This window comes from Borostomias antarcticus (assembly GCF_949987555.1).
Source record: "Borostomias antarcticus genome assembly, chromosome: 3".
NCBI classification, from domain to species: Eukaryota; Metazoa; Chordata; class Actinopteri; order Stomiiformes; family Stomiidae; genus Borostomias; species Borostomias antarcticus.
The window spans coordinates 28,802,296-28,924,191 of NC_140236.1; the positions used below are offsets into that span (position 1 = coordinate 28,802,296).

The 121,896-nt window shown below is 44.1% G+C and overlaps 2 protein-coding genes across 2 annotated transcripts; both read left to right on the forward strand.

Annotated features, from left to right (window-relative positions):
• Window positions 1-10,985: 10,985 nt before the first annotated feature.
• Window positions 10,986-43,525, forward strand: LOC311307325 (organic cation/carnitine transporter 2-like; the record flags this gene model as incomplete). The annotated part of the gene is made up of 10 exons (XM_084436120.1): window positions 10,986-11,384; window positions 23,089-23,192; window positions 24,536-24,690; window positions 26,231-26,402; window positions 27,030-27,156; window positions 31,680-31,777; window positions 39,954-40,168; window positions 41,009-41,191; window positions 42,683-42,818; window positions 43,459-43,525. The coding sequence occupies 10 exons, from the start codon at window positions 10,986-10,988 to the stop codon at window positions 43,523-43,525; spliced, it is 1,656 nt and encodes a 551-aa protein (XP_084292246.1).
• A 16,675-nt stretch (window positions 43,526-60,200) lies between these two features.
• On the forward strand, window positions 60,201-121,421 carry LOC311307326 (organic cation/carnitine transporter 2-like; the record flags this gene model as incomplete). The annotated part of the gene is made up of 18 exons (XM_084436121.1): window positions 60,201-60,622; window positions 60,763-60,856; window positions 61,512-61,604; window positions 61,725-61,845; window positions 86,793-86,919; window positions 88,526-88,609; window positions 89,394-89,508; window positions 92,421-92,825; window positions 98,961-99,064; window positions 100,408-100,562; window positions 102,103-102,274; window positions 102,902-103,028; window positions 107,601-107,698; window positions 116,141-116,355; window positions 118,907-119,092; window positions 119,125-119,151; window positions 120,579-120,714; window positions 121,355-121,421. The coding sequence occupies 18 exons, from the start codon at window positions 60,201-60,203 to the stop codon at window positions 121,419-121,421; spliced, it is 2,748 nt and encodes a 915-aa protein (XP_084292247.1).
• Between the last annotated feature and the right edge of the window lie 475 nt (window positions 121,422-121,896).

The following is a 121,896-nucleotide window of genomic DNA, read 5'->3' on the forward strand; positions in this document are numbered from 1 at the left end:
GAGTTGATAAATTGTTTGTGGTCATTATTTCTCTAAAACTATCGGCTACTGCGGAGGTAAGATAACGTTTCTTGATAAAGCGCTCAGTACTACTTTTGACTTTAGGAACCAATGCAGTGAAGAAGATACAGAAATGGTTGGAGAGGGCGAGGTCACTAATAGAGGAAACAGTGATAGTCAGGCCCTTAGTAATAACTAGATCAAGGGTGTGGCCGTGGTTGTGGGTTGGCTCAGAGATATGTTGGGTAAAATCCATGGAGTTTAGGAGGTTGATAAAGTCCCTAGCTTTCGAGTCCGCCTCAGTGTCTACGTGTATGTTGAAATCTCCAATGATGATAATCTTATCATAATTTGTATGGATGATGGACAGGAGTTCTGAAAATTCTGTAGAGAAGGCAGGGCATTGTTTGGGAGGCCTATACACGGTTACTGCCAGAACTGGGGGCTGGCATTTTAGGACAATAGCGTGGTATTCAAAAGAGGCAAAATCATCAAAGGAGATGGTCCTGCAGCTGAGGGCATCTGTAGCTATGGTGGCTGTTCCTCCACCTTTTTTCTCACTTCTGATAGATTGAAAAAAGCTGTAGTTAGGAGGAGAGGCTTCAATGAGGGCTGCTGGTCCATTTATATTTAGCCAGGTTTCAGTTAGGAACATACAGTCTAATTTACGTTCACATATATGATCATTAACGAGAAAAGTTTTGCTTGGTAGGGACCTGACATTTAGAATCGCCATTGAAATAGCTTCCGGAGAAAAGGGCTGGCTCGCCTGACTAGTAGGCCTGGTTGGTATATTCACTGGAACGGATATCAGGTTTTTTATATTAGATCCACCTGACTGTTTCATTATGGTAATAGGGGTGCGGTGGGAGATAATTCGCTGAATGGCATATTCAGGTGGGCAGAATTCGTTTATAGAAATATAAACGTCGCTATGCCAGGTCTCAGTGAGGGGCAGGGAATCAAGGTCTATGGTGATGGGGCGCTGGTGAGATGGAGCTGGTGTAGCCCGACCCGCGGGTACAGGAGGTTTATGTTTGGCAGTAGGGTGGTTGAGACGGGTCGGGCTAACCCCACATCAGACGCTGGAGGATCTCAGCGTCAGGTCCATATTCATACTGAGCAGACGGGCACCTGACCTACTAGGATGAAGGCCATCCCTGGCGAAGAGGTCCGAGCGGTTCAAGAAAGTGGTGAAATTATCTATGAAGGGAAGCTTCAACTGGCAGCAGTAGCCTTTCAGCCAGATGTGGAGCTGACGGATCCTACTATATTTGGCATCACCATACCGGGGGGAGGAGAACGGGCCAGAGATGATGCAGGTCTTTCCTGACGCCTGAGCAGTGGAGATCAGGGCCTTGAAATCCTCCTTCAGCCGCTCAGACTGCTGGAGCTTGATGTCATTTGTTCCGACATGGATGATAATGGATGAGGCCAGGGGATAATCTGCGAGGAGTGATGGGACAACAGTCCTGATGTCCGAGACCTTAGCTCCTGGGAAGCAGCAGGTCCGGGCTTTCGGGACCACTACATGGCGCACCATGGATGATCCGATGACGAGCACAGATGGGGGGGGGCGGGATCAGTGGCGGGCCCACTGGGCTTAGGGGACTTCCTTTGCTGCCTCACACCTGAAGGCCAAGTGGTAGAGGGTGGGGGCCGGGGGTCCCCTCGGTGGACTGGGCTATGCTCAGGCCGGGGAGCAGGCTTATTAGCCTGGCTATTATGCCGCTCACCAACCAGAGAGGTATGGGTGGGCTGCGGAGTATGGGTATGGTACTGAGTAGGGCAGGGTGTGAAATGAGCCCCAGTAGCAGGGAGCCAGGACGAGGAGCTGATGCGAGTATCCTTGGACCTCTTGGATACAGGCTCGGCCAGTAAAGCAAAGCTATTCCTCAGTTGGAGGGTGTCGTCGTCGGAGGGTTGGGAGGGGACCCTGGAGGTTTCCCTTCCTCGTTTCCTCCTAACAGTGGTCCAAGGGGTGGAGCTTAAATGCTTGGGTCCGGCTCCAAGTCTGGCACACCCCCCTCCCCCTATCAACCCCCCGCCTCCCCCCACCCAGCACACTACTCCCCCTATCAACCCCCCGCCTCCCCCCACCCAGCACTCTACTCCCCCTATCAACCCCCCGCCTCCCCCCACCCAGCACACTCCTCCCCCTATCAACCCCTCCTCTCCCTCCACCCAGGATCCTCCCTCCACCCAGGGTCCTCCCTCCACCCAGGATCCTCCCTCCACCCAGGGTCCTCTCTCCACCCAGGATCTCCCTCCACCCAGGGTCCTCTCTCCACCCAGGATCCTCCCTCCACCCAGGGTCCTCTCTCCACCCAGGATCCTCCCTCCACCCAGGGTCCTCCCTCCACCCAGGATCAAGTATTCAAGGAGAATGATTTCTCTAATAGTATTTAGATATTTGCTAAGTTCAAAATGTTGGACCTATTTCCTACTTACTAATGATATTGCCGATTAATAATCCTTTCTCTGCACAATCCATGCTGTCGTTTGTACTGGATACCTGCAGCTTCAGCTAGTTAGCCACACAGTTCAATGGGGCCACCCTCTAGTCTGTACAAACCCCGAAGTACTGAAACCTTCTTAACAGTGCACCCAAAGTAGATTTCGGCATTTATTTCTGGACTGGATCATGGTCCCATTAGGAGGCATTAGGAGCCTTACCACCCTGAACATGCCCAAGCGCATCAGATCCAGGAAGCTAAGCAGGGTAGGGCCTGGTTAGTACTTGGATGGGAGACCGACTAGGAAGAGCAGGAAGCTCAGAGGGGTGACTGTAGCGTCCCGGGTTGTTCATCGACCGAAGGGTTGGTGGTTCGAATCCCGGCTTCGCTGTCCACGTTTAGAAGTGTCCTTGAGCATGACACTTAACCCCCAAGTTGCTGATGTGTGGTGAGCTGCAGTGCACACTAGCTGCCTTAGCATCACCCAGGTGGGTGCTACACATTGGTTACTGGACGGTCCATTGTAATGTAAAGCGCTTTGGGTGTCTAGAAAAGCGCTATATAAATCCTATTAATTATTATTAACAGTTACACACATTTGTACCTTGAAGCTGCCTGGTAAAACCAGTCTGATCTGCCGGTCACAGTAGCTTTACTGGGGCATTGAGGGCCATGCTCTAGGGCAGGGGTGTCAAACTCTGGCCCGCGGGCCAAATTTGGCCCGCAGTGTAATTATATTTGGCCCGCGAGGCAATACCAAATGACTACTAGAGCTGGCCCGCCAGTATTATACAGCGCATTCACCGCTAATACTACAAATCCCATAATGCTCTGCTGTTGTTTTGGCGCGTCAATCAAGACAGGACCCAGAAACGCCCTCTCTTCTGTGACAGTAGTCATAGCAATCTCATACTACAACTGTAACCGTGTTACCACTTCTTAAAAATGGCGAAAAGAAAGGCAGAAAACAGAAGCTTTACGTTATGTAACGTCTCACTGTGATGGAGACACCTGTGTTGACCTAGCCGGCCGCTGTGTTTGCTCTGTTCCTGTTCATTCAATCCTGTCTGCCTTCTTGCCGGCCTGTCTGCCTGGCTGTCTGTTTGCATGCCGGCTGTCTGTCTGTCTGCCTGGCTGTAGGACAGTCAGGGTTTTACAAGCTTCTCTACTGAGCAGATGGAGCACCAACACTTGTGTCTGAGGGCGTATTCACATATGTTAGTGCACACCATTGATGCGCACCAAAAGCGAAAGTGATAAGTGCATATTCAATGTTAAAGCAAACCTTGTTTGGGTCCATATTAAAATTTTCATTTGTTCAATGTTGGCCCGTGACTTTGTTCAAGTTTTACATTTTGGCCCACTGTGTATTTGAGTTTGACACCCCTGCTCTAGGGCGTCCCAGTGGTGGTAATGAGGGAGGGGCAAGCGCTGCTTTTTCACTTTTCCCTGCTGGTGCCATCACAAGCGTGTATTGGTGAACATACTGTATAACTGGTGCCATTGCCATCAATGTAATGTGATCATTTTGTCCACACAGATGTAAAATCACAGTGGAGGAATTGGGGCGGCAGGTAGGTCCCCCAGAATACATGAGCTTCACTACCTTGGTGGCCTACTTGAGGACGGACAATAATGCCAGGAGGGCAGTGCATGACCAGCTGGGGGAGGCTGGGATAAACCCTGCCCCCCTTACTCCCGGCTGTGCAACTTTTTTCTCCTCATTTTTATAAATCACTGACACCTTATTGAGGTGATGACTTACCATTCTATTATTACAATTCTTTTTTTCATCAGAGGAGGTAGCAGCCTTGTCTGAAAGCCTGATGAGACTCATCCAAGACCACCTCCCTTTCGAGGGCCTCCATCTGATCCCGGACAGCGAGGAGGAGGTGGTCACCATGGGGAAGCTGACAGAGTTCCGGTATGTGTCAAGCACAGAATACATTATGTATACTCACTAAAAGGTATTCACCCTCATTATAAACCCAATGTGACCCACGATCTCTTCTGCAATATCTGCCAACGTTACTGTCTTTTGGAGAATTTTGCAGGCTCAGTTTGAAAGCTAGAGTGAAGATACTATCATATTAAACAGCTGATAGCATAACATAGCATTTTATATCACATTACTCTGAGGTAATTGTACCACACCAAGGCGGAGCTGAAGGAGGGATACTATAGGTTGGCCGGTGCACGTCATTGTGTGTCAGAGTGTCAGTCTGGGGGCACATGTAGCACCAGTTCTAGCCACGAAAGGGACACTGTTCCCAATTATTGCAATGGAACCAAGTCCAAAATATTCCTTTGTGAAAGAAAAACTATGCTTGGTGTCTCAGTATAATTGAATTTGTGAATACTCAGGAATCCTTGTACCTTCTAACTAAACAGAAAGCAGAACATGAGGTGTTTAGTAGGTCTTTCGGTGCTAGTTTCCAAAGTCATATTTGTTGAGAAATCTATGTTCTCCTTGGCTGTGTCCAAATACCCATACTTCATATTAAAGCTCTATGTGATCCCTTAGGCCATAATAAAATTGGAAATGCATTTTTTAAACCACAACTCCCACAATTCCCCTCTCACTCGCTGCTGTGCGACTCGTAAAAATGCTTCACTTCCGCCCAAATGACAGTCCAGTTCAAATTATTTCTAAAATATTAAATCCACAGGGTCCCATGCAGTTTTATTTCTCAAATGATTTTGGGGTCTTGCTAAGGCCAAATCCATATTCTAATAAGCAAATGAAGTGAATATTTAGCTTTAAATACTAAATAGCATACTGAATATGAAAAGTTCAACAGTGTACACATACTGTTTTATATTGCATGAAAATGCATGCAGTATGCAACATTCTGTTTGTTTCTCATTGCCCACTTGAAGAAGAAGACCTAGGAATAACAAATGCAGCTTAATTCTTGCTTTTCAAATTCCTCTTCACTTCTCCCACTTCTCCCTCCCCCATGCAGTCACTTTCCCCAATCAGTTCTCTCTCATTAATGAGTAGGCCTAATATCAATTTTCTTTATTTCTGAATACTGAAAATTCGAAGAAGAGGAACAAAAAGGAGGCTGACCCCTCTTCAGGAAGCGGACCCCTCATTTAAGGCTTGCTTGATTTTTATTTACATGTTTATGCCAAGGTGTCTGCTTAAAGGAACACTTTTACTGTCTCATGAGTCAGATGTGGAGATTGATATCAATTTCATCTCTGTGTGCCAGTTTTGGAAGTTGTATTTATTCACTTTTGATGGAGCTAGGTTAGCTGATCCCTACTGCGCAGTCCCTGTGCTAAGCTAAGCTAACATGTACCTGGACCTCTCTCTGAGTTTATTAGACACACAGGGTTGAGATTGATATGAATCTTCATGCCCTTCTCTAGCTTTTTGAAATGATTACATGGATATTTTAAGAATTAATCATTGGGGCATTTCATTTTCAGTAAATCCATCGAGGCAGACCGCCTCCCCGTCCACCACCGCCCAGCAAGACCCAACCCCCAATACCATCAACCCTTCTCTTCCTGCACCCACACACCCTTTCCATACCACATACCCTGCACCTACAACACCCGGTCCCGCACATACAGTATGTCCCCCTTTCTGTTTTCCACCAGTCCCGACTTTACCATACCACTGCCCACACCACCACCACTGCCCACACCACCACCACTGCCCACACCATCACCACCAGTGCAACAATCACCAACAACAACAACACAGCCATCATAACCACCACCTCTTAAATCCACAGGGTCCCATGCAGTTTTATTTCTCAAATGATTTTGGGGTCTTGCTAAGGCCAAATCCATATTCTAATAAGCAAATGAAGTGAATATTTAGCTTTAAATACTAAATAGCATACTGAATATGAAAAGTTCAACAGTGTACACATACTGTTTTATATTGCATGAAAATGCATGCAGTATGCAACATTCTCTGTTTGTTTCTCATTGCCCACTTGAAGAAGAAGACCTAGGAATAACAAATGCAGCCTAATTCTTGCTTTTCAAATTCCATTCAACAACTGTAGGCGGCTGTAGCTCAGTTCATTCAATGATCGAAGGGTCAGTGGTTTAAATCCCGCCTCCAACTGTCCACATGTCGAAGTGTCCTTGGGCAAGACACTGAACCCATTGGTGTGAATGTGTGTGATTGAGTGAATGAGAGAACATTGTAAAGCGCTTTCGGTACTGTTGGGTGCAAAAAAGAGCTATATAAGTGGAGTCCATTTACCATTGCTGCCGACAAGCATCATGATAGGTGGGGCACAATGGGTTCACTAGACATTTGTCTTTAGTTAGTAGTTAGGAGGTATACTATACTGTCAAAATTGCTCTAAGTATCCTTTCATCTGAACAAGTCTGATATCAGGTGTCTACCATACTTCTCATGATATAGTGTGATTTTAGGGTGCAGCGTTGACATTTCTCCAGAACAGCACAGCATGGAATAATAAATGCTTGAATAGTGAAGTACATTCATACAGTTCACACACAAACACCACAGTATACAATGTGCAGAAATCACTGAATTCCTTGCCAAGTTTATGGACAGTGTTTCATGCTTCTCACAGCTATTATATTTTCATTGCAGGTCCCACCTGAAGAGAGCAATGGCAGCAATAAAGGTGCAAGCTGAAGCCGTGGACCTGGCCTCCCACGGCTTCATGTGTAAAATGTTAGATGTAGTGCTGTCCATTTATGAGAAATGTTTTGACAACCAAATGTCAAGCATGGATGTTGAGGTAGATTTTTGCACTATTTTTGTTTTTGCACATTTTTGCAGTAGGATTTTTTAACCAGATCTTTGATTTTAATACGGAAAGCTGAAAGTATATCTGGTGTCCTCCTCTTTGTTGCCTTCTTTATGTTCAAGTTCTTTCACTTAAGACCATTCTCTTTATTATTTATAAAAGTTCAAGACATCATAATGCGTTGGGTTCATACTAGTTCACATGTATTTTTCTTGTGACCAGATGTAAAAACAAAAACACATATAACGTATTTGTTACTCAAAGGTTTTTATTAGTTGTTGCAAATGTTGCTCTTTGATAAAGCTTGCACTTTAATTTACTGTATAATGTTTTGCACTGGACCAAGCTAAGTGTTGCATTGAATCCCAACCCCTACACACAAGATAAGATGAAGAAAGCAACAGGGACACCACAACCCTGGTCTGATTTGATGAGAACAGCGTAGAATGCAAATCCATATTGTGGGATCCCCTTGTATGGTGCATCAAGGTATATCATCTCAGGGCCATAGGTTTTTATCTGTTGAAGTTGCCAGGGTGAACTAAAAACAATAATCACTGGCTGCTTGTCACTATGTGAAAGAGGCCGATAGAAAATGACACTGTCTTTCAACTCTGTTTTGACTAGACGATCAACACCTACACAATCATTGCCATCCATTCTAGTCTGTGCATGAAAGCTCTTTTTTAATATTCTTATGTCCTCAGGTGTAACAAAGTACTGCCGATCTCTGAGATCCATCTTTCCCTGGGCGTCCGCCCACTCTTTGCATTTAAGCAGGATTTCTGCATTGGAATCTCCCAGCTGAAAACAGCTATGGATGTAGGCAATCAAATTACTGTTGATCCGGTTTGAACGATGCTTCTGGGGATTGTCGATATTATGTCCAGAGTGCTTGTTCAATAAACGCACAATGCAGCTGTTGAAGGTGTTTTTGCTCAGAAATGTAAATGATACATAGGCTCCACAATTGTTGGCCCTTGTGGTTGTGGGAGCTCCGCTTGACTTCCCTTTACATGTATTAGATCTATCACAACGCCACTGGATCTGGTCTGCTCCCCTTTTTCTCACTGATGAGAATTTTCCAATCCCATTATTTTCTAATTCCACCAAGTGTCTTGACATGAACTCATCCTTGGTCTCACTGGGGGGTATGATGTGTACTGTCCGTTTAACATCTGGATTGGGTTCTTTGCGGAGAGAATTTTCTATTGACTGCTGCCAGTAGGACTTAACTGAAATATAAAACAAAATTATTAGTCAAATAATAATTTGATAACCATGAAATAATCTAAAGAAAGGAACACTAGAGAGAAAGATGGGAAGAGAGAGAGAGAGAACAATGGGAGAGGGAGAAAGAGAGAAAAGGATGAGGATGGAGAGAGGACGGTAGAGGGGGGGGGAGGGAGAGAAAGAGAAAAGGGTAAGGATGGGGAAAGAGAAAGAAAAATGAGGATGGGGAGAGGGAGAGAAAGAGTGTGGGGGGGGGTGGTGTAGTCTCTTACCCAGGCCGTACTTGTCGGAGTAGTCCAACCACTTGCTGATCCAGAAGATGGGGACGCAGGCAGGGTCCTCAGCCTCCTCTGGACACACACACTATCAGACGGCGTGCACCAGGCAGGACTAAACAAACAGTCTCGACTCCCCTAGGGGAAGCACTGCAGGACTACCTCCGAAGAGGCCAGACCAGTCTAGCCCTCGTGGTGGATCCCATTGTGTGTGTGTGTGTGTGTGTGCATGTGTGTGTTAAAGGTAAATGTCCCAATGATTGTCATACACCTGAGTATGTGAAACTTGCTCTCTGCATTTGACCCATCCCCTGGGGGAGCAGTGAGGGAAATGGCCCCATTTTTAGTCCTTAGCCGGGGATCGAACCCACAACCTCCCAGTCTCAGAGCGGACACCATCACTGACCGGGCATGCAAGAAGGCACCAGTGACCTCAAATTTGCCAAGATGGCGCAATTCAAAATGCTTCAACAAGAACCCTGAACCTAGGGCCTGCTAGTAATGTGGATAGTCATTTAGTATACTGAGGAGTAGTAGTAATAGTAGAAGTAGTAATGTAGCCTAGCATTCGTAACGTGCGTAGTAATGTAGATGGTATTATGTGAAGTAATGTACATGGAGTACTTATAATATTCTGTGTAGTAACAGATAGTAATGTAGTATATACCGGTAGTTATGTTGCGCAGTGTAATGCAGTGTCATACAATGTTTAATTCTGTCTCTGTGTATGGTAGAGTAGACAATGTAGAAATGTACTATATAGTGATGGAGTAGATCATAATGTGTGTGTGTGTGTGTGTGTGGCGTGTGTTTGTGTGTGTGTGTGCGTGTGGTGTGTGTTTGTGTGCGTGCATCTGCGCGGCCCCGCCTTTGTGGTTGAAGGCTGAGAGCGGCTTGCACTGGCAGGCCTCCAGGTTGCCGGGGGTGATGGAGAAGCATTACCTTTCTGACAGAGAGCCTACAGTTCATATAGGCCTACTACCAGCTATAACAGGAGCTTTCTAACAGAAATACAACTGATATTACCTTTCTGACAGAAGCACAAATCATCTTATTATTACCTTTCTGACAGAAAGCCTACAGCTCATATACTACCAGCCATAACAGCATTAACCTTTCCAACAGAAAGACAACTGATTACTATTACCTTTCTGACAGAAAGCCTACAGTTCATATAGCCTAGCTATAACAGCAGCAACCTTTCTAACAGAAAGACAACTGATTACTATTACTTTTCTGACAGAAAGCCTACAGTTCATATACTACCAGCTATAACAGGGGCTTTCTAACAGAAAGACAACTGATTACTATTACCTTTCTAACAAAAGCGCACAATTCATATTATTACCTTTCTGATAGAAAGCCTACAGTTCATTACTACCAGCTATAACAGCATTAACCTTTCTAACAGAAAGACAACTGATATTAACTTTCTGACAGAAAGCCTACAGTTCAATATAGGCTATTAGCAGCAGGGATAACAGCATTAACCTTTCTAACAGAAAGACAACTGATATTACTATCAGGCTAACGTTACCTTTCTGACAGAAAAGCCTACAGTTCACTTAGTACCAGCACTTACCTTACTAACAGAAATGCAACTGATACTATTAGCTACCTTTCTGACAGAAGATCAATTAATCTAATTACCTTTCTGACATAAAGGCTTAGAGTTCACACTACCAGCTACAACAGCAAACAGAAAGACAACATATATTTGCTACCTTTCTGACAGAAATAGATCGATGCACAGCACTAACGTTAGCTAAGCTTTCATGAACGTTAGCTAAGCTTTCTGGCAGAAATGGATTGATAATAGGCTACTATCTAGCTAACAGGACTTTTGTCAAAAAAGATGGGTGTAAAATTCAACAAAGGGGCTTAGCTAGCTGGCTAACGTAGTTTTCTCGACAGAATGTAGCCAAAAATCTAACATGCACGTTAGCTAAAATGTAGCTAGAAAGCAGCAAAAATGTAGCTAGGAAGGTATAAGAATCACTTTATCTATTAACTAATATATAGCTAAAGAGTAAACAGTTTATGTATTTTGTGTTTCAAACGTCAATAACGTTAATACTTACCAACGTATGATGAAGCAACCGTGAAATGAGCAAAGCAGATCGTGGATGACAGATTTGAAATAAGCGCCTGGCTGCTGAAGTGTTGCATTGATGCGATTGGCTGCTGCAGAAAAGGGGTTGGATTTCCGGTTTTACTGGCAGAGAGCCCTGAAGTCAAACTTGTCCCGTGTGCGCCGCGCGCAGATCAACATGCCAGAGTACGAGGAAAGCATTGCCTTCCTAGGAGAATGGGGGCCGTTCCAACAAGTAGTGTTTTTCCTCTTGTGTCTAAGTACCATTCCCAATGGTTTTGCAGGCTTGTCTATCGTGTTCGTCGGTGCCACCCCGCCTCACCGCTGCCTCGTTCCCGCAAGTGCCAACATCAGTGCCGAATGGAGGAATCACAGCATTCCCATTGAGGAAGATAGTGGGACTTTTTCTCTCAGCAGATGCGCCAGGTATAGACTCGATGTCATCGCGAACTTTTCGGAGAGAGGGTTCGTCCCGGGGATTGACGTGAACGTTACCGAAATACCCCACGAGACGTGTTTGGATGGATGGGAGTACCCCTACGACCAGGGGACCTACATCTCCACTATTGTCTCCGAGGTGCGTTCAAGTGGGGGTCGGGCTACATCAGCCCGTATAGGCTACATCATGCTTTCAGTCTGAAATAGGCCTTATGCCGAAGGTCACATGACCAAACCGGAAGCTGGGGCAGCTCACTTCCACTTCTCCCGACCTGCTCTACCTGCCTGGCGATAGAAAATAAAAACGGCACCCAGCGACGCAACGTGACCCTCATCCTGTTCTTCACCTTCACCAGTTATATTTTGTTATTTTATTCTTTGGATTTTGATATTCGTTTTGGAATATGCCGCTTTTTTACACGCGATGCCTCCAGGAGCTACCAAGGATCAGCATAACCGATGTCCATCGCATATGCAGGGTAACATCTAAAACTCCTACTACCAAAATGGACAAGGGTTTTAAGCTATATGCTTCCTCCTACATCTGCGACTATGAGGGTATGTAGAGTAAGAGAAGCTTATGTATTTCTGCATTATGGCGCAAATTTGACAGAAACATTTATAACGTTAGCTAGCTAACTACATCAAAGCATCATGAAACCGTTAGCTAGTAGGCTATGCATGTTTGGAAACTTAAACTAACGTCATATGCTTTAAATGTCACTCTGCCCCCTCAGTCTCTAACAAAGACAGGCTGACTTGTGAGGTTAGCATCAGAGCTGCCTGTTACAGGTCTATGAAGAAAAACGAGAAGCCACACAGCCTGAGAGTAACGTTAGGGATGGGTTGGGTGTTCTGTTCTGAGTTCTCCATCAGTTCCAGTTCAGGGACAGTTTTCCAACTCTCTCAGGATAAGACTAGAGACTAATCAGTGACCAAGATCATGACTGGGTCCCCCTGACTGTAAAAAGGCAATATATCATATTCTGAGAGCCTTGGTGAATGCATGCACTATTGTTCCAAGTTACTTGTGTTGATAGTAAGGTCACTGGGGTATAGTCAATTCTGACTGTGAACGCTCCATTCTTGGGCGCCACCCATCATTGCATGTAATCAGGCCTCTGATTTTATATCCTGTTATTATATTTATTTTATTCGTGTAATTGCCAAACTTGCCCCAGCAACCTAACTAGACTGTTACATGACATCAGTGGCATGATGACATCTCATCTGTTATGACCACTGCTCAAGTAGGATAAGTTCAATCATACTCAAATCAGTGTCAAGTCTGTAAGAATTCTCTCCATATACTTTTCTACAGATAGTGCTTCGGGATTCAGACCCTGTGATCCTCGTGTCATACCGCTGCTCCTGTGTTGCTGGTACTGCAGTGTGTAACCACACAGTTGCTTTGCTGTTTCAAACGGCGCACTATTCTGAGCTTAATGTACAGGTTGTGCCCCCTGTCCACACCTGCACTGAGACAGAGCAGAAATGGCACAAGCCCAGAACAGCGGTAAGTGATGAGATGCAATTCATAGAGCCACTGAACTGCCAATGCCAGAATCCAGCTTTTTATGGGTGAGGAACCTTATAATATAAGGATGTATTATTGAATTGAATTTTGTTTTGACAGGATTATTAGGCACTCATAGATGATTTCGCATATGCTTTATGCACACCCACACAATTTTGTTGTCTAATTGTTGAGATTGTATGTTATTTGTCTTTTGTCAGGGAGTGAAACCTGGGCCAATAAACAAAATAGTTGTCACCAAACCAAGACTCAACCGGCATATGGGAGGAGGAATCAGGTGAGATAGTGAGCTGCCTGTTAGTGTGTATAAAGAATTATTTTAAATTAACTAAAATTTAGAATGGATGTCAACGGGAGACCTACATACATTTTTTGGTCGGTCAGTTTTCCTCTATACATCCGTGCACGTGCGTCATTCTGCATGACACGATGCCTGACGCTATTATTGTCTTTCACAGAAGTACACTTTACAAGGGCTTGGTTGGGGACCCACTTGACATGTCCATGCTGCAGATTGGAGAAATATACAAAGACTTTGACATTACAGAGAAACCCCTTGCAGCAAATATGGACATCACTGACGAGAAGACCCTTGTTGAGACAACACTTGGCTTAGCACAAAAGGGCAGTGTGCTCTCGTACCAGCAACCCATACTGCCCACAAGGTCGGTCAAAATGCACAAAGATCCTCCATCTAACCCACAGCTGCCTTTTGTGGAGTCCAGGCTTGCCCCAACAGAGTATGTACATGTTTGTACTGAGGAGGAGCACTTTCACCTTGAAAGCTTGAAGGTAGGGATGAAATTATTTCCAGTTTAATGATAAACCGTCAGGGCCGTTATTACTGTTTGAAGTTGAAATTATCATTAAAATGCAATTGTGACAAATATGATAACCATGATCATTTTGGTCTGTAATCATGATTTTACATTTTCATACCATTTCATCTGTCTTGAAGGTCACATTGGACATGGCCTATAAGATTGAGGCAGCGACAAGAGAACAGGCAGCAGACCAGGAGTGGCATCAGCTCCGTCGTCCGAGGATCACCTCCTCACGTTTTAGAGAGGTATGTTTTGTGAGGGGAGCAAGCTCTGCAGAGTCCCTTGCAGAAAGAATCATGAAAGGTACCAGGCAGACTGCGGACATGAAAAGAGGTGCAGACATGGAGTTTGAGGCTGCATCGGAGTACTGCAGCCTGCAAAATGTGAACTACACCCCTTGTGGCCTCGTCATCCACCCCGATGCACCATGGCTTGGTGCATCACCAGATGGCCTCATTTTTGATCCAGTCGCACAGCCACCATTTGGACTTGTTGAAATTAAGTGCCCAAATGTTAGGAGCTATGTCGACTGTAAGTACCTTCAAATGCAGTATGGAACTTCGACCCTCCGAGAAAGCCACTGTTACTACTGGCAGGTGCAGGGTCAACTTCTGATCACTGGGCTACAGTGGTGTGACTTTGTGATTTGTGCCCAGGACGACATGATGGTGCAGCGTATCCATGTTGACCCCAAAATAACCACAATCATCAGGGACAAAGTTGACCAGTTTTTCTTCAATGTGTATATGCCAAAGTACTTGTCTGTCTCCAAAAAAGCTTAGTTGTGTGTTATATACAGTACACTGTATAGGTTGGAATGACGAGAAGAAAACGATTCCACAAAGAAATGATATATTCCAGTTTTATTTGTCAATGACTATACATTTCAAAGTGTGTTTGTGTGTATTTACAGATGCGTGTGTGTAAATGTTTTACATTTCTTTCTGTGTGCAACGCGCTTAGCTACGCATCCATTGTTAGAATGACTACCCATGAACAGCCATATTCTCTCGCTCTTCTTTTTTTCATTTACTTTAAGAGCTTAAGAGATTAAACTATTTCATAAAAAAAACTGTCAATGACTCAAATGTGTCTTCTGATTAGTGTATGCATGTTGATCTGATGTACAGTATGCAAGTTTTACTGCAGTTAGTACTTTATTTGGCCCATGCCTTCACTAGTGGCTTATTTTGGTAGTTTGATAGGAGGCAGGCTACCGCAAAAAGCTGGTTAATGCTGCCGGTGATGTTCATTGGGATAACTGTTTCAAACAATTTGTTCTCTTTTATTCGTCTAATGGTCCTCTCCACATGTATACGTAAGCGTGCAATGTCCTGAGTGAGGAGCACTTCATCATGAGACAGCTGTGAGTGTTTGCTGAGAAAAGGTGGTCTGTAGACTTTGCAGGGCACTAGATCATCAATTTTAAATCCCTTGTCCACCATTACAGCCATATTTTTATCCAAAAGAGGGATAATGCCAGATTCCCTGAACAATTCCTTGTCACTTACAGAGCCTGAATACAGTGAGGAAATAAAAGTAACAGCACCGTGTGGTGACATACCTATCAGGCCTTTCAGGGTAGTGTGGGATTTATATTGTGAATACATCTCACTCTGTAACAGTAGAGATGAAGGCATCTGACATCTCATCTCTGTACAGTCAACTATGACTTGAGTGTCGGAGTACTTCCCGAACACACTTGGGATATTGTCTCTAATTGTCTCAGGAGACATCCATATCCCTACAGCGCCCAATAAGGTGTATAAAAAATTTGCCCAGGTCGTGATGATCCTGCTGACGGTGGACTGATGAATGTTGAACCGGTCACCCAGATCCTTCTCCTTCAGGCCCAGTGACAGGTACACCAAGAACAGGAACAGTTCATCAATCAGTGAAAGGCTCCGGCTCTGTTGGTGGGTGGTGTGAGAGAGAAATCCTTGTGTTAATGATAATCATTGCCTCGTCATCATAATAAATAAACCAATCAAATAAACTCGTGCAATTATATACAACCTAGTCTACTAAATACAAGCATGGCAGTCGCCCCTAACCTAATGGGTATAGCACAGGTGAGCTACATGAACTATGCTTACCGGTCGACCAGGTGGATCAGCAGGGGCCTGGTCAGAAGCTGCTTTTGTGTTGGAAGTGGATGCCTGAGTTGTTGTGCTGGAAGTAGATGCCTGTGTCCTAGCCCGCACCATTCTCCTAGTCGCAGGTTCAATCTGTTTCCAGAATGCCTCCAGATGGCGGGAGCTGGCAAATCTAAAGAAGTGACAGAAAGAGTATTATTTTTAAGAAACACCTTTTATTGATGTCTCACCCAGAAATATCTTGCCAGGAGGCAGTGGCAGGTATGTGTAGCTCCTGGCAGCATGGTTTGAAATGTAATCACTTGATTTTAAAGTTGAGCCCACAATCAACTGCATCTATACCAACCAGCAATCAATGAGTGTTTTGCCTCATGTTGCTGTGTTTAGTGTATTTTTTTCATGTTTTCCCTTTTATTTCATATTGTTGCTCTGTGTTGATGTCAATCTTGTCTTGCTTTTAACATTAGTTTATGGTCATGTGCTCACATACATAACAGTAGCCTACAGGGTTAATTAATGAATAAACACAATCTACTCTGCATCAAAGTCATAGCCAGAGCTATGCATGCTGAATATCATATTCCATGCAACATACCTTGTATAGAATCTGATGTCATCATCCGATGCTAGGAACCTCTGCAAGCCAAACGTCTGCTTCAGTGAAACTTCAGACAACCTCTTCTGCAACTCCTCTATCACCTGCTGCTGGGCCTGTATTTTTTCACCGGCCATATCCAAAGCAGATGGTTCTGGTCTCCGGTCATAATCATGGCACTGAAGCAAAGACTCAAGGTCCATCTCCTCCTCAAGCTCATCCTCTGGCCTGACTGGTCGTGGTTTTCTTTCCCAGACACTTGGTCTGGCTGCCGGCAAAGTGTAGTCGTTCCAGGCAAACAAGACAGGCACAGCCCCCGCTACCAAACGTCGGTTTCCTCCGTGAATGATATCCGTGGGTACGAAGTGTCGACTACAGACTGTTGTGCTCTTTTTAATTTCCAAATTCTCACGTCTAACATTACGTATCCATATTTTTTTAAGGGTTTCGTCTTTTGGAAATATGTGGAAACTCACCGCCGAGTTAAATTTCCCAGACATAGCGCACTGAGGCACACAGCAGAAACTGTTGCTAGGATGGTCCCGCTTCTGGTATTTTACCCGTCTTTCTTTACTCGCCATTTCATCCGATCTAGCACTAAATCAACTAAACAGTAATGATTAATAAATAAATAAAATATACATGCAGCAAAAGTATGTCTTCTGGTTATAAATATTAAAAGCAGTAGCTTTGTGTGTGTAGCTTTCCGTTTGAAAGAGTCCGCCGAGTAGAGCGGAAGTGAGCTGAACCAGCTTCCGGTTTGGTCATGTGACCTTCGGCATAAGGCCTATTGTGGTCGATTTGGAGTGAAGTAACAAAGCACTTCAGCAATTGAAAATAGTTCCACTTGAGAGTGGTAGCACACCACCTCACAGTGCCACTAAGAAACTTTCAGGACATTCTGATTTGGGAATTTAAAATAAAGGGCCTCTAAAATCTTATATCCGCAATTTTTCCTCAATATTCAGATTGGTATTGAGAGGAAACCGCCCAAAACAGACAAGGACATAACAAGGCAGCAGTTTTTATGACATTTTAGAATACTTCTATTTTGAAATGCCACATCAGAACATCATTTCACTTTCTGAATCAAACCATAGTAGTTTTAGTTGATTGAATGGGGGGGAAATGAAAGCGAAGGGGCAACCTGGTGTTATGCGGAAAAAAACCAACTCTTTACCGCAATAGCATGAGTGGACGCGCAAAACGAAATAAAGGGCGGACCACTTGACGTGATTTCCGACTTGTCGGCCGTCTTGACCGCAGTCAAATAATCCTGAACAATGATAAACAATAAGATGCGTCTGAAAAGGGCCTACAATAGCCTACAATTAATATGATCATTCTCTCTCGCTAAGTCTCTCTCTCTCTCTCTCTCTCTCTCTCTCTCTCTCACACACACACACACACACACACACTTTCACTCATTCACTCATACTATTTAAAAAAAAAAGATTCTCACACATTCTACAGACATGGCTATATTGTAGACACACTGGCGTGTTATCATGTGTGCATGTCTACATCACATTGTGTTGTGATTGTGCTCGTATGCATGCATTTATGTATGTGGGTATGGCAAGCCGTTTTAACATTTAATCAGTATCGCCAACTAGTGACAATTTTAGTTCATGATAGAATGTCGGTTACACTTTACAATAAGGTTTCACAAAAAATGAGTAGTTACTGAGTAACTAATGAGGAACCAATGATTAGTTAATGAGCGGGTACTAATTAACTCTGAGATTAGTTAATGAGTAGTTAATGATGGGGACTACTATAGTAGTTACTGAGGAACCAATGATTAGTTAATGAGTAGTTACTGATTAACTCTGAATCCTAATGATTAACTAATGATTAGGTAATGAAATACTACCTAGTAACTGCTCCGTATAATGTATGACTACAACAAGGTACACAAAAGAGTAACTAATGATTAAGTAATGATGAGGTAGTGAAGGACTACATGGTAACTACAATCATTGTGACTTGTCGAAATAATCTCCGATATATCCGACATATCCGCATATAACTACTGACATATTTGCATATGTGGGTTTTGCCCCGCCCATAGCGGGTATATAAGGACAGCCTTCTGGAGATCAGACAAATGATTGCATTCGCAGCAAGATGGCTCAGTGATGCCCTTCTCTGTTAGTCGAGCTTGTTCAGGTAAGGTTCCCAAATGCTACTGTACTTAAAATGTAGTTATTTCTACATTTTGGAAAGCTCATTATTTTCCGTAATTTTATTCAAAAAGTGAAACTTTCATGTGTTCTAGATCCATAACACAAAGTGAAATATTTCAAGCCTTTTTTGTATTAATCTTTATGATTGTACAGTATGTTCATTATGTTAATTTATACACTCAATACTTGGTTGGGGCTCTTTTTGCACAAATTTCTGCATCAATGTGGACCGTGGCATGGAGGCAATCTGCCTGGAAATATTTAACTTCATGTGTAATGAATCTGAATAATATACGAAATAAATATATATTATATATATATAATATATACAGTATACATATATATATGTCTTGTTGAGGTCAGTTGCTAGCTGGCCAGCCAACTTGTTCTAGCCAGTCGGTAGATGCCAGCATTCTTTGCCAGGTGCAATATACATTTTGAATGCATCTCTTTGTTCCGTTCATGGTAACGCTAGCTTACCATATCTATCGCACATCTTGCAGGCCAACCTGCTAGCTAGCCAGCCAGGTTGTTTAGCCAACTCGTCAGGTTGCTCTAACGTTAATGGAACAAGCCATCCAATGCAAAATATATGCTCCATCTAGCTAGGTAACACTTTGCAAAAGTAATGCAGAACAACAAAGTGTTTGAACTGTTCAACTGAATTGTTGATTTAATTCAATTAAAGCGATGGAATCCTGTTTTTGTTGCCTATTTTTTCTAGAGGCCGTGGCAGAGAAGGATCCTGAGACAAGGATCCACTGTTGATCAAATGGCTGCATGTCTGGAGAGAGAGAAGAGGGAGCCACGGCCGGTCAGCCCTCCTGCTGTAGAGGAGACACGTCGTCTACCGAAGCCTGGTCGACATCCTGAAGGATCACCACAAGGTAAGAAAACACATCATTCTGGTTGTCTGGATCACCAGAAGGTAAGAAAACACATCATTACGGTTGTCTGGATCACCACAAGGTAAGAAAACACATCATTACGGTTGTCTATTTTTACAGCTTAGTTTTTGGAACAGCCTCATCTCGATCTGTACACCAAATACAAAAGCTGTATAATTTCTCAACCTTTGTCAGTGTGAACAAATGTAGCCAGTATGTCTAACCTGTCCTCCAGCTGTGCCCATCGAATCTTCTTCTGACTGTATCTTCACATATGGCCAAATGTACACTCAGTATAACGGTTGTTTGTGTGTTTACAGACTGCTCTCAGACCTGTGTGTTCGGAAAGAGGTTGGCAAGGGAGGTGGATGGATGGGGTTGGGAGCATGACCTTCCCGCATGGTGACGCACGAAGGACCTGTCCTCAAACGAGCGGCCGGTCTCTCTTGGATACGAGAGGGCCTGTGGCGAGAGGAGGTGGGTCCACACCAGTGGCGGCTGGTGACTCAAAAAACTGAGGAGGACAGGAGGAAGAGAGGCGAACCGCCCATGGGCGCTGGGGGGCACTTTCCCTCAGTCAGTTATTATTTGAAATATCAGCTTTAAAATGTGGATTTACAGTCAATTTTAGCATATGAAAAACTGAATAACACTTTCTTTAACTACATGCAGCATTTATTTATCATATTTATGATAAAATATTACAAAACAACAATAAAACATTGTAAGCAATAGTTGTTGTAATAAATTGTACTCTTCTCTAAAGAGAGAAAATAATTGATATTGGTGAAGTGCTGGAGAGGTTAGGTGATATATGAAAATGTTTTTGATTAGGGGACACAGGTGTGCTAGCTCTCAAACAGTTTGTTGGCAAATAGATTTGACAACTAGACAATGGAATATGTTGCACAGCAAATGCAGTATCCAACAGTTCGCTCATAGCTAGCTAGCAATGGTACAGCTATGGGATTAGCTCATTTGGGTTGCTGTCAAAGCTTCCACTCTTATGTTGCTATAGCCTACAATTATAAGAACAATATGAACATTCAGTTGAAAGTTTTCCATCCAACCATCCATCACTGGATGAGGAATAAGCACCGCAAAGCGATCAATTCTAGTGCAAGCAGGAGCCAGGCTGTTCAGTGCATTTCTCCGATCCGGTGTTGCGACCCAGTCTCTAGAAATGTTTTGGACGAGTTGCCGACAGTTTGCACCTCCAGCCAATCTGCGCGCCTGTCTATGCTGTAGCCTGACGTGCACCTCGTAGCCCCCGTAGCTAACGTTACTGGCTATAGCCAGCCAGTGGAACTTGCTCTAGCTCAAAAAGTATTTATGTCAGCTTAGATATTTAGATGGCTAGAATCAAGACAAATAGACAAACAGTTTGATGTATAATATGTCCCATAATACTTTCCGATGTATTATATTATGGAGCTAGGAACACACAAAAAGTCTCCAATGGCACAGGGAAGAGAAACACAGACATCAACGCCGACTCAATCGGCCTTCATTGTAGTAAATTTGGAATCTGGAATGTGATTGGACTAACAAAATGTCATATCATTAAATCCTGTTCAGAGTTCTGTCCTCCCTTGCGGTAATTTTTCAGCGTTTTGGCCAATCACAAATTAGCATGAAAAAATGGCATTACATTAATAGACCCCTAAGGGACACGCCCAAGGGAGGAATTCCTCCCTTCCATAGATATCTATGGGTCCTCCAGCTGCATGTTATAGATGTCACTGTTGGAGCTTTAGAATATCAATAATGGGGTTTTATCCAAAGGGAAAACCTGATGTATGAACAAAACTGAGATAATATTAAATATTAATTATAAATAAATAAATTCATATATTTATATTTTAATCCCTCTCTTCTCTCCCAAAACTGAGGAGGACTGACCTCCTCTACCTCAATGGACGAGCCTCCTCTGGTCCACACACACTGGACAGCACTCCTGACATCATAGCGTCTCTCACAAGCATTAGCTCTACGTTACAGGCACACTCCTACTGTAGGGAGCCGCACATATGCGCTGTATTTCATAACGTGTGTGTGTGTCGGCCGTGTGTACCAGATGAATAAGCTGAACATGTCCTCTCCATCCTCGGCCTTCAGCGCTTGACCTCCTGGTTAACCTCAAGATTAACCAGACACCCCACACACTCACCTAGAACACTAGGGTGAATGTTTGTCTTATATTAACTATATTCAGTTAACCTTTGTACATGTCACCATGTAACACTAAATTAAAATATATAATCAGGTGGACTTCCTGTCTCGTTGTCCCCCTCTCTTCCCTCTGTCCAGCTGTCAGATGAAGGGAGAGGTGTGGCCTCTGTTGTAGATATTTTTATCTGTTATTCTAAATAGGAATAATGTGCTAAAAGATGTGCCAAGTTTCCACTCAAAAGTACAAAAGCTGGTTTCTTTATTACCTCTGCCCCAGTGAAGCGCAGGGTGAGAGGTAATGTTTTCAGTGGTGTATGTGTGTGCGTGCGTTTGTCTATTAGCAGGATTACACAAAAACTACTGGACCGATTTTCACAAAACTTGGTCAAAGGGTGTAGCATGGTCCAACTTAGAACCCATTACATTTTGGAGCAGATCTGAATCGCGGGCCGGATCCACGAATGAAAACAAAACTTAGAATGAAGCCAGCTCCCTGTGTGGGGATGCTAGAGACACAGGGTTAGGACTGAGGTGTGCGGGGGAGAGCCCGGAGTGCACGACACTGCCCCCCACCGGCTGTGACCCGGAGGGGGCGCAACAGAGACAGCCAAATACAGCCACCTCCAGTGATTTTTACCTCCGCCCCAGTGAATCACGAGCCCCCCGAACACGGCCCGGACGGCCATTCACCTCCATTCATTTTTTGGACTAGGATTACAAAAACTGACAGACTGCTTTTCATGAAAGCCAGTGTAGGGGTGTAGCATGGGACAATTTAGAGCAATGTTGGTGAGCACAGAGCCAAATGCATTCAGGGATGGAGGTCTGTGCTCTCTGGGCACCATTTCTCTCTGAGCACCATTTCTAGTTTCCAATACAATTTGTGTGTGTGTGTGTGTGTGTGTGTGTAGGTGGAGACTCGTGGGGCTTTCCTGCTGGTGATGGATGTGTGTCGTCTGATTGGGAGACGAAACCAGACACGCCTCCCAGCTAAATTCACATCATATATGTTATGGATAAAATGATTCACCATAAGCTATGTTAACAGAAATAGACTGTTTTTGTTGGTGGAGTTTGAGTCTGTGGAATCAGAGGGGAAAAAATGTCACAATTGTGTAGTCGAAAGAGAACTTGTCCGCCTCGTTTGACATGGGAATCCACATTCATATAGGATGCCTGTGTTATTATAAGCTATTTAGGCTATTTATACATTTGTAAATAAAATAGGCTAGGCCAACTCTGACATTTGGGATGGTTGGTAAGCTACATCATCCTCATAGGGTTAAGTTTAAACTGATCCCATGTTCGATGCCTCATTTGCACATATAACTGTGTTAATGTCTAACACTATCTTCTACCCTTCCGTTCCTTGTTGTTGTGAAGACAATAGTGCCAGCTAGTTACGTATCACTCCGCCTCCCTGTTTACAGAGAGAGCCATATAGGTCCGAACAAACAAACAGGTTCAAGTCGTCAATGATGCTCTATGTCCCAAATTCTGAACTGCCCCTTTAAAACGGCTTGCCATATGTGGCTGTTTCTAGTGGGACCTGGTGTGTGAGGAGAAGTGGAGGAAACCCCTGACATCCTCAGTCTTCTTCTGTGGTGTTCTCACTGGCTCTTTCCTGTCTGGACAGCTGTCTGACAGGTAATGGCATAATAACACACATACACATGTCTTCTGCACCCAGACAGAGAGACGTTACTGCAGACTGATCTTTTAATTCAGGTCAATCCAGATTCCATCATTGGACACTGTTGTGGGCAGAGAAGGAGATCATATTCATATTTGAACATACATGTTCAAACATGGGTTAATTATACACACTGCAATAGTATTCATATTGTTGGACTGGAGCTTCTGAGAGAGTGTTTATGTGTATACTGGTATAGCCTATGCTGAACAAATTCCAAAAAGCAATGGTTTGTCTTAAGATAAGATAAACATAATGGTCCCAGTGGGTTAAATGGCCTTGGACACTGTCTCTTTAACACCTTTTTCACCCTCATCGTACCAACATATTTAACAAACATGGACTACTGACTGGGGTTCCTGGGAACCCCAATAATAAACTACTGGAAGAAACAACCATCATAGCAAACTTTTTCTTCTCAAAACGTTAGTAGTTATGTAATTAATGTCAACTGAGAAAAAAAGATTGCTATTTTAACAATTTGCATATTGTGTAAAATTCACATATACACTGTTCTTTAAATCTATAGAAACTGCACTAGCCTCTGAAACTAATAAACTGCTCATTCATGTGATACTTTAAATTAGGATCCATATCAAACATGCACTCTGCCCATATTCCCCCCCATTAAAACTGCATAATTACTTTGACTGGGGTCCCCAAGGACCCCAATACTTGGTGTTTTTAAAAAGCACTAATTGAATAGAAAACAACGAGGAGTCATTATGAACAAATTGATGGACAGTCATGATAAAATGGAATGACAGAATAAAGCACATGTGAGATATGACAAAAAGTCTCCAGTACCTCTGGGGTCAGCGAGGATCCTAGTGAGTAGGATGAGGGTTCAAATAAAATAAAAGATGCATCATACAAACATACAAAAGTACAATAAAAAATAAGTAAGGACATCAACAAAAGACATCAAATACAAGAGACCATAAAGCATATGTCCTGCTCATACAGTATACTGTGGAAACATTCAACCGACTTTGCCCATACAATCATTTAATGCCGTTTAGTTAATGTTGTTCCACTGAGAGCTTTGATGGAAGCTTGAATGTTTGTACTAGTTCAGTCAGGGTCTTGCTACCATGAGGGTTTCTGATGAAGACACCTGTGCTAGGTTCTTGTCCTACTGGGACAGTACATTTGATATCAGTACAGTATCTGAACAGTATCTTTACAAAATACAAGTAATAGTATTTTTTACTCTCTGGAATATTCCCCCTCTTGAGAGCGGGTGTTTGAGGAACAGAGCATCCTGCTACAGGCTGATGGTTCTGTCCCCCTGCAGGTACGGGAGGAAGATCGTGCTGTTTGCCACCATGGCTGTCCAGATGCTGTTCACCTTCATCCAGGTGTTCTCTGCGTCCTGGCTCATGTTCTGCACCTTGTTCTTTCTCGTTGGGATGGGCCATATCTCCAACTATGTGGCTGCATTCGTTCTTGGTATTCTGCTTTCTTTCTCTTAAAAAATGTTTTTTTTTTGTTTGTCTGATCAATTGACACTTTGTGGTTGTAGGGTTATTTGCAGAAGTATTTTCAAGTAAAAATAAATAAATAAATTCTTATATGATGAATATATTTTTTATTTAATATGTATGTACTCTTAAAGCTCAATGAGCTAACTTTTTTATAGTTCTATATTTACCTCTATTATTAGTTTATGAATTGGCCTTAACAATACCCCAAAAATCATTTTCATGACATGAGACTGCATGAGACCCTGTGAATGTATTATTTTAGAATATCAGTGTACTGGCTAGTACACTGGCGGGAAATCTTGTGGTGGAAACGGAAGTGATGCGTTTTGCATCTCACAATATCAGGAAGACAATAAACGCTTCGCCCTGCAAAACAAAATCTACATGCACATTAAAGGGGTAGTGTGCTATTTTGGACATTTAGCCCTATTTGTGGTCTGTCTACCATGAACCTGAAACATAGAGACCATAATTTCACTGATTGTTCCAGTATTGAGTTAGCTGCAGTTTTTATGCAGGCTCTCACTGGGCTACAATGGAAGTCAATGGGGAAAAAACTATGATGAATATGCTTTTCTGAGACGAGAAGCACAGGCTGTAATCTTACCAGTCTCAGTATGCTCTCCTGTGAAATGTATCGCAATCTGAATATTTTTAGTCCTGGAACAATCAGTGAAATTCTGGTCTCTATGTTTCAGGTTCATGGTAGACAGACCACAAATATGGCTAAATATTCAAAAAAGCACACTACCCCTTTAAAGAAAGAAGACCGGTAATTTCTGGATCACTCCGGATACAGGTGAACTAATAAACTCATAAACTCATATTCATCTTAATCCAAATAAATGGAGTCATTGGCATCAGAGATAGATGCTCAAACTTTCAACTAACTTTCAATTAAGAAGCACTTAACTCCAAAGTACTTCTTAACTCCCATACAAAGGATTGCTTAAGAAGGGTTCCTTAAGAAGGTTCTTTATCAGGAAACGCGGCCAATATCTGTACTAGGGATGTTAACAGTAATCGACTATCGATTAATTGGCGGTAAGAATTTACTTGAGTAAGATTTGGTTACTCGATTAATTGCTTGTTAATGGAACAGAACTAGAACTTTTTTGGGGTGGAACGAACGTTATCAACGGGAGTTGCGTGAAATGTAATCATGATTTAAGGTCTGACTGCACATGAGGGCGCCACGCCATGTAGCGAAGGCTAATTGAGATGCCGGGAAATTTGAACGACACAGCGGAAGACACAAAAATGAAGCGAGCAAAGCGCAGTCCAGCGTGGGACGTTCTTATCAATTAATCGACTATTGTTTATTAAGGTTAACAGTTATCGATTAATACAATTCCTTGAAATTTGCAACCCTAATCTGTACTCTGTTCATATGCAACACCTGTAGACTCATCAAATCAAGTACTCTACCTAAGCCTCTCATCCATACTGTATATATCAAAATGCAGATCGATTTATAAAGTAATAATATTAATCTCAATCTCCAGGAACAGAGTTGTTCATTCCACCTGCCAGGATTGTCTACTCCACCCTGGGGGTGTCCATGTTCTTCGTCGTCGGTTACATGCTCCTCCCCTTGATGGCCTTCTTCATCAGGGATTGGAGAATGCTACTGCTCGTTCTCACCCTACCCAGCCTCCTCTACGTGCCGTTCTGGTGGTAGGTGTGGGTGTATGTTTGTGTGTGTGTGTGTGAACTGTAATGGAATGTAACTGATCTAGTCAAAAAATGATTTACCAAGATTCGCTCAAAAGGTTAAGTCTGGTTTATTGTGAAAACATACGAGCGCAAGGACCTCTGGACAACCCAACAGAGTGGTCTATCCAGACAAGTGAGTTTGAGCTCGCCTAGTACCCCCTTATATGTGCTCAAAACACAGGTATGGTGCTTCCAGGATGTGATTGGCTACTCCATTGTACGTCATATGAAATGGCAGGCGTGGCCAAGAGTACAGACATGTGACATGAGAAAAAGGCGGCAATTGGGGACAAAGGATGGTTATTCTGTTGTAGACAGCACAGCTATGTGAATATTTGGGGGAGGTGATGAATTACAAAAGGAGAGAGAGAACAAAGGTTTAAGGTGTTTGGATGTAAATTCCTCAACAGTGTGTGTGTGTGTGTGTGGATATGTGTTGTGCATGTGTGTATATGTGTCTGCTTTTTTGGCTGTGTTTGGCTTCCTCTATATGCCATATTGAGTACGCACAATGTTTACTTTTGTATATTATTTTAATCAAGAATCACAGTAGTCATGTGTTTACTCTATATCTATACTGGTGTCCAGGTTCATCCCAGAGTCTCCACGATGGCTTCTCTCCCAGGGCCGGCTGGAGGAGGCGGAGGCCATCCTCAGACAAGCTGCCAAACAGAATGGAGTTGAGGCACCGGAAATCATCTTTCAGCCTCTGCAGGTGAGTGTGTCTGGTCAGTTCTCTACAAGGGCGTAGGTTTGGTTTCAACATTAGGAGGGACCATATAACAGTGTAGCCTGCATACAATTTTTTTTGCTGGGGAAGAGAGGTTAAACCTCTTAAATATGCATATATTTATGAAATTGAATAATACTAATACAGTGTATCACATCCTGCCTGCTGCTGCGTCCCTCCACTCTCTCTTGACTTTTGCTGCTGCTGCATCACTCCACTCTCTCTTTCTCTCTCGGTTGCTGCTGCGTCCCTCCACTCTCTCTCTCTCAACTGCTGCTGTGTTTCATATATAAAAATGATTTGATAAAAATTTAGATTTTCATTGGATTTTTAGACTGACATTCAACTCATAAATTCTTGATATATCTGTCCATTAGGGGAGTCACAAAATACCAGAAATTTAGTTGGCAATACCAATTGAGAAATTCCACAATCCTGGATACCCAATTCGATACCATAGTTGGAAAAAATGTACTTCAACATACACTACTTTATCTTACTTTATTCACTTAACACCCTCCGGCCAATATAGTGAGAGGAAAATTATGAGATTCCAGTTAGCAAGTATAGCCTAATTCAGCTGTAGGCCTAAGAAAACAGGCTACACGGGGATGGGCTTGTTTAAAGAAAAACAGACCTGAGTCCTCATAAAAGTAACTTTAACGGCTCACACGGGCTGGCTAATCTCTAGATAACGTTACCTTATGAGTATTCCGGGTCCCCTATAATTGTAACAAGAACCCCTGTCAGGCTAAAACAATGTATTTATTTTTACATCAAAACTTACGACTTTAATATCACTGACGTTTTTTAGCATAAGTTAATGGGAATTTAATATGGCGAAAATTAGCATCACGTCTAGCACAGACTGGGTTTGACAAAGCTATAGCTAGCTAATAGCCCGGCTAGTATGCTGACACTAACGGTTGTTAGTTGTGAGGACGCCGTGATGTCCCACTCAATTAAATCTCTGGTCGGCAGCTAATGTATAATAATGTAATGGCTGCTGCTATCCTAATGTTACAGGATGATAGAAACCATCTTAACAGTTTGCTAGCTAGCCAGCTATAGGCTATCACCAGTTGATAATTTGCCACAATGTAAAGACAAGTGATGTTAGTTTAGGTAACGTTAGCTAGCACCAACCTAGCTGGTTTTCATGTGGCTAATGCCTAACGTTAGCTACTTAGTTTACCAGTAGCTAGCTAACCTAGCTAATGCTAACGTTACTTACAGTTGCGGAGAAAAAGCTCCTGATATCCCTCATCCTCTTCGGAGGGGGAGGCGATCGCCTGGCGGAGGCATAAAAAATACTGGGATGGCACATTCACGGTGGAGGAAAGGGGTACGCGGTCTAATGTAACTCCGAACATAATGCAAAGTAATTAGTTAACTCACTCAAAATGGTACCAATTATGTCCTTCCAAACTATGGGAAGGCCATCTAAATGATCTAATATAACTGCACTCCAAAGATAATGCGAACAAGATTGCTTAAAAGTTGGTAGGGACAATTTGGGCCTCCCAAAATGTTGGTAGGGACATGTCCCGACCGTCCATACGCAAACCTACGCCCTTGGTTCTCTATCCTGACTGGTCCAGGATTTGCCCAGAGGACAGTGTGTGTGTGTGAGATCACTTCCCTCTGGATGCACATCAGTAAGCTGAAGTACAGGCTCAAAGAGACAGAGTGATAAACAGGGAGAGGTGCTGAGAGAGAGAGAGAGAGAGAGAGAGAGAGAGAGAGAGAAAAAGAGAGAGAGAGAGAGAGATCATTGGGTCGTCCACAGACGGGCCTCCCATCTTTGTCTCCAGTTATCCCGGTCCTCCATACACCTGGCAATCTCATCGGTGGTCTACACTTCCGAATCCTTCTTAATTATGTCCATGAATGTTTTTGTTTTGCGACTTGCGTCCGCACCATGGAGATGGCTTCCATAACACCAGCTTGCTGGCCGGAAGCTCTCTGTAGCAGTGCCCAGCCAGTCTCATTCTCCCTACTGCTATCTTCCCACTCACCTTTGGCCTCTTTCAGAGAGAGAGAGAGAGAGAGAGAGAGAGAGAAGAGAGAGAGATACAGAGGGAGAGCCAGAGAGACATAGCTAGATAGATAAGACTGAGGTAGAGTGAGGTTTTGGGAGAGAAGCGTTCAACAACAACAATTCCCCTTCTGTCATTAGAAAAGCTCCTCAGCCTGTTTCTCTCTAGCTGTGACCATGATAATCTGCCCTTCTGACAGGAACAAAACCCAAAACACTGCAATAAGCGGGGAACCCCGTGGAGCGAGGAATGTGCTTTAGTGAGCTGCAGGGAGGCCTTCACTAGATCTCCACAGCTCTCTGTGCGTTTTCCTGACCATCAGGAATACGTTGGCCCTGGACTAACTCATCAAACAGGATTAGACTGGTGACAGCTGTGCAGTGGGTGGCTGGCTTTCATCTAACCCTAACCCTTTCATATATACAGTCCCGATATTAATGAATGAGCCCTAACCCTTTCATCTATCCAGTCTTGATCATATTATATTAATGAATGAACCCTAACCCTTTAATCTATCCAGTCTTGATCATATTATATTAAGGAATGAGCCCTACCCCTTTCATCTATCCAGTCTTGATCATATTATATTAAGGAATGAGCCCTAACCCTTTCATCTATCCAGTCTTGATCATATTATATCAATGAATGAACCCTAACCCTTTCATCTATCCAGTCTTGAAAGAAAGGAATGAGGGACAGGTAAGTAATGAATGCTGGAGGTAGGGAATAGAGGATGAGGAATGTTGGAGGTAGGGAATAGAGGATGAGGAATGTTGGAGGTAGGGAATAGAGGATGAGGAATGTTGGAGGTGGGGAATAGAGGAGGAGGAATGTTGGAGGTAGGGAATAGAGGATTCATTTTTGGAGTATTGGAACAACAGTCTCCAGTCTGATCTTAGCGCACCTGACCTCCACGACCCTTCACCTTAAGTTAGAGGAAAAAGCAATAGCTATTTCTCATATATATATATATATATATATATATATATATATATATATATATATATATATATATATATATATATATATATATAATCTCCTTCTAACTTCCTCTGTGTCCACAGACACAGATGGCTGGTTATTGACTTACAGTACAGTGGTGCCTTCGGTCCTCTCTTTTGAAACTCTTTCTCTGACCCCCCAGTGATGGAATCTTTGGAGACAGGGAGGGGGATGCTGAGAATCATCCTCAGATTATATATATATATATATATATATATATATATATACATCCTCTCCAGATCTTAAAAATAGCTATAATCTATGTTAGAAATAGTATCATACTGCATACTGTAGTATCATGGCAAAGAGGTCATGTGTGGGGGTATAGTTGTTTCATTATTCACAAATAAACATCACAAGTTTTGCTGAAATAAAATGTCATTCACAAATGTATCACAAATGCAAAAGTATTTTTCTATTTCTCAAATAAATTATTGGCTCACAAATATTTTAAACTCACAACTCACTCCTTTCATTTCTTTGTGGATGGCAGCATGTGCAGTCTTCAGAGTAGAGGAAAAGCACCCTGACACAAGAGAGATGTGTTCGTGAGGTGGGTTAGGAAGGAAGGCGTTCAGGCACAGTAGACTGAGAGAGAGGTGGGGGGACTGGGTCAGGGGAGCATGAGGTGGTGCAGCTAGATGTAACAGGGCTGAGGACCTTGTTAGGGGAGAGGGCAGTAGAGATTCAAGATTCAAACAACTTTATTGATCCAAGAGGGTGGTTGGTGGTTGGTGGTGGTGGTTGTTGGTGGTTGGTGGTGGTTGGTGGTGGTGGTGGTGGTGGTTGGTGGTGGGTGGTGGTTGGTGGGTGGTGTTGATTGGTGGTGGTTGGTGGGTTGGTGCATGGAGCAGCGATTGTGCAATGTGTGTAAATTTGCTTTACTTATTTGTGAATCTCAGTTTATTTTTGTGAATCATAAATGTATTTAATGGATGTTTTATTTTTGCGGAACTCCTACTGTTTAGTGGATGTTAAATACTTGAGAAAGTTCACGGGCGGCTATGGCTCAGGAGGTGGAGCAGGTTGTCCAGTGATCCGTAGGGTCAGCGGTTCAATTCCCGGACCCTCCTGTCCACATGTCAAAGTGTCCTTGGGCAAGACACAGCCCCAAATTGCTCTCAATGAGCAGGCTAGCGCATTGCATGGCAGCTGCCACCATTGGTGTGTGAATGTATGGGTGAATGAGAGGCCATTGTAAAGCACTTTGGATAAATGTGAGTAGAAAATGTGATCAATCAATTAATCAAAAGACCACCCCTTTCAAATAAATAAAAATGTCTATCTCTGAGCCCTGTACCCGTCTGTTGTGACTTGCATGTCTGTTTGTGCATGTACTGTATGCATGCCTGTGTGTGTGTGTGTGTGTGTTCATGTATGCACTCTTGCCTATATGGCTGTGTGTGTGTGGATGTGTGTGTGTGTGTGTGTGTGTGTGTGTGCATGCGTGTGCGTGCGAGAGTCTAGAGGGAGTTGCAGCAGGGGAGGTCGGAGACCTACACCATCTGTGATCTGGTGCGTTCCAGAAGTATCCGCTGGGTGTCCGTCACCCTGTGGCTCATCTGGTGAGTCCCGCCTCGCCAACAACAAACACAGAACCTCCATCTGGTCCTGAGAAGCCCAGACTCCTGAGCCAGTCTCTAAACACAGAACCTCCAGCTGGTCCTGAGAAGCCCAGACTCCTGAGTCAGTCTCTCAACACGTAGTTCAACCAGAGTTAAGCAACAACAACAACTTCGCATTGCAGAACCGATCCTAAGTTTTTTGGGCGTATAGCTTTGTTCAGGTTTAAACCAATCCCAAGCAGAAGGCGTAGTCTTGTTGCCGGCCGTTCTCACTGGCGTTCTAGCGACTAGTTCAACATAGAAAACCGTAGAGGTTCGTATGGCATAGATACCAAGTCCCCAGACCCAGCCTCAGTCCCAGACCCAACCTCAGCCCCAGACCTAAGATCTAGCCTCACTCCCAGACCTAGCCTCACTCCCAGACCTAGCCTTAGTTCCAGATCCAGCCTTATGCCGGGTTCACACCGGAAGCGTCAGCGCAGCCCGTTTCCTTTCGGTGCCCATGTTAACAAACGTGACTGTTCACACCGGCAGCACAGCGTTGCCAGATGTACGATAATTATCGTATTTGTACGATAATTTTGCCCTCTGTAAGATGTACGATCAATAATGCCCAAAATCCCATAATGTACGATAATTTGATCATTTTGTGACACTTAGTTGTAATCAGTTTATCATTCATTTTCCAAGTCCTGACAAGATCAGGATATGCTATAACTTCCGCCCTGTGGATGACTATGGGTAGTCTCTACAAAGTAAGCAGAGTGGAAGTTTACAGTGGTAGTGCGGTTGATGAAATAGTTTAGGTTCAAATGTAACTGTTGTTTCAACATTCGTTTTACTTTGCAAATAAACTACATTTCACAGAACAGCATACTGACATACAGTAAGATTAAACCATGAGCTTCCCGACTCAAAAAAGGCTACACATTTTCGCTTTTTGCTGTCCCTGTCCACTTCCATTGTGAAGACAGGTTTGTGTTACTGCAAATAGGGCTAAATGTCAAAAATAGCACACAATGCGGGACTCTTGGACAGCATCAAATATGTAGGCTTCCCCACTGTCGTGTTTGCTAGACCATAGACATGAGACAGACTGTTGACTAAATGCAACGACACTTTATTCACTTCCATCGACCATCAATCCCACAACTCCCGCTCTCACACTGCGCATGCTCCCATCTCTATTTCCATTGGCCAATAACATTATATTATGTTCTAACATAATGCCACATCTCCCCTTTCTAGAGAACAAAGGGTAGACTGCCTTTGTCTCCTCAGACCTTAGAGGATTATTCTTTTGTTGAAAGGTCTGTCCCTGAAAATGAGAGGAGTTCTAACTATAACAGTTAGTGATAATTGAATCGAACAAATAACAAGACTACTTAAAGTGCACAAATGGGACCTCATAAAACATCAACATGGACTAATTTTTCTTCCCATGAAACAGTACCCATATCCATCCCCCCCACTTGTTTTCTTTTTTGTTTTCTTTAGGGTACACACTTAACCAAGCGCTCAGTCTCTCATTTTTCTCCGCTCACAGGTCAAGCCTTCTAGGTTTAACTACCGCCCTCCCAACCCTAGTTCTGAGAGTGGGAGTCTCTGTAGGTGGGGCCTGAGGTCCTCCCCTTCACCTTCTAATTCTGTGTGAATGCATCGCCGTCCAGCAGTGCAGGGTCCAGTTGAGAGGGCAGAACAGGCACCGTGGTGCGCAGGCGTCGGCCCATGAGGAGCTGGGCTGGGCTGTACCCACTCTGAAGAGGTGTGGCTCTGTAGGCGAGTAGAGCCAGGTAGGGGTCGCTTGCCTTTTTCAGGAGGTTTTTCATGGTCTGGATCGCCCTCTCCGCTTCCCCATTAATCTGCGGAAACCTCAGGCTGCTGGTGATGTGTCTGAACCCGTACGCAGCAGCAAAGGAGGTGAAGACTCGACCAGAAAACTGTGGTCCATTATCTGACATCAGGACCTCAGGGATGCCATGGCGGGCAAAAATGGACTTAAGATGTACAATGCCGTCAGTGGACCTGGTGTGAGATAACTGAGCAATCTCAACATACCTGGAGAACTAATCGACGATGAGCAGGTAAATGTCGTTCCCCAGGATGAAAAGGTCGGCCCCCAACTTCTGCCATGGTCTTTCAGGGCACTCTGACGGCATGAGTGGCTCACTGGGATTCTGTCGCTCCTGAAAGCATGTCCTACAGTTGAGCACCATGTCGCTCACTTGCTGGTTGAGTCCAGGCCACCACACAGACTGGCGAGCGCGTTCCTTGCACTTCACTACACCTTGGTGTCCTTCATGTAGTTTGGCTAGCACATCGTTCCTCATTGCTGAAGGTATTACCAGCCGTGTACCTTTCAGCAGTAGGCCGTCTTCCACCGTAAGCGTAGCTTGCTCTCTCCAGTAGCTTTTCAGCACCGGTTCCTGTCTTGCGTGGTCTCGCCATCCGTCTGTACACAGCATCATGACACGTGAGCAGACACTGTCAGCTTTTAGCTCCTTCCTCAGGCTTCCATGTATGTGGGACTGACAGGTAGGTTTTCCATAACACAGTCCACGTATATATTGGTGTTCTCCATCAGATCCTTTTTTTTTTATGTTGTAACCGGTGAGCGTGACAGTATGTCTGCTGTCCAGAGTGACTTTCCTTGGACATGCATGATGGAGTATGAGTAGTGCATCAACCGCATCCTGAAGCGCTGGATCCTTGGCGGCAGAAGATCCAGGGCTTGGCCTCCAAGTAGACTGAGAAGGGGTTTATGGTCGGTCTCCAGGCAGAAGTGTTTTCCTATGAGGAAGTCCCGGAACCGTTCGCAGGCCAATGTGAGGCCCAGAGCCTCCTTCTCTATCAGCGCGTACCATTGTTCAGTGGGAGTAAACGACCGTGATGCGTAACACCGGGCTCACACGCTTGCGTTTGATGCGTGTCCGTCAACGTATGGCGGAAGGCGTGTCTGCCGCACGCAACAACAACCAATCACATTGTCCGAAACTGCGCTCGCAACAGCCAGTAGATTCTCCGAACCTGCTAGCGCGCACTATTTTGAAAACCCACCCGGCTTTTCGTTTAGTGCTGTCATGGATGCTAATCTGGTCGAACGTGTGGCGATCGTCTATGCATTGTGGTTGAGGCAACGTGAACGTCGTGCCCGCAGGTATTGGGTACATCCTATTCTGCAAACAAACAGCGATTGTCCTCCATCTTGGTATCGAAAAATTTGAAAATCCCGCCTTGCGATGACGTCTTTCTCCGTCAAGACATCTGATTGGTCGGCAGCTCCAGCAATGCATCTGAAAGTTGAACATTTCTCAACTTTCGACGCTAGCAACGCAGGCAACGCAACGCACCGGGACAACAACGGAACCAGAATGCCATTCGGCTGCAGCCATTGAAAGTGAATGGCATCCGTCAATGTTGACGCATCAAACGCAAGCGTGTGAGCGCCCCGTAAGCCACGGGCTTCCATTCTTCCCCCCACCTCTGGGGGAGAATGCCCCCCAAGCCGAATGCCACATCCCAGACGCAGCTGTTTCTCTTTGAGAGAAGGTCACGGAGCGGTTTGTCTTTTTCTGCTAACTGGGGAATGAACTTTCCCAGTTGATTGACCAGTCCAAGAAAGCTCCTCAGCTCGCTGACATTTGTGGGCTCCTTCATCTCCATGATGGCCTCCGTCTTCCTTGGGTCTGCGCGGACGCCTGTAGCTGTGACGATCTGGCCCAGGAAGACCACCTCACTCTTGGAGAGTTCACATTTGTCCACGTTCAGGGTGATGCCGGCCTTTTCCAGCCTTTGTAGCACGGCCTGGAGATGAGCATCGTGCTCTTCTTGGTCCCGCCCCCACACCAGCAGGTCGTCAATGTGGCAGATCACACCTTCCAGACCCTCTATAACCTCCGCCATCATGCAATGGAAATGTTCAGGTGCTGAGGCGATTCCAAAGGGAAGACGGTTAAAGTGAAACCGTCCGAATGTGGTAATGAACGTAGTATACTTGGCTGAGTTTTCTGCAAGCGGAACCTGCCAAAACCCCATGTTCACATCCAGTTTGCTGAACACCTTGCTCCAGCAAGGGTTCCGAGGCTCTGCTCTATAGACGGCAGAATGTACTTTTCTCTGCATACATACTCGTTCAAGCCAGTCAGATCCACACACAAACGCACAGATTTACCATCCTTCTTGGGGACGACCACCATGCCGGCGCACCAGTCGGTCGGCTCCTCCACACGGCTGATGACGCCCAGGCTCTCCATGTCGATGCTGGTCAGCTTGCCTCCTCTCCTCAGCTGCAGCTTGGTGAACCCCGCCACATCCAGTGGAATCCGTCCTGGGCCGAATAAAGGTTTCTCCGCTTTCTGGAGAACAGGTGGCTGTATGTTGGAAAACATGTTGTCAAAAACAGCCCGTGACACAACAGTGACATCAGCTCCAGTATCGACCTTGAAGGTGACATGTTTGTCCATCACTTCTATCTGTACAGTCCATGGATTAGCATCTGACATCACAGAGCCGAGGAAGAAGCTGTCTTCCTCTTCCTCAATACCATGCACAGCTTTACCTGCAAGGTACACTCGCTGGTAGTGACCTATGTGGCGCGCCACCACATTTGTAGCACTGGGAGCTGCTCTGACTGCTGTGTGACCTTGCTCCATAGCTCTTGGATTTGTTAGGTTTAGGCTTTTCCTTTAGTTTGCCTTTAAACACTCTGTCCACAGAGCTGACATCCATCTGAACTGCACTACTGCTGTCACTCAGTGTGCTTTGCTGCTTTTTGATCTCCTCTGATTGTCTTGCCATATTGATGGCTTTTTCGAGGTCTAAGTCCTTTTCCATTTGCATGTGTTCTGAGAGCCGTGAGTCTGCCAGCCCTACTACTAACCTATCCCTGATGAGCTCATCATGCAACTGTCCATAATTGCAGTGCTCTGCCAATGCATACAGGGCAGTGACGACTGAATCAACAGTCTCATTTGCTTCCTGTTTGCGCATGTTAAATCGTGCATTTTCATACACAATGTTCTTCTTCACTACAAAGAACGATTGAAAGCCATCCCTTATGCTGGTCTGCCGCGCTAAGCTTCAAGCCTCTCAAAACATCGTCAGCCTCATCTCCCATACAATAGATCAGAGTGTTCACCTGATTCTCTTCGGGGTTGGCTGCCAAGTTGCGACTTCGTCCACTCGAGCGGCTTGGAAAAATCAAAAGGCTCTGGCGGCTGAATGCTAAATGTCGCGCTAGGTTTGCTACTGCTAGCTCCTTCTCCGTGCTGCACGCTAGCCCGCTCGCCCTCGTCACTACTCATAAAATCTGCCGATTAGATACAGGAACTGGTAGATGTTGTCCATTCTGATTTAACTCAACAGCACTTCTGACACCATGTCGTGTTTGCTAGACCATAGACGTGAAACAGACTGTTGACTAAATGCAACAACACTTTATTCGCCTTATTCACTTCAGCTGCCATATTGGTCAGTCTGACGTAATTGGTGGTGTGGATGCGGAAGTGCCCGTTGACTTCAATGTTAAAAGTTCACTGTAAAAACATCACTTCAAGAACCAAAATAGTCCAAAGAACAGGCTGAATACACTATCGGGGTTACAAACTCATCATTACCAGACTCTGATTGTTTTTCACTGCCGTTGTTTTCGCGTTTGGAAATACATGGGATTGAATGCAGCTGACGGCTAACTATGGCTCATAGTAACCCTTACCCTAACCCTGACCTATAACGTCAGATTGACCAATATGGTAGCTGAAGTGAATAAGGCGAATTCACTTCCATTCAGCTCCACCATCAATCCCACAACTCCCGCTCTCACACTGTGCATGCTCACCTCTCTATTTCCATTGGTCAACAACATTATAACTATAACTAGCAATTAAGAATAGGCTTTCAAACTGTCTATCCTTTTTCTGTCAAGTAAAGATTTGATTTCAGTAGCCAAAATCTGTAATTGTATACTAGCATACGTATTCGTTGTTTAGGATTCACACTTGCTTTGACAATGTAGCCTGTATGCTTCCGATGCCAATAAAGCACCTTTGAATTTAAATGAGAGAGAAAAGCTGGGGTTGGGGGCGGGGTTGGGGTGACCAAACACATGAAAGTGAGACAGAGAGAGACGAACCCCAACTACACTAGTGCAATTTTGAAGATGATCGACGACATCAAGTTAATCCTCAAAGTGGAAAAATACAGGGAGTTGTATGATCCCCAGCACATGCTCTACAAAGACACCAACAAAACCAGGCCAGGTCCAGCCTGGCTTATGTGCGTGGCTGGCTTGTTTCTGTTCAGGACTGGTAGGACGGAAGCTAGTCATGCCACTGAAATAACTGTGAATTTAAATGACATGAAATTATGTCTGATAAATGAAGATAGGTCTTGTCGCTTGGACACATCAGTTCCAATAAATTTTACCCAATAAATCAATCAATGCTTCCAATTCTAATCCTGCACAATAAGAGCGAGACTGGCTAAAGCAGTTACACTGATGATTACTGTAACGTTAGCTATTTTGCTGCAATTGGTTCAACTTCTGTTTCTGGACAAAGGTAAGGGATGAACCCAGATAACACAAGGCTAGCGGACCTACAGCGCATCCCCGGTGGATGAGTTGGCGGACCTCCGGCGGAATATAACACAAGGCTAGCGGACCTACAGCGGGTCCCCGATGGATGCTCCACCACCATTCCACCGGTAGTTAATTGTCTATATCCTAGGCCCATTGGCCGTGGAGTCCGTGGCGTGGTGGCGAGACTCCGCCCCCTCGCGTCAGAGCGGTTCGGGTGTAGTGCAGTTACTTCCGGGCAATCTCCATACACCCACTGGTGAAAACCATGTGTCTCTAGCCCGCTCAGGGACCGAGTTGTGGAGTTCATGGCATGGATAGTGGCGTGGTGGCGAGACTCCGCCTGCTTGGATCAGAGCTGATTGAGCGCAGTACACTGACCTCTGGGCAATCTCCATGCACCCACTGGCGAAGACCGTGGGTCTCTAGCCCACTCAGGGGCTGAGTTGTGGGATCCTTGGCGTGGATAGTGGTGTGATGGCGAGACTCCGCCCCCTCAGGTCAGAGCTGGTCGTGGACAGTGTACCTCTCTCTGGGCCACCCACCTGCCCCCACCAGTGAAGACCCTGTGTCTCTAGCCCACTCGAGGGCTGAGTTGTGGGGTCCGTGGCGTGGTGGCAAGACTCCGCCCCCTCGCGTCATATTGGGTTGGGGGCTGTGGACCCCTCTCTGGGCTACCCACTTGCCCCCACCGGTGAAGACAAGTGTGTCTCTAGCCTACTCAGGGGCTGAGTTGTGGGATCTTTGGCGTGGATAGTGGCGTGATGGCAAGACTCCGCCCCCTCGGGTCAGAGCTGGTCGTGGACAGTGTACCTCTCTCCGGGCCACCCACCTGCCACCACCGTTGAAAACCGTGTTTCTCTAGCCCTCTCAGGAGCTGATTTGTGGGGTCCGGGGCGTGGACAGTGGCGTGGTGGCAAGACTCCGCCCCCTCGCGTCATATTGGGTCGGGGGCTGTGGACCCCTCTATAAACCCTTTATACACATTATTTGACCTTTCAATTCTCTTCACTTACATAAACAGACAGTGAGTGTGTGGCCTCTGAAATTATAAAGAAATATAATGTATAACTGACAGAAATACTTACACAAATAAACTAAATAGCCTTACTCAAATACTCATTGAATTGCTGAAACAAGGAACAGTCTATCTAAGCCTGTTGCTGCCCACTGAACAAGGAACACTGTCTATCTAAGCCTGTTGCTGCCCTCCTGTGGCCGAAAACGGTACATGCTCTTGTGGTAGCAACATAGAAATGCAGGTTCTGGGACATCTGGGCATCTGTCAACAAGTGCTGAGAAATGCGTTTCTGGTGTGAACAACAACACTCCTGTGCGCGCGTGAATGCTTCACACTTGCGCTGCGCACATGTGTGAACATAGCATTCGTCCCCAGACCCAGCCTCAGTCCCCAGACCCAGCCTTAGTTCCAGACCCAGCCTCAGACCCCAGACCCAGCCTCAGACCCCAGACCCAGACTCACTCCCAGACCCAGCCTTAGTCCCCAGACCTAGCCTCACTCTCAGACCCTGCCTTAATCTCAGACCCAGCCTCATTGCCAGACTCAGCCTCCAACTCCTGTACCTCCCCATCTCTGTCCAGGAACATTCTGTCAATGACCTACCTGACTCTGTCTCTGAACACGTCCAACCTGCAAGGCAGCTCCTACCTCAACTGCTTCCTGTCCGCAGCCGTGGAGGTGCCGGCTTACTTCCTGGCCTGGCTCCTGTTCCGCTGCTGCCCCCGCCGCCTCGCCCTCTTCTCCACTCTCCTCCTGGGAGGAGTGCTGCTGCTCTTCGTACACCTCATACCCCCAGGTAACCGTCAAGCTCCTACACGGTCAGAAAAATAAATAAACAATACATAAATAAACTACATTTGTAACGGCTTGTCTCTGGGGCAGGGCCCTCAAGGGTACACCCATTGTACCCCCTTAAACAGGGTACATATTGGGAGCCGTACAGTTTGTACCCTTTGTAGGCAAATATGTAACCTGAGGTACAAATTTGAATCTAAATGCATTGGATCTAAAATGTACAGTAGCAGTATACAGTACTTCCAGGTAAGACTCTATAGCTTCTACCTCCAGGTAAGACTCTATAGCTTCTACTTCCAGGCAAGACTCTATAGCTTCTACCTCCAGGTAAGACTCTATAGCTTCTACTTCCAGTAAAGACTCAAGCAGGGATGGTCGGAGTGGAGAACGAGGTTAAAAGGATCACTAATTTTTAGAGGCTCCTGTAAATCATGCTCCTCTATCTATCTATCTATCTATCTTTCTATCTATCTATCTATCTATCTATCTATCTATCTATCTATCTATCTATCTATCTATCTATCTATCTATCTATCTACAGTATCTATCTATCTATTTATCTATCTATCTATCTATCTATCTACAGTATCTATCTATATATCTATCTATCTATCTATCTATCTATGTACAGTATCTATCTATCTATCTGTCTGTCTGTCTGTCTGTCTGTCTGTCTGTCTGTCTCTCTCTCTCTCTCTCTCTCTCTCTCTCTCTCTCTCTCTCTCTCTCTCTCTATCTATCTATCTATCTATCTATCTATCTATCTATCTATCTATCTCCCTCTATCTCTCTCTCTCTCTCTCTATCTGACCTGTGTCCTCCTCTGTCCCTGTCCCGTCAGGCCTGAGCAGCTTGTCCACGGCGCTGGAGATGCTGGGGAAGTTGGGCGTGACGGTGGCGTACGCCATCGTGTACGCGTACACAGCGGAGCTCTACCCCACCGTGCTGAGGACCACGGCCGTGGCCACGTGCTCCATGGCCTCCCGGGTCGGCGCCATCTGTGCCCCCTACCTCATTTACCTGGGTGGGTTACCGGTCACTCTCCCCACCTCTCCATCTCTGCCCCCTACCTCATATACCTGGGTGGGTTACCGGTCACTCCCCTCACCTCTCCATCTTTTTCCCCTTACCTCATATACCTGGGTGGGTTACCGGTCACTCCCCTCACCTCTCCATCTCTGCCCCTTACCTCATATACCTGGGTGGGTAACCGGTCACTCCCCTCACCTCTCCATCTCTCTCTCTCTCTTCACAATCACAATCCTTTTATTGACACTTGTACTTGACATACATAGGATTTTGCAACATTGTGGAACCAACAACAACACAGCAATGGACCAGTGCAAAAACAAGACAGAACAGTGCAAAATACAAGCATAGTGCAAAACTAGCAGTGCATTTGGCCGACAAAAGAGACAGTGCAGTAGTCAGTATAGTGCAAAAATGCATGAGGCAGGGGAGAGAGTCAGAGTCGGCGTTGAACCCCGAATTTCTCCCAGTGAGTAGGCTAGCACCTTGCATGGCAGCTGCCACCATTGGTGTGTGGATGTATGGGTGAATGAGAGGCCATTGTAAAGTGCTATACATAGTAAGTGCTGTCCATTTCCTTCTAGTGCCACCACTGTCCCCTGTTCTGATAAAACTGACCCCTTCTGAACCTGGCCCCACCTCTTCCTCCTCCCCTTTCCTGCCTCCATGTGTAGCCGACACGGAAATAAAACCATTACCGTTTAGGAACAATCACTATCCGAAACCCCATGTCAGGGAGCAAGAAGCAGTCACAGCAGTTTTTCTGAATAAATAAAATATTACCATTTGAAATAAAGTTAAGTGTGCACTGTGCCTGACAGAGTTAGCTTATAATGGCACAGGGTCAAAGGTTAACCACCTGCAATGGAAACACCCAAACAAGTTGGAAACATCAGGGAACAGTTCTTCTGGCTCACAGCACACGACCATGCTGGCTTTCGCAAGGAGGACATTTGACAAGGTACCGAGTGACATGATCAGCAACTTGATAACCGACATGGTCGCCCTCAACATGCAGCCCATAGTTGAGGAAGCAAGTCTCAGAAGTTTAAGAAGGTTTAAGAAGCTCATCGGTTATCTCTATGTTACTTCCAGGGTGGCACACATTTATTAGAGTATATAAAACGATTAACTTGTGTCTGATTATTAATGGCAGAGAATTCATTGGGAGAGAGGGCTACAGCGACCCCTAGCAGTTATACAGCGCAAAAGCACCAAACCTGAGTTCAAAATTCAGATAAATCCTTAAATGTGTTTTGTACACGTTCACACCCCTACTTTCCACTCTCCTGACACTCTAGTATTCTGCCTAAAACCCTAACTTCCTTCCTTCCTTCTTTCTACCCCTCCCTTCTTTTCTACCCCACCCTCTAATCTAAGACTGGAACATAATGTCTCATCCCCCCCACCCCCCCCCCCCCTCTCTGTTGATCCATGGTTGTGTTCTCTGATCTGATGCTTCTCCTTGATTGCCGCTGGGACTCAGGAGGCTATTCCAGGTCACTGCCCTACATCCTGATGGGCAGCCTGACCACCCTGTCTGGGCTGATGAGCCTCCTGCTCCCGGAGAGCTACGGTAGACCCCTGCCCGACACCATCGCACAGATGCAGGGCTTCTCTGGGTAAGGGTCCCCTTTGTTCTGCTGTTACTTGTCTCTGTGTGAACTCGTCAACACTGTAAATGAGGGAAACCTCAGTGCTTTACGAGTATAAATAAAGGTTTGAAATGAAATGAAAGTGTCAAAAAGTAGAGAGCCAAATGCATTAACTGCAGAAAAGAATTGACAAAAAGACATCTTCATTTCATGTACTATGATATAGCTTTTCAGTCTTTAAATATTTTTTGTGTTTGTTGCGGCCTCTAGATTAACATTATTTTCATGTCATATGGCTTCCATCTATTTCCCTCTTTCTTAACTTCAGCAGTTACTAAAAGGGCCAGAGCACTGGCCACTGCAGAGTTAGAGATCCAATCCTAACAGATCCAATCCTAAAGACAGCTTCACCCTGGTGCTAAAGGGCCACCAATGCTGCTCCTCTCTCCTGCCCTCTGCTGGCAAGCTTGTGTAACTGTACCTCAGTGACCGTAGCGTGACTATTGAGTCAGTGGCTATTGAATACCTCAATCACTGACAAGACTAACGTCACAATAACAATATGTGAAATATTACTGGATGCAGTGTGGTTACCTACAGTAAGTATCTCTCACAGTCTCAAGTCAAGTCACGTCTCAAGTCATTGTTATATGTTTCATTTTCTCAGGTGTAAGAGGCAGGCGTCCTTCCGTATGAACGCACCACAGGAGAGGAGTGACAGAGACTTATTGTGACAGCTGGCCGCTTAACCACACGTCGTTACAGCCCATGAACCTGTCCACCCAATTAATATGCAGCTCAACGATGAATGATAGTTTGAATCTATCACATAGCTGTGTCTATCTTTTTTTGATTGATTGGTTGATTGGTTGTTTGATTGATTGATTAACTGATTGATTGATTGATTGATTGGTTGATTGGTTGATTGGTTGATTGATTGATTGATTGGTTGCTTGATTGATTGATTGATTGATTGATTGTTTGATTGGTTGCTTACTTGATTTCTTACTTGATTGCTTACTTGATTGATTGATTGATTGATTGGTTTATGTATTGGTTTATTGATTGGTTGATTAGTTGAGACACTACTAACATCGTGCATTGTGTGAACAAGAAAATAAAACAGTATAATACACAAACTACAATTCAAACATAAAAGTTATTTTTCTCCTGTCCCATGCTTTACAAATGAAGTGAAAAGTTCCTTTTCTGAGGTACAGTTCAAGTTTTTCATAATCATCTAGATGAAAGACATAATATCTACTGTATTTATGTATCTATATCTATCTATCTATGCATTCTATCACATGTTCATGATCAGGTCAGAGTATATGCGTTAGTAACGGTCATTCCTCCAGGCCCTGGCTGCAGCCCCCTGTATTACTGTACGTATAGAAGTGTCTCAAACTGAACTATTTCTGTTTATTTTCTCACTTCATTAATTTCCCCCAAGTCTCCAGTCCTAGCAGCACGGTGCTCTTCACTCCAGAGGGAGAGAAAACGAGTCCCTCATCTTACTATCGACTGAGGAGGGAAATCATTTCTAGCTTTTTCTTCTCCATTTGTAAATTTATGAAAGAAAAACTCATAAAATCTCATAGTTTTGATCTTGTAGGCTGTTACTTACAGCTCCCTAGTGCTGGTGGCAATACCTCAGTGAGAGTGAGAACTCAGTTTGTGTACCTGTAGGACCAAATAACAAACCCAGCATTTGGCTGGCTAAGCAGCTATCTACTGTACAATCATGTTTTAAACTAAGAATGCAATAAATAGCATTTGAATATTGTTTTAAACATGCTTTTAATCTATGTCCAACCATGCTGTGTGTGTGTGTGCGTGCATGCGTGTGTGTGTACATGTGGTGGTTGTGGGGAGGGATTAGTATCATGAATGCTGTGTTTATAACCAGGTTTCTAGATTGCTTTGCTAACTACAATTCTGTTCATTACTTTCGGCGCTCTGTCTCATCTCACTCTGCCCTCTGTCACTCTTTAAGTGCCTCGTTAACGATGACGCATGGTCATCCAGGGGCAGAGCTATGACTTGACCCCCCCTCCCCTCGGTTGCTGGGCAGGGTATGTCCGGAACGGGAGCCTTGCAACCACACATCACCACGCCCAGGAAATACCAGTAGAACTGACACACGCACACACACACACACACACACACACTGTTGCAAGAGAGCAGCACATACCACATACACTAGAAGAGGTGTCTGGGGAGCGTGCTGTTGGCCTACTGTAGTTGAGGGCCCCCAGCTGTTGGCCTGTAGTTGAGGGGCCCCAGCAGCACATATGAGACCCAGCCCAGGGAGGATGACGCGGCCTCCTCCGGTTCTGCCCCTGCCTTGCCGGCCTCCCCGCGGCCTCCTGCTCCACCAGCCCTAGGAGAGGAGAGGACCTCTCTGGCCTGAGGTCGGTGGCTTCAGGTAGGTTGGAGGTCCCCGCAACAGCCCCTCCTCCCAGACGGAGGCGGGGCTGTATGCCAGACGGTTCCTAAGACCCCGCGGAAGGCTTCCTGGATCACTCCGAGGCCCACGGGCTCCTTTCTAAACAAGTCACTAAGAGCATCATCTACTAAACAAATCCCTAAGAGCATCATCTACTAAACAAGTCACTAAGAGCATCATCTACTAAACAAGTCACTAAGAGCATCATCTACTGCTGAGGTGCAAGAGCAGCAAAATATCAAGTCAAAGTCAGATTTATTTGTCACATACTTTCTGTTCATCTCTATAATTATGTTGAATTTATTCATCACTATGGGATAATTGAGACATTTGCGAGTAGCCTACATTGGATTATTAGGTTTATAGCCTTTACCATGACATGTTACCTCTGAGCGAATTGAGTGAAAATACCGTATAGCCTATTGAGCCTAGTGATTTGTCTTATATTAGTATGGCTATACTATTTGTTGTGGAGTTCTAGCACATACTAGGCCTACTGGTGACTACGTAACTGCAGTTGATGCCTGGAAGTGCTGTGTCATGTTTAGTCTGGTCTCGTCTTTATAATAAAGAACACGTCTTTTGTTATCCCCGGTCCTCGTTCTTATGTAGAAATAAGTTTATATAGCTCCAGTATATCACAGCTATATGTTTCAGCTGGTACATATTAAGATAAATTCAATAGGCTAGTTTAAGGAATTTATTAGAAACATATTTTTGATTGACAGACAGGATAGGGGCCCCTTTGAGGTAAAAAAAAAAAAACCCATGGGAATAAAAGTGAATCTACGCCCCTGAGACAGACCCACAGAGACTTGTTCTCCTCCAATCCACTCCTCCTCCTTCTGGACCACCGCCAAATCTTTCTCCCAGGTGAGATGATCTGGCAATGACCCCCTTCTCTCCTACAGAGCAGAGCCAGAGTCAGTGACCACCTCTTCCCAAAATTCCATATTTTTTATTATTCCAGGAAATTTCTGGACAGGTGGAAGTAGGGAGAGGGAGAGAATCAGGGAGGATCTGTTTTATTGTCTGTTAGGTAAAAGCAATCAACTGGCTCCACGACTGGTTTATTTCCTCATCCTCAATGAATTAATTTGATCAGATTGAAAATGTATTGTGACAGTAATTAAGCTAACTTATATTATAAAAGTCCAATCACTTTCTAGACCTTGATTCAAAATCCAAGCACTTCCCCAACCGCTAAAACACATTAAAATTCAAACATGTTTAAGGGTTTCAACTGTATGAATCATGGATGTTCCAATAATATGGCATAATTAAAAACACTGAGTCAGAATCTCTGAAATAACTTGACATTTCTGGAATAATTATTTGATTCCATGAAATAGAACTGTCATACCCACAATTTGCACATGAAGGGAATTATATACAATTTTATAATCCTTGAACATTGAACCTGTTCCTGTACATCACTACTGCTTACATAAAAAAAAAAAACTCAGACAAAATCTTAAGAAAATAATTGGAAAAATGTATTTTATATATGAAAAAGCTGCATACAGTACCTTCTACATAATTGTGCTGTAAGCATGCAAGACATTCATTACAAATGATGCACTGTTAAATGCATTGGCCTATAACACACGTGAAGTCGGGGCAGTCTCTTGTACAGGCACTCCGATCGTTTCAACATGTTCCCCTGAATTGGTAGAAGTATTCTCTTCAGATGAGGCCTCCTGCACCTGTGAAGAATACTGAGAACAGAGAAATTTGTGAAAACACTGAACCAACCAAACCAACACTGAACCAACCAACCAGCCTCTGAGTCACTAGCTACACCTCCAACCGCAGCTCTCGCCGTCTCCTGCCTGTCCTCTGGGACTTCATCTTCTGAGATCGGAGGGTCACTCTCCTCCACGTCCGAGTGACTATCTGGCCGCTCAGCGTCAGGTGCACCCTCCCGCCTCTCCCGAGAGTCGTCCTCGTCCTCGATGAATCCTCGCTGAAACGCCGGTCGGCGTTCCGACCCAGTGTCTCCACAAAGACCCTCTTGGGCTCCTCTCGGACCCTGTTGGGCCTCCTCTGCCTGAGGTTCCTCTCCTGCCTGTCCTGGTGGGCTCGGCGTCTGGGCGGGGGGGGCGTGTCGGGGGGCATCCCCCCCCCGCCAGCGGGTCATAGTCTGCCCCCCTCAGCTGCGCAAACTGGAGCTGAGGCTTCTCCATGGCCGGGGGAGGGGGGTCTCTACGGCCCCCCATCAGAGGCCTGGTGATGCCGTGCTGGAACGCTGCCTGGACGCTGCCATACAAGAACACCTGGGAACAGTGAAAATGACTCATGACTGAATGAGACCAAACGGTGAGATTGTACGACCATACCAGAATAATGACCATGTAACTGTACGAGGCTGTGTGTTGTGAATATGACTGAGTGTGTTTCCATGAGTGCTGGTTCTCATGTTCCATTACCAGGATGGAGAGGACGACGGTGATGAGCACGGGGATCTTTGAGCAGCGCTCTGAGGAACTCACTGATTCCCTGGCCAATGTGCTCTGTGATGAAGGTGGTGATGGTGACAGAGATGGCCTGCACAGACAGTCAAGGAGAGATTTCACATCATGATTACAGTGACCAAAATTATCAGGGTTATCATGGCATTGCTAAAATGTGCTGAAAATGACAACGAAATCAGACACTGAGATCAATTCACCAAGTTTTATATTGAAAAACACATAAAATCAGCAGTACTATGCACTTTTTGCTTGCATAAATATTAAAATAATGCATCTGTTGCTAACTTTGGTTGATGCTGGTGTTGACTTTCGTTGTCTTTTATTTATTATGTCCTTATTCAGCTCTGCGTTGTGTTTTGATTTCAGTAAAAGACGGCACCCAATGTCTCACAAATACCACACAGTCCAGTGTCCCTTTTCCAGGTGTATTCCAAATGAATCTCTCCAACACGGGATTTGAGCGACAATCAAAAGCTGTTTATTACAGAAGGTTATAGCATACAAAAGACAATAGCATCTTAGTCCAATGTCAGCTTGCCTGTCTGTATGGCTGTCTGGCTCCAAATCAAAGCATCTGAGCTCGAGCAAGGTTCTTATGGTTCGGGGGTGTTCCACCCCCCCCCCCCTTCCCTGATCAGACTGGTCTGGTCTCTCCTGCAGTCCACGGCCTGTAGCCAAGATAGTCTACGCCGCCTCGGCACCCAGGTCTCTATCCTACCACAACAATTGCTGATGTCCACAGAATGTACCAACCATAGAATGCCATCTTTATCTCTGATGGGGGTGTATGTCTATGCGAAGGGAAAACTCCGGCCGACAACCACATTCAGGGGTCAACATCATAATTAGAAACAGCTAACAGGATCAGGTTAAACCACGACATTTCTCTGAAAAGGCCATTTTCATCACTGGACAATATTTACAATGAGTTTTTCAAAGCACCGTAATCAAACACGGCCAGTGTTTCCTGTGGAACTGATCTCTTGGTGTGGTGGTGTGTGAAAAAAAAGGTCCAATTTCAAAACCAAAGCAGGGGATCGGAGACTGCCCTTCTTCCTCCCTTGTTCCTCTCTCCTGTCCCCTTCCTTCTCCTCTCTACTCTCTTGCGCTCCTCTAAACAACCTCTCTCTCCTCTTCTCTCTCAACTGTACCTCCACTCTGTGCCTGTGCCACAGTCCTGTCCTCTCCTACCACAATCCCTGCCTCTGCCTAAAAAAAACAATTAACTGAAGAGTAGGCCTATAAAGATGACTGGTAAAGTCCTAGAGCTTAAAATGTAATTAATTACATGTAACTGGACGGGATAAAACAGTAAACCCACACAGGCACTTAATAAATCATATGATTTATAGACATATTTTAATCAGATGTATTGTAAATTACCATTATAACAGCAGCTGTAGATTTTTTTTTAAAGGTAAGCTAGTCTTTAAACATTCCTAAATAATTTGTTGCTCTTTCTGTTTCTGTGATTGGCACTTTTTAGGTGGCTGTAGGAACGTTAACGCAAGCTAGTGTAAACGGTCGCACAATCCATTAGGCAGCGCTGCGCCTGACTCGCACGAAAGTTGCAGAACCTAGGCTACTCGCGCTTGTGGTGTATGTCTCCTTGACAACGCTCGCTTGAAAGGCTGACTGACTGACAGACAGCAGCGCGTAACTCAAATGGAGCAGGCTCCGCTTCGGTTCAAACTGTACGTTCAGATAATGTTACGTAACGTTAGCAACACAAGGCCAATTTATCATATTCATTTTTTACTTGTCCGATCAGACAACTGCATAAGGCATTCCTCTTGCCCGAACAGAGTTTACTGGTCCCTGGGAAACGGGCAAAACTATTAGCCTAGGTAGCTTGCCTTGTTCCTTAAAGCAGTAGTAAAGGAAAAATGCATGTTTAGCCCTGTTTTAAGGTTTCTTATGATCATATACAACGGCTTTAATGATCATTTAATCGCGATAAATGTAATCGCATTTTATCGTGGCTTATCATTATACCGGTTATCTTTACATCCCTACAGTCAAGGGTCCTCATACCACACACACACACACACACACACACACACACACACACACACACAATACCACCAACGGAGGCGCGCTACTCCTCCACTGCCCTTTCCCCATCCAGAGTGCCCGAGTGATGACAGCTAACCAGCCAGGTAACAAGTAAACGAAACGAGCCAACATATCGCCACGCAAGATGAGCACCTGCCCCCCAAAATATCTGTGCACGCCACTGTTCATACTGACTCGATAGCTGTAGTTCCCCCACCTAACAAGGAGCAATAGTATTTCACCTTGTAGAGATAGAACCAGTTCCATACGATGCTGATGAAGAAGCAGATGGCGAACACTCTCCTGAACTGGATGAACCAGGACACGGCCGACCACATCTCGCTGCAGATGATCACCACTATGATCAACACCACCACAAACACCTGGAACAGAGAGAGATTATGTCACACTGAAATATAAACAAAAGTATGTAGATTGATAATAACATCCCTCAATGCTAGGATTTTCTCCAAAGGTAGAATCTATACTATAATGGCATAAATGGTGGCGGTGGTGGAGGACCGCCGTCCACATGCGCTTCACTGTCTGGCCGCCAGAGGGCCCTGCCCTCATATTGAAACAACCATATCTTGACGTGGGATGGTCACAGAGACACGGACGGAAGGAAAGAACTCGAAGCGGCAATGTGCTCTATTCACCTGGCAGCCATATTGGTCAGTCTGGGGTGCGGATGCGGAAGTGCCCGTTGACTTCAATGTTAAAAGTTCGCTGTAAAAACACTTCATGAACCGAAATAGTCAAAATAACAGGCTGAATACACTATCGGGGTTACAAACTCATCTGTTCTGGTCTGGTAATGATGAGTTTGTAACCCCGATAGTGTATTCAGCCTGTTATTTTGACTATTTTGTTTCTTGATGTTTTTACAGAAAACTTTTAACATTAACGGGCACTTCCGCATCCGCACCCCTCATTACATCAGGCTGACCAATATGGCAGCTGAGGTGAATAAGGCGAATGAGTGCACACAGAGCAAAAACAAAACTTTGAGAGAAGCCAGCTCCTTGTGTGGGGCTCCTAGAGACTCGGGGTTTGGACTGGCGTCACTGTCACTGACCCTTTGATCAAAGATTAATACTGTATCATAATACATCTAGCTCAGCTGGCAGAGTCAAGAGGCAAGCCGATAACCAGGACATTCTTGTGAAACAAGCAACAATTAGAGTCCGTCCGCTTAGAGATCACAGGAGAGCGGGCGTGCTGCTCAAAGACACTCAGCCTGTATTGGCACAGCCTCAGGCGCGTAGCCTACTCTAGGGGACGCCTCAAGATCCTTCTCTGAGAATGCAAGCATAGGTGTTACTCCTAACATCCCCCCACAGACACCCAACCTATGGGTTTGACAAAAGCCTGACGGTTGATAGACATATCAGCTCACCTAGAGGTATCAGCTCACCTAGAGGTATCAGCTCACCTAGAGGTATCAGCTCACCTAGAGGTATCAACTCACCTGGTGAAAACCCTGCTGGTCCTAGTATCAGTAGAACAAAAACAGTACACCATTCTCAGTGTCACTGTACTATACTGTAGTACACTAATGGCAATAGATTGTGTCCTATTGGTCCTGCATAGATACATTCAGACAAAGCAGTATGTGACCTAGGCAGGCGAGGGGCCGTTGTCTGTGTGGGCACTTGCCTTGCCTGTACTTTTGACTGAATGTGTCTGAATGTTTATCTATCAAGGACTGTCCATGGCCTTGGAAGTCTGATGGATGCTGGTCTCACCAGTAGCGTGTTTAGGGACTTTTGAGAAGGGGCGCACCTTAGCCCCAGGGTGACATCTCTTCTCCAGGTCTTTGGCAATGCCCTCACACAGCTCGAAGGCTTTCAGAGATTCTTAATAAACAGTTGCAGTTGAGCTGTTCAAGATTTTGGAATCTGAAGGTTTTCCAAAAGGGTTTTCTGGGCTGGTGCATATCAGCTCAAACATTCAGCTCAAACATTGTACTTTAACTTTTAAAGCTCAGCTGCAGTGCCTCTGGGGATGTCAGATGACTTCACAAGGCTGGTCAATAATGTGAGACTAGTCATCTGTTTTGGTGGTATTCTGGGTTTGGGCTGCAAATGCTCTCACAGACCGGGAGACAAGGTTGGGAAGATGAAGACGGTATAGTATAACTTTATACTTTATGCTACACTCCAGTAGATCCCTGGGCTCACGAGATGAATGGCGCCTCCACACCTTGGGAGAACAGATGACAAGATGGTCCTGAGACTGATGTGACCTTTTTCAATCCTGACCTGGTTCTGGAAGCTGAACGTTCTTTGTCTTCTTGTGTCTGATCTTTCTGATTATTAAGGAGATGCTACGATTCATCAGCAGTGTCATTTCGGGATAATTTTCCAAAAGTTTTTTAAGATATGAGTTTTGAGAAAATGAGCCATATTCGGCCACAAACCCCCATACACACAAAAGAACTCCCTAGAGTACCTCTCAGGTTATAAAATGTTTATTAAAAAAGGTTTAGGAAAAAAACATACTGAAAAGTTGAAAATGCAGCTGTCCAGCCATCCAACCAACAGTCACCAACAAATACATTTCCATCCCAGTGACCAAAAAGTTTTTGTTCCATGTCTGGTGCACATTTCAAGTCTCGTCGTAATATGGGAGCTATATCGTGAGGGAATGGATGAAGGACTTAAACAAACTGTCGCCTTTCGGCTACAATCGTCGTTTTTTTGTCAATTGGGTCATTCATATGAATCGTGCAGATCCGGGGGACTTTTCCAAAAAGGGGGGTGGGGGATGAGGGGAGAGTGACTGCGTTTGATGCAGGCTAGAATAAACCTTATTGGATAATACTAACTGGTTAGCTTGGCATAGATATAAGTACAAACTTGGATGCTACAAGCTAAATGTTATAGAGTGGTGGGTCAATGCAGAACGTGAAATAGTAACTAACCACAGCAGACGAGGGTATAAATACACATCCTGTTGTTGGATGTAACGTTGCTTGATCTCCAGTTGAATACCTTAAACGTCATGTCAACAGCGTCCAACATCCATTCCAATTGCGCGAGTTTTCTCCCAGGATCTCCTCATACAGCGTTTTTTTATACAGCCCAAATATCTCCAAAGCTGCTGCTGCTGCTAATCGCTTATTAACGAAATCTCTGATCAGCTGTAGTTTGGATATTTTTGCGGTTTAAAATTAGGATAGAGAACACTACTAGTTGCCCCTCAAGCAGAAACGAAATGTCTTTCTTTCAAGGAATTCCAAAATAAGTCACGGAAAACAATTACACAACAAAAACACAACTTTTTTTTTTTTTTTACTCACTTGGCATTGGTCCGAATCGTATACTGTATACTGAAGTATGAAGTCTACTGAATCTGATATATACAGAATAATATTTGGAGGGCCTATCAGTTAATAAGTGATAATAATGGGCAACCTTAATCTAAAAATATGCAAGCAAAGACAGTGTCATCATATCGATACAATAATATGGGTAAGACCATTCTAAGAGGATAAGTTGTTTTTTGTGCGTTTTTTCATAAATCGGTATTGGTATTGGCCGATCCTGAGGAAAATAATCGGTGATCGGTATCGGCCCAAAAAAATCAGACCGGAGCATCCCTAAAAGCCATCATGTCTCCCTGTCTCATTCTTTCCTGCATTTCAGGCAATGGAGGTTGGTTGTCTTTTTTTGAGAGGCAACAGGGAGAATAATGTGTATAAAAGTAATTGTTTGGTTGCTTAAATAACTAACTTTTTATGAGATATCTGTTCTCTCTTTTTAGGGAAAAGGAAACATTGAAATTCTGATTAAAATGTTTCAACTGTGAATCTGGACATCTACATAATTGTATTTGGGGTTGTAATTGGGATAGATGTACTATGCGCCTCGCAAGAGCCATGTATCTACTCGCACACAGAAATTCTATTTCAAAATACTCCAAAAAGCGTCATTTGCATATTAAAATCACTAAAAATGTATTCCGGGGGAGGATGCCCTCGGACCCCCCTACCATAACTTGGTTTCGGATCCGTCACCTTTTTCACTCTCGGGAATTTGCAGGTCTGATTGTAAGGACTATATATTGGAGCATTTGCACTGAATTTGATTATTCAATTGAGAATAGTATTCAAAAAGAAAAGGGCAGGAGTGCTTGAAAGTTCAGACAGGTGTGATGAAGGTACTATTTTATCGGGAACAAAAAAGATCAGTCCGCTTCCATTGTATCCACCAAGATACTATATAGCTCAAACTCGTAAATCACCTGTTTGATTGTTATAATGTGAACTGAACACAGCGTTACAATGTAGGCCTTTTCCTATAGTTTTTTCAAAAGCCTTTGGATCTGCCTATTAGACTAGAACGCAGCTCCAGATTTCGAGCGCTAAAACATAGCCCCAGCAGTATCCCGAGGCCTCTGAGTTCGAGCTTCCTTTTGGCTGCGGTAGTGTCATTGCTAGGCACAAATGTAGGTGAAAGCGCAGAAAAATGCAGTAGTGTAATCCAGGCCTAAGAAACCAGGTCCATTCCAACTTCCACGACAGGTCTTTCTCTTTATTCAACTCCCTCCTCAATCTATCGCTTCTTCAATAGGTGGTGGTGAACCTGAGAGGAGAGAGAAAGAGGGAATGAGAAAGAGAGAGAGAAAGAGTCGGGGGGGGGGGGGGGGGGATTGGCTTTGTGGAAACTCTTGTACTGTACATGTACTGTTCTGTATGTGTAGTTGTACCGTATGTCTAGTTCAGTGGCGGCTGGTGACAAAAAAAAAAGAAAAAAAAAAGGAGGACAGGAGGAAGAGAGGTTAACCGCCCATGGGCACCGGGGGGCACTTTCCCTCAGTCAGTTATTATTTGAAATATCAGCTTTAAAATGTGGATTTACAGTCAAATTTAGCATATTAAAAACTGAATAACATTTTCTTTAACTACATGCAGCATTTGTTTATCATGTTCATGATAAAATATTAAAAAATTACAGAATAAAACATTGTAAGCAATAGTTGTTGTAATGGATTGTACTCTTCTCTAAAGAGAGAAAATAATTGATATTGGTGAGGTGCTGGAGAGGTTAGGTGATATATGAAAAATGTTTTTGATTAGGGGACACTGAAGTGTGCTGGCTCTAACTGTTTGGTGGCAAATAGATTTGACAACTGGACAATGGAATACCTTGCACAGCAAATGCAGTATCCAACAGTTCGCTCATGGCTAGCTAGCAATGGTACAGCTATGGGATTAGCTCATTTGGGTTGCTGTCAATGCTGCCACTCTTATGTTGCTATAGCCTTCAATTATCAGAACAATATGAACATTCAGTTAAAAGTTTTCCATCCACCCATCCATCACTGGGTGTGGAATAAGCACCGCAAAGCAATCATTTCTCACGCAAGCAGGAGCCAGGCTGTTCTGTGGATTTATCCGATCCGGTGTTGCGACCCAGTCTCTAGAAATATTTTGGACGAGTTGCTGACAGTTTGCACCTCCAGACAATCTGCGCGCCTGCCTATGCTTTAGCCTGACGTGCACCTCATAGCCGTACAGTAGCTAACGTTTACGGCTATAGCCTGCCAGTGGAACTGTCGTGTTCAGATGGCTCTAGCTCAAAAAGTATTTATGTCAGCTTAGATATTTAGATGGCTAGAAGCAAGACAAATAGACGAACAGTTTGATGTATAATATGTCCCATAATACTTTCGGATGCATTATATTATGGAACTACGAACCCACAAAAAGTATCCTATGGCACAGGGAAGAGAAACAGACATCAACGCCGACTCAATCGGCCTTCACTGTGGTAAATCTGGAATCTGGAATGTGATTGGACTAACAAAATGCCAATCATTAAATCCTGTTCAGAGTACTGTCCTCCCTTGTGATAAATTTTCAGCGTTTTGGCCAATCACAAATTAGCATGAAAAAATGGCATTACATTGATAGACCCCTAAAGGACACGTCCAAGGGAGGAATTCCTCCCTTCCATAGATATCTATGGGTCCTCCAGCTGCATGTTATAGATGTCACTGTTGGAGCTTTAGAATTTCAATAATGGATTTTTATCCATAGGGAAAACCTGCTTTATGAACAAACTGGGATAATATTAAATATTAATGATAAATAAATAAATTAATATATTTATATTTTAATCCCTCTCTCCTCTCCAAAAACTGAGGACTGTCCTCCCCTACCTTAATGGACGAGCCTCCGCTGGTCTAGTTGCCCTTCAGGGACAATAAAGATGTTCAGAATATAAACTAATGATTTTCAGATCATAAAAGTGAATTTTATATCAAATTGATATCAAACACACACACATACACACTATTGCTTACAAAGATGGGGTCCTTGTTGAGGCAGACTTCAGTGAACTCTGTGTAGCTCTTGGATGAACTGCATGAACACGCTTGTGTTTCTTTAAGTTTCCCGAGATAGTGAAGTTCTTTCCACACTGGTCACAGTGGTAAGGCTTCTCTCCTGAATGAACACGCTGGTGTTCCTTTAAGCTTCCTGACCCGCTGAAGTTCTTTCCACACTTGTAACAGTGGTATGGCTTCTCTCCTGTATGAACACGCTGGTGTATCTTTAAGCTTCCTGACTGAGTGAAGTTCTTTCCACACTGGTCACACTGGTACGGCTTCTCTCCTGTATGAACACGCTGGTGTATCTTTAAGCTTCTTGACTGAGTGAAGTTCTTTCCACACTGGTCACAGTGGTATGACTTCTCTCCCGAATGAACACGCTGGTGTATCTTTAACTTTCCTGCTGTAGTGAAATTCTTTCCACACTGGTCACACTGGTATGGCTTTTCTCCTGTATGAACACGCTGGTGTATCTTTAAGCTTCCTGACACGCTGAAGTTCTTTCCACACTGGTCACACTGGTATGGCTTCTCTCCTGTATGAACACGCTGGTGTATCTTTAAGCTTCCTGACTCGCTGAAGTTCTTTCCACACTGTTCACACTGGTATGGCTTTTCTCCTGTATGAACACGTTGGTGTATCTTTAAGTATATTGACTGAGTGAAGTACTTTCCACACTGGTCACAGTGGTATGGCTTCTCTCCTGAATGAACACGCTGGTGTATCTTTAACATTCCTGCTGTAGTGAAATTCTTTCCACATTGGTCACAGTGGTATGGCTTCTCTATATGAACATGCTGGTGCATCTTTAAGCTTCCTGACTCCCTGAAGTTCTTTCCACACTGGTCACAGTGGTATGACTTCTCTCCTGTATGAACACGTTGGTGTATCTTTAAGTGTCCTGACTGAGTGAAGTTTTTTCCACACTGGTCACAGTGGTATGGCTTCTCTCCTGCATGAAGACGCTGGTGTATCTAACTTTCCTGACTACCTGAAGTTCCTCCCACCCTGGTCACAGTGGTATGGCTTCTCTCCTGTATGAACACGCTGGTGTGTCCTGAGATAAGCCTTTAGCCTGAAGTCCTTCCCACACTGGTCACAGTGGTACGATCTTGGCTTGTCAATGTCTCTCTGCTTCTGGCCGGGAGCTGCGGTGAGTGGGGTGTTGGACGTGGTGATAGGGAGTGATCAAGAGGAGCAGGAGGAGAGAGTCTCTGGTCTGATCTCTCTGTTCCTTAGCAGAGAGATGTAGAGGTTGTGATGGCTCCTCTTGATGTGATTGTGGAGTAAGATCTTGGGAGAATTGGCACATCACTTCTGGGATTGAGAGTGAAAGAGAGAGAAACAAACATTAAAAAAAGGATTATCACACGTAGTACAAGTTCAAATACTGTATAGAGTGTTTATATGGAGCTAGTGGGGGGGGGGGGGGGGCGGCACAAGCACACGACAACTTCAGATTGTGGACGCGAGAGAAAGATATGCAAGAGGTTCCTCTGGCTGAGCTCGAATGAGGGAAAGCAACAGAGAGAGAGAGGTGACAAAAAGAAAAGGAGAGAGGAGAGAAAACATGTAATACGTTGAAGCCCACGGTGTTAACTTAGTTAGCTAGAATAAGCTAGCTAGAACTGCTTAACTTTAGTCAAGCTACCATGTTCCATGGCAACTAAGCGCATTCCACTCTGTTCATAGCTAGCGTGCCTGCGTAATATTGGCAATTTGCATGTCTCATAACAGCAATTTGCACAGGCGCCATTGCAGTGCATCACATACTGTCCCCTGTATCTTGCATCCATGAGTGTACTGAATTTCACACTGTATGCCCACGTCTTGCCTGCTGGCTGGCACCATGGGAAAAATACAGAGGAGAGCTTTAAGGAAAGAAGAAGAAAGAAGTAGATGAGAGAGAGAGATGGAGAAGACAGAGGGAAGGAGAGTCGAGGACAGCTACCTCTAGCGGTGCCCTTTTTCTCCCAGAATTAGTCGAAGGAGATGCTCTTGTATCTGTACTCCTGTCCGTACCAGACCAGCAGCTCCTCCCCGACAACCAGCAGCCGACAGCCAGCGAAACAGGATCCCTCCACGGTACTGAAATGCTACCAGGTTCTGCTCTTCCTTACAGTCCACATACCTACAAGAAAGGGGGGATGTTTTCATTAAAACAAACTGGTGAGGGAGGGAAAGATGGGAGGAAGGAAGGATGAAGGAGGAGAGGGAGGGAGAAAAAGTGGGTGAGATGTAGGGTCTGACTGTATGGAGGGAGGGAGGAAAACTTTCAAGACTGGAGAGGTGGTTTATTTTGAGTCGGAGCAGCATAATAGATTCTGGAAATCTGAGAAATGAGCATGTGTTCATATTTCTTCACCTGATTGTAATGCCTAATTATTCTACAGTTTACACATGCAAAGATGGGTCCATCCCTGACATGATCTCTAAAAAGTCATTCTGCCTATTTGTCCTGTTTAATTGTTCGTGAAATCTTTCCTTTAACATAACCTGTAAGAGCCAAATTCAGGTTAATGCGTTGCTCCTCCCATGTTAATAGGAACTGATAATATTTAGGTAGGAACTGACCTGTTGTTGGCTAGGTGTTGCTGCACAGAGGTCAAACAGTTTTTGACCACACACTCACAAACATGCATACCGGGTTGTTTGCTGGATTATTGTATTATTGAATATGGAAGGACAAAAAATGGACCAAGTGTTCGCACAGCAGTTTGTCGGACTCTACTTCATCAACAAACATGGTAACGTAAAATGTGCGTCAATTGGGTCAACCCGGAGCAGCAGCGCCTCAGTGGCTTAAAGCACTAGGTTTAGCCTCCACATAACCTTTTTATTTGCATCTGATTGTTTATAGGCCTCTGGATTCATTGCGAGTTGCTTCTCTATGAACTTCCTTCTATTAGTTCTATCACAGTCCCTTATCATGTCTGGATCCTGCTGTTTCTGTCTCTCTAGTGACATGCTGTTCAGCATTATGCTCATCTCTGGTTGCGTGTGCATCTCTCTCCATGGCCGTGTCCGAAATGCATACTACCTGCTACTTGCTATATAGTAGGCACTATATAGTAGGCATACTGCATACTATATAGTACCTACAGTTCCACAAAACGCGTGTAGTATGCGAGAAAATACAGCATGCTACTCGAGTCATCCAGCGGAAGTGACGGGGCTACGACGGGTTACGATACGGTTTACTCGGACCGCGAACCTGTGGTAAAAATTATCTGGTGTTTTTTGTGATCATTTTGTGTATTATCCACAAAAATGTTGCCTTTTCCTGACATGGGATGTGTGGCTGCTGCTGCTGCCAGGAGAAGACGTGTTTGCGCTACAAGGAGAAGAGCCGTCATGAGATTTGTTCTCAACATGCTTCTAGCTGAGGTAAATATTGAACGTTAGCTTGCTAGCTACGTTAGTTGATAGCCCCGCATGTGCTGGTGACAGCAGCTGGCTTGGGGCTATTGTAGTTGAGGTAAATATTGAACGTTAACTTGCTAGCTACGTTCTAGTTGATTGTAACCACGCATGTACTATAAAACTCACCTCATTTTAAAGAGGTGGGTAAACTACCTGGGTTTACTCATCACTACACGCCTGCTTTGTAATGTTACTTTTTTTTTTAGCTCTACAGATAATGACATCTGTCTATCTATTATCATATTGTAAAGATAATTATATGCCATAAGCACAAATGAGTTAAAGTTTGGCCTAATAATATTTCCCCTGTAGGCTCGCATGGAAGACAGAGGTCCTTACACCCAAGTCAATCTCCACGTCCCCCTGTTGAGGACCTATTTTGACGGCGCGGACACAAGGAGGGACTTCAGATTGTCAAGACCGACACTGAGGAACCTCATTGATACCCTTGATGATGGTCAGGGAGGATGGGGCAAGACCATGGAGGTGCTAATAATAGCATTAACAATAATAATAATTCATTGCATTTAGAGCTTTTCTCAGTACTCACCCTTTACAATGGTCTTATCATTCACACACAGGTGCTAGTCTTTGTCTACTGGCTGGCCAGTGCAATCTCCTACCGGATTGTGTCAGAGGCCTTTGACATGCCCCGGTCGACCGTCTGTGATGCGGTCCAGAGTCAGCACGGGTATTCAGCGCATCATAAGCCGTGTGATACGCTACCCCACGGAGGCAGCGCTGGAGGAGGTCGGGGCCGGGTTTGCCCGCCTAGCCAGATCTCAAGCCTTCAGGAGTGTGGCCGGAGCCATCGACGGCACGCATGTCCGCTTCATCCCCCCAGCGGCAGAGCAGCAGAGCTACTTCAAACGAAAGCTCTACCACTCCATCCAGATTCAGGCTGTCTGTGACCACAAAGGACGGTTTGTCAACATTCTTGTTGGCTTTCCGGGATCAGCCCACGACTCGCGTGTCCTGAAGAACTCGGACATGCATGTCCACCGGCAGTATCCGCCGGACTGCTGGTGTCTCCTCGGGGATGGAGGCTACCCCTGCCAGGCTGAACCCGTCGCCCTCATCACGCCATACAGGTATTTTTACAGGAAGCCTTGCTTCTTTATTTTCTTGTTAGTTACAGTAACTCTGGTTCTTGTTTTTAGAATCATGTGTACTATTTTATCTTTAAAGCATGCATTACATTTATGATTATTATATTGTTATTATATATCAGAGAGCCAGTGCAGGGACCGGTGCGTCTGCGCTTCAACGCCCTGCATGCCAGAGCCCGGTGCATCAGAGAGGGCGTTCGGGATGATGAAGACCAGGTGGAGGGGGATCTTTCTGAAGGCTCTGGAGGTAATTTAAGTCAATTGCTTTTCTACAACGGTTACTTGATATATATATATATATATTCACAAAACTCAGTAGTAACATTCAATCATTTATTTACTGATCATTCTAGTATTTACAAAATCTCCCACGATAGGCTATAGTTCTGAATTAAATGGTTGCCAGGCAACATAACAGGTTATCTCGCCTATTTGGGTTGGCCTTGTTCACATAAGCCATAATTCGGGTGGTTCACGTTTATTTGAATATTTCCAGCCATGGTGCAGTTATTAAAACAGTTCCCCAGAGCACTCGTATTTGCTGCTAGGGGTGTGTAAGTGTTGGAGTCGAACTGAGTGCGTTATTGTAATAGGATACGAAAAAGGCGAGGTTGCTGCGAGTGGTTGCTACGCAAAACATAGCCTACCGCTTGATTTTATCAATGGCCTCGTCAATGAGATTGACGGCGCATTAATACTAATTGTTATGCGGTCGCAGCCGTGGGTTACAGAGTATTTTACCACGGCTGCTAGCCAATCAGAATCAAGTATCCCAACTCTCCGTTGTAGAAAATAAATTATAATAATACATTTTCTTTGTAACACACTTTACATTTGAAATAAATCTCAAAGTGCAAAACTGTGTTTTTAGGTGAAGTTGCCCTTGGCTGCGGAGGTGATTGCTGCGTGTGCTGTCCTGCACAACCTCTGCCTGGAGAACGGAGACATCATGGAGCCAGAGGAGGTGACATTACATCAGTCATTTAGCAGACACTTTTGTCACACATTACATTAGTCATTTATTTAGCAGACACTTTTTGTGTCTGCTAAGCGACTTACAGTAATTGCATTTAACCATTTAAAGGTTGATGACCTTGACGGTGGCCATGGTCCTGCTGCTGCAGATCATCCCAACCCTGGTGATGGCCTCAGAGACCGTATGGCAGCGGCAGCATTGGCACCAGCTGCCTTGGTCCCAGCTCTTGGTGAGCACGACTACCCCATCCTGCCATAAATAGTCAGTCAGTTCATGAGTTTGCTTTGCCTTGTTCCTTATAGGCAGCCTTGAAACTTTAAATATCAATCAGTTCCTTATAGACAGCCTTGAGGCTTTAAACATCAATCAGTTCCTTATAGACAGCCTTGAGGCTTTAAACATCAATCAGTTCCTTATAGACAGCCTTGAGGCTTTAAACATCAATCAGTTCCTTATAGACAGCCTTGAGGCTTTGAACAATCAGTTCCTTATAGACAGCCTTGAGGCTTTAAACAATCAGTTCCTTATAGACAGCCTTGAGGCTTTAAACATCAATCAGTTTCTTATAGACAGCCTTGAGGCTTTAAACATCAATCAGTTCCTTATAGACTGCCTTGAGACATTTGTTTAAATGTTTTTGTATTTAAATGTCTGTTTCATTTTGCACTGTACATAGTAAACAGTTCTTTTAAGTTTTTTGGGAGACAACAGATCAGCGTTCTCGTCGCGTCTCCTGTCAGTACCTTTTGCGAGGGAAGCTAATGATCTGACCAAATATAAACAAGTCAAAAGTATATTTGAAGACCATTGTGTAATAAAAATATCCAAGAAATGTTTATGGTTGTGTTCCTTCCATTATACATGTAAAGGTTACTTCTTGATGTATTAACATTTCAACAAAGTGTAATATCTACACATCAGACACATTGTCTTGATATGTCTACATGTCATGTACAGTAACTTGGAAGGTCTTAACACAACACGCAGAGCGCTTTGGACATGTAACTCCCTTAACAAGTAGTCGTTAGTCCCACACATTAAACAGTGATGCTTTCATAACCGTCTGAATAATTCCAATGAAGCATTGTGAACCAACATGTGTGTTCCGTCTTTTATGCCTAATTGCAAACTACAATGTCCATTAGGAATGTTCTTTTACTCTAATGACTGGTTTTAGGTATAGTGACATTTGTTCTTTGACTGGGAATACATTACAAGGAATGACACACAAACACCAATTTAATTCAAGAAATAAAAAATAACAAAAACAAATATAGCTGCAAGCAGCAATAACGGGGCCAAGCACAACGAACGCATCAAAGCCAACGAGCCAAACACACCATAGCTACATTGGAGCTATGCATGTGAGCATCTATGTCGCCTGACCAGATGAATCAGATCTAATTCATGCAACAGTATCATCATCACCATGATCATCATCATCATCCAACTGCAATCACATTCAATTCATCTGAAGGCGTCAAACGAGTGTCAGGTCCTTTTAAGCATCTCATTACATTAATTCTATTTTGGGACATATCTTTTAGCACCTATTTCTCTACATGTCTACAGGCCACATGGTCATTCTCCAGGCCTTCCATCTGCCTGGAAGACACCTTTACCATCAAGTCTCAGTGTGGGGATAGCTTGATAATTCAGCTATCTGTGAACAACACTCACAACTCTTGTTTCTCTCTAAACCTCACAGTTCTCAGAAGAATGCCCCCCCCCTACACTTTGTGTAAGTAGGCTATGTAGTCTGTGGGCTACTGCGCTCTCCCAGGATGAAGTGTTTAGACTAAAGGCTAAAACCCTCTCCCTGGTTGAAGTGTGTAAGCTATATACTGCAAAAGGTACACTTTCCAAACGTGACACTCTTTACCACTCTACCATCCAGTTTGTCACACATGACACATACAGTACACACCACTGCACTAGTTACTCTTTGGACAACTAACCTTCATACCCGTCATAACATTCCCTAGTTTAATCTCATTTGCACACTTCTCCAACTATCACTTCTCTACCTATGTCACATGTGACACTAAATGCCTCTCACACACTGACTCCCACAAAAGTCAGTACATTTACAATGGCTCTACACAATATCCAGAGTCTTAAAGCACACTTTAAAAATGTACACACACATCAATTCTTTATGAACGCTGATTGCATTTGTGTAACAGAAACATGGCTAACATCTGCCATAGCCACATTTGAGCTATGCATGTGACTGTCTGTGTTGCCTGACTAGGTACATCAGGTTAAATTCATGCAACATCATCATCATACAACCACAATCACATTTAATTCATCTGATGATGTCAAGTGAGTGTCAGGTCCTTTTAAGCATCTTAAGGGGAGACACCCCAGGTGAATAGGAAAAAAAAAATCCTTAATAGGTATCACCATCAAACTCCCCAAGTTTGTTAGGTACATTAAGGAGCATCTTTTTTGTATTACAATTTTTCTGAAATCTTATGGATAAATATGCAAATTAGGCATTATATGTGCTAAATATGCACTAATTTGCATAATTTCAGGAAATCACTTTTTTTAACTGGTTCAAGCCAGATTCAAAATTCTTGTTTCATTTTGTTCACATATCCCTATTCAAACTTTGTCCAAGGGGGATTTTTGATATCTCTTTTCTTCACTTCAGAAATCGGAAAATACTGTCAACAGTCATTAAAAGACCAATTTTCGCCATGTTTTAGGGATAAACTGTTATATAAATCAGGCTATGAATGAAATTTTAAAAATCCCCCTTGGACAAACTCTCAGAATATGGATTGGAACAAAACTGGAAAGTTAGGTGTATGTAGGTGCTACTCAAGTGGTGGTTTTGATGTCCCTAAGATGAGAAATAACTCATTTTGAGAAAACGGGCTTTGAAAATTTGTATTGTAAAAAACCATACATTTGCATTGTAAACCAATATTTACAAACACAATATCCAATCACATCATTAGTAACAACATTACACAACATCTGAAAACACATAGAAACAGAAAACTGAATAACACAGCATGTTGTGGATTCAGAATAGTCCAGGAGTAGACATTTTGTATAGAGAAGTAAGACCTGTTTAGTTGGAAGCCCACTCACCACGTCAAGGTACAGCCCACGAGTGGGATGTTAGTAAGACGAGACTAGAGACGAGACAATGTTAGTAGGGAAGAGAACATTCCCTTTTAGAAAGCTTGTATTATTTTGTTAAACAGATCATGGACAAAGATAGACACATTTGACGAGGACATGCATGAGAAAACAGATTATCTAGCTTTTTGTGTTTTTTTAAGCGTTTTACATGGAGAAAACATGAATGAATGAATGAACATGAAGAGTAAGCTGATTCATAAATACACAGGACAAGATGTGGTAAACAATGCAGGGTAAACACCAATAGAAGCTAAATATAGATTGCCAAACAAACAAGTGATATAACCATCGTCAAAAGCAACACCATAGGACACATCAGGCTACGCCGTCATAGGTCTACAGAGTCACTCCTCAGATGGCACCACACTAGCTATCTACAAAACTGTTCTAGGCAGCTGGTTTGTAGATCCCACTCAGCTGCAGTCTACAAAACTATTCTAAGCAGCTGGTTTGTAGATCCCACTCAGCTGCAGTCCATAAAACTGTCCTAAAACCACAATATGTTCCTGGTGCGCATGGGGTTGTCATCAGTGAAGCGGACTACCCCATATTGCCGCCTTCATGTTGTCCACTGAACGCTGGTTATTGAGAATTATTGTAATAATTCTCAATAACTGTAATAATTTTGTAACATTTTGCATTTATTGGCAGTCAGCTTACCTACCTCTGGGTCCACATCTGTATATGCCTGCCTAATCTGCTCTCTGCTTCTGTGCAAGGACTCCAGACCTCTCTCTATTTCAGCAACTGAAATTAAAACAGTTTATTTGGTCAGTTTATGGATGCATGTAGAAATGCCACAGGTAGAGAGAGGGAGACTACTGTGCATATGTATAGGCTTCTGATATTGGCTAGAGAGAGAGAGAGAGAAAGAGAAAGAGGGAACACGTTTCAATAGCCTACCTGTCACCCTCTCTGTCATGTTCCTGATACGTTTTCAGATGAAGCCCTGGGATCCCTAACACTTTACTAATCTTTTGGAGAGCTGCATACCCCAACCCTAACTCGTGCGCTAAGAGGACCATACTCACAATGACATCAAATGCAACATCATTCCTAGTTGTTGACACTTTTGCGATAGCCATTTCTCACAAAGACTGCACTCTAAGAGCAAGGTACTACATAACCCACTATTCTGAGGATCTATGTTAATTTTAAGACCAGTTCCTGCACAATTAGGACAAATCAACCCAGTTATCAGCTCATTCAAACGCGCCGCATCTCTCTGCTGCTCACTGGACATGCTAACGCTAGCCTCATCTCCCTGCTGCTCACTGGACATGCTAGCACCGGCTAATGACAACTTGCGCGAATAGGCACTTTATATCTCATAAATGTAAACGTTTCCATTTAGTTTCTCTTGTTTTCTGTTCAACCTTGCGGGCAAACACTGTTGTCGTTGTTGCTTATTACGTTTAGAACGCTTTACAGACGGCATTGTTTGGATTAGATATCAGGAAATGGAAACGTGTCACATGACGCGCTGAACCAATCACGTTCTCAGAAATCAACAACAGCCAATGAGATTTCACGTTTAGCATCAAACCCGCCTTTGTATTTCCACGATTGGTTGCTGATACAAATGAAACTATCAAGTTTGGTTGCGATAACATCAGGCTTGAGAGAGAGATCTATCTATCGATATATCACATCAGCGGATCCAAAAGACGGCCGCGCTCTGGTTCGTTGCGAAAAAATGCTAACTTTTGGTGATTTTAGGAAGAATCTACAGACGCAAACAGACTAAATGAAGTAAAATAAACATCTAAATGCGTATTTTTGATGTTTTATTTCCACTAGTATGAAAGAAGACATGTTATGGAAGCAAACTAGCACAAAATCTCAAATTTGACCAGGGCGTTGAAAAACGATGTTTTCACCTACCGTGTCTCCCCTTAATACATTTCTTCTATTTTGGGACATATTTCTAGGACCCATTTCTCTGCATGTCTACATCCCACATGGTCATTCTCCCGGCCTTCCATCTGCCTGGGAGACCAACCTTAACAATCAAGTATTACTGCAGGGATAGCTTGACAATTCAGTAATCGGTGAACAACACTCACAATTCTTGTTTCTCTCTTAACCTCACAGTTTTCATAAGAATGCCTCTCTCCCCCCCTTACATTTGGTGTAAGTAGGCTATGTAATCTAAGGTCTACTGCGATGTCCCTGGATGAAGCATGTATGCTATAGACCATTCCCTTTCCCTAGATGAAATGTGAATGGTATAGACTACTCCACTCTCCCTAGGCTAATAGTTACTACCCTCTCCCGGGATGAAATGGGAAGAATGGAACTACCCTACAGCATCTACAAGATTCATTGCGTTTTAACCACTTTTAAGAATTTTGGCTCGTTATAGCGCCACCCTTTGGCCTAACTGCTTCATATTTCTTCAGTTACCTCAAGATATGCTCTGGTACTACTATATTTGTTTTCGGAAATACCATCCAAGCGGTTAGGCCTGAACAGGAAATGAGCTCTCTAGCGCCCCCATTCAGTTTATTCTGGCCAGTAATGGAGGCTTTGCCTCGGGCTGTCATTGTTGATATGAACACAACGTTTTGTGGTGTTCCATGCATTCCTTCAGAAGTTATGCTTTTTTGTGAAAAGCCATACCCTCTGCAATATTCAAGTGTATTCAGTTTTCTAAATTATGCCGAGATGGAACTTTAGATATTCATTGCTAGATTCTATATACTGTGCTTCATGGAGATTGACAAAACTTCCTAGGAGGAGATAGATTGGAAGTGTTTTTCAAAAAATGCAAAATTGTTGCAAATTAACATAATCTGAAGTTATGGCTCCTTGAGGCAAATTTGTTCAAGCTGATGAGACATATATGCCTCCAAAGCTTCATGACTCTAGCTCCAACGGGGCATGACATAAGTTCAAAGTTTGCATTTTAGCCCCTTTTATGTATTTTGTCTTGTTATAGCGCCACCCTGTGGCCAATCAGGCTCTTCTTTCTCCAGTGAACATTATAGTTGCTGTTATATTTAACTTTCAACTTTTGCCGAGATAGAATTTTAGATATCGGTCCCTAGATTGTGTGTACCAGTTTCATGCAGATTGGTCAAAGTCTCTAGGAGGAGATAGATTTTAAGCGTTTTTCAAAAAATTCAAAATGGCGGAAAATCTATATAACCGGAAGTTATGGGTCCTTGAGGCAAATTTGTTCATCATGAGGAGTGACATGTGTGCAAAGTTTCATGTCTGTAGGTCAAACGGGGCCTGAGATATGCCTGTTCAAAGTTCGCCATTTCAAACGGTTGCTGGGCAATTCCATGTAAATGTCAACCTCATCATGAAAAAATAAAGTTATACTATACATAACAAAATCACTTTAAAATATATCATCAAGGTCTATATTTTGGTGTACTGAATTCATCTGATCAGATCATTTAAGAAATTGCATATTTCCACCCATTACAACAGGTATCAGAGTAATTAAAAAATAACATTTTCAGTTAACCTAATTGTATGAGTTGTTGAAAGGGCATAAGGGCCTATTTTTTCCACTCACACGGGTTCCACAGCCTCTCATGTGGAGATAAGGGGCTTGTAATGCAATATGTATAATATTAGGTCATTTGAGTTCATCCCTTTAACGGTTGAGCCATGTCAAGATGACGCGCTTTTACAGGACAGCCAATGTCACGTCCGTAACGTTTTTCAGCAAAAGTCGTTATAAAAATTACATTTTACATGCAATATTGCCCAAGCTTTCTGTGCAAAGCTAACTTTCACTGAAGTCATATATGCATCATATAGTTGTTCTAATCTCTTTCTAAATGTGTATTTTCCGCGTTACGGATGTGACCGTTATGGACGTGACATAAACCCCAACACTGCTGAGCGCAGCTTTCCCGTTAGAATCGCAAATAACCAAATTGCCAGTCCTGTTATAGCTTATTACACATTCTGGCTGGCATGCAGTCTCGACATCAGTTAAGTAAATTATTATGATTTATTTCAAGTGAATGTCAAATTTGAGATCATTGTCTATCATGAAGCATTTGTTAGAAGAAATGTTACATTTAAGAATTCCCACCGCGATGTCCATGAAGCATTTAGAGAAGCTCGCGGTTACCAAAATGAAGGCTACGATTAATGGCTACGATTATAAGGTCCATTGCATTGTTAAAACCAGGCCAGGTCCAGCCTGGCTTATGTGCGTGGCTGGCTTGTTTCTGTTCAGGACTGGTCGAACGGAACAGAAGCTAGTTATGCCACTGAAATAGCTGTGAATTGAAATGACATGAAATAATGTCTGATAAATTAAGATAGGTCTTGTCGCCTGGACACATCAGTTCACATGCTTCCAATGCTAATCCAGCACAATAAGAGCAGGATAGCCAATTGGCTCATGAAATCGCAACAACTAGCAGCAGCTTCCATAACATTAATTGTAGCGGTCAGTAGGGCTGTCGCGGTGAAGAAATTTCCCCAGCGATACAAAAGGGTGGCTTTCAAAGTGTGGCTTTTTATGCGGTATTATTGCACTATTTTTTTTTCTTCCCCCCTGTGCTTTATAAATGAGATTTTTATAGTGTGTACTGTAGCCTACCTCTTATTTGTTTCAATAAATTTTTATCAAACGAAAACATCGGCTACATTAAATAAATACTGTAGCAGTCAATCGGAATTTCATTACAGGAATGCAATGGTGCCCTATAACACAAACAGGCGATACACAGAATACAAATGGGCAATTCCATGTAAATGTCAACCTCATCATGAAAAAATAAAGTTATACTATACATAACAAAATCACTTTAAAATATATCATCAAGGTCTATATTTTGGTGTACTGAATTCATCTGATCAGATCATTTAAGAAATTGCATATTTCCACCCATTACAACAGGTATCAGAGTAATTAAAAAATAACATTTTCAGTTAACCTAATTGTATGAGTTGTTGAAAGGGCATAAGGGCATATTTTTTCCACTCACACGGGTTCCACAGCCTCTCATGTGGAGATAAGGGGCTTGTAATGCAATATGTATAATATTGGGTCATTTGAGTTCATCCCTTTAACGGTTGAGCCATGTCAAGATGACACCTGGCTTATGTGCGTGGCTGGCTTGTTTCTGTTCAGGACTGGTCGAACGGAACGGAAGCTAATCACGCCACTGAAATAGCTGTGAATTGAAATGACATGAAATAATGTCTGATAAATTAAGATAGGTCTTGTCACCTGGACACATCAGTTCCAATGCTAATCCAGCACAATAAGAGCAGGATAGCCAATTAGCTCATGAAATCGCAACAACTATGTACGTTAATTAACATGTACGTTAATTAACATGAACATATATGGTAGTGGTCAGTAGGGCTGTCGGGGTGAAGACATTTCCCCAGCGGTACAAAAGGGTGGCTTTCAACCGCGGTATGCGGTATTATTGCGCTATTTTTTTTTCTTCCCCCCTGTGCTTTATAAATGAGATTTTTATAGTGTGTGTACTGTAGCCTACCTCTTATTTGTTTAAATACATTTTGATCAAACAAAAACATCGGCTACATTAAATAAATACTGTAGCAATATCAGTCAATCAATCTGAATTTTATTACAGGAATGCAATGGTGCCCTATAACACAAACAGGCAATATACAGAATACAAATTTAATAATAAAGCAAAATAAATAGGCTATAAAATAAATATGCTCCTTTTATGAAATGGTTACCAAAGAAAGACAAGACAAACTGTAAATTAAAGTAGGTTCTAAAAAAATAGGAAAATCCGAACCATTTAGCCTATAATTAAACAATAGCCTAACAATAATACAATGAAAGACTTCTCTAAAGCACAACTTTACTTGTATGGTAGAGTGTAGGCCTACATGAGAAGGCACTGGCTATAAAAATAGGAAAATCCGAACCATTTAGCCTATAATTAAACAATAGCCTAACAATAATACAATGAAAGACTTCTCTAAAGCACAACTTTACTTGTATGGTAGAGTGTAGGCCTACATGAGAAGGCACTGGCTATACTGAATTAGACGGGAGTTTTCATGTCCTTGTTGCACTGAAGGAACACCAACATGTTTACTTTGTGTGGTTTCAGTGAGGATCGGAGTGGGGTAACAATGTTACCGGCAGCACTAAAAACTAAAAAGGTGTGCTCGTTGCACAAATGCACATATACTTGCATGCGACTTTAGAGAGCAGGGGAAATCTAGCTTTGTTTTCGCGCCACCAGGCGAGGGGATCTCCGTTGGGGTTGATGGGCTCCTCCTGCAGGTAGTGTGTGAGTTCTGTGTCTGCTCAAGCACTCTTGGGAATGCGCACGGGGGTTGTTGCGTGTGACTTCAGCATGTCTCCAGCATGTCTTCAGCATGTCTCCAAGTGTCCTCCTCTTCTTTGCGTGACTTCAGCATGTCTCCAAGTGTCCTCCTCTTCTTTGCGTGACTTCAGCATGTCTCCAAGTGTCCTCCTCTTCTTTGCTGCAGGTGGCTCCTCTTGCGCCTCTTCCTCTCCAAGCGCTTTTATTACTATTATTTACATTTATGTGCCTGAGCCCAATTAAAACCCCACATTTCCTTTCTAAATTGGCTGTTTATAAGTAACTCATTCATTCCGAGTTGTTTGGATGACAGAACTACGCTACGTGCTAGATCTTCTTACATATAGCCTTCCTCTCGCAATGGACGCGCAAAGTGTAGTAGGCCTACCTGCAGGTGCCATAGGCTACAGTACGCATTCGAAAACCCTTACATTTCAAATAGTAGGCTAACCTCTGATTCACTGGTGATAAAAATCATAATTGACAAAAGGAATTAAAAATCAGACCTCCTAAAGACGTTATGAACCTAAATCTGTTCAGAATTATTACGCACGGAATCATAAATACCTCAACATGGATTGGAAGCGAAATTGCGTCTATTGAGCAAAAAAACAATATGCGTGTCCCATTTATTTTGTCACTTATCTACACAGCCTACTAACAAGTGTTAGGCCTGATTGTAAATACATGCTTCGGAAATTGATTTACAAATGGAAATAAATGCTTTGGAAATTGATTAACAAATTTCGAATATCTGTCTGAACTCCGTGTAATGCTGAAGACACGGCCTGTCGGAATGGTGTGTTTGTTTAGGGTAGGCTAAGTGAGAAAAAAGTAAGTCCATACCTGGTATTTATTTGACAGCTCTACTGGGAAAAGCCTCATGAAACATAAGAACAAAATGAAAAAACGTTAGTTACCCCGGTTGAGGCGGTTGTCTGAGGAGTAGCACGTTTTTTTTCACAGTACCGTGGTCGTGCAATATTGTGGTAACCGCGACAGCCCTAGCGGCCAGTGGCTAAAGCAGTTACACTGATGATTCCTGTAACGTTAGCTATTTTGCTGCAATTGGTTGAACTTATGTTTCTAGACAAAGGTAAGAGATAAAAAGTTTGGAGTGAAAAGATGAACGTGTGGAGGTTTGGGGTATAGTCCCATAAAGTCATCCCCACCAGGGCCTTGAACCCCCGTCTCCCGGGTGGGAGTCCTATGCTTTCACCGCTACTCTACTTGTGCAGTGGAGATCGGCAGGTTGATTTTGGTGTCCTTCTTTATTTTGGTGTGCTGGGACTACTGCCTCTGCCAAACAGAGAAATGCAGGTCAACATTGACCGGAGGGAGGGAGGGATAACCAGACAAACGCTATTCTAGGTGTGCTGGCTTACAGCCATGCACAAAAACACACTGCCTCTTGTGGTAGCAACACAGAACTGCAGGTCAACAACCCGATGGAGGGAGTGACAACCGGACATTTGCCATCTTTGGTGCGTCGCCACGCACAACAATGCATTTAGACACAATCCCCTCAATAGCCTACTATTTTGGCGGCCATCTTTTTCATCTTCAGAGCCATTTAAAATGCTTTTCATCATGTCAAAACTGACATTTAGAGTCACTTTAGGTGTCAATAAAAGTGCTGTGATAGTTTGATTGTTGATTTCCCAAAGTGTTTCTATGTGCATTTCAGATGCGTCACATCCATAACGGCATAACGGCACATCCATAACACTGTTTATTCCTCATTCAATTCTAAATAAATTATTAAATATTTTAAATCCTGCTATTTTCATGTTCAGCCAAGACTCCATCATGTGGATATCAACATTTCTGCATTAGACTTAAAAGTTCAGTTTAAAAAAAAAAAAGTATAGTGTCCAGAAAACGACCGTCTTTTTTTTGTCACATCCATAACGCATGCCTTTTTGTCATTTTTTTTAGACTTAAAAATATATATTTTTTTTTACCATCTGTTCTCCCCATTGTGCGGTCTGAGAATATGCATTACAAATGTAAATGTTCTAAAAACTTTAGTTTTACTGAGACATTTTGGTTGTCATTTTGAGTGAGGATGTCACATCCATAACGCTGGAATTGCCCTGCTATAGCGCCACCTTTTGGCCAATCGATGTGAGACTTGCTCCATGGCTGCGGGACCTAAGCCTCTACGACTGCCGATTTTCGTAAAAAGCGACCAATCGGCTATAGGGCCTTCCATAGACTCCCATGGCGGAATAATAATAATACTACCAATTACAATAGGGGCTTGGCCCCTAATAATGGAAAAAAATAAGTTTTTTTTGACTGAGGCTTCTAGAAGCAACATCAGCCTGTCCTCCCTCTCCTTAAACAACCCCCTTTCCTCCCTCCACTCAGCCTTCATCTCTGCCTTCTCTCTCCCCCATTCAACATCAGCCAGCCAACTCTTCCCTGTTTACGGGGAAGAGAAACACCACGCTGAAAGGCTTGGAGTAAGTTAACTAACGTATGCATTGTTGTTCAGAAGCAATCCGGCGGTCTGTTTACTTTGGATATTGATTTATGTAGGACCTACATCTTAGAAGCTGGGCTGCAGGGGAAGACGGAGGCAGCCTGGATAACGCACACAGAGAACCTTGAAGATCTCTGCAGGCCCGGAGACTACGAGTGGGCGGGTCAACTGGCAATCAATTTTTACTTTGGCCAATCAGAGGCTGACAATCGTCTTGTCAATCCAAAACTAATTTCGCCTGAAACGGTTGTCAATCACTTTTTATTTGGCGAATCGCCTTTCTCTTAGGAGAAGGGGTGAGACGCAAAGCTAATTTGTGTCAGCTGCAGAGGAGAACGATCAAGCGAACAAGTTGACATCTTTCGGAATGAGTGCATAACAATACGCAGTTATTTTAAACTATTTACAATTAGTCTTAACATTGACAGCGTCTAAATGCTCACATTTAAGAACGTAGACGAAGATGCTGAGATGCCTAACGTTAGCTAAATAGCTAAGTTAGTGTATACACCCATTATCCTAGCCGTCACACGTGGCTAGCTAATTGTAGGCTATTCTTGACCCACGTTAACATTAGCAAAGCGGGGTACCTGCGCACATGCACAAACAGAGCAGTGCTACAAAGAAATCTATCATATTTATTTTCTCATACACTGGGCGTTTGGTGTTGCCAAGCAATAGGCTCGTTGCTTTGCACAAGCTCCACTACTTCCTGAAATTCTACAGGCATCCTTATTTCCTGTTGGAGGGGTAGAGAGGTGACAGGAGGAGACCAACATGGACACCACAGTGGAGGAGAGGTGACAGGAGGAGACCAACATGGACAAGAGAGTGGAAGAGAGGTGACAGGAGGAGACCAACATGGACACCACAGTGGAAGAGAGGTGACAGGAGGAGAGCAACATGGACAAGAGAGTGGGGGAGAGGTGACAGGAGGAGGCCAACATGGACAAAAGACAGTAGCAGAGGTGACAGAAGGAGACCAGAATGGACATCAGAGTGGAGGAGGCCAGGCTGGGAGAGAGGTGACAGGAGGAGCTAGTCTCATGTTTCTAATAGATGGTGTGTTCTCATCAACATTCACTTAAGTTGTGTCCTCTCTGGATGACCTCCACTGCTCTCAGTTAAAGATGATATTAATCCAATATGATGTGTGTTCTTTATAGGTCTAGCCTCTTCATTCTGCTCTCAAAGTGCACCAGATTGAAGCACCACAACTAAATGACCTCGGTATTACAAAAACCCTGTGTACGGCCCTGGTCCTGAATGTTTCAGAGGGCAGATGATAACCTCCTTCTAAGCAAGGAGCAGGTGTTCATAACTCTGTCTGCATCACTACACTGAGGTGACATTTTGGTTGTACCGTCTGATCACAACACTAACAGTTCTAATTTTTAACCTATCTGTCTACATATCTGTCTGTCCGTCTGTCTCTCTCCATCTTTCATTGTCTGCCCGTTTTATTATTGTATCCGAGGCTTCACTTTTGGTGATGGGACCTCAGTGGGTGAGAACAGACATGCTGAATAGACAAAGATCTAGGCATGGGCAGCATCTTTCCATCCATTTAAAAATAAATATGTATTATTTTATGCCAACCTACATTCAGTCTAGCCCTAACCCTAACCCCTTAGAGTGCATGAAGTGTCAGCCAGCTGTGTCATGTGTGTGTGTCTCCATTCTCAGCGTCAGTACATCCAGTTTGATAGTTCACCTGGGCCAGCAGACTAAGCAGAGCCTCGACCCAAACAAGGTGTCCTGAATGGTCTCCCAGGTCCGCCTTGTACAACTGAACTGTCAGCCCAGTGTTTCAGTGTGGTCTACAAGCTATTCAATAAAACCTGGAGAAAATGATCTGTATCTTGTCTTTACACTTACAGCACACATGCTGCACAAATGATGACCTTAATTGTATGACACTTGTTTTGTAAAATGCACAAGGGTATCTCTAACTTGGCTAGACTGTGGATGTGGTGACTAGTCCAGGCCAGTCAGCATGGTATAAGCTGCATACAGGTGAGCGGAAGCTGAAACGCTTGTTCCTTGGCTAGGACCAAGGCAGCTTGCCAGCAGGGTCAGGCCTGTGCCGGGAGGTCAGTACATTAGAACCCCCTTAGGCGGGCTGTATGTATCCTAGGTTCTCAAACTTATATTTGTGGTATAGAAAGGTAGAACTTGCTTGGTTGGTTATGCAAGTGTGTGTGAGTGTGGTACTGTTGATTTTCCTCCACACTCCTCTCTCAGCCATACGTTTCCACTATGTGGATCTGAAAACAGTGATAGGGATTAAATTAGGTTGCTAAGAGAACTGCTAGTCACCAGAAGCATTCAAGAACATAACCCGTGCTGGAATACTATTGTATGAACAAATCAATACAAGTAGAGCACATCTACTGACAGGCTAGCTGAATGACTGGAAGACTGACTTGGGACCTCCACTGAGGGCATCCCAGTCCTTGCTATGGATCAGTAGGCTAGTGATGCTCCCCTGTCCCTGGGCTAGTGTAGACCATTGCTAGCCTCTACCCACAAGCCATTACATTGATCATAGGCCTAGGGGAGTCTTGGTAAGGCATTTATCAGGGAGGTTGATGGATTATGTCCTTCAAGCTACATGATTTGCATTAAAAATATAATCTCCCTCTCACACACAGTCATGTAATCCAGTCTATCTAACTCCATAACAAATTGCATTAGGCCTACGTAACTAGCAAGCTAACTAGCAAACGAAGTCAATGTAGACAGCTAGCTAACTAGCTAGCGTCATTTCCACCATGCCCCTTCTACTAAGAGAAAGGCGATTCGCCAAATTAAAGTGATTGACAACCGTTTCAGACGAAATTAGTTTTTGATTGACAAGACGATTGTCAGCCTCTGATTGGCCAAAGTAGAAATTGATTGACAGTTGACCCGCCCCCTCGAAGTCTCCGGGCCTGCAGAGATACACACTTGCATTTTTTCGCTGATTTCGCCTGCTATATAGTACCTACTATATAGTAGGCGAAATACAGTATGCACAGTTTTGATGTAGCATGCTGCATCTCGCCTACTATATAGCAGGTAGTATGTATTTCGGACACGGCCATGGATGTATGGGCGGAAAATACGAAAACATAAAGAACAATGGCGACTCGCAGGGCAGAATCTTTTGTTCGGACAGATAGTGAGGTAGAATTGCTCCTTAATGTAACCAATGAATACAATGTAAACTAAATAAATAAACCTTATTTGCTCGTTCAGGCGCCTCTGTTCGTTGACGAGGTTAAGCAGCTGGATATGACACCCAAAGACTGCCGACAGCATGCCAATAAGTAGCATTTTAAGTAGCGTTTTTCTTACGTTTACCATTTTACCTCAACCACTAGCACATACGGACACCAAACACAATGTTTACTGTTTAACCTGTGTTTACCGTCGCTCTGACGTCAAACTTCAAAAACTTCACCCTGGACTCAGGATTCAAACGAACATGGTTTCAGGGGCCCGAAAGCGCGGTTATGTGGACGAACAATGGCAACCGCGAAGACAAATGCACGGTTGCAAAAGTAGGCTACACGGGCTCGTGTGGATCGGGTTAGTTGAACCGGCATCGACGGATCTTCCTTCTTTAACCAAATATATACTAAAATCCCCTCCCATGAATTTCGAACGGTCCCTAAGATCACGATTCATCAGCTAGCGTGTTGACTTGGCACCAGGCTTAAAACCCTTTTAGGATTTTAAAGAACGAACCCTATGCCTATGCGAAATTCACTTTCTGAACCGAAGCCCAAAACCGTTGATCTCTATTCTTATACAAAAATAGCATAGGCCTACTTACCGAATTGAAGATTAAGAGGTTGTGATGGAAACGTTTGTTTACTCAAAAAGAGTTAAGAGCCTGTCTCTTGTTTTCTTCAGATGGATAAAAAGATATGCTATTTCAAATCTTTACAGGCGTGACAAACGGGGAACAGGTCCCAAGGTAGAGAGGGGCGGATTACAAACACAATTTATACGGCTTGCCACTTGACTACTTCTTTTGAAAGCCCTTAACCAATCGGTGAAAGCCGGGAACAATCAGGGGCGTTTCCAGGGTGGCACAAGTGGCCAATAGTACTTGGGGGAGGACTGGAGACACATAGGTTACGCCCACCAAAGTTACGCCCACACATAGGTTACGCCCACCAAAGGTATTATTGATCAATGTATTCTTCCCTAGGCCATTATTGATCATGTGTGTGTTCAACGCAGGTGGAAGTATGTCACTATATTCAACATGAAGTTTGACCCATATTCTCCTCAGCGAAAGGTGCCCAGATCTTCCTGTACCTGCGGATTGGGGTGGTGAGCTCATGATGTGCTGGGGTGGGATCTGAAGATGGACTGTGGTGTGCCAGACTGTGGCGCAACTGAAGACTAAGATGACGTGAGATAACATAGCTTTTATTAATCGTCAGTGGTGGGGTATTTGATGTTGTCACAGCGGTGATACATTCTACATATACAATAGGCTACTTTAAACTGCCTTCACTTGTATACTGTTGTGTATCTTGTGTATTGTCACTACCTTATGACATAAGGTAATGTGTATCTTGTGTATTGTCACTACCTTATGACATAACATAAGGTAATGAAAATGCACAAGACACACAACAGTATACAAGTGAAGGCAGTTCTTTAAAGTAGCCTATTGTGTAAGTACACTCATTTTAATTAGTGCATTAAACAAAAATGTAATTCAGTTAGTATAGTTCCGAATATCACACCCTGACTGAACAGGTAAGCATGGCGACACTAACATAGCTAAAAGCCACCCCCCACGCCTAAGCCTGCCTGCTTAGGGCCTAGTGAAGCTAGATTGGTGGAGGAGTGACCATACAGATGTGTCGCCTGTCACCCTAACATGATATCTTAATCACCATTGGTTGTCAGTCTGGGTTGTGTCTGTTGATAGTGTCCCATAGAGATGTGCCATTGATACCCAGAGGAGAGGCCCCTGTGGCCTAAGTGTGACCTCTTGACACCCACTACCCCGAACGGCCACAGCAGCAGCAGCTGTCTCCCTCACTCTATCGACTACACAGTGTCCACGTGAAAACAAACAAACACATTAAATCAAATACATAGCAGTAATACCAATAGACATTTCTCCCTAGATTCTTCACTAACATAGCTAAAAGTAGCTGTGCCAAGCGCAATGCAGACCCCTGCACAAACTCTTGTGGTGTAATAGCAACACATCCATCCATTGGATGGAAGATTACAGGTGCAAATCCTGGCTGGAGTGTGTTGGTTGTTTGCCAGAGCACAAAAATATTTCAATCAAAATTATTAACAGCATATACAATACGATATGGGATAGGAGAGGGACCTCATTTGTAATATTTATTGAATTTAACATGAACAAACCTACCCCCCCCCCCCCCCCCCCAGGGATTAATAAAGGCTATCTGATCTTACCTTGTCTCTCGCACACGCACACACAACAGGGCATATATTTCAGCAAATTTGTAATAAATTGAAGGCAACAATGTATACAGACCTCAACCACATTCGTTTTATTCATTTATACACTACCGAACCTTGCACACACAGGGATGTCACATTCGCCTCTGACTTCAGTCATGAACAACTCGTAGTCTTGCTGTAGTTCAAAATCAAACAAAAACATTTCCAGAACCTTCTGATTTCTTCATCATTTTCGGATTTTAGGAGGTTTTCTTCCACTCCCTTCTGCTTTTCCAACCGGAGTCCAACCGGACATAAAGAGGTTCATAGACCTTCCTTGCATCCGGTGGCAGTTTATCCTCACCCACTCAACTCCCAGGAGTGTGCTCTTGCCACGGCCTACAAGACAAAAAGTTGTAAATCCCATTACAATGACGCACAGAAACAATTCTACAGCTCTAAAACATTTGATCAACATTTTTTGGTGTTGTTTCTTGATCATATTTTCATCCATAAGCTAAATATTTAGGCTACCTAAATCTCAATGCACAATAGCAGTTCAATTATTAAAATCACAATGATTGGTTAATGCCAAAAAAGGTATTTTGAGTTCTGTTCACATGAGGGCATGTTGAAACTCACGTTGCAAAAATCATGGCTAGCACCAACAGTAGTAGCGGAGTGTCAATCAATCAATCAATCAAATCAATCAAAGCTTTATTTGTATAGCGCATTTCATACCCAGAGGCAACACAATGCGCTTTACAGAGAACAAGGGAGGTGGGCATACGACCCACTCTCTACATATTCCAGAGGGAAGCAAAAAAAACTGTAATCACCCGGGGGCCAGATAAGTGAGCTGTAAAAATTCTTCCCTGACCCCTCTCAACAAGGCGATCGAGCAAGCTCCAGGAGTATGTTTGTCTACCGGCTAAGAACATTTATAAAGCAATACATTGCATTAAATTACATTTCAGAGTGAGAGAGGCTAAAAGCATCATAGGAGAGAGAATATTCTACGGACATGCTACATCAACCACAGCAGACACGGGGGTATCTATCGGACTTCGGGAGGTCTGCTGGTGACAGTGGGGCATCCACTGGACCTGGTTAGAAGATAGGAGGGAGAGAGAGAGGCACTAGGGAGAGGGAAGGCAGAGGGAAGGCAGAGCAGGGTTAGTAGCACATAGAGCCATACAGACCACACAAATATTGAAACAGGCAACCTGGGGCAAGCTCCTGGAATATATTTGTCTAATGGCTAAGAACATTTAAAGAACAATAAATAACATTAAATAAAATCTTCGGAGCAAGAAAGGCTAAGAGCATCAGGTCCAGGCCTAAGCCGGATGTGGACTGATGTGTGTCTGTGTGTACGTGTGTGTGTGTGTGTGTACTAAATACTACGATATCCACAGCTCCGCAGCTGACACTGGACCTGGTTAGAGGATAGGAGGGAGAGAGAGAGGCACTAGGGGAGACAGAAAACGGTTAGTAGCACACTGAGTCATTGAAGCAACACAGCAGTCGGAACAGAACAAGCCTGTTTCAGGATAACCAGCTTCTGTACACTATACATACATTGCATAGCAGGATAAATACCAATGTATACAGGGGATTCACAGGTAGGTTTGAGGCTGCCTTTCTGTGTCTCAAGGTCCTAGCTAGTGATTGTAGGCTAGGTCGAAAAGGTACGTCTTGAGGTCTCGCTTGAAGACCTCCGTTGTTTCGGCCCTTCTTAGGCACTCCGGTAGGGTGTTCCAGAGGTTGGGGGCATAGAAACTAAAAGCTGCCTCTCCGTGTTTCTTGGTCCTGGCTTTTGGAACTGTTAAAAGTTCAGTGCCTGAGGATCTAAGTGGTCTGTTGGGCATGTACTTAACAAGCAAGTCTGAAATATATTCTGGTGAGTGACTGTGGAGAGATTTATAGACTAGTAATAGTATTTTAAAGTCTATTCTAGAGTTGACTGGTAACCAGTGTAGTGATTTTAACGCTGGTGTGATGTGTGCCCTTCGTCTAGTCTTAGTGAGGACTCGTGCTGCAGCATTCTGTATCATTTGTAGCTTAGAGATTGCTTTCTTTGGTAGGCCTGATAGTAGAGCATTGCAGTAGTCCAGCCTGCTTGTGATGAAAGCATGCATTAATCTTTCGGTGTCAGCCTGAGAGAGAAAGGGTTGCACCTTGGCAATGTTCCTTAGGTGGTAAAAGGATGTCTTTGTAATATTCTTGATGTGGTTTTCGAAATTAAGATCTGAGTCAAGTATGACGCCTAGGTTTTTAGCCTGGCAATTGGTGTCAATTTCCAGAGTTTTTAAGTGTGCAGCTAGTTTCTCTCTTTCAGCTTTTTCTCCAATGATCAGTACTTCTGTTTTGTCCTGGTTTAGTTGGAGGAAATTATGTGACATCCATACATTTATATCTGTAATACACTTGACAAGGCAGTCAACCAAGCTGTAGTTTCTGGGGGTTTCGGAAATATAGAGTTGGGTATCATCTGCGTAGCTATGGTAGCTAATATTGGGCCTCCTGATGACACTGCCAAGGGCCAGCATGTACAGGCTGAAGAGTAGAGGTCCTAGGATCGATCCTTGGGGCACCCCACAGGTCATAGGGATCTTTCCTGAGCTATATTCACCGAGGGCAACGAAGAAATCACGACTGGTTAGATAGGTCTTAAGCCAATTTAGGACTGGACTAGAGAGGCCAACCCACTTTTCCAGTCTTTCGATGAGGATTGCATGATCTATAGTATCAAAGGCTGCACTCAGGTCCAGGAGGACAAGAACAGAAAGCTCTTTGGAGTCAGCATTAATTCTGAGGTCATTTACAACTTTGACTAATGCCGTCTCTGTGCTATGGTGGGCACGAAAGCCGGACTGGAAAAGGTCAAGGGTACAACTTGTAGCTAGGAAATCATTAATCTGTTTGAAAACAATTTTTTCCAGAATTTTACTCAAAAAGGGAAGGTTGGAGATTGGTCTAAAATTGCTAAAAACTGAAGTGTCTAAGTTGTTTTTCTTCAGTACGGGTCTCACCAGAGCAGTTTTAAGTATTGGTGGGAAGACACCTGTAGATAGGGAGTCATTAACAATGGATAAAATGTCATAGGATACAGAGTCAAAAATAGTTTTGAAAAAATCGGTGGGGATGGGATCCAGCAGGCATGTGGAGGTTTTGAGTTTGGATACTACTTTTCTCAAGATTTCTGTGTCCATCAGTGTAAACAGGCTCATATGTCCATTACATGGAGGGAGAGGATCTGTGAACGGGATGCATGGCCTTTCCTGAGTGATATTCCTCCTAATATTCATAATCTTATCTCTGAAGTAAGATGCAAATTCCTCACATTTGGAGGTAGAGAGCAGGTTATCAGGTGTTTTTACGGCAGGGTTTATTAGGCTATCAATTGTTGAGAAGAGCACTCTTGAATTATTTCGGTTGATAGATATCAATTTTGAGAAGTGGTCTTTCTTTGCATTTGTTATTGCTTTATTAAAAGCAGAGAGATGTTCTTTGAGAATATCATGGTGGACCTGTAGCTTGGTTTTTCGCCATATACGCTCAGAACTTCTGCAGGTTCTCTTTACTTGATATGTTTCCTCATTTCGCCATGGAGCTTTATTATTGGTTGTGATCCTTTTCAGTTTACTAGGTGCTACAGAATCCAAGGTTGCCCTGACTCTGGTGTTAAAGGTGGTTGCCAGGTCTTCAATAGTTCCTAAGGGCCCCACTTCTGGAGTTGATAAATTGTTTGTGGTCATTATTTCTCTTAAACTATCGGCTACTGCGGAGGTAAGATAACGTTTCTTGATAAAGCGCTCAGTACTACTTTTGACTTTAGGAACCAATGCAGTGAAGAAGATACAGAAATGGTTGGAGAGGGCGAGGTCACTAATAGAGGAAACAGTGATAGTCAGGCCCTTAGTAATAACTAGATCAAGGGTGTGGCCGTGGTTGTGGGTTGGCTCAGAGATATGTTGGGTAAAATCCATGGAGTTTAGGAGGTTGATAAAGTCCCTAGCTTTCGAGTCCGCCTCAGTGTCTACGTGTATGTTGAAATCTCCAATGATGATAATCTTATCATAATTTGTATGGATGATGGACAGGAGTTCTGAAAAGTCTGTAGAGAAGGCAGGGCATTGTTTGGGAGGCCTATACACGGTTACTGCCAGAACTGGGGGCTGGCATTTTAGGACAATAGCGTGGTATTCAAAAGAGGCAAAATCATCAAAGGAGATGGTCCTGCAGCTGAGGGCATCTGTAGCTATGGTGGCTGTTCCTCCACCTTTTTTCTCACTTCTGATAGATTGAAAAAAGCTGTAGTTAGGAGGAGAGGCTTCAATGAGGGCTGCTGGTCCATTTATATTTAGCCAGGTTTCAGTTAGGAACATACAGTCTAATTTACGTTCACATATATGATCATTAACGAGAAAAGTTTTGCTTGGTAGGGACCTGACATTTAGAATCGCCATTGAAATAGCTTCTGGAGAAAAGGGCTGGCTCGCCTGACTAGTAGGCCTGGTTGGTATATTCACTGGAACGGATATCAGGTTTTTTATATTAGATCCACCTGCAGGGCTGGACTGGGACAAAAAATCGGCCCTGGCATTTTTGGCCCAGACCGGCCCACAGGGCTGGACTGGGTGAATATTTCCTGCCGGGAAATGTAGCCCCAGTCAGGCCACTAGCCGAGCCGACGCGGTGAGATGGAACACCTTCAGTTTCGTTTTGTTGACGGGGGGGGGGGGAGGGGGGGCTGCGCGATTTGTTGACGGGGGGGGGGGGGGGGGGGGGAGGTGCTGCGCGATTTGTTGACGGGGGGGGGGGGGAGGGGGGTGCTGCGCGATTTGTTGACACCTGAAACTAACAGAGGGAGGGGTGGGGCCTACATATGATTGGGCCAGCCCAGTGTCACTATAGAGGATGGACCAATGGGCCGCTGTCCCTGCTCTATGGGCCGTTCGTTAGCTCTTTTTTTTTTTTTTTTAGATCGGCCCACAAGTAGGTCCGGCCCACCGGGCATTTGCCCGGTACGCCACATGGCCAGTCCGGCCCTGTCCACCTGACTGTTTCATTATGGTAATAGGGGTGCGGTGGGAGATAATTCGCTGAATGGCATATTCAGGTGGGCAGAATTCGTTTATAGAAATATAAACGTCGCTATGCCAGGTCTCAGTGAGGGGCAGGGAATCAAGGTCTATGGTGATGGGGCGCTGGTGAGATGGAGCTGGTGTAGCCCGACCCGCGGGTACAGGAGGTTTATGTTTGGCAGTAGGGTGGTTGAGACGGGTCGGGCTAACCCCACATCAGACGCTGGAGGATCTCAGCGTCAGGTCCATATTCATACTGAGCAGACGGGCACCTGACCTACTAGGATGAAGGCCGTCCCTGGCGAAGAGGTCCGAGCGGTTCAAGAAAGTGGTGAAATTATCTATGAAGGGAAGCTTCAACTGGCAGCAGTAGCCTTTCAGCCAGATGTGGAGCTGACGGATCCTACTATATTTGGCATCACCATACCGGGGGGAGGAGAACAGGCCAGAGATGATGCAGTTCTTTCCTGACGCCTGAGCAGTGGAGATCAGGGCCTTGAAATCCTCCTTCAGCCGCTCAGACTGCTGGAGCTTGATGTCATTTGTTCCGACATGGATGATAATGGATGAGGCCAGGGGATAATCTGCGAGGAGTGATGGGACAACAGTCCTGATGTCCAAGACCTTAGCTCCTGGGAAGCAGCAGGTCCGGGCTTTCGGGACCACTACATGGCGCACCATGGATGATCCGATGACGAGCACAGATGGGGGGGGGCGGGATCAGTGGCGGGCCCACTGGGCTTAGGGGACTTCCTTTGCTGCCTCACACCTGAAGGCCAAGTGGTAGAGGGTGGGGGCCGGGGGTCCCCTCGGTGGACTGGGCTATGCTCAGGCCGGGGAGCAGGCTTATTAGCCTGGCTATTATGCCGCTCACCAACCAGAGAGGTATGGGTGGGCTGCGGAGTATGGGTATGGTACTGAGTAGGGCAGGGTGTGAAATGAGCCCCAGTAGCAGGGAGCCAGGACGAGGAGCTGATGCGAGTATCCTTGGACCTCTTGGATACAGGCTCGGCCAGTAAAGCAAAGCTATTCCTCAGTTGGAGGGTGTCGTCGTCGGAGGGTTGGGAGGGGACCCTGGAGGTTTCGCTTCCTCGTTTCCTCCTAACAGTGGTCCAAGGGGTGGAGCTTAAATGCTTGGGTCCGGCTCCAAGTCTGGCACACCCCCCTCCCCCTATCAACACCCCGCCTCCCCCCACCCAGCACACTACTCCCCCTATCAACCCCCCACCTCCCCCCACCCAGCACTCTACTCCCCCTATCAACCCCCCGCCTCCCCCCACCCAGCACACTCCTCCCCCTATCAACCCCTCCTCTCCCTCCACCCAGGATCCTCCCTCCACCCAGGGTCCTCCCTCCACCCAGGATCCTCCCTCCACCCAGGGTCCTCTCTCCACCCAGGATCTTCCTCCACCCAGGGTCCTCTCTCCACCCAGGATCCTCCCTCCACCCAGTGTCCTCTCTCCACCCAGGATCCTCCCTCCACCCAGGGTCCTCCCTCCACCCAGGATCAAGTATTCAAGGAGATATACAGCATTCTATGGTATGATTTCTCTAATAGTATTTAGATATTTGCTAAGTTCAAAATGTTGGACCTATTTCCTACTTACTAATGATATTGCCGATTAATAATCCTTTCTCTGCACAATCCATGCTGTCGTTTGTACTGGATACCTGCAGCTTCAGCTAGTTAGCCACACAGTTCAATGGGGCCACCCTCTAGTCTGTACAAACCCCGAAGTACTGAAACCTTCTTAACAGTGCACCCAAAGTAGATTTCGGCATTTATTTCTGGACTGGATCATGGTCCCATTAGGAGGCATTAGGAGCCTTACCACCCTGAACATGCCCAAGCGCATCAGATCCAGGAAGCTAAGCAGGGTAGGGCCTGGTTAGTACTTGGATGGGAGACCGACTAGGAAGAGCAGGAAGCTCAGAGGGGTGACTGTAGCGTTGCGGGTTGTTCATCGACCGAAGGGTTGGTGGTTCGAATCCCGGCTTCGCTGTCCACGTTTAGAAGTGTCCTTGAGCATGACACTTAACCCCCAAGTTGCTCCAATGGGTCGGGCTGATGTGTGGTGAGCTGCAGTGCACACTAGCTGCCTTAGCATCACCCAGGTGGGTGCTACACATTGGTTACTGGACGGTCCATTGTAATGTAAAGCGCTTTGGGTGTCTAGAAAAGCGCTATATAAATCCTATTAATTATTATTAACAGTTACACACATTTGTACCTTGAAGCTGCCTGGTAAAACCAGTCTGATCTGCCGGTCACAGCAGCTTTACTGGGGCATTGAGGGCCATGCTCAAGGGCGTCCCAGTGGTGGTAATGAGGGAGGGGCAAGCGCTGCTTTTTCACTTTTCCCTGCTGGTGCCATCACAAGCGTGTATTGGTGAACATACTGTATAACTGGTGCCATTGCCATCAATGTAATTTGATCATTTTGTCCACACAGATGTAAAATCACAGTGGAGGAATTGGGGCGGCAGGTAGGTCCCCCAGAATACATGAGCTTCACTACCTTGGTGGCCTACTTGAGGACGGACAATAATGCCAGGAGGGCAGTGCATGACCAGCTGGTGGAGGCTGGGATAAACCCTGCCCCCCTTACTCCCGGCTGTGCAACTTTTTTCTCCTCATTTTTATAAATCACTGACACCTTATTGAGGTGATGACTTACCATTCTATTATTACAATTCTTTTTTTCATCAGAGGAGGTAGCAGCCTTGTCTGAAAGCCTGATGAGACTCATCCAAGACCACCTCCCTTTCGAGGGCCTCCATCTGATCCCGGACAGCGAGGAGGAGGTGGTCACCATGGGTAAGCTGACAGAGTTCCGGTATGTGTCAAGCACAGAATACATTATGTATACTCACTAAAAGGTATTCACCCTCATTATAAACCCAATGTGACCCACGATCTCTTCTGCAATATCTGCCAACGTTACTGTCTTTTGGAGAATTTTGCAGGCTCAGTTTGAAAGCTAGAGTGAAGATACTATCATATTAAACAGTTGATAGCATAACATAGCATTTTATATCACATTACTCTGAGGTAATTGTACCCCACCAAGGCGGAGCTGAAGGAGGGATACTATAGGTTGGCCGGTGCACGTCATTGTGTGTCAGTGTGTCAGTCTGGGGGCACATGTAGCACCAGTTCTAGCCACGAAAGTGACACTGTTCCCAATTATTGCAATGGAACCAAGTCCAAAATATTCCTTTGTGAAAGAAAAACTATGCTTGGTGTCTCAGTATAATTGAATTTGTGAATACTCAGGAATCCTTGTACCTTCTAACTAAACAGAAAGCAGAACATGAGGTGTTTAGTAGCTCTTTCGGTGCTAGTTTCCAAAGTCATATTTGTTGAGAAATCTATGTTCTCCTTGGCTGTGTCCAAATACCCATACTTCATATTAAAGCTCCATGTGATGCTTTTACACTTTGGCAACCCCTTAGGCCATAATACAATTGGAAATGCATTTTTTAAACCACAACTCCCACAATTCCCCTCTCACTCGCTGCTGTGCGACTCGTAAAAATGCTTCACTTCCGCCCAAATGACAGTCCAGTTCAAATTATTTCTAAAATATTAAATCCACAGGGTCCCATGCAGTTTTATTTCTCAAATGATTTTGGGGTCTTGCTAAGGCCAAATCCATATTCTAATAAGCAAATGAAGTGAATATTTAGCTTTAAATACTAAATAGCATACTGAATATGAAAAGTTCAACAGTGTACACATACTGTTTTATATTGCATGAAAATGCATGCAGTATGCAACATTCTCTGTTTGTTTCTCATTGCCCACTTGAAGAAGAAGACCTAGGAATAACAAATGCAGCTTAATTCTTGCTTTTCAAATTCCATTCAACAACTGTAGGCGGCTGTAGCTCAGTTCATTCAATGATCGAAGGGTCAGTGGTTTGAATCCCGCCTCCAACTGTCCACATGTCGAAGTGTCCTTGGGCAAGACACTGAACCCATTGGTGTGAATGTGTGTGATTGAATGAATGAGAGAACATTGTAAAGCGCTTTCGGTACTGTTGGGTGCAAAAAAGAGCTATATAAGTGGAGTCCATTTACCATTGCTGCCGACAAGCATCATGATAGGTGGGGCACAATGGGTTCACTAGACATTTGTCTTTAGTTAGTAGTTAGGAGGTATACTATACTGTCAAAATTGCTCTAAGTATCCTTTCATCTGAACAAGTCTGATATCAGGTGTCTACCATACTTCTCATGATATAGTGTGATTTTAGGGTGCAGCGTTGACATTTCTCCAGAACAGCACAGCATGGAATAATAAATGCTTGAATAGTGAAGTACATTCATACAGTTCACACACAAACACCACAGTATACAATGTGCAGAAATCACTGAATTCATTGCCAAGTTTATGGACAGTGTTTCATGCTATTCACAGCTATTATATTTTCATTGCAGGTCCCACCTGAAGAGAGCAATGGCAGCAATAAAGGTGCAAGCTGAAGCCGTGGACCTGGCCTCCCACGGCTTCATGTGTAAAATGTTAGACGTAGTGCTGTCCATTTATGAGAAATGTTTTGACAACCAAATGTCAAGCATGGATGTTGAGGTAGATTTTTGCACTATTTTTGTTTTTGCACCATTTTTGCAGTAGGATTTTTTAACCAGATCTTTGATTTTAATACGGAAAGCTGAAAGTATATCTGGTGTCCTCCTCTTTGTTGCCTTCTTTATGTTCAAGTTCTTTCACTTAAGACCATTCTCTTTATTATTTATAAAAGTTCAAGACATCATAATGCGTTGGGTTCATACTAGTTCACATGTATTTTTCTTGTGACCAGATGTAAAAACAAAAACACATATAACGTATTTGTTACTCAAAGGTTTTTATTAGTTGTTGCAAATGTTGCTCTTTGATAAAGCTTGCACTTTAATTTACTGTATAATGTTTTGCACTGGACCAAGCTAAGTGTTGCATTGAATCCCAACCCCTACACACAAGATAAGATGAAGAAAGCAACAGGGACACCACAACCCTGGTCTGATTTGATGAGAACAGCGTAGAATGCAAATCCATATTGTGGGATCCCCTTGTATGGTGCATCAAGGTATATCATCTCAGGGCCATAGGTTTTTATCTGTTGAAGTTGCCAGGGTGAACTAAAAACAATAATCACTGGCTGCTTGTCACTATGTGAAAGAGGCCGATAGAAAATGACACTGTCTTTCAACTCTGTTTTGACTAGACGATCAACACCTACACAATCATTGCCATCCATTCTAGTCTGTGCATGAAAGCTCTTTTTTAATATTCTTATGTCCTCAGGTGTAACAAAGTACTGCCGATCTCTGAGATCCATCTTTCCCTGGGCGTCCGCCCACTCTTTGCATTTAAGCAGGATTTCTGCATTGGAATCTCCCAGCTGAAAACAGCTATGGATGTAGGCAATCAAATTACTGTTGATCCGGTTTGAACGATGCTTCTGGGGATTGTCGATATTATGTCCAGAGTGCTTGTTCAATAGACGCACAATGCAGCTGTTGAAGGTGTTTTTGCTCAGAAATGTAAATGATACATAGGCTCCACAATTGTTGGCCCTTGTGGTTGTGGGAGCTCCGCTTGACTTCCCTTTACATGTATTAGATCTACCACAACGCCACTGGATCTGGTCTGCTCCCCTTTTTCTCACTGATGAGAATTTTCCAATCCCATTATTTTCTAATTCCACCAAGTGTCTTGACATGAACTCATCCTTGGTCTCACTGGGGGGTATGATGTGTACTGTCCGTTTAACATCTGGATTGGGTTCTTTGCGGAGAGAATTTTCTATTGACTGCTGCCAGTAGGACTTCACTGAAATATAAAACAAAATTATTAGTCAAATAATAATTTGATAACCATGAAATAATCTAAAGAAAGGAACACTAGAGAGAAAGATGGGAAGAGAGAGAGAGAGAGAACAATGGGAGAGGGAGAAAGAGAGAAAAGGATGAGGATGGAGAGAGGACGGTAGAGGGGGGGGGGGGGGGAGAGAAAGAGAAAAGGGTAAGGATGGGGAAAGAGAAAGAAAAATGAGGATGGGGAGAGGGAGAGTGTGGGGGGGGGTGGTGTAGTCTCTTACCCAGGCCGTACTTGTCGGAGTAGTCCAACCACTTGCTGATCCAGAAGATGGGGACGCAGGCAGGGTCCTCAGCCTCCTTTGGACACACACACTATCAGACGGCGTGCACCAGGCAGGACTAAACAAACAGTCTCGACTCCCCTGAGGGAAGCACTGCAGGACTACCTCCGAAGAGGCCAGACCAGTCTAGCCCTCGTGGTGGATCCCATTGTGTGTGTGTGTGTGTGTGTGTGTGTGTGTGCATGTGTGTGTTAAAGGTAAATGTCCCAATGATTGTCATACACCTGAGTATGTGAAACTTGCTGTCTGCATTTGACCCATCCCCTGGGGGAGCAGTGAGGGAAATGGCCCCATTTTTAGTCCTTAGCCGGGGATCGAACCCACAACCTCCCAGTCTCAGAGCGGACACCATCACTGACCGGGCATGCAAGAAGGCACCAGTGACCTCAAATTTGCCAAGATGGCGCAATTCAAAATGCTTCAACAAGAACCCTGAACCTAGGGCCTGCTAGTAATGTGGATAGTCATTTAGTATACTGAGTAGTAGTAGTAATGTAGCCTAGCATTCGTAACGTGCGTAGTAATGTAGATGGTATTATGTGAAGTAATGTACATGGAGTACTTATAATATTCTGTGTAGTAACAGATAGTAATGTAGTATATACCGGTAGTTATGTTGCACAGTGTAATGCAGTGTCATACGTGTTAATGTTTAATTCTGTCTCTGTATGGTAAAGTAGACAATGTAGAAATGTACTATATAGTGATGGAGTAGATCATAATGTGTGTGTGTGTGGCGTGTGTTTGTGTGTGTGTGTGCGTGTGGTGTGTGTTTGTGTGCGTGCATCTGCGCGGCCCCGCCTTTGTGGTTGAAGGCGGAGAGCGGCTTGCGCTGGCAGGCCTCCAGGTTGCCGGGGGTGATGGAGAAGCATTACCTTTCTGACAGAGAGCCTACAGTTCATATAGGCCTACTACCAGCTATAACAGGAGCTTTCTAACAGAAATACAACTGATATTACCTTTCTGACAGAAGCACAAATCATCTTATTATTACCTTTCTGACAGAAAGCCTACAGCTCATTATCTACCAGCCATAACAGCATTAACCTTTCTAACAGAAAGACAACTGATTACTATTACCTTTCTGACAGAAAGCCTACAGTTCATATAGCCTAGCTATAACAGCAGCAACCTTTCTAACAGAAAGACAACTGATTACTATTACTTTTCTGACAGAAAGCCTACAGTTCATATACTACCAGCTATAACAGGGGCTTTCTAACAGAAAGACAACTGATTACTATTACCTTTCTGACAGAAAGCCTACAGTCCATTACTACCAGCTATAACAGCATAAACCTTTCTAACAGAAAGACAACTGATATTAACTTTCTGACAGAAAGCCTACAGTTCAATATAGGCTATTAGCAGCAGGGATAACAGCATTAACCTTTCTAACAGAAAGACAACTGATATTACTATCAGGCTAACGTTACCTTTCTGACAGAAAAGCCTACAGTTCACTTAGTACCAGCACTTACCTTTCTAACAGAAATGCAACTGATACTATTAGCTACCTTTCTGACAGAAGATCAATTAATCTTATTACCTTTCTGACATAAAGGCTTAGAGTTCACACTACCAGCTACAACAGCAAACAGAAAGACAACATATATTTGCTACCTTTCTGACAGAAATAGATCGATGCACAGCACTAACGTTAGCTAAGCTTTCATGAACGTTAGCTAAGCTTTCTGGCAGAAATAGATTGATAATAGGCTACTATCTAGCTAACAGGACTTTTGTCACAAAAGATGGGTGTAAAAGTCAACAAAAGGGGCTTAGCTAGCTGGCTAACGTAGTTTTCTCGACAGAATGTAGCTAAAAATCTAACATGCACGTTAGCTAAAATGTAGCTAGAAAGCAGCAAAAATGTAGCTAGGAAGGTATAAGAATCACTTTATCTATTAACTAATATATAGCTACAGACTTAAGAGTAAACAGTTTATGTATTTTGTGTTACAAAAGTCAATAACGTTAATACTTACCAACGTATGATGAAGCAACCGTGAAATGAGCAAAGCAGATCTTGGATGACAGATTTGAAATAGGAGCCTGGCTGCTGAAGTGTTGCATTGATGCGATTGGCTGCTGCAGAAAAGGGGTTGGATTTCCGGTTTTACTGGCAGAAAGCCCTGAAGTCAAACTTGTCCCTTGTGCGCCGCGCGCAGATCAACATGCCAGAGTACGAGGAAAGCATTGCCTTCCTAGGAGAATGGGGGCCGTTCCAACAAGTAGTGTTTTTCCTCTTGTGTCTAAGTACCATTCCCAATGGTTTTGCAGGCTTGTCTATCGTGTTCGTCGGTGCCACCCCACCTCACCGCTGCCTCGTTCCCGCAAGTGCCAACATCAGTGCCGAATGGAGGAATCACAGCATTCCCATTGAGGAAGATAGTGGGACTTTTTCTCTCAGCAGATGCGCCAGGTATAGACTCGATGTCATCGCGAACTTTTCGGAGAGAGGGTTCGTCCCGGGGATTGACGTGAACGTTACCGAAATACCCCACGAGACGTGTTTGGATGGATGGGAGTACCCCTACGACCAGGGGACCTACATCTCCACTATTGTCTCCGAGGTGCGTTCAAGTGGGGGTCGGGCTACATCAGCCCGTATAGGCTACATCATGCTTTCAGTCTGAAATTGTGGTCGATTTGGAGTGAAGTAACAAAGCACTTCAGCAATTGAAAATAGTTCCACTTGAGAGTGGTAGCACACCACCTCACAGTGCCACTAAGAAACTTTCAGGACATTCTGATTTGGGATTTTAAAATAAAGGGCCTCTAAAATCTTATATCCGCAATTTTTCCTCAATATTCAGATTGGTATTGAGAGGAAACCGCCCAAAACAGACAAGGACATAACAAGGCAGCAGTTTTTATGACATTTTAGAATACTTCTATTTTGAAATGCCACATCAGAACATCATTTCACTTTCTGAATCAAACCATAGTAGTTTTAGTTGATTGAATGGGGGGGAAATGAAAGCGAAGGGGCAACCTGGTGTTATGCGGAAAAAAACCAACTCTTTACCGCAATAGCATGAGTGGACGCGCAAAACGAAATAAAGGGCGGACCACTTGACGTGATTTCCGACTTGTCGGCCGTCTTGACCGCAGTCAAATAATCCTGAACAATGATAAACAATAAGATGCGTCTGAAAAGGGCCTACAATAGCCTACAATTAATATGATCATTCTCTCTCGCTAAGTCACTCTCTCTCTCTCTCTCTCTCTCTCTCTCTCTCTCTCTCTCTCTCTCTCTCTCTCTCTCTCTCTCTCTCTCTCTCTCTCTCACACACACACACACACACACACACACACACTTTCACTCATTCACTCATACTATTTAAAAAAAAAAGATTCTCACACATTCTACAGACATGGCTATATTGTAGACACACTGGCGTGTTATCATGTGTGCATGTCTACATCACATTGTGTTGTGATTGTGCTCGTATGCATGCATTTATGTATGTGGGTATGGCAAGCCGTTTTAACATTTAATCAGTATCGCCAACTAGTGACAATTTTAGTTCATGATAGAATGTCGGTTACACTTTACAATAAGGTTTCACAAAAAATGAGTAGTTACTGAGTAACTAATGAGGAACCAATGATTAGTTAATGAGCGGGTACTAATTAACTCTGAGATTAGTTAATGAGTAGTTAATGATGGGGACTACTATAGTAGTTACTGAGGAACCAATGATTAGTTAATGAGTAGTTACTGATTAACTCTGAATCCTAATGATTAACTAATGATTAGGTAATGAAATACTACCTAGTAACTGCTCCGTATAATGTATGACTACAACAAGGTACACAAAAGAGTAACTAATGATTAAGTAATGATGAGGTAGTGAAGGACTACATGGTAACTACAATCATTGTGACTTGTCGAAATAATCTCCGATATATCCGACATATCCGCATATAACTACTGACATATTTGCATATGTGGGTTTTGCCCCGCCCATAGCGGGTATATAAGGACAGCCTTCTGGAGATCAGACAAATGATTGCATTCGCAGCAAGATGGCTCAGTGATGCCCTTCTCTGTTAGTCGAGCTTGTTCAGGTAAGGTTCCCAAATGCTACTGTACTTAAAATGTAGTTATTTCTACATTTTGGAAAGCTCATTATTTTCCGTAATTTTATTCAAAAAGTGAAACTTTCATGTGTTCTAGATCCATAACACAAAGTGAAATATTTCAAGCCTTTTTTGTATTAATCTTTATGATTGTACAGTATGTTCATTATGTTAATTTATACACTCAATACTTGGTTGGGGCTCTTTTTGCACAAATTTCTGCATCAATGTGGACCGTGGCATGGAGGCAATCTGCCTGGAAATATTTAACTTCATGTGTAATGAATCTGAATAATATACGAAATAAATATATATTATATATATATAATATATACAGTATACATATATATATGTCTTGTTGAGGTCAGTTGCTAGCTGGCCAGCCAACTTGTTCTAGCCAGTCGGTAGATGCCAGCATTCTTTGCCAGGTGCAATATACATTTTGAATGCATCTCTTTGTTCCGTTCATGGTAACGCTAGCTTACCATATCTATCGCACATCTTGCAGGCCAACCTGCTAGCTAGCCAGCCAGGTTGTTTAGCCAACTCGTCAGGTTGCTCTAACGTTAATGGAACAAGCCATCCAATGCAAAATATATGCTCCATCTAGCTAGGTAACACTTTGCAAAAGTAATGCAGAACAACAAAGTGTTTGAACTGTTCAACTGAATTGTTGATTTAATTCAATTAAAGCGATGGAATCCTGTTTTTGTTGCCTATTTTTTCTAGAGGCCGTGGCAGAGAAGGATCCTGAGACAAGGATCCACTGTTGATCAAATGGCTGCATGTCTGGAGAGAGAGAAGAGGGAGCCACGGCCGGTCAGCCCTCCTGCTGTAGAGGAGACACGTAGTCCACTGAAGCCTGGTCGACATCCTGAAGGATCACCACAAGGTAAGAAAACACATCATTCTGGTTGTCTGGATCACCAGAAGGTAAGAAAGCACATCATTACGGTTGTCTGGATCACCACAAGGTAAGAAAACACATCATTACGGTTGTCTATTTTTACAGCTTAGTTTTTGGAACAGCCTCATCTCGATCTGTACACCAAATACAAAAGCTGTATAATTTCTCAACCTTTGTCAGTGTGAACAAATGTAGCCAGTATGTCTAACCTGTCCTCCAGCTGTGCCCATCGAATCTTCTTCTGACTGTATCTTCACATATGGCCAAATGTACACTCAGTATAACGGTTGTTTGTGTGTTTACAGACTGCTCTCAGACCTGTGTGTTCGGAAAGAGGTTGGCAAGGGAGGTGGATGGATGGGGTTGGGAGCATGACCTTCCCGCATGGTGACGCACGAAGGACCTGTCCTCAAACGAGCGGCCGGTCTCTCTTGGATACGAGAGGGCCTGTGGCGAGAGGAGGTGGGTCCACACCAGTGGCGGCTGGTGACTCAAAAAACTGAGGAGGACAGGAGGAAGAGAGGCGAACCGCCCATGGGCGCTGGGGGGCACTTTCCCTCAGTCAGTTATTATTTGAAATATCAGCTTTAAAATGTGGATTTACAGTCAATTTTAGCATATGAAAAACTGAATAACACTTTCTTTAACTACATGCAGCATTTATTTATCATATTTATGATAAAATATTACAAAACAACAATAAAACATTGTAAGCAATAGTTGTTGTAATAAATTGTACTCTTCTCTAAAGAGAGAAAATAATTGATATTGGTGAAGTGCTGGAGAGGTTAGGTGATATATGAAAATGTTTTTGATTAGGGGACACAGGTGTGCTAGCTCTCAAACAGTTTGTTGGCAAATAGATTTGACAACTAGACAATGGAATATGTTGCACAGCAAATGCAGTATCCAACAGTTCGCTCATAGCTAGCTAGCAATGGTACAGCTATGGGATTAGCTCATTTGGGTTGCTGTCAAAGCTTCCACTCTTATGTTGCTATAGCCTACAATTATAAGAACAATATGAACATTCAGTTGAAAGTTTTCCATCCAACCATCCATCACTGGATGAGGAATAAGCACCGCAAAGCGATCAATTCTAGTGCAAGCAGGAGCCAGGCTGTTCAGTGCATTTCTCCGATCCGGTGTTGCGACCCAGTCTCTAGAAATGTTTTGGACGAGTTGCCGACAGTTTGCACCTCCAGCCAATCTGCGCGCCTGTCTATGCTGTAGCCTGACGTGCACCTCGTAGCCCCCGTAGCTAACGTTACTGGCTATAGCCAGCCAGTGGAACTTGCTCTAGCTCAAAAAGTATTTATGTCAGCTTAGATATTTAGATGGCTAGAATCAAGACAAATAGACAAACAGTTTGATGTATAATATGTCCCATAATACTTTCCGATGTATTATATTATGGAGCTAGGAACACACAAAAAGTCTCCAATGGCACAGGGAAGAGAAACACAGACATCAACGCCGACTCAATCGGCCTTCATTGTAGTAAATTTGGAATCTGGAATGTGATTGGACTAACAAAATGTCATATCATTAAATCCTGTTCAGAGTTCTGTCCTCCCTTGCGGTAATTTTTCAGCGTTTTGGCCAATCACAAATTAGCATGAAAAAATGGCATTACATTAATAGACCCCTAAGGGACACGCCCAAGGGAGGAATTCCTCCCTTCCATAGATATCTATGGGTCCTCCAGCTGCATGTTATAGATGTCACTGTTGGAGCTTTAGAATATCAATAATGGGGTTTTATCCAAAGGGAAAACCTGATGTATGAACAAAACTGAGATAATATTAAATATTAATTATAAATAAATAAATTCATATATTTATATTTTAATCCCTCTCTTCTCTCCCAAAACTGAGGAGGACTGACCTCCTCTACCTCAATGGACGAGCCTCCTCTGGTCCACACACACTGGACAGCACTCCTGACATCATAGCGTCTCTCACAAGCATTAGCTCTACGTTACAGGCACACTCCTACTGTAGGGAGCCGCACATATGCGCTGTATTTCATAACGTGTGTGTGTGTCGGCCGTGTGTACCAGATGAATAAGCTGAACATGTCCTCTCCATCCTCGGCCTTCAGCGCTTGACCTCCTGGTTAACCTCAAGATTAACCAGACACCCCACACACTCACCTAGAACACTAGGGTGAATGTTTGTCTTATATTAACTATATTCAGTTAACCTTTGTACATGTCACCATGTAACACTAAATTAAAATATATAATCAGGTGGACTTCCTGTCTCGTTGTCCCCCTCTCTTCCCTCTGTCCAGCTGTCAGATGAAGGGAGAGGTGTGGCCTCTGTTGTAGATATTTTTATCTGTTATTCTAAATAGGAATAATGTGCTAAAAGATGTGCCAAGTTTCCACTCAAAAGTACAAAAGCTGGTTTCTTTATTACCTCTGCCCCAGTGACAGCGCAGGGTGAGAGGTAATGTTTTCAGTGGTGTATGTGTGTGCGTGCGTTTGTCTATTAGCAGGATTACACAAAAACTACTGGACCGATTTTCACAAAACTTGGTCAAAGGGTGTAGCATGGTCCAACTTAGAACCCATTACATTTTGGAGCAGATCTGAATCGCGGGCCGGATCCACGAATGAAAACAAAACTTAGAATGAAGCCAGCTCCCTGTGTGGGGATGCTAGAGACACAGGGTTAGGACTGAGGTGTGCGGGGGAGAGCCCGGAGTGCACGACACTGCCCCCCACCGGCTGTGACCCGGAGGGGGCGCAACAGAGACAGCCAAATACAGCCACCTCCAGTGATTTTTACCTCCGCCCCAGTGAATCACGAGCCCCCCGAACACGGCCCGGACGGCCATTCACCTCCATTCATTTTTTGGACTAGGATTACAAAAACTGACAGACTGCTTTTCATGAAAGCCAGTGTAGGGGTGTAGCATGGGACAATTTAGAGCAATGTTGGTGAGCACAGAGCCAAATGCATTCAGGGATGGAGGTCTGTGCTCTCTGGGCACCATTTCTCTCTGAGCACCATTTCTAGTTTCCAATACAATTTGTGTGTGTGTGTGTGTGTGTGTGTGTGTGTGTGTGTGTGTAGGTGGAGACTCGTGGGGCTTTCCTGCTGGTGATGGATGTGTGTCGTCTGATTGGGAGACGAAACCAGACACGCCTCCCAGCTAAATTCACATCATATATGTTATGGATAAAATGATTCACCATAAGCTATGTTAACAGAAATAGACTGTTTTTGTTGGTGGAGTTTGAGTCTGTGGAATCAGAGGGGAAAAAATGTCACAATTGTGTAGTCGAAAGAGAACTTGTCCGCCTCGTTTGACATGGGAATCCACATTCATATAGGATGCCTGTGTTATTATAAGCTATTTAGGCTATTTATACATTTGTAAATAAAATAGGCTAGGCCAACTCTGACATTTGGGATGGTTGGTAAGCTACATCATCCTCATAGGGTTAAGTTTAAACTGATCCCATGTTCGATGCCTCATTTGCACATATAACTGTGTTAATGTCTAACACTATCTTCTACCCTTCCGTTCCTTGTTGTTGTGAAGACAATAGTGCCAGCTAGTTACGTATCACTCCGCCTCCCTGTTTACAGAGAGAGCCATATAGGTCCGAACAAACAAACAGGTTCAAGTCGTCAATGATGCTCTATGTCCCAAATTCTGAACTGCCCCTTTAAAACGGCTTGCCATATGTGGCTGTTTCTAGTGGGACCTGGTGTGTGAGGAGAAGTGGAGGAAACCCCTGACATCCTCAGTCTTCTTCTGTGGTGTTCTCACTGGCTCTTTCCTGTCTGGACAGCTGTCTGACAGGTAATGGCATAATAACACACATACACATGTCTTCTGCACCCAGACAGAGAGACGTTACTGCAGACTGATCTTTTAATTCAGGTCAATCCAGATTCCATCATTGGACACTGTTGTGGGCAGAGAAGGAGATCATATTCATATTTGAACATACATGTTCAAACATGGGTTAATTATACACACTGCAATAGTATTCATATTGTTGGACTGGAGCTTCTGAGAGAGTGTTTATGTGTATACTGGTATAGCCTATGCTGAACAAATTCCAAAAAGCAATGGTTTGTCTTAAGATAAGATAAACATAATGGTCCCAGTGGGTTAAATGGCCTTGGACACTGTCTCTTTAACACCTTTTTCACCCTCATCGTACCAACATATTTAACAAACATGGACTACTGACTGGGGTTCCTGGGTACCCCAATAATAAACTACTGGAAGAAACAACCATCATAGCAAACTTTTTCTTCTCAAAACGTTAGTAGTTATGTAATTAATGTCAACTGAGAAAAAAAGATTGCTATTTTAACAATTTGCATATTGTGTAAAATTCACATATACACTGTTCTTTAAATCTATAGAAACTGCACTAGCCTCTGAAACTAATAAACTGCTCATTCATGTGATACTTTAAATTAGGATCCATATCAAACATGCACTCTGCCCATATTCCCCCCCATTAAAACTGCATAATTACTTTGACTGGGGTCCCCAAGGACCCCAATACTTGGTGTTTTTAAAAAGCACTAATTGAATAGAAAACAACGAGGAGTCATTATGAACAAATTGATGGACAGTCATGATAAAATGGAATGACAGAATAAAGCACATGTGAGATATGACAAAAAGTCTCCAGTACCTCTGGGGTCAGCGAGGATCCTAGTGAGTAGGATGAGGGTTCAAATAAAATAAAAGATGCATCATACAAACATACAAAAGTACAATAAAAAATAAGTAAGGACATCAACAAAAGACATCAAATACAAGAGACCATAAAGCATATGTCCTGCTCATACAGTATACTGTGGAAACATTCAACCGACTTTGCCCATACAATCATTTAATGCCGTTTAGTTAATGTTGTTCCACTGAGAGCTTTGATGGAAGCTTGAATGTTTGTACTAGTTCAGTCAGGGTCTTGCTACCATGAGGGTTTCTGATGAAGACACCTGTGCTAGGTTCTTGTCCTACTGGGACAGTACATTTGATATCAGTACAGTATCTGAACAGTATCTTTACAAAATACAAGTAATAGTATTTTTTACTCTCTGGAATATTCCCCCTCTTGAGAGCGGGTGTTTGAGGAACAGAGCATCCTGCTACAGGCTGATGGTTCTGTCCCCCTGCAGGTACGGGAGGAAGATCGTGCTGTTTGCCACCATGGCTGTCCAGATGCTGTTCACCTTCATCCAGGTGTTCTCTGCGTCCTGGCTCATGTTCTGCACCTTGTTCTTTCTCGTTGGGATGGGCCATATCTCCAACTATGTGGCTGCATTCGTTCTTGGTATTCTGCTTTCTTTCTCTTAAAAAATGTTTTTTTTTTGTTTGTCTAATCAATTGACACTTTGTGGTTGTAGGGTTATTTGCAGAAGTATTTTCAAGTAAAAATAAATAAATAAATTCTTATATGATGAATATATTTTTTATTTAATATGTATGTACTCTTAAAGCTCAATGAGCTAACTTTTTTATAGTTCTATATTTACCTCTATTATTAGTTTATGAATTGGCCTTAACAATACCCCAAAAATCATTTTCATGACATGAGACTGCATGAGACCCTGTGAATGTATTATTTTAGAATATCAGTGTACTGGCTAGTACACTGGCGGGAAATCTTGTGGTGGAAACGGAAGTGATGCGTTTTGCATCTCACAATATCAGGAAGACAATAAACGCTTCGCCCTGCAAAACAAAATCTACATGCACATTAAAGGGGTAGTGTGCTATTTTGGACATTTAGCCCTATTTGTGGTCTGTCTACCATGAACCTGAAACATAGAGACCATAATTTCACTGATTGTTCCAGTATTGAGTTAGCTGCAGTTTTTATGCAGGCTCTCACTGGGCTACAATGGAAGTCAATGGGGAAAAAACTATGATGAATATGCTTTTCTGAGACGAGAAGCACAGGCTGTAATCTTACCAGTCTCAGTATGCTCTCCTGTGAAATGTATCGCAATCTGAATATTTTTAGTCCTGGAACAATCAGTGAAATTATGGTCTCTATGTTTCAGGTTCATGGTAGACAGACCACAAATATGGCTAAATATTCAAAAAAGCACACTACCCCTTTAAAGAAAGAAGACCGGTAATTTCTGGATCACTCCGGATACAGGTGAACTAATAAACTCATAAACTCATATTCATCTTAATCCAAATAAATGGAGTCATTGGCATCAGAGATAGATGCTCAAACTTTCAACTAACTTTCAATTAAGAAGCACTTAACTCCAAAGTACTTCTTAACTCCCATACAAAGGATTGCTTAAGAAGGGTTCCTTAAGAAGGTTCTTTATCAGGAAACGCGGCCAATATCTGTACTAGGGATGTTAACAGTAATCGACTATCGATTAATTGGCGGTAAGAATTTACTTGAGTAAGATTTGGTTACTCGATTAATTGCTTGTTAATGGAACAGAACTAGAACTTTTTTGGGGTGGAACGAACGTTATCAACGGGAGTTGCGTGAAATGTAATCATGATTTAAGGTCTGACTGCACATGAGGGCGCCACGCCATGTAGCGAAGGCTAATTGAGATGCCGGGAAATTTGAACGACACAGCGGAAGACACAAAAATGAAGCGAGCAAAGCGCAGTCCAGCGTGGGACGTTCTTATCAATTAATCGACTATTGTTTATTAAGGTTAACAGTTATCGATTAATACAATTCCTTGAAATTTGCAACCCTAATCTGTACTCTGTTCATATGCAACACCTGTAGACTCATCAAATCAAGTACTCTACCTAAGCCTCTCATCCATACTGTATATATCAAAATGCAGATCGATTTATAAAGTAATAATATTAATCTCAATCTCCAGGAACAGAGTTGTTCATTCCACCTGCCAGGATTGTCTACTCCACCCTGGGGGTGTCCATGTTCTTCGTCGTCGGTTACATGCTCCTCCCCTTGATGGCCTTCTTCATCAGGGATTGGAGAATGCTACTGCTCGTTCTCACCCTACCCAGCCTCCTCTACGTGCCGTTCTGGTGGTAGGTGTGGGTGTATGTTTGTGTGTGTGTGTGTGAACTGTAATGGAATTTAACTGATCTAGTCAAAAAAGGATTTACCAAGATTCGCTCAAAAGGTTAAGTCTGGTTTATTGTGAAAACATACGAGCGCAAGGACCTCTGGACAACCCAACAGAGTGGTCTATCCAGACAAGTGAGTTTGAGCTCGCCTAGTACCCCCTTATATGTGCTCAAAACACAGGTATGGTGCTTCCAGGATGTGATTGGCTACTCCATTGTACGTCATATGAAATGGCAGGCGTGGCCAAGAGTACAGACATGTGACATGAGAAAAAGGCGGCAATTGGGGACAAAGGATGGTTATTCTGTTGTAGACAGCACAGCTATGTGAATATTTGGGGGAGGTGATGAATTACAAAAGGAGAGAGAGAACAAAGGTTTAAGGTGTTTGGATGTAAATTCCTCAACAGTGTGTGTGTGTGTGTGTGGATATGTGTTGTGCATGTGTGTATATGTGTCTGCTTTTTTGGCTGTGTTTGGCTTCCTCTATATGCCATATTGAGTACGCACAATGTTTACTTTTGTATATTATTTTAATCAAGAATCACAGTAGTCATGTGTTTACTCTATATCTATACTGGTGTCCAGGTTCATCCCAGAGTCTCCACGATGGCTTCTCTCCCAGGGCCGGCTGGAGGAGGCGGAGGCCATCCTCAGACAAGCTGCCAAACAGAATGGAGTTGAGGCACCGGAAATCATCTTTCAGCCTCTGCAGGTGAGTGTGTCTGGTCAGTTCTCTACAAGGGCGTAGGTTTGGTTTCAACATTAGGAGGGACCATATAACATTGTAGCCTGCATACATTTTTTTTTGCTGGGGAAGAGAGGTTAAACCTCTTAAATATGCATATATTTATGAAATTGAATAATACTAATACAGTGTATCACATCCTGCCTGCTGCTGCGTCCCTCCACTCTCTCTTGACTTTTGCTGCTGCTGCATCACTCCACTCTCTCTTTCTCTCTCGGTTGCTGCTGCGTCCCTCCACTCTCTCTCTCTCAACTGCTGCTGTGTTTCATATATAAAAATGATTTGATAAAAATTTAGATTTTCATTGGATTTTTAGACTGACATTCAACTCATAAATTCTTGATATATCTGTCCATTAGGGGAGTCACAAAATACCAGAAATTTAGTTGGCAATACCAATTGAGAAATTCCACAATCCTGGATACCCAATTCGATACCATAGTTGGAAAAAATGTACTTCAACATACACTACTTTATCTTACTTTATTCACTTAACACCCTCCGGCCAATATAGTGAGAGGAAAATTATGAGATTCCAGTTAGCAAGTATAGCCTAATTCAGCTGTAGGCCTAAGAAAACAGGCTACACGGGGATGGGCTTGTTTAAAGAAAAACAGACCTGAGTCCTCATAAAAGTAACTTTAACGGCTCACACGGGCTGGCTAATCTCTAGATAACGTTACCTTATGAGTATTCCGGGTCCCCTATAATTGTAACAAGAACCCCTGTCAGGCTAAAACAATGTATTTATTTTTACATCAAAACTTACGACTTTAATATCACTGACGTTTTTTAGCATAAGTTAATGGGAATTTAATATGGCGAAAATTAGCATCACGTCTAGCACAGACTGGGTTTGACAAAGCTATAGCTAGCTAATAGCCCGGCTAGTATGCTGACACTAACGGTTGTTAGTTGTGAGGACGCCGTGATGTCCCACTCAATTAAATCTCTGGTCGGCAGCTAATGTATAATAATGTAATGGCTGCTGCTATCCTAATGTTACAGGATGATAGAAACCATCTTAACAGTTTGCTAGCTAGCCAGCTATAGGCTATCACCAGTTGATAATTTGCCACAATGTAAAGACAAGTGATGTTAGTTTAGGTAACGTTAGCTAGCACCAACCTAGCTGGTTTTCATGTGGCTAATGCCTAACGTTAGCTACTTAGTTTACCAGTAGCTAGCTAACCTAGCTAATGCTAACGTTACTTACAGTTGCGGAGAAAAAGCTCCTGATATCCCTCATCCTCTTCGGAGGGGGAGGCGATCGCCTGGCGGAGGCATAAAAAATACTGGGATGGCACATTCACGGTGGAGGAAAGGGGTACGCGGTCTAATGTAACTCCGAACATAATGCAAAGTAATTAGTTAACTCACTCAAAATGGTACCAATTATGTCCTTCCAAACTATGGGAAGGCCATCTAAATGATCTAATATAACTGCACTCCAAAGATAATGCGAACAAGATTGCTTAAAAGTTGGTAGGGACAATTTGGGCCTCCCAAAATGTTGGTAGGGACATGTCCCGACCGTCCATACGCAAACCTACGCCCTTGGTTCTCTATCCTGACTGGTCCAGGATTTGCCCAGAGGACAGTGTGTGTGTGTGAGATCACTTCCCTCTGGATGCACATCAGTAAGCTGAAGTACAGGCTCAAAGAGACAGAGTGATAAACAGGGAGAGGTGCTGAGAGAGAGAGAGAGAGAGAGAGAGAGAGAGAGAGAGAGAGAAAAAGAGAGAGAGAGAGAGAGATCATTGGGTCGTCCACAGACGGGCCTCCCATCTTTGTCTCCAGTTATCCCGGTCCTCCATACACCTGGCAATCTCATCGGTGGTCTACACTTCCGAATCCTTCTTAATTATGTCCATGAATGTTTTTGTTTTGCGACTTGCGTCCGCACCATGGAGATGGCTTCCATAACACCAGCTTGCTGGCCGGAAGCTCACGGTGTCTGTAGCAGTGCCCAGCCAGTCTCATTCTCCCTACTGCTATCTTCCCACTCACCTTTGGCCTCTTTCAGAGAGAGAGAGAGAGAGAGAGAGAGAGAGAAGAGAGAGAGATACAGAGGGAGAGCCAGAGAGACATAGCTAGATAGATAAGACTGAGGTAGAGGGAGGTTTTGGGAGAGAAGTGTTCAACAACAACAATTCCCCTTCTGTCATTAGAAAAGCTCCTCAGCCTGTTTCTCTCTAGCTGTGACCATGATAATCTGCCCTTCTGACAGGAACAAAACCCAAAACACTGCAATAAGCGGGGAACCCCGTGGAGCGAGGAATGTGCTTTAGTGAGCTGCAGGGAGGCCTTCACTAGATCTCCACAGCTCTCTGTGCGTTTTCCTGACCATCAGGAATACGTTGGCCCTGGACTAACTCATCAAACAGGATTAGACTGGTGACAGCTGTGCAGTGGGTGGCTGGCTTTCATCTAACCCTAACCCTTTCATATATACAGTCCCGATATTAATGAATGAGCCCTAACCCTTTCATCTATCCAGTCTTGATCATATTATATTAATGAATGAGCCCTAACCCTTTCATCTATCCAGTCTTGATCATATTATATTAATGAATGAACCCTAACCCTTTAATCTATCCAGTCTTGATCATATTATATTAAGGAATGAGCCCTACCCCTTTCATCTATCCAGTCTTGATCATATTATATTAAGGAATGAGCCCTAACCCTTTCATCTATCCAGTCTTGATCATATTATATCAATGAATGAACCCTAACCCTTTCATCTATCCAGTCTTGAAAGAAAGGAATGAGGGACAGGTAAGTAATGAATGCTGGAGGTAGGGAATAGAGGATGAGGAATGTTGGAGGTAGGGAATAGAGGATGAGGAATGTTGGAGGTAGGGAATAGAGGATGAGGAATGTTGGAGGTGGGGAATAGAGGAGGAGGAATGTTGGAGGTAGGGAATAGAGGATTCATTTTTGGAGTATTGGAACAACAGTCTCCAGTCTGATCTTAGCGCACCTGACCTCCACGACCCTTCACCTTAAGTTAGAGGAAAAAGCAATAGCTATTTCTCATATATATATATATATATATATATATATATATATATATATAATCTCCTTCTAATTTCCTCTGTGTCCACAGACACAGATGGCTGGTTATTGACTTACAGTACAGTGGTGCCTTCGGTCCTCTCTTTTGAAACTCTTTCTCTGACCCCCCAGTGATGGAATCTTTGGAGACAGGGAGGGGGATGCTGAGAATCATCCTCAGATTATATATATATATATATATATATATATATATATATATATATATATATATACACATCCTCTCCAGATCTTAAAAATAGCTATAATCTATGTTAGAAATAGTATCATACTGCATACTGTAGTATCATGGCAAAGAGGTCATGTGTGGGGGTATAGTTGTTTCATTATTCACAAATAAACATCACAAGTTTTGCTGAAATAAAATGTCATTCACAAATGTATCACAAATGCAAAAGTATTTTTCTATTTCTCAAATAAATTATTGGCTCACAAATATTTTAAACTCACAACTCACTCCTTTCATTTCTTTGTGGATGGCAGCATGTGCAGTCTTCAGAGTAGAGGAAAAGCACCCTGACACAAGAGAGATGTGTTCGTGAGGTGGGTTAGGAAGGAAGGCGTTCAGGCACAGTAGACTGAGAGAGAGGTGGGGGGACTGGGTCAGGGGAGCATGAGGTGGTGCAGCTAGATGTAACAGGGCTGAGGACCTTGTTAGGGGAGAGGGCAGTAGAGATTCAAGATTCAAACAACTTTATTGATCCAAGAGGGTGGTTGGTGGTTGGTGGTGGTGGTTGTTGGTGGTTGGTGGTGGTTGGTGGTGGTGGTGGTGGTGGTTGGTGGTGGGTGGTGGTTGGTGGGTGGTGTTGATTGGTGGTGGTTGGTGGGTTGGTGCATGGAGCAGCGATTGTGCAATGTGTGTAAATTTGCTTTACTTATTTGTGAATCTCAGTTTATTTTTGTGAATCATAAATGTATTTAATGGATGTTTTATTTTTGCGGAACTCCTACTGTTTAGTGGATGTTAAATACTTGAGAAAGTTCACGGGCGGCTATGGCTCAGGAGGTGGAGCAGGTTGTCCAGTGATCCGTAGGGTCAGCGGTTCAATTCCCGGACCCTCCTGTCCACATGTCAAAGTGTCCTTGGGCAAGACACAGCCCCAAATTGCTCTCAATGAGCAGGCTAGCGCATTGCATGGCAGCTGCCACCATTGGTGTGTGAATGTATGGGTGAATGAGAGGCCATTGTAAAGCACTTTGGATAAATGTGAGTAGAAAATGTGATCAATCAATTAATCAAAAGACCACCCCTTTCAAATAAATAAAAATGTCTATCTCTGAGCCCTGTACCCGTCTGTTGTGACTTGCATGTCTGTTTGTGCATGTACTGTATGCATGCCTGTGTGTGTGTGTGTGTGTGTTCATGTATGCACTCTTGCCTATATGGCTGTGTGTGTGTGGATGTGTGTGTGTGTGTGTGTGTGTGTGTGTGCATGCGTGTGCGTGCGTGCGAGAGTCTAGAGGGAGTTGCAGCAGGGGAGGTCGGAGACCTACACCATCTGTGATCTGGTGCGTTCCAGAAGTATCCGCTGGGTGTCCGTCACCCTGTGGCTCATCTGGTGAGTCCCGCCTCGCCAACAACAAACACAGAACCTCCATCTGGTCCTGAGAAGCCCAGACTCCTGAGCCAGTCTCTAAACACAGAACCTCCAGCTGGTCCTGAGAAGCCCAGACTCCTGAGTCAGTCTCTAAACACGTAGTTCAACCAGAGTTAAGCAACAACAACAACTTCGCATTGCAGAACCGATCCTAAGTTTTTTGGGCGTATAGCTTTGTTCAGGTTTAAACCAATCCCAAGCAGAAGGCGTAGTCTTGTTGCCGGCCGTTCTCACTGGCGTTCTAGCGACTAGTTCAACATAGAAAACCGTAGAGGTTCGTATGGCATAGATACCAAGTCCCCAGACCCAGCCTCAGTCCCAGACCCAACCTCAGCCCCAGACCTAAGATCTAGCCTCACTCCCAGACCTAGCCTCACTCCCAGACCTAGCCTTAGTTCCAGATCCAGCCTTATGCCGGGTTCACACCGGAAGCGTCAGCGCAGCCCGTTTCCTTTCGGTGCCCATGTTAACAAACGTGACTGTTCACACCGGCAGCACAGCGTTGCCAGATGTACGATAATTATCGTATTTGTACGATAATTTTGCCCTCTGTAAGATGTACGATCAATAATGCCCAAAATCCCATAATGTACGATAATTTGATCATTTTGTGACACTTAGTTGTAATCAGTTTATCATTCATTTTCCAAGTCCTGACAAGATCAGGATATGCTATAACTTCCGCCCTGTGGATGACTATGGGTAGTCTCTACAAAGTAAGCAGAGTGGAAGTTTACAGTGGTAGTGCGGTTGATGAAATAGTTTAGGTTCAAATGTAACTGTTGTTTCAACATTCGTTTTACTTTGCAAATAAACTACATTTCACAGAACAGCATACTGACATACAGTAAGATTAAACCATGAGCTTCCCGACTCAAAAAAGGCTACACATTTTCGCTTTTTGCTGTCCCTGTCCACTTCCATTGTGAAGACAGGTTTGTGTTACTGCAAATAGGGCTAAATGTCAAAAATAGCACACAATGCGGGACTCTTGGACAGCATCAAATATGTAGGCTTCCCCACTGTCGTGTTTGCTAGACCATAGACATGAGACAGACTGTTGACTAAATGCAACGACACTTTATTCACTTCCATCGACCATCAATCCCACAACTCCCGCTCTCACACTGCGCATGCTCCCATCTCTATTTCCATTGGCCAATAACATTATATTATGTTCTAACATAATGCCACATCTCCCCTTTCTAGAGAACAAAGGGTAGACTGCCTTTGTCTCCTCAGACCTTAGAGGATTATTCTTTTGTTGAAAGGTCTGTCCCTGAAAATGAGAGGAGTTCTAACTATAACAGTTAGTGATAATTGAATCGAACAAATAACAAGACTACTTAAAGTGCACAAATGGGACCTCATAAAACATCAACATGGACTAATTTTTCTTCCCATGAAACAGTACCCATATCCATCCCCCCCACTTGTTTTCTTTTTTGTTTTCTTTAGGGTACACACTTAACCAAGCGCTCAGTCTCTCATTTTTCTCCGCTCACAGGTCAAGCCTTCTAGGTTTAACTACCGCCCTCCCAACCCTAGTTCTGAGAGTGGGAGTCTCTGTAGGTGGGGCCTGAGGTCCTCCCCTTCACCTTCTAATTCTGTGTGAATGCATCGCCGTCCAGCAGTGCAGGGTCCAGTTGAGAGGGCAGAACAGGCACCGTGGTGCGCAGGCGTCGGCCCATGAGGAGCTGGGCTGGGCTGTACCCACTCTGAAGAGGTGTGGCTCTGTAGGCGAGTAGAGCCAGGTAGGGGTCGCTTGCCTTTTTCAGGAGGTTTTTCATGGTCTGGATCGCCCTCTCCGCTTCCCCATTAATCTGCGGAAACCTCAGGCTGCTGGTGATGTGTCTGAACCCGTACGCAGCAGCAAAGGAGGTGAAGACTCGACCAGAAAACTGTGGTCCATTATCTGACATCAGGACCTCAGGGATGCCATGGCGGGCAAAAATGGACTTAAGATGTACAATGCCGTCAGTGGACCTGGTGTGAGATAACTGAGCAATCTCAACATACCTGGAGAACTAATCGACGATGAGCAGGTAAATGCCGTTCCCCAGGATGAAAAGGTCGGCCCCCAACTTCTGCCATGGTCTTTCAGGGCACTCTGACGGCATGAGTGGCTCACTGGGATTCTGTCGCTCCTGAAAGCATGTCCTACAGTTGAGCACCATGTCGCTCACTTGCTGGTTGAGTCCAGGCCACCACACAGACTGGCGAGCGCGTTCCTTGCACTTCACTACACCTTGGTGTCCTTCATGTAGTTTGGCTAGCACATCGTTCCTCATTGCTGAAGGTATTACCAGCCGTGTACCTTTCAGCAGTAGGCCGTCTTCCACCGTAAGCGTAGCTTGCTCTCTCCAGTAGCTTTTCAGCACCGGTTCCTGTCTTGCGTGGTCTCGCCATCCGTCTGTACACAGCATCATGACACGTGAGCAGACACTGTCAGCTTTTAGCTCCTTCCTCAGGCTTCCATGTATGTGGGACTGACAGGTAGGTTTTCCATAACACAGTCCACGTATATATTGGTGTTCTCCATCAGATCCTTTTTTTTTTATGTTGTAACCGGTGAGCGTGACAGTATGTCTGCTGTCCAGAGTGACTTTCCTTGGACATGCATGATGGAGTATGAGTAGTGCATCAACCGCATCCTGAAGCGCTGGATCCTTGGCGGCAGAAGATCCAGGGCTTGGCCTCCAAGTAGACTGAGAAGGGGTTTATGGTCGGTCTCCAGGCAGAAGTGTTTTCCTATGAGGAAGTCCCGGAACCGTTCGCAGGCCAATGTGAGGCCCAGAGCCTCCTTCTCTATCAGCGCGTACCATTGTTCAGTGGGAGTAAACGACCGTGATGCGTAACACCGGGCTCACACGCTTGCGTTTGATGCGTGTCCGTCAACGTATGGCGGAAGGCGTGTCTGCCGCACGCAACAACAACCAATCACATTGTCCGAAACTGCGCTCGCAACAGCCAGTAGATTCTCCGAACCTGCTAGCGCGCACTATTTTGAAAACCCACCCGGCTTTTCTTTTAGTGCTGTCATGGATGCTAATCTGGTCGAACGTGTGGCGATCGTCTATGCATTGTGGTTGAGGCAACGTGAACGTCGTGCCCGCAGGTATTGGGTACATCCTATTCTGCAAACAAACAGCGATTGTCCTCCATCTTGGTATCGAAAAATGTGAAAATCCCGCCTTGCGATGACGTCTTTCTCCGTCAAGACATCTGATTGGTCGGCAGCTCCAGCAATGCATCTGAAAGTTGAACATTTCTCAACTTTCGACGCTAGCAACGCAGGCAACGCAACGCACCGGGACAACAACGGAACCAGAATGCCATTCGGCTGCAGCCATTGAAAGTGAATGGCATCCGTCAATGTTGACGCATCAAACGCAAGCGTGTGAGCGCCCCGTAAGCCACGGGCTTCCATTCTTCCCCCCACCTCTGGGGGAGAATGCCCCCCAAGCCGAATGCCACATCCCAGACGCAGCTGTTTCTCTTTGAGAGAAGGTCACGGAGCGGTTTGTCTTTTTCTGCTAACTGGGGAATGAACTTTCCCAGTTGATTGACCAGTCCAAGAAAGCTCCTCAGCTCGCTGACATTTGTGGGCTCCTTCATCTCCATGATGGCCTCCGTCTTCCTTGGGTCTGCGCGGACGCCTGTAGCTGTGACGATCTGGCCCAGGAAGACCACCTCACTCTTGGAGAGTTCACATTTGTCCACGTTCAGGGTGATGCCGGCCTTTTCCAGCCTTTGTAGCACGGCCTGGAGATGAGCATCGTGCTCTTCTTGGTCCCGCCCCCACACCAGCAGGTCGTCAATGTGGCAGATCACACCTTCCAGACCCTCTATAACCTCCGCCATCATGCAATGGAAATGTTCAGGTGCTGAGGCGATTCCAAAGGGAAGACGGTTAAAGTGAAACCGTCCGAATGTGGTAATGAACGTAGTATACTTGGCTGAGTTTTCTGCAAGCGGAACCTGCCAAAACCCCATGTTCACATCCAGTTTGCTGAACACCTTGCTCCAGCAAGGGTTCCGAGGCTCTGCTCTATAGACGGCAGAATGTACTTTTCTCTGCATACATACTCGTTCAAGCCAGTCAGATCCACACACAAACGCACAGATTTACCATCCTTCTTGGGGACGACCACCATGCCGGCGCACCAGTCGGTCGGCTCCTCCACACGGCTGATGACGCCCAGGCTCTCCATGCGCTGGAGCTCTTCTTTAACTTTCCCCATCATCGGCAGCGGAATCCTCTTGGGGGTTTTCAAGGAAAATGGCACAGCATCCGGTTTAAGTTTTATAGCGTACGGTTGTTGTACCTCACCTAGGCCACTGCACAGCTTGGGGTAACTTGTCTTGAGGGTCTCCATGTCGATGCTGTTGACGCGGTTGAGTAAGCCAAGGGCTACGATGGCTGGCCTCCCCAGCAAAGGCGTGCTCAGGTTTTTCACCACGTAGACCTTCTCTGTGGTCAGCTTGCCTCCTCTCCTCAGCTGCAGCTTGGTGAACCCCGCCACATCCAGTGGAATCCGTCCTGGGCCGAACAAAGGTTTCTCCGCTTTCTGGAGAACAGGTGGCTGTATGTTGGAAAACATGTTGTCAAAAACAGCCCGTGACACAACAGTGACATCAGCTCCAGTATCGACCTTGAAGGTGACATGTTTGTCCATCACTTCTATCTGTACAGTCCATGGATTAGCATCTGACATCACAGAGCCGAGGAAGAAGCTGTCTTCCTCTTCCTCAATACCATGCACAGCTTTACCTGCAAGGTACACTCGCTGGTAGTGACCTATGTGGCGCGCCACCACATTTGTAGCACTGGGAGCTGCTCTGACTGCTGTGTGACCTTGCTCCATAGCTCTTGGATTTGTTAGGTTTAGGCTTTTCCTTTAGTTTGCCTTTAAACACTCTGTCCACAGAGCTGACATCCATCTGAACTGCACTACTGCTGTCACTCAGTGTGCTTTGCTGCTTTTTGATCTCCTCTGATTGTCTTGCCATATTGATGGCTTTTTCGAGGTCTAAGTCCTTTTCCATTTGCATGTGTTCTGAGAGCCGTGAGTCTGCCAGCCCTACTACTAACCTATCCCTGATGAGCTCATCATGCAACTGTCCATAATTGCAGTGCTCTGCCAATGCATACAGGGCAGTGACGACTGAATCAACAGTCTCATTTGCTTCCTGTTTGCGCATGTTAAATCGTGCATTTTCATACACAATGTTCTTCTTCACTACAAAGAACGATTGAAAGCCATCCCTTATGCTGGTCTGCCGCGCTAAGCTTCAAGCCTCTCAAAACATCGTCAGCCTCATCTCCCATACAATAGATCAGAGTGTTCACCTGATTCTCTTCGGGGTTGGCTGCCAAGTTGCGACTTCGTCCACTCGAGCGGCTTGGAAAAATCAAAAGGCTCTGGCGGCTGAATGCTAAATGTCGCGCTAGGTTTGCTACTATTAGCCATTCTGCTAGCTCCTTCTCCGTGCTGCACGCTAGCCCGCTCGCCCTCGTCACTACTCATAAAATCTGCCGATTAGATACAGGAACTGGTAGATGTTGTCCGTTCTGATTTAACTCAACAGCACTTCTGACACCATGTCGTGTTTGCTAGACCATAGACGTGAAACAGACTGTTGACTAAATGCAACAACACTTTATTCGCCTTATTCACTTCAGCTGCCATATTGGTCAGTCTGACGTAATTGGTGGTGTGGATGCGGAAGTGCCCGTTGACTTCAATGTTAAAAGTTCACTGTAAAAACATCACTTCAAGAACCAAAATAGTCCAAAGAACAGGCTGAATACACTATCGGGGTTACAAACTCATCATTACCAGACTCTGATTGTTTTTCACTGCCGTTGTTTTCGCGTTTGGAAATACATGGGATTGAATGCAGCTGACGGCTAACTATGGCTCATAGTAACCCTAACCCTAACCCTGACCTATAACGTCAGATTGACCAATATGGTAGCTGAAGTGAATAAGGCGAATTCACTTCCATTCAGCTCCACCATCAATCCCACAACTCCCGCTCTCACACTGTGCATGCTCACCTCTCTATTTCCATTGGTCAACAACATTATAACTATAACTAGCAATTAAGAATAGGCTTTCAAACTGTCTATCCTTTTTCTGTCAAGTAAAGATTTGATTTCAGTAGCCAAAATCTGTAATTGTATACTAGCATACGTATTCGTTGTTTAGGATTCACACTTGCTTTGACAATGTAGCCTGTATGCTTCCGATGCCAATAAAGCACCTTTGAATTTAAATGAGAGAGAAAAGCTGGGGTTGGGGGCGGGGTTGGGGTGACCAAACACATGAAAGTGAGACAGAGAGAGACGAACCCCAACTACACTAGTGCAATTTTGAAGATGATCGACGACATCAAGTTAATCCTCAAAGTGGAAAAATACAGGGAGTTGTATGATCCCCAGCACAGCTCTACAAAGACACCAACAAAACCAGGCCAGGTCCAGCCTGGCTTATGTGCGTGGCTGGCTTGTTTCTGTTCAGGACTGGTAGGACGGAAGCTAGTCATGCCACTGAAATAACTGTGAATTTAAATGACATGAAATTATGTCTGATAAATGAAGATAGGTCTTGTCGCTTGGACACATCAGTTCCAATAAATTTTACCCAATAAATCAATCAATGCTTCCAATTCTAATCCTGCACAATAAGAGCGAGACTGGCTAAAGCAGTTACACTGAGGATTACTGTAACGTTAGCTATTTTGCTGCAATTGGTTCAACTTCTGTTTCTGGACAAAGGTAAGGGATGAACCCAGATAACACAAGGCTAGCGGACCTACAGCGCATCCCCGGTGGATGAGTTGGCGGACCTCCGGCGGAATATAACACAAGGCTAGCGGACCTACAGCGGGTCCCCGATGGATGCTCCACCACCATTCCACCGGTAGTTAATTGTCTATATCCTAGGCCCATTGGCCGTGGAGTCCGTGGCGTGGTGGCGAGACTCCGCCCCCTCGCGTCAGAGCGGTTCGGGTGTAGTGCAGTTACTTCCGGGCAATCTCCATACACCCACTGGTGAAAACCATGTGTCTCTAGCCCGCTAAGGGACCGAGTTGTGGAGTTCATGGCATGGATAGTGGCGTGGTGGCGAGACTCCGCCTGCTTGGATCAGAGCTGATTGAGCGCAGTACACTGACCTCTGGGCAATCTCCATGCACCCACTGGCGAAGACCGTGGGTCTCTAGCCCACTCAGGGGCTGAGTTGTGGGATCCTTGGCGTGGATAGTGGTGTGATGGCGAGACTCCGCCCCCTCGGGTCAGAGCTGGTCGTGGACAGTGTACCTCTCTCTGGGCCACCCACCTGCCCCCACCAGTGAAGACCCTGTGTCTCTAGCCCACTCGAGGGCTGAGTTGTGGGGTCCGTGGCGTGGTGGCAAGACTCCGCCCCCTCGCGTCATATTGGGTTGGGGGCTGTGGACCCCTCTCTGGGCTACCCACTTGCCCCCACCGGTGAAGACAAGTGTGTCTCTAGCCTACTCAGGGGCTGAGTTGTGGGATCTTTGGCGTGGATAGTGGCGTGATGGCAAGACTCCGCCCCCTCGGGTCAGAGCTGGTCGTGGACAGTGTACCTCTCTCCGGGCCACCCACCTGCCACCACCGTTGAAAACCGTGTTTCTCTAGCCCTCTCAGGAGCTGATTTGTGGGGTCCGGGGCGTGGACAGTGGCGTGGTGGCAAGACTCCGCCCCCTCGCGTCATATTGGGTCGGGGGCTGTGGACCCCTCTATAAACCCTTTATACACATTATTTGACCTTTCAATTCTCTTCACTTACATAAACAGACAGTGAGTGTGTGGCCTCTGAAATTATAAAGAAATATAATGTATAACTGACAGAAATACTTACACAAATAAACTAAATAGCCTTACTCAAATACTCATTGAATTGCTGAAACAAGGAACAGTCTATCTAAGCCTGTTGCTGCCCACTGAACAAGGAACACTGTCTATCTAAGCCTGTTGCTGCCCTCCTGTGGCCGAAAACGGTACATGCTCTTGTGGTAGCAACATAGAAATGCAGGTTCTGGGACATCTGGGCATCTGTCAACAAGTGCTGAGAAATGCGTTTCTGGTGTGAACAACAACACTCCTGTGCGCGCGTGAATGCTTCACACTTGCGCTGCGCACATGTGTGAACATAGCATTCGTCCCCAGACCCAGCCTCAGTCCCCAGACCCAGCCTTAGTTCCAGACCCAGCCTCAGACCCCAGACCCAGCCTCAGACCCCAGACCCAGACTCACTCCCAGACCCAGCCTTAGTCCCCAGACCTAGCCTCACTCTCAGACCCAGCCTTAATCTCAGACCCAGCCTCATTGCCAGACTCAGCCTCCAACTCCTGTACCTCCCCATCTCTGTCCAGGAACATTCTATCCATGACCTACCTGACTCTGTCTCTGAACACGTCCAACCTGCATGGCAGCTCCTACCTCAACTGCTTCCTGTCCGCAGCCGTGGAGGTGCCGGCTTACTTCCTGGCCTGGCTCCTGTTCCGCTGCTGCCCCCGCCGCCTCGCCCTCTTCTCCACTCTCCTCCTGGGAGGAGTGCTGCTGCTCTTCGTACACCTCATACCCCCAGGTAACCGTCAAGCTCCTACACGGTCAGAAAAATAAATAAACAATACATAAATAAACTACATTTGTAACGGCTTGTCTCTGGGGCAGGGCCCTCAAGGGTACACCCATTGTACCCCCTTAAACAGGGTACATATTGGGAGCCGTACAGTTTGTACTCTTTGTAGGCAAATATGTAACCTGAGGTACAAATTTGAATCTAAATGCATTGGATCTAAAATGTACAGTAGCAGTATACAGTACTTCCAGGTAAGACTCTATAGCTTCTACCTCCAGGTAAGACTCTATAGCTTCTACTTCCAGGTAAGACTCTATAGCTTCTACCTCCAGGTAAGACTCTATAGCTTCTACTTCCAGTTAAGACTCAAGCAGGGATGGTCGGAGTGGAGAACGAGGTTAAAAGGATCACTAATTTTTAGAGGCTCCTGTAAATCATGCTCCTCTATCTATCTATCTATCTATCTATCTATATATCTATCTATCTATCTATCTATCTATCTATCTATCTATCTATCTATCTATCTATCTATCTATCTATCTATCTATCTATCTATCTATCTATCTACAGTATCTATCTATCTATCTATCTATCTATCTACAGTATCTATCTATCTATCTATCTATCTATACAGTATATCTATCTGTCTGTCTGTCTGTCTCTATCTATCTATCTATCTATATATATCTATCTATCTATCTACAGTATCTATCTATCTCCTTTCTATCTATCTATCTATCTAATCTATCTATCTACAGTATCTATCTATCTATCTATCTATCTATCTATCTATCTATCTATCTACAGTATCTATCTATCTATCTATACAGTATATCTATCTGTGTCTGTCTGTCTGTCTCTATCTATCTATCTATCTATCTATCTATTTCCTATATATCTATCTATATCTATCTATCTATCTATCTATCTATCTATCTATCTATCTATCTACTTATCTATCTATCTATCTATCTATCTATCTATCTATCTATCTATCTATCTATCTACAGTATCTATCTATCTATCTCCTTTCTATCTATCTATCTATCTAATCTATCTATCTACAGTATCTATCTATCTATCTACAGTATCTATCTATCTATCTATCTATCTATAGATAGATAGATAGATAGATACTGTAGATAGATAGATACTGTAGATAGATAGATTAGATAGATAGATAGATAGATAGAAAGGAGATAGATAGATAGATACTGTAGATAGATAGATAGATAGATAGATAAGTAGATAGATAGATAGATAGATAGATAGATAGATAGGAAATAGATAGATAGATAGATAGATAGATAGATAGATAGATAGATAGATAGATAGATAGATAGAGACAGACAGACAGACAGACAGACAGACACAGATAGATATACTGTATAGATCAGGGGTCTCAAACTCGCGGCCCGCGGGCCATTTGCGGCCCGCCACACCACTCCATCCGGCCCGCGACTTGATGTCAGAAATATAATGTAATCCGGCCGCAAAATAATTTCTTGTAAACGGCGCCGGCAGGCAGGCATATAATGCGAAATTCAAGTCACTCAAATGTGGGCCGAAATTGTTATTGTGCGCAGCACGCAAGGTGAATGTTGCATACAGTCACAGGTGCAATCAATCCCCATGCGACTATGAACTATGAACGGAATGCAGCTCGCCACTGAGAGGCTGTTTTCATGGTTATGATTACGTTAGGAACACAGACGGTTTCAAGAAAGATGGACATTGCAGTATTTTTTGTGGAGTTCAATGGAAATGCTACCTGCCTGATATGCAAGAATAAAGTCGCCGTTCTAAAGGAATATACAGTAATGTCAAGAGCTATTCATTACTAAACATGGGGAACAGTGTCATAGGGAGACGAGAGGAAAAAACGAGCCACACAGCTGAGAGGGCTAATGTCTCAGTCTTTCAAGATATGTCCAGCAAGAAATAGAGTAGTAGCCTACAAATGTATTCATGTGTCTGGTAAGAAATGGAAACAAACTTGAACTTTAATAAATGCAGGTCCATGGCAGGCTTACAGTAGTGATGCATCTTGCAAGTACAAATGTAGGCTATTCAAGATAAAATAAAAGTAAGGAAAAAAGATTTGCAGCACTAACTGTTAACATAGAAAATGAATGGAAACCGGTTTCAATTTGTATGATGAAAATGTTAGTTATGGAATAGTCTTGCAACATTTAAAGACCGAGTTGTGAGTCTAGTTATGGAAATGAAAAATGACATTTTCAGAAATATTGCACTTTCTTATAGTTAGTAGTAGTTGAAGTTGACATTGAAGTGGCCCTCCTATGAGTTGACGATACCAGCAGTGGCCCCAAGCCAATTTGAGTTTGAGACCCCTGATCTATACAGTATATCTATCTGTGTCTGTCTGTCTGTCTGTCTCTATCTATCTATCTATCTATCTATCTATCTATCTATCTATCTATCTATCTATCTATCTATCTATCTCCCTCTATCTCCCTCTATCTCCCTCTATCTCTCTCTCTCTCTCTCTCTCTCTCTATCTGACCTGTGTCCTCCTCTGTCCCTGTCCCGTCAGGCCTGAGCAGCTTGTCCACGGCGCTGGAGATGCTGGGGAAGTTGGGCGTGACGGCGGCGTACGCCATCGTGTACGCGTACACAGCGGAGCTCTACTACCCCACCGTGCTGAGGACCACGGCCGTGGCCACGTGCTCCATGGTCTCCCGGGTCGGCGCCATCTGTGCCCCCTACCTCATATACCTGGGTGGGTTACCGGTCACTCTCCCCACCTCTCCATCTCTGCCCCCTACCTCATATACCTGGGTGGGTAACCGGTCACTCCCCTCACCTCTCCATCTCTGCCCCTTACCTCATATACCTGGGTGGGTAACCGGTCACTCCCCTCACCTCTCCATCTCTGCCCCTTACCTCATATACCTGGGTGGGTAACCGGTCACTCCCCTCACCTCTCCATCTCTCTCTCTCTCTTCACAATCACAATCCTTTTATTGACACTTGTACTTGACATACATAGGATTTTGCAACATTGTGGAACCAACAACAACACAGCAATGGACCAGTGCAAAAACAAGACAGAACAGTGCAAAATACAAGCATAGTGCAAAACTAGCAGTGCATTTGGCCGACAAAAGAGACAGTGCAGTAGTCAGTATAGTGCAAAAATGCATGAGGCAGGGGAGAGAGTCAGAGTCGGCGTTGAACCCCGAATTTCTCCCAGTGAGTAGGCTAGCACCTTGCATGGCAGCTGCCACCATTGGTGTGTGGATGTATGGGTGAATGAGAGGCCATTGTAAAGTGCTATACATAGTAAGTGCTGTCCATTTCCTTCTAGTGCCACCACTGTCCCCTGTTCTGATAAAACTGACCCCTTCTGAACCTGGCCCCACCTCTTCCTCCTCCCCTTTCCTGCCTCCATGTGTAGCCGACACGGAAATAAAACCATTACCGTTTAGGAACAATCACTATCCGAAACCCCATGTCAGGGAGCAAGAAGCAGTCACAGCAGTTTTTCTGAATAAATAAAATATTACCATTTGAAATAAAGTTAAGTGTGCACTGTGCCTGACAGAGTTAGCTTATAATGGCACAGGGTCAAAGGTTAACCACCTGCAATGGAAACACCCAAACAAGTTGGAAACATCAGGGAACAGTTCTTCTGGCTCACAGCACACGACCATGCTGGCTTTCGCAAGGAGGACATTTGACAAGGTACCGAGTGACATGATCAGCAACTTGATAACCGACATGGTCGCCCTCAACATGCAGCCCATAGTTGAGGAAGCAAGTCTCAGAAGTTTAAGAAGGTTTAAGAAGCTCATCGGTTATCTCTATGTTACTTCCAGGGTGGCACACATTTATTAGAGTATATAAAACGATTAACTTGTGTCTGATTCTTAATGGCAGTGAATTCATTGGGAGAGAGGGCTACAGCGACCCCTAGCAGTTATACAGCGCAAAAGCACCAAACCTGAGTTCAAAATTCAGATAAATCCTTAAATGTGTTTTGTACACGTTCACACCCCTACTTTCCACTCTCCTGACACTCTAGTATTCTGCCTAAAACCCTAACTTCCTTCCTTCCTTCTTTCTACCCCTCCCTTCTTTTCTACCCCACCCTCCAATCTAAGACTGGAACATAATGTCTCACCCCCCCCCCCCCCCCCCTCTCTGTTGATCCATGGTTGTGTTCTCTGATCTGATGCTTCTCCTTGATTGCCGCTGGGACTCAGGAGGCTATTCCAGGTCACTGCCCTACATCCTGATGGGCAGCCTGACCACCCTGTCTGGGCTGATGAGCCTCCTGCTCCCGGAGAGCTACGGTAGACCCCTGCCCGACACCATCGCACAGATGCAGGGCTTCTCTGGGTAAGGGTCCCCTTTGTTCTGCTGTTACTTGTCTCTGTGTGAACTCGTCAACACTGTAAATGAGGGAAACCTCAGTGCTTTACGAGTATAAATAAAGGTTTGAAAGGAAATGAAAGTGTCAAAAAGTAGAGAGCCAAATGCATTAACTGCAGAAAAGAATTGACAAAAAGACATCTTAATTTCATGTACTATGATATAGCTTTTCAGTCTTTAAATATTTTTTGTATTTGTTGCGGCCTCTAGATTAACATTATTTTCATGTCATATGGCTTCCATCTATTTCCCTCTTTCTTAACTTCAGCAGTTACTAAAAGGGCCAGAGCACTGGCCACTGCAGAGTTAGAGATCCAATCCTAACAGATCCAATCCTAAAGACAGCTTCACCCTGGTGCTAAAGGGCCACCAATGCTGCTCCTCTCTCCTGCCCTCTGCTGGCAAGCTTGTGTAACTGTACCTCAGTGACTGTAGCGTGACTATTGAGTCAGTGGCTATTGAATACCTCAATCACTGACAAGACTAACGTCACAATAACAATATGTGAAATATTACTGGATGCAGTGTGGTTACCTACAGTAAGTATCTCTCACAGTCTGAAGTCAAGTCACGTCTCAAGTCATTGTTATATGTTTCATTTTCTCAGGTGTAAGAGGCAGGCGTCCTTCCGTATGAACGCACCACAGGAGAGGAGTGACAGAGACTTATTGTGACAGCTGGCCGCTTAACCACACGTCGTTACAGCCCATGAACCTGTCCACCCAATTAATATGCCGCTCAACGATGAATGATAGTTTGAATCTATCACATAGCTGTGTCTATCTTTTTTTGATTGATTGGTTGATTGATTTATTGGTTGTTTGATTGATTGATTAATTGATTGATTGATTGGTTGATTGATTGGTTGATTGATTGGCTGATTGATTGGTTGATTGTTTGATTGATTGCTTACTTGATTGCTCACTTGATTGATTGATTGATTGGTTGGCTGATTGATTGATTGGTTGGTTGATTGATTGGTTTATTTATTGGTTTATTGATTGATTGATTGATTGATTGATTGGTTGAGACACTACTAACATCATGCATTGTGTGAACAAGAAAATAAAACAGTATAATACACAAACTACAATTCAAACAAAAAAGGTATTTTTCTCCTGTCCCATGCTTTACAAATGAAGTGAAAAG